Source organism: Erythrolamprus reginae, chromosome 2 (genome assembly GCF_031021105.1).
Source record: "Erythrolamprus reginae isolate rEryReg1 chromosome 2, rEryReg1.hap1, whole genome shotgun sequence".
Classification (NCBI taxonomy): Eukaryota; Metazoa; Chordata; class Lepidosauria; order Squamata; family Dipsadidae; genus Erythrolamprus; species Erythrolamprus reginae.
Window position 1 is genome coordinate 317272492 of NC_091951.1, and position 125059 is coordinate 317397550.

Genomic DNA, 125059 nt, shown 5'->3' on the forward strand with positions numbered 1-125059 from the left:
GGCCAGTTCACTGTCCCTCGGACTGTTTGAGGCCTGGACTATAAAAAAACCTATGAACAGATTCCTATGCACACTGCACATACATTATTTCTTTCTCTCTCACTCACTCTCTTTCTCTCTCTCTTTTGCTCTCTCTTGCTTTCTTTCTCTCTCTCTCTCTTGCTTTCTTTCTGTATCTTGCTCTGTCTCTTTCTCACTCTCTCTCTTGCTATCTCTTTCTCCCCCTTCCTTTCTTCCTTCCCTCCCTCTCTTCCCTCCCTCCCTCCTTCCTTCCTCTCCACTTCTCTTTCCCTCGCTTTTTCCCTTCTCTTTCCCCTTTCTTTCTTTCTCTCCACTTCTCTCTCTCTCTTTCCCCTCTTTCACCGTCCCTCTTCTCTCCCCGCAGAGGACTCACCCGACAAGCCTTCACCCTCCGACTCAGGACTCCCATTCAATCCTCATTCAGAAAACAGGAGCTAGCAACTCAAAGAGGAGGAGGCGGGTGTGTGCGTGTATGTGTGTGTGTTGTGCCCAGCTCAGCTTTCGGCAAGCCTTACTTTACCTCGGGTGAGATGAGATTGAGGGGGACGTTCTCACTGCTTTTCCAGTGCGGCCTTGGAAAAGACCCGCGGGCCGTAGTTTGGGGACCGCTGATATACTGTATGTTTATGGTGACAATGATCAGTTATTATTTGTTATTATAATTTACCAAATAGTTACATATCCCTCAAGTTTTGTGGAGTTGCTTTATCTTAATGATAGTAGTGATGGTTGCTCCTCAGAGAGAGGAGCAAAGAATGTTGGGAGTACACACAAAGAGTATATACTTCTAGCACAGTCAGTCAAGGTGTGAAGGTCATTCCAGCAGCAACAATATAGGAAGATGCTAAAAACAATGATCATTTTAGTTACCAAAGGCATTTTGTTCTGAACATGAAAAGGCTCAAACTACAAACTACTCCATGTGTGGCACAGTGGTTAGAATGCAGTATTGCAAGCTAATTCTGCCAATGCCAAGAGTTCGATCCTGACTTGCTCAAAGTTGACAGCCTTCCATCCTTCTGAGGTCAATAAAATGAGGACCCAGATTATTGGGTGCAATATGTTGGCTCTGTAAACCTCTTAGAGAAGACTATAAAGCACTATAAAGTAATATATAAATATTATTGCTATTGCTATAGCTACTTCTATATTTTATCAAGAAAATCACATATACACATATACAGTATATGTACAAAATAAAGTTACTGATAATTGAAGGGTAGATTTCTGCATCTTAGAATCAACTGTCAAAGCAAAGGAATTAGCAATCAAGAAATATGATACAAAGCGGCACTTGATAGGGTAGTAACGAAAGCTTTGGGGGGGAAAAGCAAGACATGATGTCTATACTTAAAAGATCAGTGTTGTGCATATTTTAATTGATTGTCCTGCACAATAAAAAATAAAATTAGACTAAACAATACTTGTGATTCCTTCCAACTCCACAAGTCTATAATTTTGTGAATTTTCTACTACCAGTATCAGAATGGTATATAACAGGAAAGTACATTTGATCTAAAAGCTCCAGTATGAAACATCCATATCCAAGCTTCAGTTCAGTTAATTCCTCTCTAGTAAAGCATTGAGTGCCTTTACAGGTAAACTGGCAAAAATCTAGTTGCACAATTACTATACTATTGCATGTGTGATACCTACATACTTACACACAGACAATAATAATACCTGACTCTATATTCAACCCACAAACTCCTTTTTGAGAATCATCTGATCTGCTGACATCATAGCTTAAACATCTGTTAAGTTTTGGATTTCTCTGCTTTTTTCCTATTCCTCTTTTTAGCATTTTGCCATATGACGTGTTTTTTAAGAACTCATAAATTTGTACATCCTTTGATGTTCCTTCTTCTGTTCCCAATGAAACAGTTATGCATTATTACTGCAGTTATTTACGGTTATGCAGTTATTTTTTTATTTCATGGATCAATACACCTTCTAACTGCTTACAGTTATCTGTCTAATCTTTATTTTAAAGTCTAAAAATCTAGGAAGACCTGGCTTTGCTGAGATAAATGTTTCTGCTTTTAATGAATTGATTCTTGGAAACTTGGGAAACACATGTATCGCTACCATGTTTTCTTCTTAACCTTACTTTATCAGAATGTTGGCCATAAACATGTACATATTAGATCAGAGGTTTTAGAAGTTAGTGTAGTTGAAAACAACATGGTCTGGCTTAAGTTTTGCATATACAGTGTTCCCTCGATTTTCGCAGGTTCAAACTTCGCGAAAAGTCTATACCACGGTTTTTCAAAATTATTAATTAAAAAATACTTCGCGGTTTTCCCCTATACCACATTTTTTCCACCCGATGACATCATATGTCATCGCCAAACTTTCGTCCACATTTAATAAATATTTTTAAAAATAAACTTTAATAAATAAACACGGTGAGTAATAATCAAAATGGTTGCTAAGGGAATGGGAAATTGTAACTTAGGGGTTTAAAGTGTTAAGGGAAGGATTGTGATACTGTTCATAGCCAAAAATGGTGTATTTACTTCCGCATCTCTACTTCGCAGAAATTCGACTTTCGTGGGCGGTCTCGGAACGCATCCTCCGTGAAAATTGAGGGAACACTGTATATCTACAATTATCTGGTTAAGATAGACCAACAATCCTTGTGAAATTGGCTATTTTATAGTATACTCCTAATTTTAAGCAACATTAAAGCTTCCTATAAAAAAAACTAATCCAAAGTACAGCTAGTTTTAGTTTTTGACAAGACATTAAGGCAAATGGAGTATGTGTATGTGAGTGTGTTGGGTATAAATATGGAAAGAAAACCTGGAAAAATGACATATTTTTATTTTGTGGCAGTTATCTGAAAATTATTTTGTAAAACGGGTGGCCTTTATAGCTGGCAGGTACTTTACAAACTGCTCTAGAAATAACTACAGTTTTTTTTGGAAAGCATACATCTTATATAAATTGTCCAGTGGTTCATGAAATCCAGTGGTCAGAATAGAATAGAATGCTCCCAAACAGTTCAGCAACCTGGAAGATGGAACCTTTAAGATACATTGGACTCCCATCTATCATCCTTACCAGTTACTATGGTTCTTATTACAATTACATAATGGAGATTGTATCCAAATCATCTGGAATAATCGTGATTGATGGGAGCTACCAAGACAAGCTAAATCATCTCCTTTTTACTCCCATGCCCAACATTCCACGTCTGCCAAAAGCTATCTTATTCCATGTGCTGAATAGTACCTAATTATGTGCAGAATTCCTGGGATTTCCAGCAAGCTATTTCACACTCTTTCCCATGAGGCAGTTAATTTCTGTATCACAAGATACATACGTTAGTGCAGTGTTTCCCAACCTTGGCAACTTGAAGATATCTGGACTTCAACTCCCAGAATTCCCCAGCCAGCATTTGCTGGCTGGGGAATTCTGGGAGTTGAAGTCCAGATATCTTCAAGTTGCCAGGTTGGGAAACACTGCATTAGTGAGTCTGGACAATACATCATTATTATGTTGACAATTTTTTTTCTTGCAACAGTCTGCCTCTGCTGAGGAGGCAGTGGTCAAACTTCTATGCCTTTTTCTGCTATAATAAAGTGCAAACTGGGTTGTCCTGCCATTTAAAAAAGAAAAAGAAAAAAATGAGGGTTATGTCTTTTCCTCATGACCATTTGGCTTGGCTTCATCCTGCAAAGAGCATTTTTTCCATCTCTGCAGTGCTCCACAATTTAATCAATGAAAATACCTACTCACTTCTTTGTCTTCCCTCAGTGCATTTTTGTGGGGAGGAAAAACATTGTGTGAGGGCACGGCAAAATCAAAGTAGTGAAAAAACAACGAAGGAATGTTGGCATGGCAATTTCAATACAGGAAACAACCACTCAGGAACCAGAAAGTGGACAAGACTGGAGTTCTTGCCAATCTAATAATTGTTCTGTCGGGCTCTCTGGTAGAATCCTCCCAGAAATTCACAGGTACAAATTTCAGACACACACACAGGTTTGAAAATTCAAAACAATGTTCTTTATAATGAAAATTCACTTAAACCAAGCCCTCTTTTGGTATAGCAAAGAGCACTGGTCTCCAAACAAACTGGTAATTTGTACAAGTCCCTTATCAGTTCTGTGATACTTATCTTGCAGCTGTGAGGTAATTCACAGTCCTTCTTTTTTCACAAAGTGAAACACACTTTGCTCTGGTTTCGTTTCAAAGCGGGGGGAAATCAGCACACAAAAAGTCAAAGTCAGTAAAGCAGTCACGAAACACAACTATCAGATAATCCTCCACAATAGCCAAACCCACAGGCTGCTATTTATAGCAGCCTCACTAATTACCACAGCCCCACCCAACCACAGGTGGCCTCATTTTCTTTGATAATAATCTCTCAGTTGTTGTTGCCTATGCATGGCTCTCCGCATGCGTGGCTGTATCATTAACTCTTGTTCTGAATCCAAGGAGGAGCTAGATAATTGATCTCCTTCTGAGCTGTCTGCCACACTCTCCTCCTCCCTGTCACTCATGTCTTCTTGGTCAGAGGAGCCTTCATCATCAGATTCCACCGGGGGGGGGGGGGGCAAAACAGGCCTGCAGCATGTGGATGTCTCCCCCATATCCACAGTCCTTGGGGCAGGAGCAGGGCCAGAGCTAACCACAACAATAATTAAAATCTGAAATAACAGTTTTACATTACAAAGTCTAAAAATAAAAAAACTCCAATAGATAAAATAAATACACAGTCATATCATGCACAAAATTACATAGGCAAGGGGGGGATGCCTCAGTTCCCCCAAGCCTGATGACAGAGGTAATTAACTTAACAATATATGATAACGACAAAGAGAACAAAGTTATGTGGTATTTTTTGAACAAACCTAAGGAACGTATTTTTGAGGATCATAAGGCAGATACAGTGGTACCTCTACCTCTACCCAAGCCCCTGAAACTGTAACCGGAAAAGGCAGAGAGAAGCCTACGTGGGACCTCTCTAGGAATCTCCTGGAAGGAAACAAGGCCTCCACCCTCCCTGTGGTTTCCCCAATCGCACACATTATTTGCTTTTACATTGATTCCTATGGGAAAAATTGCTTCTTCTTACAAACTTTTCTACTTGACTGCAACAGCCACTATGTACTGTGTTTCCCTATGATAAGACATGGCCTGATATTAAGTCCAACAAGGCTTTTCAGGGCATGCACTGAAATACACCCCCCCCAAAGCCCCTTTCCCCAACTTACTCATGCACAGCCCACCCTCTACCCATCCCGTCCCCTATTCCATCCTCTGACCCACTTGCCACTCCCAAATTGTGGCCAAACATCTTACTCGCGTCTGGCAGCTCTGTCGTTTCTCTCTCGGGCAGTCAGTGCAGGGAAATACTGTACCTTGCAACAAAAGGAAAAACATCACGCGAATGCAAGCAATTAACAACTTCTCGCACTTGCGAGTTTTTCTTTGCACCTCTGCCATTAAGAGACAGTGGCTCTCCCGCTCTCCCCATGCCATCAGTAACTATAGGGGTGCTTCTCTTTCCGCTCTTCTTTAGCTGAAAGGAGGGTGAGGAAGAGATGCCCCCCCCCCAATGCACTTAGTCACGCAATGCTTCTTTCCATAGTTTTTACGATTTTCCTGGCACAGACCAGCTGGGAGAGAGATGTGGTGGAGCTGCCAGAGTTGAGTAAGATGCACATCTTGCAGCCTGCCACATGCCATCCCCACCTGCCACCCCCAAATTGGGCCCAAACTCAAGTTGCTGCTGCCCTCGTCACCATTGCCTACAAGGCCCCAGACGACCCCCTGTGGGCCAAGCTCAGTTGCGGGCAGGGATCATGGCTGGGCTGGCCTGCTGCATCTGTCGCAGCTGCCCTGAGTGTGGCTGCCAGGTGTCGCGCTGCTGGTTGCGTGGGAAAAATAAATATGGCCTATGGGAGGGATTGCAGGTAAGGGTCCTGGGAGGCTCCCCTCCCCAGGAAGAGTCTGGCTCAGTCACCATCCCATCTGGTGACTCCCAAGGTAGAGGGGCTTCCCGGGCATGCTGGTGGGTGCTCTGGTCAATCAGCACTCAGGTGGTGGTACCGCAGGGAGATTGGAGCGGAGAGGATCAGGGGCAAGGCCTCTAATGACTGTCACCATAGAGTAGGAAGCGCACTCACAGAGCAGCCGCTGCCCTGGCTGGAGTTTGGAAGCCGCAGAGCTGGAGTTTGCAGGAGAGAAAGAAAGACTTCTGCTGCTTTCCTTGCATGTAGCCAAAAGCAGAAGCAGCAGAAGTCTGTCTTTCTTTCTTTCTCTACCCCAAGGGATCAAAGTGCCTATCCCAAAAGCTGCTTTATTTGATAATTTGATATTAGTCATTTTTGGGAACTAATGCTGAAAAGTTGGCTTGTCAAGTCTCCTCTTCTCTAAGCTCAGCATACACATGTTGTGTAACAAAAGGCCCAAATAGAGTTTTCAGTACCGTGTGTACAGTATCAGCTGACTAGCTAATGTTTCCTGCCATCTATCTATGTTTCCACTTGAATGAAGCCAGGACATAAATATTTTATCTTCTCCAGCTGTTGTAGAACAAGTGAACTTGGTATGGAAAAATGGAAGAGGAATAGCATAATATTAATAGGCATGTAACCATAGTAATATAAAACATGCCTGGCATAAAAAATATGATTTACAGGAAAATTGTAAATTAGATTCCAATAACTGTTTGTGTTGCTTTTTATGATAATGTCATTTAGAATAATAATAAAAAGCTCTGATTTCCAGAGTTTGCCAAAGGGCATGACAATATATGGAAATTCAATTTGGTACGAAAATAGCAAACATTGCCCTAAAACCCCTTTTTTTGTATGCCTCAGGGATTTTTTTCTCAAGAGAGCAGTTTTTCCTGTGGCAAGAAAGCAGTTGTAAAAACTGCAATTTATTTTCACAAACGTTCAGCATTTAAACTCAAAACCTGACCATAAAGCTGATTGTAACTTCTGTTAGGATAGAATTCTAACTCTGTAAGAATTAAGTACCGCCAAAATGCATGGAATTTATTTTTTAAGCAGATGCACAGGCTTATCCTGTTAATGATATCATTAATCCTTGACTTCCCCAAAACTGCATTTTAGACTCATCACTCAGTAGCAAATAAGATATGGAAGAATTATAATACAAAGTGAAAATTGCTTACAGAACTATAATTACGTTATTGAATGTTGGGGTTATTACAGAGGTGGTATTCAGCAAGTTCTGACCACTTCTGGATAACTGGTAGTGGAAATGTTGAGTAGTTCTGAGAACTGGTAAATACCACCTCTGACTGGTCCAACCCCCATCTATTCTCTGTTTCCCGAGTCCCAGCTGATCTGGAGGAAATGGGGATTTTGCAGTAACCTTACCCTGGAGTGGGGTAGGAATGGAGATTTCACATTATCCTTCCAATGCTATGCCCACCAAGCTACGCCATGCCCATAGAACCAGTAGTAAAAAAATATTGAATTTCACCAACTCCTATAGAATTATCTCTAAGAATAAGAAAGAGATAAAAGGCAAGCTACAGGAAATACATTGGTTCACATATCCTATTAAATTATGATTTTAGAAGCCACAATTAACTCAGTTCATACAACATGCTTTTGCCATATAAACTACAATAGCTAGGTTATTATTATTATTATTATTATTATTATTATTATTATTATTATTATTAATTAGATTTGTATGCCGCCCCTCTCCGAAGACTCGGGGTGGCTCACAACAGCACAAACAGTACAAATCCAATAATTAAAACAGTTTAAAACCCTTAATATAAAAAACAATCATACATCTCATACAAACCATACATAAAACGGAAACGGCCCAGGGGAATCAATTGAAGACCAGAGAGAGCTCAATAAACTACATTGTCAAAATTTAGTTATAGTTACTGTCATCATCACCGCCACCAGTACCATCATCATACTGCTAGACCGTATTAATATATGAAGAAAATGTACCAATATACTTGATTCCATGGCTTGCTTGCTTTATTATGACAATAGAGTAACAACAAAAAAGTTATAATACAAAACATCCAACATAAAAGATATGGTAGAAATAAAAAAAATAACTGAACTTTTCTCTGATTCAGCTTCTAAAATGAATTGCTCTAGTACGCTTGGATACTTTTCTAGAAACTTGGAATATTGATAATTTAATAAAAAATGCACAGCGGCCGGTGGAGATCAGCTAGTAGCATTCACATGTTCTCCCCTGCCCCCAGATGAAGAGTTCCCACAGCCTTGAAGGTGGCCTCTATTTTGTAAACCTGAACCTGTGTGAATATAGCAGGGATGCATAATCTGAAGCCCCAGGGCCACATGCAAAACTTCAGGGACCTCCAAATGTTATACAAAGAAAACATTATTAAATTCTTTCTGATGAACAATAATAGGAAATCTATTATTTTTAGCAGAAGCAAAAAAAAAATCAAATTTAGTAGAGTGACAGGCATGTCAAAGGGCTTAAAGTCAGAAGCTATACATTTCTATTTCTCTCTAGGTGGATTTTGAAATTTCTCATGGTCAACCCAACTGCTTTTGTCATGTTGTACTATGAACACTTGGGTGTGGGGAAGAAGCCCTACCTTGTTTGAAAACCTTTGTCAAGAAAAAAAGTTAACACTTCCTTTCAGGGGTATTTTTTGCATAAGCATGTGCAGACTCAGACAACAAATGAAACACCTACAGAAGTAAGATGAAATTTTAATTTTATTCATGTTAGACATCCCAAAATATTATTATAAATACAAGATACATGAAGAGATTTTCTACATTCTTTATTTTATAAAGTAATACTCTGTAAGTACATTTATATACAAAATTTACAAACTTATTCAGACAACTGTGTCTCTACATTCACTGAATACTCTAAGTAATTTAGAGAAAAGTTGATTTGTTTGATTTGGCAAAATAAAGTCAAACAAAAAGAAAGCTGTTTAGTTACATATGAAAAATGTAGAATAAAGATACGCACAAATGGTACTTTGTATTTGTTTAAAGGAAGATGCCATTTTGATTAAGTCCTTTTCTAAAAAATATACTGATTTAATTCAGAATTAAATTTTGAGTAAATGAAAGCCCTTGTCTAAATCAGATCCCAAATTTATGCAACCTTCCATATTTTATTTCATCAGTGTTTTACAGATTTCCACAGTAGTGTACAAACAGGGAGCTACTTTAAGCAGGTACAAAAAGGTTCATAGTACCTCTCTATAAAACGTACCTTCAAAACTCCATACTATTCAAAGATCTCAAGACTTAAAATATTTCAATATCCCCCTTCTTCTTATGCAACTTACTTTATTCCTTCCTTTTGCAAGCAAGTCCCTAACCATCTGACTTTCAAATAACCCATCCCTTCTGTTAGCAACTGTCCAGTTTTGATTTGAACTATTAGTGCTGTTATATTAATTGTGGCAAAACTACTGCTAAGCTGAAATGTTTCTCAGTACCATTATGGACAGATGTTACAAAATGAGCCCAACTTAGAGACTTTCAGGAAATGCCAATCTATATCCCTATAATGCATACCAACGCGCTGCTATGGCATTATATTTATCTCGGCTGCTGTTTTTTTTAATTACGGTCATGTGTGTTTTAGACCTTTAGATCCTATACAATAAATAAATAAACTGTAACAAGGAAATGTCAAGGACAGAGCTCTATGTACAGCAGTTCTGAGTGGAGTATTATCTCTACCATTCTTGGTTCAAGTACTTGGGGAAGCCCATGCTCATCAGCAATTCCCTCTGCAAAGATCAACATACTGCACATGCTCAGTATCCTGTCAATTCATTAACTGAAACATTGTAACCCAGAGAAAAGGCTGTCATTCGGGTTGGTATTGATGTATTGCATTAAGGCAAAAATCAATTGCATCTCTAGCACAAAACAGTTAAATAGAAGTAGTGCCAATTGCAATGGCTGAAATAAGAAATGGAGTTCTCTTCACTTCATCTCATTTTTCCCTATTCCAGAGAACTTGAAATTACTGGAGTAACATGAAAAAGCTATCAATGAGCAAAAGAAAACGAAGTACAGTACCCCCCCCCCCCCCCCCCAAAAAAGGACCAGTAAAAATAGCTACAATCTGTATGCAATACGCTTTCAGGCAGTTAATCAGGCTTGTCCAGGCCTGTTCTTTGTAAAACTAGATTTGAATAAACATTTAAATATGACATAAGATGCCAGTGGCAGTAAGACTAGTTTTTTTTTTTTAAAAAAATCTATATTCTTTTAAAAATAGCATATATTTCATATATTCACTATTGCTTGCACAAAATGTTCCAAAATGGCAAATACCATTCACTATTCACTGTTCTCTGTTAACAGGCTGATACTTTAATTTCCGTTTTTGAGCTATTGTAGAAAACTACAAAAATGCTAAAAGTGGGGATCAAGTACCAAGTCTGATATACAGTAAGTTGAGGTTCAACATGATTGCAGTCAAAACGAAAAACTTAATCTAGTGAATTTCAAAAAAGTGAAATCCTAGCTTTTGGTCAAAAGATAAATTGACTTGAAAAGGGAAGCATTATGCAGCATTAAATGCGACATTAAATGGCATATTTTACAATTACCTGGTGATCTTTCCCATGTTAACCTAGGTATAGTATTTTTAACATGAGCATAGAATAAATCGGTTAAATGAATGGACCTGCACCCATGTCAAGTTATCCTTTGCCATAGATTCATAAAGACATAGACTTAGTGCAAAAATTGATTACAGATGAACAGTTTCTCAGAACACATGTATAAATATGAAATTAAAAATCTATAAGGGTGACAATCGATTCAATGAATTATTTCCTTCCTCGGCTGTAGAAAGTTTGACAGTTGTCAGCTTACGAGGAGGATGCTGAGGGCTCTTGCGAAGGTTGTCATCCATCTGCAAAAGAGGGATAAAAGATAAACACCAGTTTGGATATTTGAATAAAATTACTCTTAACGCTGTTCACATTATAACATCAAAATTTATTATATAAGTTAATTAGATACACAATAGTGCAATTTTCTTAAGTTCAAAACTAACATATTAACTAATGAGTTAAATGGATTATCTTATTAATGCCATGCATATATTTTTTATACTTTAACCGCTTAACTCTGAGTAGTAAGTATGTTATTTCTTGTTTATCCATTAAAAGAAATGGAGATGTGGTCCTTTAAAGATGATCTATGTATGAGGTACACTTTAAAGTATTTCCTATCCAATTCTCTGTAATTCATCTCTCTTTTTCACCATGTTCTAATTTGTAGGCCTGATTAATTCAGCTGACCAGACTAAACATTGTTGTATGCTTCATTTTATGGCATCACATGAACGATAACATGCTTTCCAATTTATCTGCACAAATTTCTTTTCCCCTCTCACAGAGAGTTAAGTTTAAAACCATGCAGGTTCCCATCAGATAAGAAAGCAGTTTAGAAAATGCAAAAACATTGGAAAAAATGAGAGTTAATATTCTTGATCATTCAGAGTTAATACTATTTCCTTAAGACCAAACAATGGAGAGTGAAAAGTAAAAATAAGTACTAATAAAGTTAAAATGCCTGCCAATAACAAAACAGGAAATCAGCTTCTTAAATATTTATTTAACAAGAAAATTAAAGTCAGACAGCAATTTTGAGCATTGTCCAAATCGTTTAAAAAGATTGTTCCCTCCACTGTCTGACAAACTACTGAATATCTACTGTTATATAAAGCACACAGTTTTGGCTTCTGCCAAACAGGAAGCTACAAATCTTCTGCCTAAAGTTATGCTTTAAAAGAATTTGTATCTGCAAAGAGAAAGAAATACTGAAAAGTTGATTGCTCTATCTTGGTTGCCAACTTCCTCCTGCCCAAATCAATTTATAGGTGATTAACAGGTGCCTGGGTACTGACATCAAATGGCTACCAGTAGAAATTTAATCTATCTTAATTTATCAAAGTAATAGTCCTCTCTGTTGCTCTTTTTGATTATCTAACTCAATTTGTTCTATTGGTAAGAAAATATAGGAAAAATATATAACTTGATTGGAATAAATAACCAGAATGAAACCAAGACTGAACAAACATCTCTAGTGTCTCCCTTTATTAATACTTTAATTTACATTATGATCTGACAACTTGTTAGGAAATAACTGCTTCTAATAATTTTGACTTATAATAATTATATTTATGGAACCACTCCTATATCTCATGGAATATTACTGAGTGATTTACTTATCTTTCTTTTATTATTTACTTAAATAGTTGAGAATACATAGTTAGCTGTTATACAGTGATACCTCATCTTACAAACACCTCGTCATACAAACTTTTCGAGATACAAACCTGGGGTTTAAGATTTTTTTGCCTCTTCTTACAAACTATTTTCACCTTACAAACCCACCGCCGCCGCTGGGATGCACCACCTCCAGACTCCCGTTGCCAACAAAGCACCTGTTTTTGCGCTGCTGGGATTCCCCTGAGGCTCCCCTCTATGGGAAACACCACCTCTGGACTTCCGTGTTTTTGTGATGCTGCAGGGAAATCCCAGCAGGGGAATCCCAGCAGCGCAAAAACGGGCACTTCGCTGGCAACGGAAGTCCGGAGGTGGGGTTTCCCAGCGAGGGGAGCCTCAGTGAAATCGCAGCATCACAAAAATATAGAGGTCCCGAAGTGGAGTTTGGTGTTTTTGCGATGCTGCAATTTCACTGATGCGCCCTTCACTGGGAAACCCCACCTCCGGACTTCCATTGCCAGCGAAGCGCTCGTTTTTGCGCTGCTGGGATTCCCCTGCTGGGATTTCCCTGCAGCATCACAAAAACACAGAAGTCCAGAGGTGGGGTTTCCTATGGAGGGGAACCTCAGGGGAATCCCAGAAGCACAAAAACGGGCACTTCGGCTGGCAAAAGGGGTGAATTTTGGGCTTGCACGCATTAATCGCTTTTCCATTGATTCCTATGGGAAACATTGTTTCGTCTTACAAACTTTTCAGTTTAAGAAGCTCATCCCGGAACCAATTAAGTTTGTAAGACGAGGTATCACTGTATTTGAATTATACTTCTCTATTGAATCCCTGAGGTAGTTTAGGGCTGTTAATTTCAAGCAGATGTTATTAAGACACCCTTTCGTGCTCTGCTGAAACTTAAACACTCTATCAAATGTTCTTTAATTTATATATGCACAAATGGGATGATCTAAATGCCTAAAAGGAAATTTAACCCTGATCACTGTGTTCATTTTTCTTATGCACCTAGAACAGTGTGTTGAGTTTTTTCCAGATACTGCATTTTCTCCTTGATTTTTTCCTTTATTGGTACTGCATTTTAGAAAGGGCATTGATACATTTGATGGTATACAAAAATGCAACCAATATGATAAGGGACCTGGAAGGAAAAAATTAGGAGGAATAATTTTAGGTTTTATATATTTTTTACCTGGAGAAAGCTGTAGGGAAATGTGATAATAATCTTTAGGTATCTGAAAGGATCTCATGTAGAAGATGGGGGGAAATATTCAGTTTTTTTAGAAAACAGGACAAAAAATAACTAATTTAAATTATAAGAAAGTAGATTTCAGGTGGACATCATCATGTGAAAAGAAAAGCATCTTAGTTTTATTGACTTGAGACTTATCTATCTAATCTATGCTTCAAGTTAAGGGACAGCTAAAGCTAAAATCCGACAGTCACTTGACTCCAATAATCAACTTTCAGCTGAAGGTTATAATGGACCAGCTATATGAAGGCAGCAAACAAACCTAATAATCTTGCCTCCTATTCTCTATACAACATCATCTCTATGACCTGGGTTGCGATGAGAGAAAGTGACTTCTATTTGCTGTACAATAATATCTCTATGATCTGGGCTGATCTGAGAGAAAGTGTCTGACCCAAAATTATTCAGCTACCTCTATCTCCAAGGAAGTGCTAGAACTCTTAGTCTCCTAATTTCCAGGATAAATTATTTAATTACTGTATCAATGTAATAATAATAATAATAATAATAATAATAATAATAATAATAATAATAATAATAATAGATTGCAGTTTTATTAAGGCATGGTCAAGATATGCCTCCACATAATATAATATAGTGTAGTGAAAAAATACTTAATAGAGAGCCAGTACATTACACTGTACAGTACAGTATTAGCTGCTCCGAGTCTTCGGAGGGGGGGGGGCATAAAAATCTAATTAATAACAATAACAATAACAATAACAATAACAATTACTATTACTATTACTATTATTATTATTATTATTATTATTATTATTATTATTATTATTATTATTATACTGAAAAGCATTTTCTAGGATATGTTCTAATGCCTGGCCATCTGCTTTGTTAGATTTAACAATATTCCTTTTGATCACATTTGTCCTTCTGACTCTGGAATTACTTAAACATTTTCTATATTGCACTTGTGTAGAGAAATATACAGAAGGCTTATTTGACAGCTTCCTAAATTCTCATATGACTTTTTTTCCTTTATCAAACAAGCATTAGTTATCGTTAAGTATAGATTTTATAGATTTCCTCTCCTTCCACAGTCATCTCATATGTTGTTGGTTTTTTTGCAGAGAAGGTCACTACAGGCATCAGAGATTGAATAACATAAAGGCAGCTGAAACCAACTGCAGTAGGAAGCATCCCAAAACTTGAGATGGATTCTGCTCTCCTTGGGTGCTCTTCTCTAGTTCTGTCTGTCATTCTTTTTCTCTTTCTAGCTGATTAAAGTCAAAAGTACTATCAGGCCCCTATCTATCAGTTAGAAAATCAGAATGAACAAGAACCTTTTCAATCAAATTAGACTCCTTGTTCACAAGCTGTGTAAGTTTCTGGAGATTCGCATCAACTGTATCTTGTCCCTCTGGAGAGGTCCCTAAAAAGGCAAGACACACAGAAGATAAAATTAGAAGCAACTAAGCATCTCTATAAACATTTCAAGAATTTTCACAGAGAAAGCATCATATAATCTATGCTAATAGAGTTCTAAACCTTTACCATTTTTAAAGTCCTTACAAACTTATAAAGGAGATTCCAAGATTTCTGGTAAAGAGTTTATTTCTAGAATAGATTTAGTGCAAACAAGCATATGTAGATTTCAAGATGTATAAAGTGTAGCTTTACCTGAGATGTTTCGTCTAAAGTAGCAACTCAGAATATCATCACAGAAGTGACATAAGTTAGGAAGCTGCTTCAGATGCTCTTGTAACTGGACTTTCAGGAATGGTGCTTTATAAAGAGGTGCAAGAAAACCAAACACGAAGGCATCAAGAGTTGTAGGTCTAGAGATAATGAATACATGACATTATTATCTAAAATCCCTTTAAAAACTTTCATAAATATAGAAGTAAACTATTATTCATAAAAATGTAACATGCTTGACTATAGAAATAGTCAAGAAATCGTGTCATTAAGACTATATTTGGTATAATAAGATTATATTTTGTGAAAATGACTAATTTGTCTTATTTATTATATGGCGAGGTTATGCAATCCCTGGTATGCAATACCAATAAACCACATATGTACAAATAAACACAAATGTAAGTTTGAATAAAGCATCAGCAAATACATCTAGTGCATGGACAATACATAGACTAAATAAAATACTGCATTAGGGTAAAAACATGATAAAACCGATATAATATGGCATCTATCCAACAGGATAGATGCTGTAGTTCAATTTCTAAGGAAGCAACCCATCTAACTGATTCTACTGTTGCTATGATGAGATCATCCCAGGTACCTTTAAACTTCCTGAAGAGACTTTCCCAGACTATATGTATCATCACTTGTTCCAATGTACCACAGATACACTGCAGGCCTTTGGTCATTCCCCACTTAAAGAGCTTTGCCTTACTTCTGATATGGCCTGTCCTGATTCTATTCAGGTGGCTCCATATTTTGGGGGGCAGCTGCATTTCTGGAAGTGGGTTTATTGGTTCTACATGACCTGTTTGGTTATAGTTATTAGTTATTTTGATCGCCATTCTTCATCAAGATTGTAAAACTGCAGTATGTTATTCCAAATTGGTTTCCTAGATTTAAGCCCAGTACGAGATAGAGAATCTAATATTTTATGTTTTGGACTGTTTATTTTATTCCACTCTCCAACTGTCTGTTGTTGTCACCTGAGAATTGGGTGTGTGTGTGTGTGCAATGTTCGAAATAACATGGAACCAGGACATTGATGTAAATTTGAGGGTTTTGAATGTTACTCTTATGCAGTATTCAGTGACACAATAAATAAATGATTGTATGCAGTGTTTATGCTTGTGCTCCCCATCCTGCAATTTTCCTAATCAAGTTGTTCCTTGTTTTCATTTTTTTCCAGTTACTTCAAGATGTTTTCCAAATTTGTATGCCGCCCCGAGTCTTCGGAGAGGGGATTTGTATGCCGCCCCGAGTCTTCGGAGAGGGGCGGCATACAAATCTAAGTAATAAATAAATAAATAAATAAATAAATAAATAAATATGAAGAATCAGTCAAGATTTGTCTTAATCAAAAGGCCTTAAACCAATTAATTACAACATTCAACTAAGCAATTGCAATTAGCTGCAGGCTGTACATGTAAAGCAAGAGTTTTTCTGAAGTGTAAAGCCTATTATTAGTAATGTCAGCTGTCAATTCCAGAAGATGGTCCTTGTATAAAGGAATTGATAAATGAATAGCTTTAAGCCATATGTAGATGTTTGGAATATAATCTACATTTCATTATCAGACATCAAATTATGTCTAACCCTTATATAAAAAGATAAAAGTGGCTTCAGGATAAATATTTTATCATGTGGCCCAGAAAATTTAGATCGAATTTAGATAAGGTACACTTCTCTTCCATGGCCATATTATTAATTCAGACACGTGAATGTGTTTTTTCTCCACATGAATGTAATTATGAAAAAGATGATTTTCCATCATTAAAGGAAAACAACATCCTGAATATTATACAAAAATCAACATCGCTTCAGCATGCAATGCACTGAAAATGGAAACAAATGAAAAAGTAAGACCTTCTTGCAGAACAGAATCTGAGAGCTATACTCTTGAAAATAACTGGACATAGTTTGAGCAATTTAAAGCTTTAATCAAAAGCACCATAAAATAGTGCCCCGGCAGGAAAGCCACTTAATTATGCAGAGAAAAAAAGTCTGATAAGTATTTATTTTTTAAAAATCCACAAACTGGGGAAGGTTTTAGAAATTTAATTTAGTGTTAAATAGATAATCAATGAGCAATTGCCTGCTTGAAAGAGAGAAGAGATGGCCACATTAGCCATAAATAACCTGTTGATGATCAAAGGACATGCAGCAAACATGGTGTATAGTAACTATGTTTATAGCTCTTGGTGATTAACTTTTAAAATAATTGTTAAGCCTGTTCTAGAATGTATGTTGTAACTTTTTTCCTTTTTCGACTCAAAATTGTGGAAAATTATGCCACTGATATTCAATGTACAAGTATGTCATTTTATACAGAATCTGAAGGAAGCTGTTCTTGAATTCTTTTTAAAATTCTTTTTAATTAGTTAAATTAATTAGTTATGGTGATCAGTAGTTGAACAAGTATTGATAGTAAAAGCTGGAAAATCAAACAAAGTGTTAACATACTTTAAATATAAAATGTGGTTTTATATTAAAATGCATTGCAAACACCATAAACATTCTGTACTCACTTATTTCCGAAGAAAAATGGAGATGTGCCTAGTCTATTTGACAGAAGATTAAGACACTCTTTTGCATCTCTGTAAATCTAAAATGGAGAAAAGCTAATCTGCACAAAATGCTTCCAGTACTTATTTCAAATCAATGCAGAGTATTCATAATAGATAGTAAAGTATTAACTTTTACATTACCTATCCTATATCACAATGTTAAAAAATATGCCATTGCAGATACAGCCACTTGCAGCCAAACATAATGTTGCTAAAGTGATATGTACATGATGCTATTAACACACTCTTGTTCAGGGGTGTCAAACTGGTGGTCCATGGGCTGGATGCGTCACGTGCAAGGCCATGCCCACCCCAGTTCTGCGATTAGGAAAAATGTCATGAAACATTACATGACAGCAACATGATGTGATGAGTTTGACACATGTGCTCTTGTGTCTTAATGTATAGCACAATTACATAAGTTGCATTATTTGCATAACACCATGTCTTATATGCTGTCATTTGCTCCCTTATGCAACAATTACAGAATGTCTTTATTAACCTTAAAAATAGTTCTAAGAAACATTCAAAATATCTATTTACTCCATTATACATTATCCTATTTTTTATATTTTCACAGGATTTTACAGGAGCCCTGGCAGCACAGTGATTAGAATGCAGTATTGGAGACAAACTCTGCCCACATCCTGGAGTTCAATCCTGATAGGGCTCAAGGTTGACTCAGCCTTTTATCCTTCCAAGATAAGTAAAATGAGGAACCAGATTGTTGGGGACAATATAGTGACATTGTAAACTGTCCAGAGAGTGCTGTAAAACACTATGGGGTGGTATACAAATGAAAGTGCAATTGCTATTTTTCTCTGTGGCTGATTCATTCTATTATCATATTACTCCTACATATCAAGAGTATGGAACCTATATTTTGAGACAATAAATATAATTTACAAAATTAAGAATCCTTAAACTAAAACTAATGAAAAATTAGCTGTGTTGTCTTTATGTTTCACCTATAATGTTCCTTGAGCTCCCACAAAATGTCGTGAATTCTCAGACAAAAAAGTTGCTCATCCTTGACAACTTAATTTATCTACCGAACCAGGAGGAACCCACTTCTAACTGCACCTCATAAAACAAAATTAAATGCCATCTTCAGTGTACTGGGGTTTGAGTATAATTTAGTATATTAACCGTGTATATTATATGTATTATAGCATACTATAAAAGCAACACTATTGCTTTATGTATTAGGTTGATGGGCTACAGGAGTAGAGAATGGGGGGGGGACCCAAAGAGATTCAGACCATCTCTTTTTTAAAGGGACACTCTAATTCATATTAGATTCCAATACTTGGAACCTATCAGAGGAAATCTGCTCATAAGTTTCAAAAAAAGCAGTAGGAATTTTAGCAACACAGATAACACCAGTCTGTAGATTGCTTTCACAATGGTGGGTACTTTTTGAGCATATTTTTATGGTGAGAATTCTCTCATATTGATTGCAAAGGTTGCAAAGGAAGTTATGTAAGAGCTCTGGAAAATGTTCCTGTATGGTAAACAATTGTTTTCGCTTATTGTTTTAATTTCTGTTTTGAAAAAAAGCCTGTGCAGGGCTTTAGATTTGATTCCAAAATAATGCTTTGGAATATACAAAGGTATAAACAAAGTACTTCCCTGGAATGCCTTCAAAATTACATTTTTCTTAGTTTGTATAACACCATATTAGATCAATCTTTTTTTTAAATGCTAGTAATAAAGTTCGGGGGTGAGGGATTTGGTTTAGAAAGCAAATGGATGTTTCTATAATGCTCTGGGGGGAAATGAAGATGTTCTCCCACAAAATTAGGGTCCTTCTTGAAAGAATATATTATCTGTAAACACAAGAAAAGACTGTATATTCTGCTTTGATAGAAAGGTAAGTATTCTGTAAATAATATCAAAGAAAACAAGACACTGTTATATTCTGAAGATTCAACATATACCGTCTTATAAAGTAGAGTAGTAAACAATACTGCATTTAACATGCAGTGATAGGACACCTGCATCAATTTTGATTGACTAAGAAATTTACCTGAACTTCTATTTCATTGATGCTATAGAGTGGAGGCCCTCCTTTTGTCAGCAAGATCCTATTAAGAGCATCCCTGGACATCTTTCTAGGTAGGTACCAACTCAATGGAAATGGAATCCTTGAAGCAAACCATGGTTTTGTCATATTATAGTAATTATCAGCTTCAACCCAAAAAGTATACAGCTGTACCATAAAGATAAAGAAAGTTAATATTCAAGAATGAAGACACTTTCTATAAAGACTACAATAAATGCAGGGTTTTTTTTACTGAAGCTTTTATCTCTAAATTAAAAATGTAAAAGTTTATACATAAACTTAGCCCAGATTTATGACTAGAGGAATTCAGCACATTTATTATAATGAAATGACTATAAATAATGCTTTTCTTCCTCTAAGACATATTTTTCCTGAAATATAATTTGTGCAAATAAGCAATAAAAGTAATTAATTTGAAAAACATGCATGGTAACAATATTTAACCACATATCACACCAACGTATGACTTGTTTGATCCGTTGCTCAGCAAGCCACAAAAATGTGGTTCAAACACAGCAAATCATAATGCCAGGGTTCATGAATCATGCTAACTAAAATCAAAATAAGTAACATTATGGTTTATCATAATGTGTGAATGTAATCTTGAAATTTCAAACAATCTAATAATTAACTTAATGATTGTGATATCACAGGACTCATTTTTACAAACCTAAACATTTCAAGAACTTTTGTAAGTTTTTTTGCTTTGTGCCACTGTGCAATATAAATATAATATAAAATCCATTTATTTTAAAAACTAATAATAAATTATTGCATATTACTGCTTCGTGATTGATTTCATTCGCTTTTTTGCATTTGCAGTTCTATGTTTTGTATTGACCTTACCGAAAACATAATCATTTTAATAAAATAAATCATAGAACTCTTTCCCTTTTCTAGCTTACGTTTTGAAATATTTTAATCAACTCTCTATTCACAGTGTGAAGTAACGCAGTCTAAATTTAGGATGAAATTACTATTGTTTTTAAGAAGTAGGCCACACAAGTATAATTTACAAAACTGATTAAGATTCCTGTTTAGTAGACTAAATTAATCTCATTTTCAAATACAACATTAAATGCTGATTTTAAACAGACACTTCCTTAAGTGTTTCAAAGCTAATTCATATAAACACCAAGTCTAAATTAAGTTCCATTAATTTCAGTGACAGAAATATGAGATTATTAAATTATATAATCTAATTTGATTTAAAACTAACAGAACATGAAATCAAAATCTGCTGCTTGTGATTGGAGATTGGACTGCCAAAATTGGAATTATTAAGAAAAATGTTACACTGCTTGATTCAGGGTGGATTTGATTTAAATCACTAGTAAAAAGGCTTGATTTAAATCACCTGGTTTTAAATCATTATTTTTAAAGAGCAACTCAAGGGCGGATTCCCATTACCGCTGTGTGCTGCATGCGCCGCTTCTGTTCTCCTGCATGCGTGCATGTGCATCCCAGTGTTTTTGCTTCCGTGCATGTGCAGAAGCAAAAAAATTCCAAAATCTTGCACATTTGCACACACCCTAATCAGATTTTGCTTCCTGCGCACGGGCAGAAAAAATCTCACACTTGGACGTACGCACGTGCATGAAGGAGAAGCTATCGGTATGCCGTCCTCATCCGTACCAGTAGCAACCCCAATGCTGGAGCACCTGTCATCTCTGTCCCACAGCGGCTCCTCCTCTGACCCACTGTTGAGTCACCGACAGTCCCAATATTGCAGAATATACAGCCTCATGCTACATAACTAAGCTCCATTTCATGCTAAATGAACTAAATTAATGTATCTTAAATAGAAAACTATATTTAGATAGATTTTTACTCCAAAATAATTTTATTAAAATAAATTCAATAAAAATAAAAAATAAATACATTTTTTTAAAAAAAACAATCATACATTTTTATTCATTCTGACATGGTTTAAGAATCGAAATGAAGGAGGGCATCAACATATAATTTTTTGCGAATCTATTATTTCTTTATAACTAACACTATCTTCAACAACTAAAATGATACCTGTATCAATGGAAGCGCCATATGGCGTAGACAGAATCAAATTGACTACAATTGCTAAAATAGATTTTAAAAGTTCATTTATGGTATTGAACAGAAAGTCAGGTGCTGACTGCGTAAGAGATTGGAAACTACAATAGTCAGGTGCAAGTTCTAAATTGGGCTAAAGAAAAACAAGAAAGACGGATCGTTTCCACAATATGAACATGTCAGGGTTCCAAGTAAGCCCCAATGTAAGAAGACTCCAAGACTAATAGTTCCTTAAAGCACCATTTTATTAGAGATGTCACATTGGCACATTCATTCATTCATTCATTCATTCATTTGAATTTATATGCTGTCCTCTCCCTGAGGACTCAGAGCGGCTTACCACAATAATTATAAAACAATATATCGTATATACTCAAGTATAAGCCGAGTTTTTCAGCCCCAAAAATGGGCTGAAAAACCCGACCTCAGCTTATACTCGGGTCACAAGAGGGCGCCGAATCACCACAAGAGGGCGCCCCGCCAGCAAGCTAAAGGTAGGGGATGGGGACGGCATGAATTCTCTCCAGGCTTTAGAAGCCTCCAGCCAGAGAGAGAAGCAGATTTGTTAAAGAGATCCGCTTGGTACGGCAGCAAGGGAAGGAGGAGGAGGACAGCTCTTTCCTTTATTTATTTATTTATTTTATTAATCAGATTTGTATGCCGCCCCTCTCCTCCTCCCCCGAGGCTGTGGGCTATTCTGGCTCTCTTCCTCCTCCTTTCCCTGCTGCCGTCCCAAGTGGATTTCTTTAGCAAATCTGCTTTCTGCAGAACACATGGGGCAATAAAGGGAGACGAGGAGGAGGGAGGATCAGGGGTGGGAGATCCAGCCAAGGAGAGAGCCAGCAAGCTAAAGGGGGGGGGGGCGGGGGGGACACGGTATGAACTCTTTCCAGGCTTCTAAAAACTCAAGTTTAAAGACCCATGGGTTAGGGTTAAAAATGCAAGAGTCTTCAAACCTGGAAAGATTAAGGCTTGTGGACTTCAACTCCTACTCCTGAAGTAGCATGGCTGGTGCAGGAATTCTGGGAGTTGAAGTCCACTAGTCTTAAAATTGTCAAGTTTAAAGACCCATGGGTTAGGGTTAAAAATGCAAGAGTCTTCAAACCTGGAAAGATTAAGGCTTGTGGACTTCAACTCCTACTCCTGAAGTAGCACGGCTGGTGCAGGAATTCTGGGAGTTGAAGTCCACTAGTCTTAAAATTGTCAAGTTTAAAGAGCCCTGGGTTAGGGTTAGAAATGCAAGAGTCTTCAAACCTGGAAAGATTAAGGCTTGTGGACTTCAACTCCTACTCCTGAAGTAGCATGGCTGGTGCAGGAATTCTGGGAGTTGAAGTCCACTAGTCTTAAAACTGTCAAGTTTAAAGAGCCCTGGGTTAGGGTTAGAAATGCAAGAGTCTTCAAACCTGGAAAGATTAAGGCTTGTGGACTTCAACTCCTACTCCTGAAGTAGCATTGGGGGGGGGGGGGGAAGGAATTCTGGGAGTTGAAGTCCACTAGTCTTAAACTGTCAAGTTTAAAGACTCATGGGTTAGGGTTAGAAATAGGTTTTAGCTTGGTTGCTGATTGAGCTACTTTTTTTACTTTTTAATTTATTGTTATTACCAGATTGCTTTTGTTTACCCTCTTTTAAATTTACAGAGCTAATTTACTGGTTTTCTTTAAAGTAAATATTCTAAAACATTTAATCTACTGATGTCTCAATTAATGTAATTTTATTAGTTTCCATTTTTATAAGTTACCAGTAGCCACTGCATTTTCTAACCTTGGCTTATACTCGGGTCAATAAGTTTTCCCAGTTTTGTGGCAAAAACTGGTGCCTCGGCTTATACTCGGGTCGGCTTATACTTGAGTATATACGGTAATCAAATTAAAACATTCCATAATAATAAAAACATTTCATAATAAATAGTTAATTCCATAGTAATAAGAAAATTTCATCATAATAAAAACCCTACCATGTAATAACTACATTCATACACAAACATCCCAATCAATTTTTGTCTCAGCCGGATAGGGAGGTATCAATTATCATGGCCCCCAGGCCTGCCGGCAAAGCCAGGTTTTCAAGGCTTTTCGGAAACCCACTAGGGTGGTGAAAAGAGACTGCCAATGATGAAGAAACAGAAGAACACAAACTGCATGTCAGGGAAAAAAGAAGCATCAAAATTGCCAAGAAGAGAAGCCAAAGCCAAGAAAGGTTCAAAACCTCAGGAAGTAACTTAAGAAGAGTTTCAGAGAGCTTTTAGAAGACACATGAAGCACTATTACAACATCTGTAAAGACATGGAAGATGGAAGCAGACATTTAAAAAGGATAATATTGTGAAAAATCTCTCAATAAAGTTTCAACCTCAGATTGGTATGCTGAAGGATTCCAATGGACAGATAGTAAATGAGTTGAAGGAGATAAAAAATTAAAGAAGCATATTGAAATATTCCACAGTAGAAATGTTACCATCAATACCTTAAACCATATTCCATATTTACACAAATTTGAGTATTAGAATATGAAATTATAGTAGATCAGCACTCTGGTCATTATCAAGTGAGAAGGCTGTAGGAACTAATGGAATTCCCACAGAAATATGGCAAACAATAAAAGAAGAATCACTAAAAGTTCTAACCAAGCTATGTCAGCAAATCTGGAAAATGACACAGTGGCCAATAGATTTGAAGAGGGGAATCTACATTCCAATACCAAAAATAGGAAACTTAACAATGTGCATACACCTATCATATATCCTTAATTTCACATCCTAGCAAAATAATACTTCTGATCATTAAACACAGATTAGAGCCTAAATGGAAAAACAAACACCAGATGTTCAAGCTGGCTTTAGAAAAAGCCAAGGAACATGAGACATGCTGGATAATTGAGAAAGCCACAGAATACCAAAAAATTAGTATGTGTTCCATTGATCATGTCAACCTATGGAATGTGCTTAGAAAAATGAAGAATATCTTATTGTCCTAATATAAAACCTATATACAGGTTCAAGAAGTCACAGTATGGATAGAACACGGCCAAACAGATTGGCAAAGAAGTGAAACAAGGATGTACCCTTTCATTTATTTAACCTATTTGCTGGATATATATTAAGGGAAGCTGGGTTGAAAGGGACAAGGGTGATTTTAAAACTGGAGAAAGAAATGTCAATAATCTGCATTATAATGACATTATTCCTGACAGCTGAAAATGAAAAGAATCTGCAAACTCTAATAATAAAAGTCAAAGAGTACAGTGGAACCCCGACATACGAGCAGCTCTACTTACGAGCTACTCGAGATACGAGCTGGGAGAGTAGAGAAATTTTTGCTCGACTCACAAGCTTCCATTCGGAATACGAGCCGAGAAGAGCCGGCCTGGCTTGCTTTGCTTCCGAGCTGATGCAGAGCCGAATAAAGCGTCACGCCCCTCTGACGCTTTCGGCGGCTTCCGAAGCGATGCTGGGCTCTTTTGCCGCCAAAAGCGTCAGGGGGGCGTGACGCTTTATTCGGCTCTGCAAAGCAAACCAGCCTGGCTCTTCTCCGTTCGTATCCAGCGCTTGGTGAGTCCTTGGCTTCTGCTGGGGGTGGGGGGATCTGAACGCTTTCTGCTGGGGGTGGGGGGATCTGAACGCTCTCCCTGGCTGGGAGCACTTTCGCTGCGAGAGAGGGCTTTCCCGAAAGGGACGGAGAAAGCCCTCTCTCGCAGCGAAACTGCTCCCAGCCAGGAGGCTGCGAGAGAGGGCTTTCTCCGCCCTTTCGAGAAAGCGCGCCTGTCTGAAAAGATCGCCGCCGGTCTGGTGGGGTTTTGCAGCAACCTCCGAGCAACCTGGGCTCGGAGGTTGCTGCAAAACCCCACCGGACCGGCGGCGATCTTTTCAGACAGGCGTGCCGATTCTCCGCTTTTAGCAGTGAGCGGAGAATCGGCGCGCCTGTCTGAAAAGCTCGTAGCTGGCATGGAACATCCCCCCATGCCAGCTACGAGCTTTTCAGGCAGGCGCGCCGATTCTCCGCTCACTCCGGGTGAGCGGCGAATCGGCGCATCTGTTTAAAAAGATCGTAGCCGGCATGGAACATCCCCCCATGCCAGCTACGAGCTTTTCAGGCAGGCGCGCCGATTCTCCGCTCACTCCGGGTGAGCGGCGAATCGGCGCATCTGTTTAAAAAGATCGTAGCCGGCATGGAAAATCCCCCCATGCCAGCTACGAGCTTTTCAGGCAGGCGCGCCGATTCTCCGCTCACTGCTAAAAGCGGAGAATCGGCACGCCTGTCTGAAAAGCTCGTAGCTGGCATGGGGGGATGTTCCATGCCGGCTACAATCTTTTTAAACAGATGCGCCGATTCGCCGCTCACCCGGAGTGAGCGGAGAATCGGCGCGCCTATCTGAAATGATCGGAGCCAGCATGGAAAGCCCCCCCATGCCGGCTCCGAAGCACCGGGCACCCCTCAGCCGACGTCTTTTCCCCTCAGCCCTCGGGCTTGCACGCATTAATCACTTTTCCATTGTTTCCTATGGGAAACAATGCTTCGACCTACGAGCTCTTCGACATACGAGGTTCCTTCCGGAACCAATTAATTTCGTATGTCGGGGTTCCACTGTATAGTGAAAACTAAAATTAAATAAAAAGAAAACCAAATTTATGACATCAGGTATAAAAACAAGGCTTAGAATTGACAATGAAGATACTGAAGTGATAGCTTTCTGCTTTTAAGATCAACCATCCATAGTAAAAGAACAAGTAGACAAGAAATACACTACAGATTAGTATTTGGTAGAATGGCTAAGAAGGCCTTTGAAAAGATGCCATGATGTGTTTATACTACAGAAATTGAAATAATGCTAGCAGTAGAATTCCCGATGCCTTTGAAGAAGCAGGATAGGAACAGTATCGTATTGACAATTTTGAACTCTGGCATTGGAGAAGCATCCTAAGAATACAACATACTGTACTGCCAAAAAATCCCAAACAAAACAGATTCACTGAATAAATCAACCTAGAGTTCTTTCTCAAGACATAAATGACCAGACTCAAATTATGCTACCCTAAATACATTATATGAAGTCCTAACTCTGGCGAAGGAGCTAATGCTGAGCAAAATGGAAGAAAGATAAAAAAGGGATAAGACTTGAACGGCCAGTTTAGGAGCAGATTTTCATAGATAAAATCAATCTATGCAGATGCTAAAAGTTAATTTTTACTTGATGGCACATAATTTCAATGAGAAAATGACAAAATATTAACTTTGACACATGTAATAATAGCTCTCTTTTCCTATTTTTAAAAGTATTCTCAGCTGATTCTTATCTTAGTGCAAACCTATATAAACATGAAATTTACTGATCATTACTTAACATTATCCTGGCTTTTCTGAATCGCTAGTAAATTCTAGTATTGCTTATGTATCTCCAGTGCATGCTGGATAAAAGACTGGCGAAATACTACTGCTTTGCAGCCCTCATTTTTCAACATGTTACAAAGTCGGGAGAAACATCTGCCATTCACGTTCCTGCAGCAGAAATGGAAAGAGTGCAACACTGGGCTCTGTTTGATCGCTTTAGGCCAGTTGTGTGCTGTTATTTCAACAAACCATTCTGACATAAGACATTTGTAAAGTGTCAACTCATTCCCATGCTGTTTTCCCTGAGAACAATTCCTTGTTTTTCATTTCACTGTCATGTTACTATAGCCTTAAGCAAACCAGGAGGAACAGTAGAAAAAGTATTCACAAAAATACGAAGGACATAGTTTTAGTGCCATAATGCAAATCCCCCCAAGTTCTGACAACCTGCAGGTTCCTTGCGTAGTGCCAGATGTCCATCCAATGAAAATACAAAGTTATCTTTAGGCTGAGTTTGACCATAAGCATCCATCCTGATAAGTATATTTACATCAATAGAAAAGTGAGGAATTAATTAAAATAATTCTCTCAAGCCCAGCAGGAAATGAATAGCAGAATGGTAACAGAAGAGGCTTATTGGGAACCAATAGGGAGAGATGTGGAACATCCAATCAACACACTGCTAATTACCTGACTTTATCTCTAATATAAAGGATAGTGAAACATACCTTGCTAAGTCACAATAAGTGGAAAAACATGATTTTAACATTGATACAGCTATGTACAATTTAAGTCTGTCAGTGTGGACCAGGCAGAAGACAATGGCCATAATTTGAAGATGGAAAGGAAATAACTGTGCTGTGGTTAAATGCAAGTTGAAAGATTAGTTGGCTCTTACCATAGCAGGGTGTAGTTTTTCTTCAAGCAGTGCAATATATGCCAGTGTGTCAGCTCCATCCTTTGAAGACAATTCATAATCAGCATTATATTTCTGCCAAAAAAAGGCAGCAGAGAGTTATATCAAATTTTCTAAAAAGAAACTAGATGTAATAACTGAAGTTAGTTACACATTTTATATTTCATTAAACACATAGTATAATAAAAATAACATTTCTTTCTTTTTCTATATACTTGAAATGCCTGTTTGAAATGTTCTGAACATGGAAAATTGTTTCCAGTTTTTGCTTTAAAACTGCAAGCCAATGGAGCTTTTTGAGTATTCTTGATGTCTACAACTGGTTTGTGTTTATTTTAAAAATTATTTCAGCTAAAAAGATCTAGAGAACGCATTGGGCAATAAAAAGGTTTCATCTCTATTGCCATTGGATAGAACTAAATGAGGTGAGATATGATGGAATGTAATCTGGGAGGGTGTATATTCTAGAGAAGAGACAACTGAGTTCAGATAATTTGTGTGAGATGAAGGAGGATAAAGACAGTTCCTCCCTAATAATTCCAAAAGTATATGTTAATGTAAGTAGTAGCTTGCTTTAGTTTGGCAAGATTTGGTCTATAGGTTTGGAACAATACAGAAATCTGCTTGGAAGACTACAAAAAGGTTAGCCATCACTGCTATATACTATATACTGTTGTATTTTTTAAAATACTGCTGTATTTTTTAAAAAATAAATTTTATTAATTTTTTAATAACAACAAATATACACTACATAAAAGACAGTGCACAGTGATGCGTGCTTCCACCACCCAACATCATTCATTCTGACCCCTCCACCAAAATGAGGATGTACTTTTAAATATTATTTTAAAGCAAGAACATAACTATATTTACAAATTATAGAGTGATTCCAGTTTATTCTTTGCAACTTGGTCTCGAATTCCACTAACCATAAAATGTCTAACCCATCTTCCCATCAGTTCTTTCACTTTATTTTCATTAATCATATTCATCTTTGTATTCATAATTTCAAACTGAATGTGTCCACCATGTACCGGTACCAATTTTGTATTGTCCATTTTGTTGCATCCTTCCAACCTAAAACTATTACCGCTTGGGCACTTTCTATAGCTGAGCCATCACTGCTATATAGTATATATGATGGTATACAACAGGATTATTATTTGCATGAATCTATAACCACAAAAAGGAAGAAAGCAGTTGATGTCTAGTTTCTATTCTATGATAAACATTCAAATATTTCAAATTGCATTCTATCACAACATTCTGATGAAATTATGGATTTAGAAACTACAATTCGGCTCTATAGTGAATAGGCATATCAATATCCAGTTTCAGAGTGGCTCCCTAGGAAAACAAAATATAATTCCCTCTGCTGACCAGATGCTATGGTAGAAATCAATCTGCAGCCATTCTTAACTACTTCACCATTCATGAATTTTACTTTAAGCAGAAGCCTGTGATTTGAGCAAGATAACTTAATCTCCTTCTGTACTTTTGCAAGCAGTTTCTGTTAGCAGAAAAGTTAAACAAAAAAAGAGGAAGAATTCTGTGTGCCAATAAAACATGTTTTTTATTTGCCCTGATGCGTTTCAAAAAATGTGTTCTTTTTCAAAGACACTTCTAGAATATCCATGAACTGACTCTGTCAATTTGTTCATGTAGGTTCCAGGAGTGCCCTTGAAAAAGAACACATTTTCTGAAACATTTCGAGCCAAGTTAAAAAGCAGTCATTTCTTTTTACTAGCACCTGGGGTTCCTCCCACTCACAGTTATTTACTTTACTGCCACCTTCTCTTTAACATTTTGGAATTCTTAAACACATATTTTTAAGTCATCTACCCATCTCATGAGGTGACTCTGATTAGCATACAGCCATTAAAATAAAACAATAAATATATAAAAAGAATTATTTAAAAAGTCATTACTAAAAATAGCAATAGCACTTAGACTTATACACCGCTTCACAGTGCTTTTACAGCCCTCTCTAAGCAGTTTAGAGAGGGTGCCCCTCAACAATCTGGGTCCTTATTTTACCGACCTCGGAAGGATGGAAGGCTGAGTCAACCTTGAGGCTGGTGAGACTTGATCTGCAAAATCAATTGGCTCTGGAAGCAGATAATTGTTTATGCTACTGCAATACCTTCTGCAATACCTGAAGCTTCTGAATACTCAGAAGAGCAGCCCCACTACAGAAATCCAGTCCAGAGGTGATTAGGACATGAGCAGAGCTTCCCGATCTAAGAACGGGTGCAACTGGTACACAACATGCGGCTGTGTAAAGGTCCTCCTCGCTGCAATTACCATTTGCTACTTGAGCAAGAATTTGCATCCAAAAGGTTTCCAAATTGCACAATGGATCTATCTGGGGAAGTGTGACCCCATCCAGCACCAAAGATGTCCTAGAACTGGTAAATCCTCAAAGCCACTCAGTTTTTCCACGGTTCATCAGAAGCTGTCGGCCCCCATCTAGACCCTTACAGTCTCTATGCACTAGAATAAGAGATTAATGGTGTCACTTAATTTGTCAGAGACAGAGATATATGATTGAGTATATCAGCATACCAATGATACCTCATATCAGGATGAGGAATAAGCTCTCTCACACGGCTTCATGTAGATGTTGAATAGAAGAGAAGAAAACACCAAACCCTGCAGCACCCCACATGGTAAAGGCTGAGGGCAGGATCTCTCCTCCCAAATCACCAGTAACTGGAATTGACTCTGAAGGAAATAAGCAAACCAGCACAACACTTTGTAGCCCACTCTAAATCCTCTAAGCCAATATAAAAGGATACCATGGCTGAGGGTGCTGAAGGCTGCAGAGGGCTCAAGTAGAAAAGGATTGAGCAGAGGTCTTCAAACTTAGCAACTTTAAGATGTGTGGACTTCAACTCCCAGAATTCTGGGAGTTGAAGTCCACAAGTCTTAAAGTTGCCACGTTTGGGGACTGATGAGGATGGGATAGAAGTAGAACCCTATCCCATCCTCATCAGGGATCAAAGAAAAGCATGATCTATGCCATTTCTGTCCCATGCCTAGGTTTGAGTGTTGCCTGAAAGGGATCCATATGAACTATTCCTTCCAATGTCTTCTAAATCTGCAACTATCTTCTCAATCACCTTATACAAAAAAGCTAAATTAGATACTGACTGAAAATTGTCCAGTATGGTGGAATTCAGCAATGGTTTCTTAAGAAGAGAGTGAACCAGGGCACCCTTAAGAGGTAAAGGGAAAAAACCCTCATTCAAAGAAATCATATTTCTTAATTTAAGCACATAGCAATGCAAAGAGCAAAGATAGTGACACTGTCATCCTATAGCCTACAATTGCCAAAGCAAAAGGATTTGTGCTATGCAGCTAGTATCAATGGATGTGCTATATCTTCGGTTTCAAAAAATCCACTTCTCTATTATACCTCTAATAGAGCTATGGTTTGTAATAATCTAAACCTGATATAATTATGTCAGAAAAAGAACAGTTTACTACTGATACTGTCCATTTAGTATAGAAAATTAAATTAACTGACACCAATTCAATACTAACAAACATAAAACAAATCTAGGGTATATCATCCTTAATCTTTAAACACAGTGAAATAGGTAATAGTAATTATAAAACCTACCTGTTTTCTTAAAAAGTTTAATATTTTTGCTGGCTGAGAAATAACAATATCATCTGATATTAATAATGGTATACTACCTAAAAAAGATTAAATCAGATAAGATCATATAAACAGAAGAACTACATTGATAACTCAACAGACCCTAAAGTTTGATTATATCAGATAATGATTAGTTCAGTAACTAGAGTCTGAGAAACATCAGATTGTAATCCACCTTGTCATTTAATTTTTATATTCAAGTCATGCCTTTGTAATAATGCTTACACATTGTAGTTGTGATACTATATCAGTATATCAGATGAGTTTGGATGGGTTTTGATTTTGTTCCTAGAATGATAATCTATTATCCTACCTAAGTCCTATTATATGATTCACACATAGCATGAATTGTGCAATTACGGTATGTTTTAAATTTTTAAACCTGGGAGTCTCCAACCCCCAGGTCACTGATCAGTATCAGTCCATGGTCTGTTAAGGAACTGGGCTGTGCAAGCAAAGTTCCATCTATGCTTGTGCGGGATCTAGATTGCATGCAAAACCACTCCTCCCTCCAGTCTGTAGAAGACATTTTTTCTTCCAAAGCCGGTCCCTGGTGCCAGAAAGTTTGGGGACCGCTCTTTTAAACAACAGAACTGCATCAAAGCAATTTATTCAATATTTTGCTGCACTTGCATTGCAATACGGTGCAAGAATAAAGAAACTTTATTTTGATTCCATCCAAAATTAACTAAGCTTTTATATAATGTTACTCAATTTGCTCATTGGCTGCATCACAGGCCCACACCCTTCCTTCTCTCCTGTAATTAGTTTTGTTGTTGCTAGCTTAGTCATGTAAACAGGTGGAATTGCTGTTCCTTCTTCATCTTTTGCGTATTGCCCCTCTCTCTCCCCAGGGGGTAGAGTAGGGTTATGAGGCATTACTTTGGGTGTACTAATCATTACTTTCTCCTCCTTGTTGTTATTCCTCCCTTTGTTAGGTACACACATTGTCTCCTCTACCATCTCTTTTGCCCATGATTGGGTCTGCATTGTTCTACACCTCCCTCCCCCCATGTCTCTGTGCTCTTCCAGCATGCTCTCTTGCCCCTGCAGTTTGAGTTTGCCCCGCCTTCATTAGGCTGTTCCTTATGCCTATTGGGGGTGGGTGGGTTCAGATCTTCATCTAACCCTAATGATCCATCCCCCCTATGCCTTTGCTGGTTTCTTAACGCCTGGTATGCTGGTGGTATACCAGCATTTTTAGGGCAATTCTTGATGTATGTATGTATGTATGTGTATGTATATGTGTATACACACACACATACACTGAGGCTGAGAAATTAGGATAATTGTGGTTGGCTGGCGCCACCCACATCCCCCGCCAGCCCCCACACCCACCTACCCTTTATTGCCTCCCCCTCCCACCACGGGTCAGAAAGAGGTAGTCAAAGGGCCAGATAATTTGCATACAACATAAAATGCCCAGATCTGACTTTAAATGTGCCACAAAACTTTTAAAATATTAAAGTAATACCTCTTGGTGCTTTCCATGCATTATCTATTACATTGATTTTCAATGGTGCACCTGAAAACCTGGCATAAGTCTGTAATAAAAGTAAAAAAGAAACACAATTCAATAATGTACCATTCAGAAATTTTAGAAAAGAGAAAATGACTTGGAAAAACAGCAACTGTTTATTTATTTTAATGTTCATGCTTGTGTTATGCTCTTGCCATAGTAAGCTATAATAACCAATAGGAAATTACCCATTAATTCAATGAATTTCAGTGGGATATTAATTGGCCATTAGAAGAGAGATAGATTTAAAGGGATGCTTTTTAAAACAAATATTTAGCAAAGCAAATATATTTCAGACACAAAGAAACACATTTCTTTATTTCCGTCCATCATTTCTATCAACACTGGATGATCTAATTACCATGTCTGATACGATTCCAAACCTTGGAAACAACCATAAAAACACAGACAAAATTACATACATTCCATGGAAGCACGCATAGAAGCACACATAGAAGCATGTTTCACATCTTTGGATAAAAAAAATTACAGCATAGAAAATGGAAATTCAAATGCTCAAAATCATATTCCAATACAACAATCACTACCTCAATCAATAGCTCAACAACCACTACCTCAACCACATGGACAACCACAATAACCATTACCTCAACCATCTACCAACCATCCAAACAATATATCCTTACTGATCATAGATACCTTTGAACGGAAACAAAAACGTAATAACGCTATTCTATTTGAGCTTGAAGTCAAAAATGAACCTGATATAGATCAGATTTGAACATTATTGCATCAAAATTTCCCGCCAAAGAAATAATTGAAGTTTCCAGAGATGGACCTGAGTTTAAGTATAGAGATGGTTCGGTGGCCCCAAAATTCCGTAGAGTCGTTTGCAAAGATGAACTCAGCAAATAAAAATTAATTTATACTATAAACTCTATTAGCAGAAGTGAGCCCAACCCCAAAAAACTTCGCTCAAGTCCTGACCTCTCCATACTACAATGAATCCGCTCCCGCAAACTCTGAGCAAATCCAAAAAAATGTTAAGACCAAAGACAAACTGACCTATTCATCAACTACTGCACTGGCTGCATCAAAATTAAGACCCACAATCCATCATCCAACCTTCAAACTACCAACACCTAAACCATCCAAACTTCTAATCCACCTTCAACCAAAACCACCATCCTCAAATCAAAACTAGCATGCCTCTTACTTCCTCAATATCAACCACTGCTAATTTTAAATGCAAACTAATGAATTCAAGAAATATTGTTAACAAAATACCTGAAAACTGCTAAAACAGCTAAATTCGAAATTACATTTATCTGCGAAACATGGCTAAATCCAACTCTTCCCCGACTCCATTATCACAGTAAGAGACTCTCATGTTTACCTATCTGTAACTTGTTGCTTGTATCCTAACATTTTTATTAATATTGTTTCTTCATTGCTTATTTGACCCCTATGACAATCATTGTGTTGTACCACATGATTCTTGACAAATGTATCTTTTTCTTTTATGTACACTAAGAGCATATGCACCAAGACAAATTCCTTGTGTGTCCAATCACACTTGGCCAATAAAGAATTATGTTCTGTTCTATTCTGTCATGAAACCCATAGAGGGGGAGTTGCAATCTTCTATAAGAAATCACTGAACCTAAAAAGGTGTAAGTTAAAAATAAACTCGATCTTCCAGAAACTATCATCTGTGAACAGACCTTAAATACCACACTTTACTTCCTACTATGTTATAGAGCCCCTGATTATGACATCACACATGCGAAAAAGCTAACCTCACTACTAACATGGGCAGTCTCCTACGCACATCCTCTTATATTTCTTGGTGACCTAAACCTACCTCATATAAACTGAACCCTTTACAATGCTATTACCAGTCTAAGGCTAGATCAATTAGTAACAGACAATATTAGATTCAAGAATTGTCTTGATCTAATCTTCTGCAACAGCTTACACTCAATTTCCAGACTACAAATAAAGGAACCCTTTTCCAACAGTGACCATAACTTGATTGACTTTTGTCTCAATATACTGTATGTCCTTACAGAAACCATCTCAATGATGGGATAACGAATTACAACTGCTACTCTTCAAAAAGACCTTGATCATGTAGCAGAATGGTCAAACAACTGGCAACTTCAAATTTCAACCAACAAATGCTCTGTCTTACACACTGGCAAAAAGAATCAGAATACAAAATACAAACCTGGAGGAAACGAACTTGTAGATGACCCCCCCCCCACTCTGTCTAAGACCTTGGAGTACTCATATCCAATGACTTAAGTGCTAGAGCCCACTGTAACAACATTGCCAAAAAGGCACTAAGAGTTGTAAATGTAATCTTACGTAGTCTCTTCTCTGGCAATATTGCACTGCTAACCAGAGCTTACAAAACATTTGTTAGACCAATTCTGGAATACAGCTCACCTGACTGGAACCCGCAATGCATATCAGACATTAATACAATCGAAAGAGTCCAGAAATATTTCACAAGAAGAGTCCTTCACTCCTCTACTCTCAACAAAATACCTTATTCCACCAAGCTTGAAATACTGGGATTAAACAATTTACAACTACATTGCCTCCGATCTGATCTAAATGTAGTTCATAAAATCATATAACAAAATGTCCTTCCCGTTAATGACTACTTCACCTTCAACTGCAGCAATACACAAGCACGTAATAGATACAAACCAAATGTAAACCACTCCAAATTTGACTGCAGAAAGTACAACTTCAGCAATAGAGTGACCAATGCCTGAAATTCACTACCTGATTCTGTGGTTTCTTCCCCCAAACCCAAAAACTTTAACCTTAGACTGTCTACAATCAACCTCTCCATTTCTAAGAGGTCTGTAAGGGGCGTGCATAAGTGCACCACTGTGCCTACCGTCCCTATCCAACTGTCCTATTGTCCTCTTTTGTCGTTACTTCTTTTTACTTATGTTTATACAAACTACTACTATCCTATACATGTTTGACAAATAGAATAAATATATATAAAATAAAATAAAATGAATCCAGTTTAGTCTAGTGGTTAAGATAAACCAGGAGGCTATAAATTCTAGTCCCATTTTAGACATGAAAGCCAGCTAGATGACTGGTCCAGTCACCCATTCTGTCAGCCAAATCACCTCACAGGGTGATTGTTGTGGAGAAAACCAGAGGAGGGAAGGAGTATTAATAAAATGTATATTTGAAAAATATGGAATACTGTATAAGGATTTGAATGAAAAGATGTGTAAATATTATGTATGAAATATTCTTAAACTTGAATGTAATGGTATGCAAATAGACATGTAAATAATAGAATGAGCAGTTATGTATAAAGTATGGAAACTTGTTAAATGAAAAAAGACAATTAAAACTTTATTAAATAAATAAATACCAGCATTAAAGGCAATTTCTAATTACTTAATCTAGGAGATATTATAGCCTGTCTCTGCGATGCACCGAGCTATAGACCCCGAAAACTAACGCCGCAATTTTAAAATCCATTTTTATTTCCCTCCAGAACTGATGCCCCATTTATTGCAGACTCGTTTCAACTTTCTGGGGAAGGCAACCCAAGAACGGTTCTACCGGTAGTTCCGTTTCCCCAGTTCTACTCCAAGGTCGGCGAGCGTGTGCCCAACGGGCCGGTTCTGGCAGCGGCCAGAACCGGACATCCCTCCCGTTTTTGTTAGCATGTCGCCTTCTATCATCCATAGCAGCAAATTTTCGTTTCCCTCCTCCCCACAAGAGGCCTTCGCTCGCGTGACCGGGCCAGACTCCCGTTACCATGACAACGAGGCACTCGGCGTGCACCGAGGGCAAGCCCCAGTCGCCGCCCCAGCAACTCAGCTCCATTGAAGACGCCATTGTTGACACCGTTCACCTTTGGCCTCGCCAAGCCCCGCCCCGCGAGTTGTCTTCGCCTCGCCGTAGGCTGCCGCTTGCGCATTATGACCGTTGGTGTCGGCGGACGACTGAAGCGCGTGGCCGAATCAACAGTTCGCGCGCATGCGCGGGAATTCCTTATCGGCCGTTCTAAGAAAGTCGGGCGCTTAAGTTCTGGGGTGCAAAATATGGGCGATCACAAATGGGAGCAGTGACGTCGTCGTGTTTTGAATCTTTTTGCTGCGGTGTCACCCGATTTCTTGGCGCTCCAAAAACAAGACGGCGCTTCTCCTTCACTTCTCTCCCCAGCCAGCATTTCTTTTGATGGAGTGTTCAAGTTCAACGTACGTGAAAAGTATACTGCTCCAAAAAAATAAAGGGAACACTCAAAGAACACATCCTAGATCTGAATGAATGAAATATTCTCATTGAATACTTTGTTCTGTACAAAGTTGAATGTGCACAACAGCATGTGAAATTGATTGTCAGTCAGTATTGCTTCCTAAGTGGACTGTCTAATTTCACAGAATTTTTATTTATTTATTTATTTATTTATTGAATTTGTATGCCGCCTTTCTGTAGACTCTGTAGATTTACATGGAGTTGTGTTGTTTAAGTGTTCCCTTTATTTATTTATTTTAGCAGTGTAGTTGGTGGGGAAAGCTGCACTTCACAATTTTCTGGGTCCAGGAGGGAACTATTGGCACTGTCAAGAGACAGTCGTCTGGTGGGCCCCAGGGGAAGAGCCTTCTCTGTGGTGGCCCCGGCCCTCTGGAACCCACTCCCCCCAGAGATCAGAACTGCCCCCCACCTTCCTTGCCTTTCATTAATTGCTCAAGACCCACCTATATCGCCAGGCATGGGGGAACAGATATACAGTATCCCCCGGGCTTATATAGTTTATGTATGGTATGCTTGTGTTGTATGATTTTTAAATGATGGGTTTTAGATAATTTTTAATATTAGATTTGTTATATTGTATACTGTTATTATTGTGAGCCGCCTCGAGTCTTCAGAGAGGGGCGGGATACAAATCTAATTTATTATTATTATTATTATTATTATTACTACTACTACTACTACTACTACTATGCAAAAACCTTTCCAGGAGCTTCATTTTGGATAAATTCATATTTCAGGTGCAAAACAATGTTAGTGAAATAAATAATAGTGAAAACCTGGTAGCATGCATAGATTGGCATCGTACTTCCAGCTAAGGCCTTCTCCACCTAAGGCAGTGGTTCTCAACCTAGGGGTCGGCACCCTTTTGTAAGTTGAATGACTGTTTCACAGGGATGCCTAAGGCCATGGGAAAAGACAAATTTCCCATTGTGTTAGGAACTAAAGCTTCTATTCTAGCACCTTGGAACTTATTTTTACAATCCAACCAATCAGGTGTGTACAGTGGGGGTGGGCCACTGACCTTGCTGCCAATCAGCTTAAAGCTCTGGGGTGGGGGGGAATTAGCACTAGACTTATGGTTGGGGTTCACCACAACATGAACTATATTAAGGGGTTGAGGTTGAGAATCACTGACCTAAGGTTGTGGGTTAACACTCCCAGATTCAGTTTTCTGCAGTTAAGGAGGAAACTTTCTTGACAATACAAAATACTTAAGGTTTTTAAAACAAAAACATTGAATTAATAACTTATTCATTGACTACTTACAGCTTTCTCACAAGAAACAGTACTCAGATACAGTATTTCTTAATACTGTACTCTTAAAAATGTTGACCTTAACAAGTGTCATTATTTGGCTTTAAATAGTGATTATTACTGATTTATGCTCCCCCCCCAAAGGCTAAAACAATAAATAGGTGATACTAAGTTTATTTTCCCCAGGCATTGAAGTTAATATGTATCACTTTCTCTTTCAGTTTTATCCTACATATAGGTTAAACCTAATAGGTAGCTTTAAGATGGATGGACTTCCAATCTCCTAATTCTCCAGCCAAGCTTGAAAAATAATGGATGAGACTGAGATAATGCTTGGTACACTGAGGTTCCTTGTCTGAGGATGATTAGACACTGGCTCTTCCCAATGTCAGTCTTCTTGTGCAATATCTGTCATCGGACATTGGCGATCATGTTGGCAATCATATTTTTATTAACAACCACATGAAAAAGTGCTGCTTGGTTTTGTCCAAATCAATCCCTTAGATTTTGAAGCCATTATGTTCTTCTGCCTGGACCAGCTTTGTTTGCCTTCAATATTTTCCTGGAATATTAAATGAAGTATGCCTTATTTTTCTGGGTGTCGCATCACATGTCCAAAATATTGTTTCACTTTTTAATGGTTTTGACAATTTCCCTTGATTTTCCCCGACGGCTTATCCTAATGTTGGTACAGTGCTTAAACATAACACTTCATCTTATTATCTCTCCCAATTTTATCTGGAATTCTTTACATAGAATGATTATCACAAATCTTACAGCTTTGGAACTTCAGGAAAATGAACTTGGATTTTCAAAATGTGCTGATCTTTAAGCCATTATTGTTTAAATGTTCAGTGTTTAAACATAGATTGTTGAAAAAACCCCACAATTTGTTTCACAAATAAACTATAATACCCTGGATTGCTCAACTAAGCCAATGTTTCTCAAATAGTGGGCCCCCGTGGGTGTGTGTGTAGTGATGCTGGGGGGGGGGGGGTGACCCTGGGGAACATGTCCTTTTTTTGCCACAGGGAGTAGGGGGGTTTTGCACCAAACAATAGCGCACATCACAGAGTAGGAGATATGAAGTGCATATCACAAACCCTTAAGAGACACCGTGGAAAAATATTTAACAGAGATGAAAAGAAAGGAGGAGAGAGATGGAGATAATGAAACAAACATAAGTCTCCTGAAAGCTAAGATAAGTAAATATGATGAAAGATATGTAGTGCTTGACCTCACTGTGACTATGATGGGAGACGACAAAAGACCAGTATGTTTACTGTGTCTAATAATGTTGGCAGTGGACAGCATGAAACCAAATAAATTAAGACATTTAAATACATTATACTCCAATCACGCTGATAAGCCACTTCTTCCTGGGGGTGGGGGGGCATAAGAGAAAATAATTGAGAAACACTGAACTAAGCCAAACACATCTTATGGTAGGGATAATGTATGCACCTCAAGAACACCATTCCACAAGTTCTGTACTAAATGAACATGTAAAGTTTTCAAAACCTACTGTTTTTTAAAAAAGCAGTCCTTCAGAAAAAATATTCTGCAAATTTAAAAGAAGATCTTGGGGAAGATATTTGGTATCCCTAGGAATAGAAGAAAAATAACTATTCTAAGGCACACATATAGTTTTCTTTGCAAATTGTCCTGTTGAGTCAGTGTTACTGTTTATGATCTTTGCAGAATAATTTAAAATATTTTGTAGTTTCAATAAACCCTCTGTTCCTAAAGCTATTTTTTAGTTTATGCTTTCTCCCCTATGGATACAGAAATTCCCAACCTTAGTAGTGCAGCAAGTAAAGAACATACAAAATCATTTGGAGGACCCGGATTGTGGGGACAATATGCTGGCTCTGTTAAAAAGTGCTATTACTAACATGTTGTAAGCTGCCCTGAGTCTAATGAGAAGGGTGGCATAAAAATAGAATCAATCAATCACTAGTGCCCAAGAACTATCAGTCTCTTTTTCTTTTCCAAAGTCTTTGAAAAAATGTTTTACTTTAACAAGTTAAGGATTGTAAGGATATAAGATGTAAGGATTGTTCAGTTCAGTAGATTTATAACTTGCCGTTCCTCCAGAAAGTCAAGGCCACACACACAGCACTCTTTGTTCACAATGAATGAATCAATGGAGCTGACAAACAGCATTTGGTTCAAAGTCATCCAATGAGCTTCCATGTTTGAGGATGAACTTAAATCAGGGTTCTTTGTGATCCTACCCCATTAACCAGGTTGCAGATACAATAGAGAGACAGAGGTACCGTATTTTTCGCTCCATAAGACGCAGTTTTTTTCCTCCCAAAGTAGGATGAAAAATCAGCGGCGTCTTATGGAGCGAAGCTGCAGGCAGGGGGGGGGGGGAGGCGCTGGAGCAGAGGGGGGGCGGCGATATACTCACCAAAAGTGTCCCGCCTCTGTCGCCGCCTCTCCTCTTCCCAACCCTGAAGAGAGCCGCGCCTTTCGGCCTCCGGGAGTGCTGGGCCGGGGGACGCCTCCACCGCGCAGGTTTAGGAGGCGGAGCGGCACCGGAGGAGCGTTGGCGGTTCCGAGCCTTTGGGAAGGCTATGGGAATCGCTTCAGGAGGCGGGGAGGTCTCGAAGCACCGTTCACCGTGTCTTCGCCTCCGCGCGCCGCCTCCGCCCGGCCGAAAACAAAACGGCTCCAAAAGTCGGCCGGGCTCCCGGGAGGCGGTGCGCGACTGTTTCCTCTTCGCTGCAGAGCCACACGGAGGCGAAGACACGGTGCCCGGCCACGCTCCGCCTCCCGGGAGCCCAGCCGATTTTTGGAGCCGTTTTGTTTTCAGCTGGGCTCCCGGGAGGCGGAGCGTGGCCGGGCACCGTGTCTTCGCCTCCGTGTGGCTCTGCAGCGAAGAGGAAACAGTCGCGCACCACCTCCCGGGAGCCCGGCCGATTTTTGGAGCCGTTTTGTTTTCGGCCGGGCGGAGGCAGCGCGCGGAGGCGAAGACACGGTACCCGGCCACGCTCCGCCTCCCGGGAGCCCAGCCGAAAACAAAACAGCTCCAAAAGTCGGCCGGGCTCCCGGGAGGCGGTGCGCGACTGTTTCCTCTTCGCTGCAGAGCTGTCGGGAAGAGGCGAAGACAACGGCGCCCTCCACTCTCTCTCCCTCTCTCTCTCTCTCTTTTTCTCTCTGTTGCCGGCATGGTGAACGAGAGAGAAAGAGAGAGAGAAAGAAAGGAGGGGAGAAAGAATGAGAAAGAAAGCGAGAAAGTAAGCAAGAGAGAAAGGCAGGGAAAGAAAGCAAGAGAAAGAGAAAGAGAGGGGGGAAGAAGGGGGAGGGAAAGACATAGAGGGAGGGAAGGAGGGAGAGAGAAAGAACAAAAAAGAGAGAGGAAAGAAGAGAGAAAGGAAGAGGGATGGAGAGAGAGGGAATGAAAGATGAAGGAAGGGAGAGAGAAAGAGGGAGGGAGAGATAGAAAGGAGGGAGAAGGGGGTAGTTAGGGAGAGGGAAAAGGAAGGGCTTGGAGAAAGGCAGGGGGAAAGAAAGATAGAAAGGAAAGAGGGAGGGAGAGATAGAAAGGAAAAATGGAGGGAGGAAAGAGGGAGGGAGAGATAGAAAGGAAAGAGGGAGGGAGAGATAGAAAGAAAAGAGGGAGGGAGAGATAGAAAGGAAAGTGGGAGGGAGGAAAGAGGGAGGAAGACATAGAAAGGATAGAATTATGGATGCAAGAACTTGCTCATGTGTGATAGCTACTTTTTGGCTCAAAATATTTTTGTTCTATTTTCCTCCTCTAAAATCTAGGTGCGTCTTATCAGCAGGTGCGTCTTATAGAGCGAAAAATACGGTATATAGATATTCAGATATCTATATCTCTCTCTGTCCGTCCATCCATCCATCCATCTATTTTATCCAGTGAAGGGCTGCAAAAATTATTACTACCACACTAGGTGTAGCTTATTTTGTGGGTGTGGCTTGCTGGCATTGTGACCAGGTGGGACTGGCTTGAAGATCATGTGAATGTGGGGTGTAGCTTAAAGTTCATGTGACTGGCTTAAAGGTGGCCAACTTGATGTCACGTCAAGGGTTAGGGTTAGGGTGCCTGGCCTCTCCTCGCCTCAAAGAGATACAATTTCCCTATCTATTTGCTATTACTGAACATCCAAAATATACTATTTAATTTTATGTATAGATGCCATATGTATACATACATATTTCACACAGGCCCACAAAAATATACATTATCTACTATATAAACTGTATGTGTATGTACACACACGCACACACATGCATGCACAGTTCTTCTAAAATTATACACATTCAACCTCATTTACTGCAATAGGAAAAACATACCCAGAGCCCAGAAGGGAAAAAAAGAAGAAAATTGAAAATTTTTCTACTGGTTCTGCATATCTGGCCAAAATTCTTCTACCAGTTTTGGTTTCTGGCCAAAATTTTTCTACCGGTTCTGCATACCTGACCATACCTGTAGGAGCCAATCACAGATTTTATCTCAGCACCAAAGGCTTCACAGTTCAGCCCTGAACTATGTATATTTATTTATTTATTTTATTTATTATTTGGATTTGTATGCCGCCCCTCTCCGAAGACTCGGGGCGGCTCACAACAAGTGGAACAAATCATAAATAATCCGACTAAATTTAAAATATTTGAAGATTTTTAAAAAAAACAAACCCATATACTAACAGACACGCACACAAGCATACCATGTATAAATTAAACATGCCCAGGGGGAGATGTTTCAGTTCCCCCATGCCTGACGGCAAAGGTGGGTTTTAAGGAGTTTACGGAAGGCAGGAAGAGTAGGGGCAGTTCTAATCTCCGGGGGGAGCTGGTTCCAGAGGGTCGGTGCCGCCACAAAGAAGGCTCTTCCCCTGGGGCCCGCCAACCGACATTGTTTAGTTGACGGGACCCGGAGAAGGCCCACTCTGTGGGACCTAATCGGTCGCTGGGATTCGTGCGGCAGGAGGCGGTCTCGGAGATATTCTGGTCCAATGCCATGAAGGGCTTTAAAGGTCATAACCAACACTTTGAATTGTGACCGGAAACTGATCGGCAGCCAGTGCAGACTGCGGAGTGATGGTGAAATATGGGCATACCTAGGTAAGCCCATGACTGCTCTCGCAGCTGCATTCTGCACGATCTGAAGTTTCCGAAATTTACTTTTCAGAGGTAGCCCCATGTAGAGAGCATTACAGTAGTCGAACCTCGAGGTGATGAGGGCATGAGTGACTGTGAGCAATGAGTCCCGGTCCAGATAGGGCCGCAACTGGTGCACCAGGCGAACCTGGGCAAACGCCCCCCTCGCCACAGCTGAGAGATGGTTTTCTAATGTGAGCTGTGGATCGAGGAGGACGCCCAAGTTGCGGACCCTCTCTGAGGGGGTCAATAGTTTCCCCCCCCCCCAGGGTAATGGACGGACAGGTGGGATTGTCCTTGGGAGGCAAAACCCACAGCCACTCCGTCTTATCCGGGTTAAGTTTGAGTCTGTTGACACCCATCCAGGCCCCAACAGCTTCCAGGCACCGGCACATCACTTCCACCGCTTCGTTGACTGGGCATTTATTAACATTACTAGAATAAATAGAGAGTGAGATAAGCTATAGATTTGGTGCTCCAGATAGAAGTGACATAGCACTCTCAATTTCTGTCACTAGGTGGTTGGGATTACTGTAAATTTACTTTAGCCTCATCTGGAGATTACAAGATCCTCACTTTTGCTAGAGATCAACAGTGAGAAATGTTTTTATTGCCAGAGGCTTCATTTAAGATTTTTCTGAGGAGTAAGAAATAAAAGAGTGGGCAGATGATAAATAAGTAGGGATGTAAATAAATCTTCTCCAAAGATGGAAAATCTATTTAATTTAGTATTAAATTATCCTTATTATAGCTTGCACAAGGATTTTAACATTACCATAATGGTTACTCTATAACTCTAATGACCTAGGAACTCAATTAGTTCTGTATTTGGTGTAACTCCTAGATCGTAGGTTACTAATTGGCTAAACAGTTGTGATATTTAAAAACAAAAGCCAAGGCAATAATACTATTCTTCAGAATAATTTGGAGCTTATTCATGTAATTATTGAACACATAGTAGTTAGAGAAAAATAGTAAAGTTTATATATGTTGGCTCCCAGACCGTATATTTTGGCATGCCTTGGCAGATACTGAATAAAGAATAAGAAAAATTTAACTTGGAATGCAGAAATTGAATCCTGAAGATGATGGAGGTACACAATAAGCTCACTTACAAACTTTCCCCCACAATTTTCACCTCTCCAGGCAGAATCTGAAAAGATTCTGGCATTTGTAATAGTTAATTCTACACTCACTAAACCATAGTTAGGCAAAAAAAAATTCTATTAAGTCCCATAGATCCTTTATATTCTGTTTGAAGCTGCAGGTTGGGTAAGCCTACAGCAAGAAGTGAATAGAGGCAAAACCCCAAGTATCTTACTTCTGATACTCATCTTTTTGCTCTTTCTGACATCCTATACCCTCCTCCAGTAAAGAGCAAATAGCTCTTAGTAGAAGTCAAAATTTAGCAGATATGGGGAAGGGGAGAGATTAAAATTAAGCCAAGGACTGCATGAAATTAACTGGAGAGTCCTAAATTGCCCACACCTGCCCTAGTTTGAAGCAATGGTCTGATTCAGCAGGAAGCATTTTCACATGCCACGACTTCAACAATACCCCTTAAGCATCAAGTCACAAATGATCTGTATCTTCATACAGATTAAATTAAACTCCTCAGGATATGATCCAGAATAAGCAATTTGAGAATAACATGCCTATTTTTCTCGGAACCATTTTAAAGAAAAGAAAAAAGGTTCTTTTGTTTTATACTAGGAATCAGTTTTAGAACTTGTCTTAACCGATTACTCATTTCTCACAGCACTGACATTTTCTTAAATAAAACCAGCATAACCAGATCAATTTTCTATGTGCCTAATTGCATGTAGAAGTTTGTGATTGTATAAACAGAAGGGAAAGAAACATTGTTAAAAGTTGCGTTGAAACTCATACATTGTGTAGAAGCTGAAGATTTAAAATGTTTTCTTCTCTCAAATATCTACCATAGTTATGGCCATTTGTCTAGTGCAGATTTTTAAACCTTTTCAGGCTGTGGAACCTATTACTTAAATAAATAAATAAATCATTGACTCTTAGTTAAGAGGTAAAGCTTTAATTCAGTTATGTTAAACCTTAGCAACTTCAAGATGGGTGGACTTCCATTCCCAGAATTTCCCAGCCAGCATCTAGTGAAAGAAAACCAGCTGCTTGAGTGATACATTAGGATGGAATTTGGTGGTTTGGGGGGGGGGGGTTGTTCTTAGTCCCTTGAGGAATCTACATCAGGTTTTGTGGAATTGAAAAAACACTGGTCTAATGTATAGCGGTGAAATCTCTGAGAACCAACTTATTCCCTCTTCAATCTTAAATACAGTGTGAAATCTTATCTATAACCTAACCCTGCTACTGTTTATCAATACAGTATAATATATTAACAGTTCAATGGCTTATGGAAGAAAAGAACAATGAAGATTTATGAATATCAAAAACCTCTGGGAGGGAGATGTTGGTTAAATATGAAATAAAATAAATTAGTCCTCAACTTCTGACCATAATCAAGCCCACTCTTAGGTGGGTTTTGGCCCATTTTACAACCTTTGTTGCCACAGTAGTTTAAGTGAATCACTGCAGTTGTTAAATCAGTAACACGGTTGTAAAGTGAGCATGATTTTCCCATTGACTTTGCATGTTAGAAGGTTGCAAACCAAGATAGCAATAGCAATAGTATTTAGACTTATATACCACTTCACAGTGCTTTGCAGCCCTCTGTAAGCAGTTTACAGAGAGCAAGCATATTCCCCTAACAATCTGGGTCCTCATTTTACAGACCTTGGAAGGATAGAAGCCTGTTTCAACCTTGAGCCTACTGAGATCACATGACCCTGGGACATCGCACCCATCATAAATATGAACCAATTGCCAAGCATCTGAATTTGGATCACATGACCAAGGGGATGCTGCAACCACCGTTAGTTTGAAATAACTTTGAACAGTCACGAAATGAACTAAATGAATAAGTCAAGGACTACCTATACCTGAAATCAACTGCAATCAAAATATTTGTGGAATGCTAATTGAGTAATGGAATGTACAAATGTGTGCAGAAATGTAAATATCTTCCTCATGCTAACAAGTACAGTACTAGCAATCTGTCTTCAATTTTGGTAATTTCATAAATTAATAGATTAAAGTGTCAATAATTTAGCTTTTTAAAATAAAGTAGGGTTGTACACACTTCCAAAACCAGATGAAATAAGTGCTTTAGAATAGAATAGAATATTATTGGCCAAGTGTGATTGGACACACAAGGAATTTGTCTTGGTGCATATGCTCTCAACGTACATAAAATAAAATATACATTTGTCAAGAATCATGTGGTACAACACTTAATGATTGCCATAGGGGTCAAATAAGCAATGAAGAAGCAATATTAATAAAAATCTTAGACTTACATAAGTACATCATCTCTGCTATCAATTAAAGTAGCCCAATTTTTACAAATTTCTCTGCTTTAGGAACTCACTCTTTATAGTTCATGTGATTCAAAGTGGGGGCAGTGGGTATTTTTCCCCTAGGATCAAGCAAAACCCTGAAAAATTGTCAAGATAGGTAAATGAATTGAAAATAATGCTATGCTTGCAGTTGTCCAAAGTCTACAACACTTTTTTCAAATCACTTTGAAACAGATAACCCTATTAGTAAAAGGAATATCTAAGTTATTAAAAATGATATCTATGTGCAAATTTACACAAATTTTATATTTCAGGGTGCTAACACAAGCTTTTTATAATTCATCCCTGGATTTTCTGGTGATCTCTTATCCAAATCCCAAATTGGCTTATTTTAGTGGATTTGAGAAACCATCAAAGGAACAAAAGAAAACTCCCAGAAACTCTCAAAAAACCAAAACACTGTGCTCAGTAGCCCCAAAATTTAGAATGATAGTTGGGAGAAAAATGCAGGAAAGTTGGGTGATGAGAATGGAATTATACTCTTTATAGGAAATGATTGGCTGGAATTTTGAATGGACAAAGAATGGATAGTCTGTAGCATGGCTGTCAAACTGTCAAATCATGCAGTCTGTGCTGGCCATGCTCTCATCTGGTTTAGCGAAGGGGGAGGAAATGTCCCAATATATCATGTGACATTGCCGTGATGATACGAGTTTGACACCCCTGGCCTATAGCATTTTCTAGTAGATACCACTTGCTTACCGTACCTGTATATTAACTCAATTAGAAACCTTTCCTAAAACATAGATATTATTGCTCTGATAATGTGCTAATAAACCCACTAAATGAAGAAATAGATTATCAGAGCTATGGGCCACACGTACTACATTAATTCTGAATTTCAAAAAGCTTTTATAAAGCCATAATTGTTGGATAGCTTTTGAAACCTGCTGCTTATCATATAGTATTCCTGCTCTCAGTCTTACTATGAAACATTAAAAAAAGAAAGGATTCCTGAACAAAAATTAATCTTGTCAGCATTTTATGAAAACTACAGGGATGCTTTCTAAGAGTGGTGGATGTTATTGTCAAGTGACAAAAACAGTGATGGATTTCTAATTGCATTTTCAGAGAAAAATAATAAACCTCAACACATACAGATACATCACACAGAGATGCAGAACTTATTATTTAAGCTCACCCATAAACATACAAAATAAATTTTATTTATTTATTTATTTGCTCGGATTTCTATGCCGCCCTTCTCTGCAGACTCAATGAGAATTAAAAACTAATAAACCTAATGCCAAATCCTCTGTATATTTAACCCTAACCCTGGGATTTACTCCAAAATATGTGCAATCCTATCTTTGATTTCCATAATGGAAGTTTCATTTCACAGGTCAAATCAGATTGTTTAAAATCTGAACTGAACATCCTCACAAATTACAGATTTTTTAAAAAAAACATGGCACTGTGTTTTGTTTACTCTGCATTGTTTACAAAATCTATCCATTCATCCTGTTCCCATCTTCCAGATGCTTATGCCTTCCAGACATGGGAATCAAAGCCCATTGCATGTTGAGAATGCCAAGTTGGGAAAACAACCCATTGGCTTCATGTTTTAATTGAGATTTTAAATCAACAATATTAAGGTAAAGTTATGACCACTGCTCTGGGCAGCTTTTTATTATTGGATTATTATTGTACGCTGTTCTCCCCCTGCACTGTTCGGAGAGTCCAATGTGGGTTGTTCTTCAGCCTCATTGGCAGGGACTGAGTTAAAAATTAACATAATTATGTCCCGCCCCCCTCTACCTCCTCAGGTTCAGTCTTAAAAACTCAGTCATAGTGTAGGGACTATGAGTTTTCTTCTCACAGTATGTGAGATTTATAGGATGTTTACTAACAATAATTTTTTCTCCTTTTTTCCCCTTTCTCTATAGGAGGAAGACCTGGATCTCGAGAACCACTGCCCTCCGGGGTATTGTTCTCCATCTCTTCAATCCCTGAGAGGCCACTGCTCTCCGGAGTATTGCCTTGCTGAAAGGGATCGCTGGATTGGGGTCCCTGACGCCCGCGATCAGACCCCCCCCCCAACCACTCTTCCAGCGCAACGAGTCTCCGAGTATCGGTTCTTACCGATCAGAGGAGCAATCAGTACACAGAATTTCCCCATGGGGGGAAATCAGCTGTAAGGCGATCCCAGCAGCTCCCAGACAGCGTTCCTGCCGATCGGCAATGGAAAAAGAAAAAAAGATCAGCTGTTCGGAGGCCCTTTGCAGCCACCTTGTTCCCGATCGCTCAGAGGAGCAGAGATCGAAGGAATTGAAGGGGGGGGGGGGGGTGCAGAAGGTGATTGCCGAGCTGCCCGAAGTTGCGCCCGCCATTTTGGCGCAGGGCCAAAGCCTCTGAGTCCCCCTCCGGCCGTTTGAGAAGCAGAGCTTTTCCCGCCTGATGTCACGGCCGCCATCTTGTTTGCTAAGGGGTCAGAGTGACTAGGCTCTTTTCAGCCTATCCCAGGGCCGCCATCTTGCTTCAGGGCGTTGCCAGGACAACGAAGCTATTATGGGCTTCTACTTAGTATCCAGCCAATCACGAGCAGGAAAAACAGATGACATGTTATTTAGGGGACACCAGCTTCCCTAGTCCACCATTTTACTTGCTTTTAAGCAGTAACCTCGTGTTTTTGGCTCGGTGTTGTTACAAACATGTCTCAATCCAGTCCCAGCGCTCCTGTGCCCTCCTCCTCCAAGAATAAAAGTAAGGACAAGGGGCCCAGCTCAAAATCTAAGGGGAAAAGCTCTCAGTCCTCCAATGCACTAAAGGAGGCTGAGAAGAAAATAAAGGCCCTCGAGGCCCAGCTTGACAAAGCAAAACCAAGACAAGGGCCTAGCCCCTCAGCCATGGTTATTCCACCCGTTTATCAAAGCCCGCTGGGTCCTCCTCCCCTGTCATCGGCCACCTTCGAGGGGCCTCCCTTTCAAAGCGCTGGGGGTCTTTCACCAGACCGCCCATTAAGTGCCCCCCCACCATCTGAGGGATTTCAGAGATCAGAATGGAGCAGGCCTGCCTCTCAACCTCCAGCAGCTACAGCCACATTCACGCCCACAGCAGCAGGGCTCAGGGGCTCTACAGATAACTGGCAAGCCATGTCTCCCTCGGTACAAGACATGATTGCTTCAGCTTATGCACAGGGCATAGCAATTGGGGCCCAACAACAACATCAATCCCCACTGCCACCTCGCCCCAGCAGGCAGGATATCTGGTCAGCTCCTGCACCTGCACCTTCCCTGCATGACTCTTTTCAGGAGGAGCAAGAGTTCAGAGAGGCCTTTTCAGACCCAGAGAATGAGCTGTCGGGGGATGAAGCCACCTTACCAGAACAGCCTGTATTAGCAGGCTTATTCAAGGCACCCCTTTTCAGGGTTCTCCTAAACAAGGCCAGAACCACACTAACTTTGACCAGTGCCCAAAAGACGGCTGACCAGGATGTGGGCACATTACCCGCTTCCAGACTCATTAATGAGCCTCAAAGGGACTCAGAAACTATCCCTGCAGTGCCCATATTTGCAGAAAACATAAAGAGGCCCTGGCAGCAACCAGCAGCAGCTCTGGGTCCCTCAGCTCTGGACAAGAAGCTTTACTCCTTCGATCCAGAAATAGAGGATTTGCTCCAATACCCGGCTGTGGATACCCCGGTTACCTCGCTAATTTCCAATGCCCTGGTTCCATCGGAGATGGCGGATGGTTTGCGGCCCGATGATAGGAAGGCCGAGAACCTGATCCGGAGAATGCACCAGCTATGTGCCTGGTCCTTGAGAGCTGCTATGGCAGCCTCCTTCTTCAACCGGGCCTCAATCCTTTGGCTTCGAGACATCCTCCCCAGGTTGGGCCCGGAGGACGCTCGCCTTCGCCAAGACATTAATAAATTGATCGCCTCCACGGAGTTCTCCGCCGATGCCACCTTGGCTGCTTCTAGGTTTTCATCCAGGGCGATGGCTACCAACCTTTCCACTCGACGCCTAATATGGCTCCGCTCTTGGCAAGCGGACGCCAAATCGAAATGGCGTCTTGCAACCGCGCCCTACCAAGGGACCACACTTTTTGGAGAATCACTAGATAAAGTCTTGATCGAGGATAAAGACAAGAAAAAGGTGCTGCCAAGGTCGGTGAGGAGGCAAGACAGACGGGCGGCCCCGTACTACAGAAGGCAGCCCTTTCGAGCGGACACGGCCGCGCCTGCGGCCTCAAACACCAGGCCATATGGACAGAGCTCCTACACGCAGCCATCCTTCAGGTCCGAGAGAACAGGTTATGGAGACAGGAACCGACAGTTCCAACAGCCCCGCAGATCCTTTCGGGGCGGGAACAGAGGAGGGTACCGAAAACAAAAATGACTTACCCATCCAGGTACCCATCGGTGGACGCCTGCAGTCCTTCTCAGGCTCTTGGGCGGCTATTTCCACCGACATTTGGGCGCTAGATACCGTGAAGAATGGTCTGCGCATCAACTTCCTACAGACTCCTCCGGACAGATTCCTACAATGCCCGTCGCTATCTCAACCAAGATGTTCCCTGATTGCCAGGGAAGTACAACACCTGTTGGACATTGGGGCAATAGAACCGGTGCCAGTACATCAACAAGGACAGGGGTTCTACTCTATCGTGTTCTTGGTCCCCAAGACGTCCGGCGGCTACCGCCTGATTCTCAACCTCAAGCAGCTGAACATCTATGTTCGCTACCAACGTTTCAAGATGCATTCCTTACAGTCAATCCTGGCATCCATCCGACACCACGACTGGATGACCTCCATCGACCTCAAAGAGGCGTACCTGCACGTACCAGTTCATCCACATCATCGACGTTTCCTCCGCTTTTGTATACAGGACCATCATTTCCAGTACAGGGCAATGCCCTTCGGACTTTCATCGGCCCCCAGAGCTTTCACCAAGCTTCTGGATGTACTGACAGCCGACCTGAGAACCAGATCCATTCGTCTCATGGCCTATCTGGACGACGTAATCATCTTGTCCAGCAGCCCTCAACAGGCCAGACTAGATCTACAACGGACAATACGTTCTCTAGAGACCTGTGGTTTCACGATCAACTATGTGAAAAGCCACCTGAATCCAACCAAACAGCTCTTACATTTGGGAACTCTGATAGACTCTGCAGCCGGAATCGTTTACCTGTCATCAGAGAGGCAGCAGAGGGTGAGGACGCTGATAGCTTCTATTCAGCACCGCACCAGGGTCCCCTTGGCCCTTCTATCCCAGCTGCTAGGAGTCTTCATCTCCTGCATCAGCATCGTCCCATGGGCGCGGCTGCATGCCCGCCCGCTTCAATGGCTCCTCCTCCCCTTCCAAAGAGCACGCATGAGCCACTCCAAACACCAGGTACGTCTCACGTTACCCGTCCGTCACTCTCTGCCCTGGTGGACGTCCCAAGCGCTGACCAGAGGCTCTCCCTTCCTACACCATCGGGAGGTGACGATCACTACAGATGCGAGCCTCTCCGGCTGGGGAGCACATTGCGGCTCCAGAGTGGCCCAGGGTCTCTGGACAGCAGACGACCTGAGGGACCCCAATATCAACTTACTAGAACTAAGGGCAGTCTTCAAGGCACTCCACTCCTTCAAAGACCGGGTAGAGGGACAGCATGTCCTCGTCATGACGGACAACGTAGCAACAAGGGCCCATATAAATCATCAGGGAGGTACGAGGTCGGGCCGTTTGATGGAGGAGGCTCACTCCCTGATGTCTTGGGCGGAAACACACCTGGTCTCGATCCAAGCAGAACACATCTCAGGATCAGACAACACCCAGGCGGATTGGTTGAGCCGCACAACCATCGACCCGGGGGAATGGTCATTGAACCCGGAGGTTTTCCAGGACATTATACACCGTTATGGGGAACCGGTAGTGGACCTGTTCGCGACCCACCTCAACAACCAAGTGGTCCGATTCTACTCCCGGTTCCCGTGCCCGGGAGCCGACCGTATCAATGCGCTCCTCTCCCCATGGCCAAGGGGTCTACTCTACGCCTTCCCTCCGACTTGCCTTCTACCCAGGGTAGTCTCCAAGATACTCTCGGAGCAGGCGGAGGTGATTCTCGTCGCCCCCTTTTGGCCCAGACGACCATGGTTCGCGGACTTGATGGACCTCTCAACCTCCCCGCCATGGAGGATCCCATACCACAGACTCTCCCTCACCCAGGGGTCGTTGGTGCACCCAGAGCCTCAGTGGTGGAGGCTTGCCGTGTGGAGATTGAGGGGGACCGCTTGAGGGCGGAATCCCTGTCGGAAAAGGTCATCCATACCATCCAATCGGCTCGACGCCCGTCAACGACTCGCATTTACCAAGCGACATGGGCAGCGTTTTGTAGATTCTGCAGAGCTCGAGAGATCCCCCCTCGCTCAGCCTCCATCTTACATCTATTAGACTTCCTACAGAAGGGGCTGGACGAAGGGCTGACCCCAAACACCCTTCGCAGGCAGGTGGCAGCTATCGCCACGGTCTTAAGACCAGACCCCCTTCGACCGATTTCCCATCATCCATGGGTTAAAGACTTTCTCCGAGGAGCCTCGAATCTTTCTCCTCCAGTTATCCATCACTTCCCATCCTGGGATTTGACTTTGGTCTTACAGGCCCTTACAGGCCCTCCTTTTGAACCACTGAGAGAAATCACGCTTCGCCTTCTATCAATCAAAGTAGCGTTCTTAGTGGCCATCACATCTGCTCGCAGGGTGTCGGAACTCGCGGCATTGTCAGTCCGGCCGGACCTTTGCGTGTTCCACCCAGATCGGGTTACTCTTCGGTTAGATCCCAGCTTTCTGCCGAAGGTCAACACAAGATTTCATAGATCCCAGGACATAATATTACCGGACTTCTGTACCCACGGTTCACACCCGTCAGTCTTACGCTGGCACAAAGTGGACGTCCGTAGAGCTCTAAAGATTTACATTCGACGGACCAGCTCTTTCAGGAAATCAGAAGCATTATTCGTTTCCTTCTTCCCAGGATCCATGGGCAACAAGGTGTCCTCTAAAACTATCAGCCGATGGATCCGGTCCTGCATTATGGAGGCATACAGGACACGTGGGACACCTTTGCCAAGGACAATCACGGCTCACTCTACCAGAAGTGCAGCCACCACTGCCGCCTGGAACACACAGGCGTCAATCGATGACATCTGTCGGGCCGCAACCTGGGCGGCCCCCACGACTTTCATCAGACACTACCGTATAGACTCATTCGCTTCATCGGAAGCGGCATTCGGTCGCAGAGTGCTGCAACGGGTTTGTGTTCAGACACCCCTGGTCCAGCCTATCCCGCCCTAGTTGGTTTGCTTGGGTATATCCCACATTGGACTCTCCGAACAGTGCAGGGGAGAAGGACCGTTGAACTTACCTGAACGGTCTTCTCGCTGCACTGTGAGGAGAGTCCAAACCCTCCCGGCTTCTTGGCCCAGGGGTTCAGTTCGTTACCAGTTTAACTTCTTAGTTAATAAAATTGGTTTGTTTACACTATTCCTTCGTTTTTCTTGACTGAACCTGAGGAGGTAGAGGGGGGCGGGACATAATTATGTTAATTTTTAACTCAGTCCCTGCCAATGAGGCTGAAGAACAACCCACATTGGACTCTCCTCACAGTGCAGCGAGAAGACCGTTCAGGTAAGTTCAACGGTCCTTTTATGATTGCTGTTAGCCACCCCGAGTCTTCGGAGAGGGGCGGCATATAAATCCAATAAATAAAATAAAAAATAAAATTTATTTTTATTTATTTATTTATTTGTCAAACATGTACAGGATAGTAGTTTGTAAAAAACCCATAAGTAAAAAGTAATTATAAAGGAGAACAATAAGGCAGGAGGACAGGGCTGGTATGCCCCTTACAGACCTCTTAGAAACTGGGAGAGGTCAACTGTAGACAATCTAATGTTAAAGTTTTTGGGATTTGGGGAAGAAACCCCAGAATCAGGTAGTGCATATCAGGCATTGATCACTCTGTTTCTGAAGTCGTATTTTCTGCAGTCGAGTTTAGAGCAGTTTACATTCAGTTTGAATCTATTAGGTGCTCATGTATTGCTGCGATTGAAGGTGAGGTAGTCATTAACAGGAAGGACATTTTGGTATACGATTTTACGAACTATAGTTAGATCAAATCGGAGGCGAGGTAGTTGTAAATTGTCTAATCGCAGCATTTCAAGTCTAGTGGAAGAAGCTATTCTGTTGAGAGCGGAGGAGCGAAGAACTCTTGTGAAATATTTCTGGACTCTCAATTGTATTAATGTCTGATATGCAATGCTCGATTGTGAACACAAGAACAAGGCGGCACAATCTGAGGTTAGTTGGGGGAAAGATCAGAAGCAACATGAGAAAATATTATTTTAGTGAAAGAGTAGTAGATCCTTGGAACAACCTTCCAGCAGACGCGTTGGTAAATCCACAGTAACTGAATTTAAACAATTTAAACTGGGATAAACATATATCCATCCTAAGATAAAATACATGAAATAGTATAAGGGCAGACTAGATGGACCATGAGGTCTTTTTCTGCTGTCAATATTCTATGTTTCTATGATTATATCAATGTCTGATATGCAATGCGGGTTCCAGACTGGTGAAGCTTTGTAATAATACTCTACATAGGTGCAAAAATTAGGGACGATTTTTATCCCTCATTTGACTGGCACATATTGAAAGACTTAATGAACTCAATGAAAGACTTAATGAACTCAATCTGTATAGTCTGGAGGACAGAAGGGAAAGGGGGGGACATGATTGAAACATTTAAATACAGTATGTTAAAGGGTTAAATAGGGTTCAGGATGGAAGTGTTTTTAATAGGAAAGTGAACACAAGAACAAGGGGGCACAATCTGAGGTTAGTTGGTTAGCAACGTGAGAAAATATTATTTTACTGAAAGAGTAGTAGATGCTTGGAACAAACTTCCCGCAGACGTGGTTGGTAAATCCACAGTAACTGAATTTAAACATGCCTGGGATAAACATATATCCATCTTAAGATAAAATATAGGAAATAGTATAAGGGCAGACTAGATGGACCATGAGGTCTTTTTCTGCCGTCAATCTTCTCTGTTTCTATGATCCGGGGGTCGAACTTCCAAATCCCGCCTGGGGATTCCTCCAGTAGCAGTTTGGCTACCTGAGCCCAGTCCCGGGTCTCTGCCCCCCTTTTCCTAAATCGATTCTCCAGCTCTTTCTGGAGTTGCGGGGAGGTGGGAGGGGGGCGCGGAGAGGCCGCCGCCGTTCGAGGAGGGAGGGGCCTGGCATCAGGTAGCTTCCACTTTTTTTTAAAGGGGGAACCGGGCGCCTCGTCTCCCCATTCCTCACACGTGCGTGAAGGCAAAGACTAACGGAGCCTCGGGGAGAGCCAAATCAACTGAGCCGGCAAGCGGGGCTGTGGGCGGGATGAGGAGCCAGCGGACGGGTCCTTTGCTTCTCCTGCTGCAGGCTCTACTGCACTTTTCTCCCGCTTTTCGCGCTCAGCTCGCCCCTCAAGGTACGGCGGGTCCCTCTGAAAGACTTGAGGGACGGGGGAGGGGTGGCGGGAACACCCCCCCCCCCCCCGTTTGTGCCCCTCGTTGCTGCAGCTGCGCTTTGGAAGAGAGAAGGACGAACCAGGATAGGTCACGCAGTTATGTCCAGGTGGACTCCCGAGTTCCTGCTGAGCGGGCAGTTTGAGGGGCAATACACAACAGCTACGGAATCCTCAAAGAAAGGAATGAAGGAGGGAAGGAAGAAAAGAAAGAGGGAAGAAAGAAGGAAGGAGTGAAGGAAGGAAGGAAGGAAAGACAGAGGGAAGGAAAGAAAGGAAGGAAGAAAGGAAAGACGGAAGGAAGGAAAGAAAGAAAGAGGGAAGGAAGGAAAGGAAGGAAGGAAAGAAAGAGGGAAGGAAGGAAAGAAAGGAAGGAAGGAAGGAAAGAAAGAGGGAAGGAAGGAAAGAAGGAAGGAAAGAAAGACAGAAGGAAAGATAGACGGAAGGAAGGAAAGAAAGGGAAGGAAGGAAAGAAGGAAGGAAAGGAAGGAAGGAAGGAAAGAAAGAGGGAAGGAAAGAAAGAAAGGAAGGAAAGAAAGAGGGAAGGAAGGAAGGAGAGAAAGATGGAAGGAAAGAAGGAAGGGAAGGAAAGAAGGAAAGAAAGAAAAAGGGAAGGAAGGAAAGAAAGGAAGAAAGGAAGGAAAGAAAGACAGAGGGAAGGAAGGAAAGAAAGAAAGGAAGGAAAGAAAGAGGGAAGGAAGGAAAGAAAGACAGAAGGAAAGAAAGACAGAAGGAAAGAAAGAAAGAGGGAAGGAAAGAAAGATGGAAGGAAAGAAAAGGAAGGAAGGAAAGAAAGAGGGAAGGAAGGAAGGAAAGAAAGAATCCAACTAATTTTCCTTCCTTTCTCTCTGTGGAAAAAAATGTGGAAGAATTCTAATTTAGAGATTACCAGTGCCAAAGATGCTTCTTTTTAAAGAAAGGGGAATTCAGATTGTGTTGTTACAGAAATCTGTTTTTCGAATTCAGATTTTGATACTCCCTTAGCTTTTCTCTTAGATGAGGTTTTTTTTTTTTAAGCATAGAATTCTTTATTGGCCAAGTGTGATTGGACAAACAAGGGATTTGCCTTTGGTGCATCTGCTCTCAGTGTACATAAAAGAAAATATACATTTGTCATGCGGACAACACTTATTGATTGTCAAAGGGATCAAATAAGCAATGAGGAAACAATATTAATAAAAAAACTTAAGGATACAAGCAGCAATAAGGATATATATACAGTCATAAGTGGGAGGAAATGGGTTCTAGGAATGATGAGAAAAAACTAGTAGTAATAGTAGTGCAGACTTAGTAAATAATTTGACAGTGTTGAGGGAATTATTTGTTTAGCAGAGTGATGGCACTTGGGAATAAACTGTTCTTGTGTCTAGTTGTCTTGGTGTGCAGTGCTCTGTAGCGACGTTTTGAGGGTAGGAGTTGAAACAGTTTATGTCCAGGATGCGAGTGATCAGCAAATATTTTCACTGGCCACTTTTTGACTCCTGCAGTATACAGGTCCTCAGTGGAAGGCAGGTTGGCAGCAATTGTTTTTTCTGCAATAAATTCTCTTTAAATAAAAAATCATAAAGAATGGTTTCTGGCAGGCCTGGAATTAGATTGATTGCTGTGTATATAGTTCTTTTTAGGATATTATTTTATTGTTTTATTATATTACTGTTTTTATTATGTTTTTTTATTGTATTTTAGTACCGTTGTATCTATCCCACTTGTTAGCTGCTCTAAGTCAGCTTTGAAATGAGCGGCATATAAATATAATAAATAAATAAATGATCATCTTCATAAGTTTGTGAATCTCTGTTCCTTGTTTCCATACTTTGTCACAGTTTGGCATACAGACTTGTTTGTCTTTGTTTTATCTCTGCACCTTTCTCTCTCTTTTGTCAATAGCAACAGTATTAAGAAAATTATACATTAAAGATCTCTAGCTTGTGTCAAGGATCTCTCATTTGAATGTAGCATGTTTAGGTTATTGCTAAGAAAAAAAATCAAAAGCTTTATGTTATTAGACAGTCCTGTAAAAGAGCACATCCTAGGTCAAATCTTAATGGAACTTAATCCCACGTTAAGTATGCTGTGTTAGAAAAATAATTATTTGTTAACTAAGGAATACTCTTGTTAATTACAATGTGATGTTTTTCTTGGTAAATTTAAAGAATATTGTTTATGCAAAATTGATTTGTTTATTCAAAATCATACCCTGCCATCTATTATTAAAAAAAACCAAAACAAAAAGAAAGTAATAAGATCTCACTCAGCTAGAACTACAAAGCAATGAAAATCAAATAGAATAAAGAAGTAAAAGATAGAAATAAAAAAAGAGGGACAAAACCCAATAGAGTTCAACAAAATCAATTTCATGTTTTCTAAAAGGACGCTCAAGAAAATAGGTAATTTCAGTGGAAAAAATTATATAGTTTGCTGGATAATGTCTCACTACTTCTTCTAGACATCAACCAAAAAGAGGAAACATACTAAAAAAAAAAGATTGAATGGCATAAACGGATACAGATTTGTTTATGCTCTAAAGTACTATAACATAACTTGAAATCTAATATGTTTCCTGTTATTGGGCAAGACTGTGATCAAATAATTTATGAGTCTACTCAGTCTGCTGCTGATGAAGTTGAAGGGCAATTCCAAGTCTTCATTTCTTCCCCTAGCTCTTCATTTTTAACTGGGTTAAAAACAAAAGGTACTTTTTGGAGGACTGTATTCTGCAAAAATAAACATATAGTCACCAAGTGGAAGCAGACTTATAAAGTCAATTTAGGGTGAAATCTGATGATTCCCATTGAGGGACAATGACCAGAGTCCTCTTGCTGATGAGGATTTTTGAAAGATATATTAAATAGTTAAAATGTTCTCATGGTGCTTAATAAAAGCCAGTAGAATTTATTTTTGAAAAAAGAACAATTTGAAATAAATTTAGGAACAATCCATTGAAATTTCCTATATGATTTCCTATACAAAAGTACAAATCTTTTTTTCCAAATGTTGTAACCCAATTATGTTTAGTTGGAGAGGATACAATAATTGCATATATAAATTTAATATTGATATTAAATATTAATATCAATATTAAATATATAACTGGAAGGTAGTCATCTTTAGCTATTTTATTTGCATCTAAATGTAATCTAGTCAAATTTAAGTTTCCAAAAATGTTTGTTTTTGAAGAGGAGTTGCCAGGATGCTGTTTAAACGTAAAATGTGGCATTGAGGTCTAAAAAGTTTAATTGTGAATCATAGGTGGCCATGTACAACTGTGTGTGAAATAAGTTAAGATGACACTCCAGTTGGATGTAAGCCCTTTTTTCATGAGTTACATCCAGGTTCTTTTTTGGAAATTGTAATCACCAACTCTTTAACTTCCTTTTTCTCTCTTTATAGTATTGGATCTCCTCTCAACACCCAACCAGAAACTTGTAAAGACCTACTTACAGCAGACTTTGGCTGACCCTACTGTCAATGAAATATATGTGCTCTCAACATTCAGACTACAATCAAAAAGTACTGCCCTTATATTTGGGTTATACTCCTCCAATGAAAATAAAAAATATTTCGAATTCATAGTAATGGGACGAGTAAATAAAGGTAAGTTGTACACAATGAAAACATCTGATGTACTTTATATCTGCTAATTGATTTGAGATTCATTTTACAAATGTAGGATGTAGCTTAGCAAGTTTTCTGGTGAGAAGACTCATAGGGTTCTGGGTGGCTTTTCTTGAATCAATTAATGCAATTAGACTCAGATGTTCTGCGGAGGGGGCTACATGCAAGATTTTTTAATCTTTTCAATCTTCTCCTTTATTATGTCCTGTGGACAGCTGGGAAATATAGGCCATCCCGTTTCCTAAGCGGGAAAATACAGAGCCAGGATTGGCTGGCTCAGCCTGGCAGCGAGAGATATAAATAACTGCCAGGCACGGCTATGTTGTTTATGTTGTTGTTATTACCCCATTATCAGGAGTTGCTGTTACTTTCTGCAATTAAGTGAGTGTGGTTATTCCGGAGCCTGTCCGCTTCCTCATTGGTTGGATTTTACATCCTTACTTTGATTCTGGGACCCTGCTCATTTAAGCAGAGATTGAAATAGTAATTAGGCCAACATCAATTCTGAGATATTTTTTTTTGCTCTTCATTATTCATATGTCAGCATCTCAGACTTGGGGAAAAAAGTGAGGAAAAATAAGTGTTTCATTCCCAAAGTAGACTGAGAAAAATAAAAGAAAATAATTTTGTTATCTGATGTCTGGTTCATTTTGTTAGCTCCTTAGAGTTTTTCTTAATTCTTTCAAATGTGATGGCGTTCTTATATCAATAGGGGGTTACTACAATACTGCTAAATAAATTTTAACAGGACTAATATTAGGAAACAAGGCACCTGAACACAATCCTTTTTTATTTTGTTAAGTTGTTCACTATGGTATTTGTTGCTTTTTTACTTTCAAGGAAATGTAGTGTAGAGCAAAATCTTGTTTCTTCATCACTGTTGATTCCTTCTCTTTGCCAGCAAGATATTTGAAACAATGAAGTATTTAAGTGAGTTTCACCCCCAATTTATGTATTAAATTTATATGCTCCCCATCTTACTATCCACTAAACAACTTACAAAGCAATAAAATGGAAACATAAAAACAAGTAATATCGAAACAGATAAAATTGAATAAAGAAAAGAGTAAAACGCTTTTCTTCTTTTCCTTGAAAAATCCTGTTTCAAATTAGTGAAGAATTTGATAGATAGTGCACATGCTGAATTCTGCCTATGAAAGAAAAGAAAACGATATAGTTGATCCCTGAGATTAGCTCTAACTGAGAAAGTTAAATATTCCAAGTGCAAATGCTTTCTACAATCAGACAATAGAGCAAAGGGGAACTTGGTTAAACTGAATTTTAGAGCTATAGCTCAGATCTGAAACGCAAGTACTGTACACCTCTACAGGATCAACCAAGGTCTATTTCCGCCTAAAAGCTTTTTGTCAACCTGATCCTCCCAGGTTACTTGCAAGCAGGAGATATACCCCTTCTATCCCACTGTTTCCTATAACTGGAATTTTAAGGCATACTACCTACCTACCTACCTACCTACCTACCTACCTATCTATCTATCTATCTATCTATCTATCTATTTAGTCAAACAATAGGATAGGGATGGTAGGCATAGTGGTGCGCTTATACACGCCCCTTACAGACTTCTACCACCAGATGTAACACCAAGTCAAAATTAATAAAATACAAATCCAATTAATAAATAACCCTAGATAGACACGGTCTCCTTCGCTTTTAAACCTATCCAATCACCACAACCTATGATAACTAATTCCACAGTTAATTGTGGACTTTGTAAATAAGTAATTTCTTGTATGAGTCTATACTCTGGTGCATCTTATCCCCTGAAAAATATGGTAAATATTCTTTGGCACCTTAGTTGCTGGGATTTAATTATAGAACAACATTTTAAAATGTGGGACTTTCTTGTTAAAAATCCTGACAGCAGCAAGAATGTTTCATGCCCAAAAATGTAAAGATACTTTAATTCCCACAATGAATGACTGGCTGGAGAAACTGATGGAATTAGCAGAGATGGTTAAATTGATTGCCTTAATCAAAGAAAAGAATACAACTAACTTTGTTCCAGTTGGAAACCTTGTGCTAGATGTTGTGCTTGAGATGGAAAAAAATGGAGATGGAAAAAAAATGAAACTTTGGGTTTTTCTGATTAAATAAGTTTGTTGTTATAGAAATGACTAATATATATTACAGTACTGTGTAAAGCTAAATTGTTGAGGCTGTAATAATACCTTATTCTACTGTGAAAACTTGTCTGTCTTTTTCCCTTTTCTCTTTCTAAAGTCAATACTTATTTTCTTTCCCCCCTTCCCCCCCCTATCCTTTTCCTTTTCACTTTTTCCTCTCCTACTTTGCCACTCTCTTCATTTTTCGCTGAACTTTATATTTTGATAAACTAATAATAAATTAGAATAACATTTTTAGTTCTGGCTGGATTTTTCAGTGATACCCTTTCAGTTTTTCTCATAAGGATGTGATTGGAGGAACATATTTCCAACACCCCTCTGTGTTTTTCTATTCTGTCTAAGGCTTTTCAGTGAAATGTTTTCTGTACTCCAATTTTTCCTTCCAGCAATTGCTTTGGCACTATAATTTGCTTTCTAAGCTTATTTGCCTCCAGCCTTGAAACTGACTCCTGCTCTCTATATATCCTGAAAGCATTTCTTGGAGTCCTTTGATCTACAGCTTTCCTGGCTTACTTCCTTGTCTCTTTCTCTATAAATTTCCTTTTCTATTTTCTCATTTGAGATTTTTCTTCTTTCGGATTCTTTTTCTAGTTTGAACTACACTCGATTCATTTTTCTGCTTATACCTTCTGCCCCACTTCACTCTATTTTCTCACAGTTTCTTTTTCTTTTGGTCAGTCTTGTTTAATCTTTTTTCCTCCTCTTCCATTCCCTCTCCTATTTCACATCTTATATGTTTGCGCCTCTCTTCACCTTCAGTATATTTCCCACATCATTTATATGCCTTCACATTTTTTTAGTTTCCTAGCTTTGATTAGACACAGATATGATGGGGTCTAGTTTCAAGGAGTGATGAAAATACAACACCTGCTTCTAAAATCTGTGAAAACATTTATATAGAATCTCTTGGGAAATCATGGTCTCTCATCATAACAGCAGAACAAAGAAGAACCAAAAACCTGGGAATATTACTGTTTTACTGTAAATCCTCAGACCATGGGATTTTAACAAGGATTCAGTGAAGACACCTTTTGATCTACCTTTGCTTTTGATCTATCTTAATATTGGAGAAAAGCTTTTCTGATGTCCTTCTTTGATCAGGATGAAAGTCCTTCTCAAAGTAGAGTCAATGAACCCCAACACAAAGTCTTGGCCATTTGTGCACAGAGAGAGATGCATTTTATTAATAAAAGAGAATATTTGTAGCTCAGGGATGAAATGAAGGGTCCTTGGTGTTCTCTGAGCTTGGTGTTTTCTTCCTTTCATTGGCCAAACCAAGTAACATCATTCCTCAACTGAATTGTAGGAAGTGATTCCCCCCGCCCCATTATATTTACTGTGTGTTGTAACCATGACTGTGATCAAAGTCCTGGGTATTACACATGTAAAAGAAACAGGGCTTTGATCATGCAGCTGTAGCCATTATCTTGATTTTACTTTTTGACATCTCTTCTATATCCTATCAACAATATAAATCTTTCTAGATTGGATTATTGTAATTAACTCTACATGAGACTATGTTGGAAAAATCTTTTGAATCTTCAGTTGACCTAAAAGTGATAGTGAAGATGTTAGTGGATGTTTGCTTATTAAATGGTTTTATAGCTGCTTTGAAATAGATACACCTGAAACCAATAATTTTTAAATTATTCTGTCATCTTGAATGCAACTTATATTGCCTATTATCATAGCAGTCATACAACCATAACTTAATTAAAATTCTGGTATCTGATCATGAGAGACACCTACTTGATCAAAAAAGAAACAACTTCACAGAGGTCAAGTTCAAAGAGCTAATGAGGGGAGCATGCTCGAAACTGAATTAGCATTTGCTTTTAATTTAATTTTTATTAGAATAAAAAATAGATAAATTATTACGAAAAATCCATAACAAAACCATTTAAAAAGAAAACAGTAATAAATAAAATTAGCAATATAACCTGACATCTAGATCTTTCAGACTATTGATTTAGGGAAAAGATCTAGTTAATCATAAAAGGAAGAACAGCAAAACACATTTTTATAAATGTATATTTGCTCTTTTCACATTGGAAAGCATTTTTATTCCTTTTTTAATTATTCTGTATTTTTCAGAATATAAGATGCACCAGAGTATAAAACAAACCTTAGTTTTGGGGGAGGAAAATAAGGAAAAAATAATCTGCCTATCAGGTTTTCATCTGGCTGGTCTTTAGTCTGGTCAGCTTCAGCACATTAATTTGCTGGTTTTTAGCTAACGTGCTTGCCCTTTATCCCCTGGCTGGGAATAAAAAACAGTTTCTAAAACACTTTAGTTCTCTCTTTTCAGAGAGAAACAATGTGAAAATCAGGCAAAGGGATGATCGCTTCGCTAGCAAAACACAGAATATCGCTTCATGTTAGCACTTCCTTAGGGCTGAAAAAAGGCTCAGCTGATTGTTGGAGGGAGCAGCAATGAAAGAAGCAGGCAAATGGAAGATCACTTAGCTTGCATGGAAGATCACGTTAGCACCTCATTAGGGTTTTAAAAAAGCTTAGCAAAAGCTACATTCAGCTTATAATACGCACCCAAATATTCAGCCTCTTTTAGGGGGGGTAGGGTGTGTCTTATACTCTGAAAAATATGGTAGTTTTCTTAGATCAATAATTTTCAGGTAATGTCTTTACAATGTTCCAAGTGTATATCTGTTATATCTATTAAAGCTGCCAGGGTTGCCTTAAATTGATAGGAAACATATACATTTAATAAATAATAATAATAATAATAATAATAATAATAATAATAATAATAAATAAATAAATAAATAAATACCAGTGGTAGATACAATCCTTGTTTTTCATAATGTTTATGAGTCAAAGTAATTATGGAATAACACTTTGTGCAGAATTTCTTTTGAAATTTGTCAGCCCTTGTATTTTTCTAAAAGTTATTGAAAGTAAAATTTAATATCTGACATTTATTTTAAACAAGCAGTCTATACCTGGATAAAGTAGTCTATTTGAATACAGTTACTCTACAGTCAGAGTCCACGGAGAGAGGCGGCATACAAATCTAATAAATGAATGAATGAATGAATGAATAAATAAATAAATAAATAAATAAATAATTGCAAGATAAGATTTTTTCATAGTGAAATCCTTGTTCTTTAGAAATGTTACATTCAAAATACAATAGATTTTGAACATTATTAAAAATACATTGATTTAAGTGGTTAAACATCTAATTGGTTAAGAAATGCGGTTTGTCTTAAAGGTCTTCATTTTCTTCAGATCATAAAAACTGTCTGGGTTAAAACAATAAAAACCTGTTTCCTAGAAATGAAACAAATAATCACAGAAGCATCTGGGAACTGAAAGCCTCCCTTTTGGGTAGGCAACAATATTTTCAGATGCTTTCCATTCAATATCACTCCCATCTGTAAGCTTCTCTCTGAGACGAAATGGCTTACCTTTAAAAATTGCTATAAATGACGTGACTTCAGTTAAACATAATGTTTTGAAAGCCTGTCATCAACTGTTTGATGACATCTCTGGTATCTTACATTTTGTAAAAATGCCACTCTTTCTCAGAAACGGAACAGGGACTTTTGGGCTCCCCACATTGAAAACAACTTCATTGTCTATTGGCACCAGTAATTCGAACTTTTTTTTTTGTAGCGCAAGGGGACAGAAACACAGATGTTTTAAATATAATTATGCCTTTGGTCCTAGACAGCGTTTCCCTCCTGTTCTCTCCAAAAACGAGATTCCTCCCCCTCAGATGAGCCTTGATCTTCTATCCAATCTTGCTGCCTTCAGGCTTTCCAGTCTCTTGGCCCTTTGCCAGCTCTAGGATCTTCTACCTTTTTCTGGTTTTTTTCTTGCTCACTGACTTTCTGTGTAGTTCTGCTCCAGATCTTACATATATGCAGGAGACCTGCCAGGCTCAAAGGCCAGCATGTGTTCATCTATCTAAAGTTGCAATTCAGTGAGTGAGAAAACAGTTTCTTCCCACCCAGCCTTGTAGCCCCATCATACCTCAAAAGGACATAAAGGATACAAGTCCAAGAAAGCTTGTTGTGAGCTGCCCCGAGTTTTCGGAGAGGGGCGGCATACAAATCCAAATAATAAAAATAAAAAATAAATAAAAAAGCTGAGGACAGTTTTACTCAAAATTTTATCTCTGCTTAAGATAGTCCTAAGGACATATTGCCCTTTCCTTCCTCCTTCCCTCCTTCCTTCCTTCCTTCCCTCCCTCCCTCCCTCCCTCTTTCTTTCTTTCTTTCTTTCTTTCTTTTTTCTTTCTTTCTTTCCCTTCCTTCCTTCGTTTGTTCGTTCGTTTGTTCATTCATTCATTCATTCATTCATTCATTCATTTATTTATTTATTTATTAGATTTGTATGCCGCCCCTTTCCGTAGACTCGGGGCGGCTCACAACACAATAAAAACAGTTTATGACAAATCTAATAATTTACAATTTAAAATATTTTAAAAACCCCATTATTAAGCAAACATACATACAAGCATACCATACATAAATTGTATAGGCCCGGGGGAGATTTCTCAGTTCCCCCATGCCTGACGACAAAGGTGGGTTTTAAGGAGTTTACGAAAGGCAAGGAGGATAGGGGCAGTTCTAATTTCTGGGGGGAGCTGGTTCCAGAGAGTCGGGGCTGCCACAGAGAAGGCTCTTCCCCTGGGGCCCGCCAACCGACATTGTTTAGTTGACAGGACCCGGAGAAGGCCAACTCTGTGGGACCTAATCGGTTGCTGGGATTCGTGCGGCAGGAGGCGGTCTCGGAGATATTCTGGTCCGATGCCATGAAGGGCTTTAAAAGTCATAACCAACACTTTGAATTGGGACCGGAAATTGATCGGCAACCAATGCAGACTGCGGAGTGTTGGTGTAACATGGGCATACCTGGGGAAGCCCATGACTGCTCTCGCAGCTGCATTCTGCACGATCTGAAGTTTCCTTTCTTTCGTATGCTTCCTATCTTGCCATCAAGTGGCTTTTATTTTGCTTTGCTCATTTAAAAAATAAAAATAAGAAACATTCAATATATTTATTTTATCTTCTTTGACTGAAAATTATATGATATTTTGAATATTCAGAATTAACCTTAATTTTGAGGAATAAAGGGCAAGTTAGATGTATTGTATTTCATATCATATCTAGTTTGATCCTAATCTGGCTACAAGGTTACAGTTGCCCAGGTAGGGATTCTAGACCAGGTTCCCTTGGGTCTCTTTCCCCAGTCTGCCCAGCCTGTGTCCTGCAACCAGGCTCATGCTATGAAGGGATTTAAGGAACAGAATCAGCACCTTGAATTGGATGTGGAAGCAAAGTGGCAACCTGTGCAACTCATGTACCCCATCTGGAGGCCTGTGCCACTATATTCTGTACCAGCCGAAACTTCTGGGTATCCTTAAGGCATAGTTCCCTCTAAGCTGAGCAGTGAGCAATCGCTCACTTAAAAATCATCATCTCAGAGTTTTCAAAACCTGCCCAGAAGCCGAGAGGGAAGGAGAGAGAGAGGAAGAGAGGAAGAGAGAGAAACAGATAGAAAAAAGAGAGGAAGAAAAAGAAAGAAAAAGAATGGGAGTAAGGAAGAGAGAAAGAAAATCAAAATCTAGTTTGAAACTAGCTGAACTATTTAAGTGGCATTTTGATATTGATAGAGTTGCCCTATTATGAGCTCACTGTTATAGACACACAATACAGTATTTTATTTTGAAATTCTTTGAGGCAAAACAGGGTGGGTTTTTTGTTTGTTTGTTTGTTTATTTATTTGTTTATTTATTTATTTATTTATTTATTATTTCTGTGCCGCCCAGTCCCAAAGGGACTGCCGCTCAGACACTATACTTTTCCGCCCCCCCCCCCAAAAAATAGAGGGAACACTGCCTTAAGGTCAGCCCCATGTACAGCACATTATTGTAGTCCACCTGGGAAGTGACCATAATATCATATGATATAAATGTAGATATAGATACAGTTATAAAGTCAGGTACAGGACTATTTTACTATAACAGAGGATTTTCACCTAAGAACAGCTGTGTAGGCAAAGAGTTGTTATAATTTTATACTCACTTTGTTTGTTTGTTTGTTTGTTTGTTTGTTTATTTATTTATTAGATTTGTATGCCGCCCCTCTCTGTAGACTCGGGGTGGCTAACAACCGTAATTTGTTTGTTTGTTTGTTTGTTTGTTTGTTTGTTTGTTTATTTATTTACTTACTTACTTACTTACTTACTTACTTACTTACTTACTTACCTACCTACCTACCTACCTACCTATTTATTGGATTTGTTTGCCGCCCCATATAACAAATCTAATATTTAAAATAACTAAAACCCCTTATTAAAAACCAAACATACACACAAATATACCATGCATAAATTGTATAGGCCTGTGGGGAATGAATATCTCAATTCCCCCATGCCTGATGACAGAGGTGGGTTTTAAGGAGCTTACGGAAGGCAAGGAGGGTGGGGGCAATTCTGATCTCTGGGGGGAGCTGATTCCAGAGGGTCGGGGCCGCCACAGAGAAGGCTCTTCCCCTGTGTCCCGCCAAACGACATTGTTTAGTCGACGGGACCCGGAGAAGACCAACTCTGTGGGACCCAACTGGTCGCTGGGATTCGTGCGGCAGAAGGCGGTTCAACACTTTCTCAAACAGACTGATATTTCTACTATCTGTTGTGAATTTTATTGCATTCACATTTTCCAATAATGTTGTTTTCTGTTAGTTTCTCTGAGGTATTTGAGGAACGATGGGAAATTAAATGCCGTGGTCTTCCCCAATGTGCCTTTGGCTGATGGAAAGCGCCACACAGTCCTCCTTCGGTTAAGTGGAGTGCAGCATGGCAACAGTAAAGCTGAATTGTACGTGGACTGTGTGCAGGTGGATTCTGTTCAAACGTTGCCTAAAATATTTTCTGAGCTGCTGCAAAGCTCAGAATCCATAGAATTACGAACGTTTCAGAAGAAATCACAGGTGAGTTTTGAAGGAGGGGGGGGGAATTGTTTCTGATGAAAGAGCTTATGGCCCAGTGTTCCTGATCCATATTTGCATGCCTGGAATCTCCCAGAATTCATCATTGAAATCTGGCAATTTTTAAAAAAATATTTATTTATTTATTTATTGGATTTGTATGCCGCCCCTCTCTGCAGACTCGGGGCGGCTAACAACAATGATAAAAAAACAACATGTAACAATTCAATTTAATAAAACAACTAAAAACCCTTATTATAAATACCAAACATACACACAAACATACCATACATAACTTGTAATGGCCTAGGGGAAGGAATATCCTAACTCCCCCATGCCTGGCGACAAAGATGGGTCTTGAGTAATTTGCGAAAGACAAGGAGGGTGGGGGCCGTTCTAATCTCTGGGGGGGAGTTGATTCCAGAGGGCCGGGGCCGCCACAGAGAAGGCTCTTCCCCTGGGGCCCGCCAAACGACATTGTTTGGTCGACGGGACTCGGAGAAGGCCAACTCTGTGGGACCTTATCGGCCGCTGGGATTCGTGCGGTAGAAGGCGGTTCCGGATGTATTCTGGCCCAATGCCATGTAGGGCTTTAAAGGTCATTACCAACACTTTATTAAATTTTCCATAAAAATGACAAACAAGACGTACATACATTTAACATCTATTTGGGGTTGCAGTTACCCCACTTATTTTAGAAGTCTTTCTAGTACAGAAAAAAAATTTCACTAATAACTTATAAAATCAATCTTAATATTTCGAATGAAAAAAAATGTTTTTATATAATTATTACCTATAAAGTTAACAAAATAAAGCTATTTATAATATCTATACATATTTTTAAATCATTTAAATTTTTGTTTTTGTTTAACCATACATAAAATGTATTCCAAATATTATAAAATTCTGATTCTTCTTGATTGTTTAACCGTCTTGTCATCATATCCATTTCGGCACATTCTATAGTTTTTCTTATTACCTCATCTTACTTAGGAATGTCTCTTCCCTCCTCCCTTCCAATTTTGTGCGAAAACTATTCTGGCAATTTTTAGTAGTATGATTTTCAGAGTTTTTATTGTAATAAAACAAAGACGCGTGAAGCTTCCTGTATCTTAGCATCAGCAAGTGGGTTTCAGTAGGTTTTGACCAGTTCTAGAGAACTGGTAGTGGAAATTTTGAGTAGTTTGGAGGACTGGTAAATGCCACCTCTGATTGGTCCCACACTATCCTCTACCTCCTGAGTCCCAGCTGATCAGGAGGAAATGGGGATTTTGCAGTAACCTTCCCCTGGAGTATGGAGGGAATTGAGATTTTGCAATATCCTTCCCTTGCCACACCCACCAAACCATGCCATGCCCATAGTGGGGTACCACAGGGTTCAGTCCTGGGCCCTGTGCTCTTCAACATTTTCATCAACGACTTGGATGAGGGAATAGAAGGGCAACTGATCAAATTTGCAGATGACACCAAGCTGGTGGGGGTAGCCAGTACCCTAGAAGACAGGCTCAAATTACAGAAAGACCTAGACAGACCAACACAGTGGGCCCACACCAACCAAATGATGTTTAACATTGACAAGAGCAAAGTCCTTCACCTAGGCAGAAAAAACCCTGGACACACATACAACCTGGGAGAAACCACTCTTAGCAGTAGCGACTGCGAAAGAGACCTCGGAGTCTTGGTGGACAATCAACTAAGCATGAGCCAACAATGTGCAGCAGCAGCTAAAAAAGCCAACACAATCCTAAGCTGCATCAACAGGGAAATACACTCCAAGACCAGGGAAGTCTTAATACCACTCTACTACGCCCTGGTCCGACCACACCTGGAGTACTGTATTCAGTTCTGGTCACCACCCTTCAAAAGAGACATTGAAACTCTGGAGAAGATGCAAAAAAGAGCATCCAAGATGATTAAGGGATTGAAAACCAAGACTTACGAAGAGAGACTGAGGAAACTGGGCATGGATAGCCTAGAGAAAAGGAGGGCCAGAGCGGACATAATAGTAGTCTACAAATATACGAGGGGATGTCACAGAGAGGAGGGGATCACTTTATTCTTCAGGGCACCAGAGGGCTGGACGAGGAACAACAGCTGGAAGCTGACCAAGGAGAGATTCAACATGGCGATAAGGAGGAACTTCCTGACGGTCAGAGCGATCAACCAATAGAACAACCTACCAGCGGACGTTGTGAACTCCAACACTCTGGACATTTTTAAGAGAAGATTGAACTGCCACTTGACTGGTGTACTGTAGGTTTCTTGCTTGGGCAGGGGGTTGAACTCGATGGCCTTCATGGTCCCTTTCAACTCTAACAATAAATAAATAAATAAAACAAGCCACACCCACAGAATGGGTAGTAAAAACAATTGATTCTCACCAACTGCTTAGTTTGCTTTAAAAGAAAAATGATCAGCTCCCCCAACATTAAATACGAACAGAATTTCAGCCCCATGCTCCAGTGAAATCACTGCATTGCTGCCATGCCCTTTGAAACCCATAGGGCCCTTTCATCCCAAATAAAGGAGAATGGTTCGGATTCTTAGTCCAAACCTTGGCCTATCCTTTGTGCAGTACAGGTAGCCCTTGACTATATTCATTTAGTGACCTTTCAAAGTTACAATAGTGCTGAAAAAAGTGAAATAACCTTTATTTCATACTTACGACTGTTGAAGCATTCCCGTGATCCCAAGATCAACATTTGGGCACATGTGGCATGCATTTATGACAGTTGCGGTGGCCGGGGATCATGTGATCACCTTTCCGACAAGCAAAGCCAGATTCACTTAACAACCGGGTTACTTACTAAATAGCACTTAACAACTGTGGCAATAAAGATTGCAAGATGGAGCAAAACTCATGCAACTGTTGTCTTGTTTAGCCATAGAAATTTTGAGTTCAGTCGTCGTAAGTTGAGAGCTACCTGTATTTTGCCCTGCTTCTATCCCACAGATGGGATAGAATAGAATAGAATTCTTTATTGACCAAGTGTGATTGCACACACAAGGAATTTGTCTTTGGCGCAGATGCTTTCAGTGTACATAAAAGAAAAAGGGTGGGATGGGAAGAGTGTACAGGCAAGAAGAGGGAATCCACCAGGTCATCTCCCTTAGCATAATACTTGAATGAGGTCTTTGCAAGGTCCAGTCCTTCTCATAACTGGAAGACCTCTGCTGTGTTGCTTGCTTCTGTCTTGTTCCTTTTTCAAAGGAGAAGAATGTATGCACACAGCATGCAGAATATGATATGTACAGTATACACACCGCATGCAGAACACAGACATATGCTGGCTGTATGAGAGACAAAAACAACAGCTATATTATTGTCCCATACTCTGTGGAGATTACGTGAAAAAAATTTACCTATTCATAAAGTTGCTAAACTTCTTCTGTATTGGAACATAAGAAGAGCCATGCTGAATCAGGCCAAAGTCCATCGAGTCCAGCATTGTGTGTCACACAGTGGCCCACCAATTGTCCATGGGGATCTTGATCAGAAAGAGAAGGCAAGACCTCCCTTTCCCTTGACCCTCAACAAGTGGTACTCAAGGGAATCCTGCCTACCTCAACCAACATAGAGGCAGCACTTGGACATCCGTTTCAATAACCATCTATATGTTTGGCATCCATGAATCTGTCTAATCCTGCCTTGAAGCTATCAAGGCTGACAGCTGTCTCGACCTCTTCTGGAAGTGAATTCCATAAACCAACGACCCTCTGGGTGAAGAAATATTTCCCTTGATTTGTCCTCACTTTCTTACCTATGAGCTTTAGGGAGTGCCCCCTTGTCCTAGTATTGTGTGATAGAGAAAAGAATTTTTCTCTATCCACCTTTTCTATCCTATGCATGATTTTATACACTTTGATCAAGTCATCCCTTAAACGCCGTCTTTCAAGGCTGAAGTTTCCCCTGGCATGGAATTATTTTATTGGTGAAACTATATCCAGATAGATCTAATGCATTTCTAAAGGAAAGGTTTGGCTGCTTCATATATATTCGATGCATGTCAGTAGTCAGAAAATCAAAGTATAAATAATAATATAATAATAATAATAATTTATTAGATTTGTATGCCGCCCCTCTCCGAAGACTCAGGGCGGCTAACAAACAATAAAATGAAGGCAATAGAACCTTCCTTTGCCCCCTATTTTTTTTATTGTCCATGAGACTTTAGATGTATTTTTTTATTGTCCAGGAGACTTTAGATGACTTGAAGCTGATTTCAAGGGGGTCCTTGTCCCAAGTGGAAACTCTACAGGACTGTTTTCTCCCACAGACAGAGCCACCAGTTCAGTATTCAGGTAAGGTTGATATCTTGATTGTAGATAAATCAAGCAACTCTACACGAAACTGTTATTTAATGCCTTCATACAGCTGTATTTTTATCTGGGACTCCAAGCCATCTGCTTACCATATGCTGAATGCACTTCTACAGCAGCATGATCACTCAAGGAGTTCTTTAACATTAGATGTTCACGTTCTTAGAAATTTATTTGCTTGGTGGACATCTTTCCTAATATATCTTGAAACATAGAGAAACATAGAAACATAGAAGTCTGACGGCAGAAAAAGACCTCATGGTCCATCTAGTCTGCCCTTATACTATTTTCTGTATTTTATCTTAGGATGGATATATGTTTATCCCAGGCATGTTTAAATTCAGTTACTGTGGATTTATCTACCACGTCTGCTGGAAGTTTGTTCCAAGGATCCACTACTCTTTCAGTAAAATAATATTTTCTCATGTTGCTTTTGATCTTTCCCCCAACTAACCTCAGATTGTGTCCCCTTGTTCTTGTGTTCACTTTCCTATTAAAAACACTTCCCTTGACTTAGCAAATCTTAACAACAAAAAATAAATTTAACAATTTTGTTAGCAAATAAAATCGAAAAGAATATGGACGTGTTAAAATTAGTATACTGTATTTGGTGTATCAATAGGAATTAATGATAAATAGATATAGTAGAATTATACATTTTTTATTTATTTATAGTCTACCCAGCAATGACTCTGTGAAGTGGTTGGGCTGAAAGTCAATGACTGGCCCAAAGTCACCCAGCCAACTTTCATGCCGAAAATGGGATTAAAATTCACAATCCCCCAGTTTTTAATCTGTTGCCTTAATTACTAGACCAAACAGGTTCTCAATATAGAGTCTACATATAATACTTCAATTAGAACGGGTTTGTTTTTTATGTGACTGATATGTTTTGCATATGTTTACTTAGATACAAGTCAGATGCCATAATTCTCTATAAATAAAGATTTCTGAGATAAATTAAAGAATAGAAATAACGCTATATAAAGCATGCTTCATAGCTGTATTATGCAACATATAAAAAACAGGTCTTTCATAAATACTGTTTTTGAAAAGTATCACTTTATATCAGTAATGGCTCTAAACCCTTTAACACCGGTTCGCATGAGCTTCCTCCCGCCTATCGCTGCCACTAGTTCTTAGAACCAGCCGAACTAGGAGCAACAAACAGCTGGTTTATATGCTTAACTGCAAATTTGAAAATAATCACTAAAAATTAGGTAGCAAACCATACAGCTCCCACTGTGGCATATTTAATTACTACTCTTGTTCTTTAGAATCTGGAAGCATAAAAGCTTTTTGTTGTCCTTTATCGCATTCCTTTTTATTTCAGGGATGGGCAACATTAGGATGTCCTTAATATGTGACTAATAGTTGAGTACTGCCAAGTGGGTGGGGCCATAATGAAACATATGGATGGGGCTTAGTTGGGGAAATTTAGGGGGCAGAGGTGGATTCCTACCAGTTCTGACCAGTTCTGTAGAATAGGTAGTAACTTGGTGGCCTGCCATACCTCTGAGCCTGTTCTTTCGGCAGTGCCCTAGGTACCACCATCTTGGTTTCTTTGCTTCTGCGCATGCGCAGAAGCCCTTTTTTTTAGTGCGCAAAGCATGTGTGCAGCATGTCCCTGAGCAAACCAGCAGTAACACAATGCAGGACCCAACCCCGCTACCTGGACAGAGGGGATGTGCTCTGGGTTCCCTTTATTAAATGTGACCATCTTGTGGTAGCAAGGAAATATGCCTTCTTTTTTTTCAGCCTCAGCCCCGAAATAGCCCCTCCCTGCCCCCAAGATACAGACAGGAGTTTCTTGCCAGCGGTTGTGGGAAGCCCATAATTCTTGGCTTTTCTCCCAGATCCAGAATTAATATATTTGTGGGACTCTTGTGCTTGTATTATTGTGGTTGTTTTTAATTCAGGCTGTCATGTTTTGCTTTTAAAACATTTTTTTAAATGTTTTAAACTCTTTTAACTGTGTATTTGAATTTTAAAAGCTGCCCAGTCTCCTAAACTGGGTGGCCATTGTAATTAATTAATCAATTAATTAAGAGAAACTGCTGCCAGCATTCAGCAATCCTGCACTCAGGGAGTTGGAGTCTTTTGGCCCCCAAGCAATAGTGTGCTCCCTTGCTTTATTTTTAATCCATGCTTGGGTTGAAATGTCTTTCCAATAAAGAATAGTTCCCTGTAAATTAGAATGCCTAAGTATTTTATGGTCAAATTAGAATTTCATTCAAATTCAATTATATGATACACCTAGTGTTTGAAAGGACTGTATCACTGCTCGTGTTGCTATGATTTCTGACCCTAATATATTTTCTATTAGTTATTGATTGTCATACATGTCTCTACAGGTGACTTTAACAGGCAATTATTAAGTCACATGTTGCAAATGAACCAGGTACTAGTTGAAGTGAAAGATCTTCTCAGACAACAGGTACCTCTGAGCTTTCTCTTACAGCTTCTTTGTTTTGTGCTAAGAATTATATACGATAATATTATTTTAGGAAAGGAATTCAAATGCCCAAAAGATAGTTTAATCTTCTTCAATTTAGTTCTTCGTTTTTCTTGCTGGATTTCTATGCCCAAAATTGAAAAGGATGTTTTAGAATAGGAAGTTATGTCTAATTTTAGTACATTATTTATCACCAAAAAGCTCATTCATGCAAATGCTTTTAGACCTCCAGAATTATGAACACTAGAGCTATTTAGGCTGAGTGCAAGAAAATTATGCAAGAAATGTATGTCATAGATGCTGGAGCTGAATTTTAATTCAACAATCAAGCTGAACTTGCAATAAAGTTGGCATTCATGAAAATTATAAGGTGTAAATTTTAAATTAATACTTTGGCTTGAGAGATGCTCAAAGCTTAGACTTAAGTGCAAGCTACTCTATGTACTTCTACTAAATTCATCAGAGAGCTAAAATATGAAAGGATGGCTGTTTAGGTGGAACAGACTTATCATAAATTCAGCATGAATAAATATGCTAGTATCAATCTCATACGGACGATTTGCAAACCTAAGCAATGTTTATTTATTTATTTTATTTATTCAATTTTTATGCCGCCCTTCTCCTTAGTCTCAGGGCGGCTTACAACATGTTTTCAAAAGCAATTTTAACAGAGCCAGCATATGGCCCCCCACAATCTGGGCACTCATTTTATCCACCTCGGAAGGATGGAAGGCTGAGTCAACCTTGAGCCGGTGATGAGATTTGAACCACTGACCTACAAATCTACAGTCAGCTTCAGTGGCCTGCAGTACAGCACTCTACCTGCTGCGCCACCCCAGCTCTTATGTTATAGCATTAATTGTATAATGTGCCTTTTATGGACAAAAAGTAATGAAGTAAGAATAATCTGAGGTAGCTGGTTTTGTTTAATACTTTTATTTCTCCAATTAAGGTTAAGGAGACAGCATTTCTGAGGAATACTATAGCTGAATGCCAGGCATGTGGTAAGTCATTTTGATCTCCTGGGTTTAAGTAGGATTTTTATAAACTTAACAATTAAATCACAAGAAATCTGTTGTTATGCTTTGCTGCTAAGTATGTAGTTAGATGATGTGGGATTTCTATGGGGCTTCTATTGATTTCTATGGGATTTCCTTAAATAATGGTGGAAATATAGCCTTAAGTATAGCAATCAATCAATCTATTTATTTATTTATTTATTTATTATTTATTTATTTATTTATTTATTTATTATTTATTTATTCGACTTTTATGCCACCCTTCTCCTTAGACTCAGGGCGGCTTACAACATGTTAGCAATAGCACTTTTTAACAGAGCCAGCATATTGCCCCCACAATCCGGGTCCTCATTTTACCCACCTCGGAAGGATGGAAGGCTGAGTCAACCTTGAGCCGGTGATGAGATTTGAACCGCTGACCTACAGATCTACAGTCAGCTTCAGTGGCCTGCAGTACAGCACTCTACCTGCTGCGCCACTCTGGCTCAAATAATTTAATAGCCCCACTCTAAGCATGCTAACTCAGTAATTGTGCTATGCATGTTGCTGTTCACATAATAATTGCAGAAATTAACTACTCTTATTCAGTAGTACAGTGTTTCCCAACCTTGGCAACTTGAAGATATCTGGACTTCAACTCCCAGAATTCCCCAGCCAGCATTCACCAAATATCTTCAAGTTGCCAAGGTTGGGAAACACTGCAGTAGGAGAAATGACCTGCTCACTTACTGAGAGATATTTTCATTGGCTCTCTCGAGATTTATTTGATTTAAAATGCTACACTTTATAATCCTAGGATTGGGAATCGGAAGTTTCCCCACTCCTTCTCCACATCCTCCAAAACCCAAGTGTGAAGTCGATACTTGTTTCCCGGGGGTACACTGCACAGACACAATAGATGGGTACCAGTGTGGTCCTTGTCCCGAAGGCTTCACCGGAGATGGAATTATTTGCACAGATATTGATGAAGTGAGTTATTCTCTGAGTGATTTTCAGGGCTAACCTGAGGTACAGTATTTTGTTATCTGAAACATTAGTGGAGTTAGCAGAAGCTGAAGCTAACTTAAAAGAGAATCAAGTTTTCTAGCACATCCCAAGGCAGCAGGTGAATTTAAAAGTTGCAGGCATCCTGGCATAAATACCGTGTTTTTCAGAGTATAAGACACACCTTAGTTTTGGGGGAGGAAAATAGGAAAAAGAATCTGCTTACCAGGTATTCATCTGGCTAGTGTTCTTAGCCACCACACTGTTCTTTCCCCTGGTTAGGGCTTTAAAAAAACTTTATTAGCAGTGAGTAACAATGAAAGAGCTTGCAAGCTGGTAAGAGCTGGGAACATTAGCATCTGGTTAGGGCTTGAAAGAAACTTATTGGGAGCAAGTTAGAGCAATGAAAAAACCCTGGAAAGTCTTAGGGCTTGGAAAACATTCTTTGCAGAGAGTGACAATGAAAGAGCTTGCAAGGCGGTAAGAGCTGGGAACATCATTAGCACTTGGAAAGAAACATTCGGAGCAAGTAGAGCAATGGAAAAAAGCCTGCAAGGGCTTAGGGCTTGGAAAACATTCTTAGGCCTTGGAAAACATTCTTTGCAGAGAGAAACAATGTAAGAGCTTGCAAGTTAAGAGCTGGGAAGATTGTTAGCAGCTACTTAGGGCTGAAAAAAAAGCTACATTCAGAATATAAAATGCAGCCAATTATCAGCTCCTTTTAGGGAAGAAAAAGGTGCCTCTTATGCTCCAAAAAATACAGTAGCTTTGTTCTGTGTGAGAGAGAAGAATTACTACATCTGCCTCTTTGCATTTGTTCCCTATGATACAAATAGTGCTCAACTTACCACTGTAATTGAATCCACAATTTAAGTCATGATGATGGATAAGCAAGTTACCATGTGACCACGCCTGAATTTTTTGTCTTTTATGTGGTGATATTTAAACAAATTTGGTGGTTGAAAATGAATGCTCTGGTCATTAAACAAACACCGTGGTTGTTAAATGAACTCATTGTTTACTATGGGATTTTTTAAATTTCTGGTAACTAGAAGTAAATGCCAGTTTCTGCCAAAAACATAATCATGGTAATGGGATCACAAAGGTAAGGAGAACCTGGATGCAGGTTATAATGGGTCCATTGTAACCTCTAAAACTTGAAGATTACCAGTACAGTACGTGTGTTGTTCTAACTAATGGTATGATTGGTCCTGCATAGACAAAAACATGCAGTAATGAAGATCAATGCAATCCAAGCTGTCTTATTCTCTGACTAAGGATAATTTCGCAATGTCTAGAGCAGTGATGGCGAACCTTTTTTTTCCCTCGGGTGCCAAAAAAGTGTGGGCATGCGCTATTGTGCATATGCAACTGCCCATATCCATAATTAAATGCCTTGGAAGGCGAAAACAGTTTTCCCCATCCACTGGGGGCCCTCTGGAGGCTGGAAATAGTCTGTTTCCCAACTTCTGGTGGGACCAGTAGGCTCATGTTTCACCCGCCCCAGACTCCTGGAACCGGAGGAGGGTAAAAATGCCCTTCCCCATCCCCCCAGAGGTTCTCTGGAAGTCAAAAATGCCCTCCCAGAGTGTCTGTGCAAGCCAAAAATCTGCTAACTAGCACACATATGCACGTTGGAGCTGAGCTAGGGCAACAGCTTGCGTGCCAGCAAATATGGCTCCGCATGCCACCTGTGGCAGCTATGCCATAGGTTTGCCGTCACTGGTCTAGAGTGATCAACACCTGGAATTCACTACCTGACTCTGTTGTTTCTTCCCCCAATCTCAAAATCTTCAATCTTAGATTGTGTACAGTTGACCTCTTCCCTTTTCTAAGTGGCATGCCTAAGTATTTATCAATAGTTTCTATGTCAGGGATGGGCAATTAATTTTGCCATGGGGCCGCATGAGAAATTGGGATGGTTTTAGAGGGCCAGATTAATATAATTAACTCAGTTCTACCCAATACTGTATATTATTGGGTAGAACTGAGTTAATTATATTATAATTATAAATTATAATTATATATTATATTATATTATGTATTATATTATACAGTATATTATATTATATTATATTATATTATATTATATTATATTATATTATATTATATTATATTATATTATATTATATTATATTATATTATATTATAATTATAAATTAATTGCCCACCTCTTCCTTCCTCTTCTAGGTTTCTGGTGTGCATGCGCACACAACAATCAGTTGGTTCTTGTGCAGGCAGCAGTACCAAAAACCTGAAGAGCTGGTCTTCTGTTTTCCGGCATAAGCATGCGTGCCGGCCAGCTGATTGGCATATGTGCATACGTGGCAGGAACTGAAAGACTTGCCAGCCAGCGTGCATATGCGCACTGGATATCAGAAGTACATTTTCCAGTGCGCACATGCTCCCTGGGCAACCCCTCTTCCTGGTCGTGGCCCAGATGAGTCCATGCACAAAGTGCTCCCTTTTCGGCACCCGGTACCACCCACCTGCACACGCACTCCCTTTTCGGCAGTGCCAAAAAGGTTTGCCATCACTGGTCTGGAGCACCCATATTTCATTTCTGCAGCTCCTTTTAATTCTAATGTTAGAATTAGGGATTCAGAATGTTGAGTCGATTAGAGCATCTAACAAATATCTGCATGTTTAACTTGGTTGGCTGGATGCCTTATAATTGGTATGTAGTAAAAATTGGAATTCTGTCTTTCAGTGCCAATATAAACCATGCTTCCCAGGAGTGCAGTGTGTGAACAGGGCTCCAGGTTTCAGATGTGAATCCTGCCCACCAGGGTACATTGGGCAGATCATCCAAGGAATGGGAATAAACTTTGCCAAAAACAATAAACAGGTTTGTCAACTCATTGCTGTTCTTTACCACCAAACGCAGTCTGGTTCCTATAAATATTTTGCTTCGTATGAACTAATCTTTCTTCAAGATCCAATTAGTAATCTCTATACAAATGACTGCATCATTTCTGTATATACAGCAAAATATGGTTTATAGTATTAATAGGCTACAGTATTGATGGCCCTCTCATTTTAAGGCCCCGAAGGATTTTGTAACAGTTAACATTTATTTTGTCATTGTTTTATGTCTGGTCTAATATCCACATCCTTAGGTTCTTCCTGGTTGACTTTGTTGTAATGTGATACTATTATGGTACATTTTACCCTTGCCTTTTCTTGAGTGGAGCTTCACAGGGTCTCCCCATTTCCTTTGAAGCACCCCTCAGTCTTTACCTGGGATTCCATCCAGTTAATAGCTTATTAGATTGCTTAATGCTATAACAAAAAATGCTGGGATTGTAGCCATTGTGAAACAGTCACATGGGCACCTTACTTAATGACTGTTTCAGTCTACAATCAAGATTCTGGTGCCAGTGGTTGTAAGTCAAGAACTACCGGTAATTTAATTCTCATCTGCTTCTCACTTCAAAGGCTTGCATTCATGACCATTCTGCATTTATGATCAGAAAAGGCTATGAATGCTGCAAAAAGGAGATTTGAGCTCTGCTGGTATCCCTGAAGTTTTAAGTTGCTCCTTCTTTTTTCTAATCTTAGTGCAGGGGTGTCAAACTGGCAGATCACGGGCTGGATGTGTCACTTTCAGGCCACGCGCACCCCAGCTCTGCGAATGGGGCAAAGGTCACAAAAGTCACGTGATGGCAAAGTGATGCAGCAAGTTTGATACCTGTAACTTAGTGCAAAGACCTGCAACTTTCTCTGATGTTCTGTGATCATGGCTGTCACAGACCAGAGGGATCAGCATTGTTCTCATTAGCACATGGAAGGACTAGAAACAATAAGATGAAACTGCAAGGGAGTAGATTTAAATTAGATATCAGAAAAAACTTTCTAACAGTAAGGGTGATAAACCAGTAGAACAGTTTGCCACAGGAAGACTGGACAGTCACCTTTCTGGGATAGTTTAGTGAATCCTGCATTGAGCAGGGGGTTGGACTCGATGACCCTGGAGGTCACTTCCAACTCTATGATTCTATGATGGGGTTATAACAAAATGGAAACGTGATTTAAACTTTCCTTCTTTTTTTGGGTTCTCTGGGTTTTGCTTTGTTTATTGTTCTGTCTCATGAAGAGTTCTAAATCGTATAAAGGTTCACTCATTATCTTGGAGGTTTACATTGATTTGTTTGATTTTTTTTTTAAATGGAACTTACAATTTTTTAAAGTTAAGAAAACAAAACCCTATAATTTTTATCTACAATATAAAGCAGCTCAAAATAAAAACTTCTCTACAAAGAGCGAATGTAAACTTAATGCGAATTACGTGTTAAATGTTTTGCTTCTTTGTAATAACAGATTTCATTTGTTCCCCAGTTAGTTTAATGGCTTAATTTCCTCTCTTGTATCTCCCAATCCAATATAATCCATTCTTTGAAATATATATTCATTTATATTGTCTCAATACACCTGCCACAGTAGAATGATTTGGCTTTTTCTTCTATATTAAAACTCCATTATGATTTAATAATATAATTCTTTAAAGGTATTCTTTTTTCTATATTTTAAAATATGTATTCCTTTCTATAAACATGTTATTCTTAAATAGCAGATCTGTTATTATATTAGGCTTGCTTGGACATAGATGAATGTCAGCGTACAGCAAATGGAGGTTGTGTCCCAAATTCCCAGTGTATAAACACCATGGTAAGCATTACTTACAATTATCTGAGTTTATTCATTTTTATGTTTCAGAAATAACAGTAAAGGTGTCTTGCTGATGACTTTTTGCAGTGAATAGAAGTCACAAGCATATTCATATAGCTCTAGCAAGAGCACTTATATACCTCTTCAAAGTGCTTTACAGCCCTCTCTAAGTGGTTTAAAGTCAGCATATTGCCCCCAACAATCTGATTCCTCCTTGTATCGATCTCTGAAGGATGGAAGAACTGAGTCGACCTTGAGCCAGTGAGAATTGAACTGCTGGCATTTGGCAGAATTAGCCTGCAACACTACATTCTAACCACTGTGCCACCATAGCACTTATATATCTGAGTTATTACTTATTAATGGCTAAAAGCAGATAAAAACATGGAACCTTAATATTGATGGAAGCATGACCATGAGCTACATCCTTACGTTGAATAAGTTTTGATCTCCAAGGCTAGATGAATTGTGTCCAAGACATGCACATTTGTTTGTGAGAGGGAAGGGGTGTTAAATAATGACATGATAAAAATGTCAGGAGTTTTATACTTGCATTGGATGTTGAGATATTTGCAAAGTATGTAAGGCTGGGATTTGCATCATGAAACAAGCACGTATGCATTTATTTATAGATATATTCATTTATATATTGCATTTGTAGATTGTCTACCTCCCACAAGGAGGGATTGTGGGCGGCATATGGTATCATTTTATTTCATAATGACTTTCTGCAGATGCTGTGAATTACAAGAAATCAAAAGAAGTTGCCAATAGTTTAACTCAGTGTTTCTCAACCTTGGGAAGTTTAGGATGGGTGGACTTCAATATCCAGAATTTCTCAGCCAACTGGCTGGATTAGAAATTCTGGGACTTGATGTCCACTCTTCTTAAATTTGCTAAGGTTGAGAAACACCAGTTTAACTGAATATATGTATTATCTTTAAAACATCTTAGATAAATGTGTAAAATGCCAAATGATTGAAGAACAAAAGTTGAATCTAATCTCCAAAAAAGGAGTAAAAGGAAAATCCGAGGAGCAAATCCACAGAGCACTTAGTCTGACAAAATGTCCACAAAACCCCAAAGCAGATCATAAAAAAGACTGATCTGTTAAATATCTTGAACTCAATTCAATAATTAGAAGTCAGCCAAAAGAGCAAGCCTTCCCAATGCAATCTCATTTTTTTTGTTAAATTGTGGAAATGCTGTAGGTCTAGTATGTATATATGGATTTTAACAAAGCAAGTGTGAAATTCTGAGCAGCAAGTTAATAAGGATTGGCTGTATAATAACAAATTAATGATTTTAAAATAGAGGAAGACAGATTCCAATTGAGCATTAGAAAATATAACAAATCAGCAATGGAACCACTTGCCTAGGCAGTGGTTGTTTCTAGTCATTGGTTCCTTTAGTTGCAATGTTTAGTTTGTGGATTTCTGTACTTCTCCCAAGGGTTCTTACCACTGTGGAGCTTGCAAACCAGGATTTACTGGAAACCAAGTCAGAGGATGCACGGCTGAACGAAGCTGCAGAAATCGTGCTCTGAATCCTTGCAGCATCCATGCCCATTGTTCAGAAATAAGACAAGGGAACATCTTGTGTGTTGTAAGTCCATGCTCTTCCCATCATTATTAAATATACAGTGGTACCTCTACTTACGAACTGAATTTGTTCTGTGACCAGGTTCTTAAATAGAAAAGTTTGTAAGAAGAAGCCATTTCCCCCCTAGGAATCAATGTAAAAGCAAATAATGCATGTGATTGGGGAAACCACAGGGAGGGTGGAGGCCCTGTTTCCTCCCAGGAGATTCCTAGAGAGGGCCCACAGAGGCTTCTCTCTGCCTTTTCCAATTACAGTTTCGGAGGCTCGGGTTTGTAAGTGGAAAATGGTTCTTGAGAAGAGGCAAAAAATTCTTGAACACCCGGTTCTTATCTAGAAAAGTTCGTAAGTAGAGGTGTTCTTAAGTAGAGGTACCACTGTATATATAAAACGTAATTTAGTGCAGAGTTTAAGATGAAAAGAAAAGCAAGCAAAGGAAAAACACGACCAATCATATTTTGTAATTTGTTTTTAAAATATGCTACAGGTATTTTGGAAGCAAAATTGTACCCATGTTTTATTTGGAATTTTGACTTTTATCACACACAAAAAATCAACATTAAAACATTTTTAAAAAGTGTCTTAGTGTGCCTACCTTTCCCAGTTTGATGGCTTTGGGATATTTTGGGACTGCAGAATGTCAGCCATATAATCTCATCCTGCCTAAGGATTTTTGAAGTTGCAGACATATCTCATTTTAAGCAACTCAGAAATGAGAAGGCTGCAGTATGCATTTGTATAGAAGTCTTAGAATATGTACCAAATGTGATACTGTTATGATATACAGTGGTACCTCATCATACGAACTTAATTGGTTCCAGGAGGAGGTTCATAAGGTGAAAAGTTCGTAAGATGAAACAATGTTTCCCATAGGAATCAATGTAAAAGCAAATAATGCCTGCAAATCCTTCAGGAAAATCCCAAACTTTAGAAGGGAGGCGAACAGAGGGCAGGGAGGAGCAGCTAAAGGAGGCGGGTGGAAGAAGCAAGGCTAGGCTAAAGGGTGAGTGGGAAGGAAGAAAGGCAAAGGAGGTGCCCCTCCCTTTTCTTTTTTCAAAAGACACAGTTTCAATGCCTTTGCAAGCATGCAAAATCTTTACTCCTCCAAGCTGCCCCTCCCTTTTCTTTCTTCAAAAAAGGGGAAAAAAGAAACCCCTTCATCCCAGCAGTAGCTGCTTGGGTTCCTAAGGTGAAAATAGTTCAGAAGAAGAGGCAAAAAAATCTTAAACACCGGGTTCGTATCTTGAAAAGTTTGTTAGAAGAGGCGTTCGTAAGATGAGGTACCACTGTACTAATATACTATACTTGCCTAATTTAGTATCCTTAGATATTATGGGAATATAGCTCCTGAAATTCATTGGCTATGCATGTGGAAATTCCAGTACCTACAAACTCATTCAGGAAGCGAAGGCTGACATACAAGGACACGAATCAAATTCTTTTAAAATTTCAGTTGAAAAAGAAAGAATAGGAAGGACTGTGCCCATAAAGACATTTCAATATTGCTTTCATTTTGTAATACTTTTGTTCACAGTGTGGCGTTGGCTGGGCTGGTGATGGCTTTGTGTGTGGAAAAGATGTTGATATTGATGGCTATCCAGACGAAAAACTTCCGTGTTCAGCTGACAGCTGCAAAAAGGTTAGCAGTTTGACAGAATTCTGGGTGACAAGATGTTTCATGTTTGTTTCATGTTTCAACATTTTATCAAAGAACTGCCGGGGGAAAAAAGAGAACTGAAAAACTTTTTATGTCCTAGAGCAGTGATGGTGAACCTTTTTTTCCCCGGGTGCCAAAATAGCATGTGTATGTGCTATCGCATAAGCGCGAGTGCCCACACCCATAATTCAATGCCTGGGCAGGGTGAAAACAGCTTCCTCCATCCCACAGAGGCCCTCTGGAGGCAGGAAACGGCCTGTTTTGCTACTTCTGGTGGGCCCAGTAGGCTCTTGTTTTCGCCTTCCCCAGGCTTCAAAGGGTTTCTTGGAGCCAAGGGAGGGTAAAAACTATAAAGCCCTACATGGCATTGGACCTTGTGGTACCACCTACTGCTGCATGAATCCCAAGGACCGGTGAGGTCCCACAGAGTCGGCTTTCTCCAGGTTCCATCAATTAGACAATGTCGCTAGGGGGGGCCTAGGGGAAGAGCCTTCTGTTTTTGGGCTCCGCCCCTCTGGAATCAGCTCCCCCCCGGAGATCTGTATTGCCCCCACCCTCCTTGCCTTCCGCAAGAGTCTTAAGACTCATTTATGCTGCGAGGCTTGGGGCCCTTAGATCCTAGCCCCTGGCCAAATGAATGTAATGTATGTTCACTGTGTAAACGGTAGTGACTGATTTTAATATTATTGGGGTTTTAGATTAACTGTTTTATAAATTAATTGGATTACGATGTTGTACTGGTTTTTATATGTTTAAGCCACCCTGAGTCCTTGGAGAGGGACGGCATAAACGTCCAATTAATAAATAAATATTAAATAACTAAAAAAACACCTCCCCATGCCCCCGGAGGTTCTCTGGAAGCCAAAAACGCCCTTCCAGAGCCTCTATGCGAGCCAAAAATCAGATAGCTAGTGTACACATGCATGTTGGAGCTGAGCTAGAGCAACGGCTCACGTGCCACCAGATATGGCTCTGTATGCCACTTGTGGCACCCGTGCCATATGTTCGCTATCACTGTCCTAGAGATACCTCATCTTACAAACCTAATTGGTTCCGGAAGTAGGTTCGTAAGGCAAAACGTTCGTAAGATGAAACATTGTTTCCCATAGGAAACAATGTAAAAGCGATTAATCCATGCAAAAAAAATAAATAAATCGCAAAAAGGCGCTCTGCTGGGCGCCGCTGCCTGGCTGTCACCTTTTAAAACAAACGGGGGCTTCTCAGCATTCTCCCGAACCCGAATTTTTCGGGTTCGGGAGGCCGCCAAGAAGCGCTGCCGCCTGGCTGTCACCTTCTGAAACAGCCGGGGGGGCTTCTCGGCATTCTCCCGAACGCTGAACCCGAAAGTTCAGGCTCGGGTTCTGGAAGCTGCCGAGAAGCGCCCGGCTGTTTCAGAAGGTTACAGCCGGGCGCCGCCACTCGGCGGAGTGCCATTTTTGCAATCGTCAGCGGTGTTTTCGGCCAATCTGGAGGCTAGAAAGGAGGGGGGGAATCCCAATAGGGAATTCCATAGGCGGAGCTTTGACGTCACGAAGTCGTCCGAACCGTTCGTAAGAAGAGGCAAAAAATTTCCGAACCCCGGGTTCGTATCACGAGGAGTTCATATCACAAGGGGTTCGTATCATGAGGTACCACTGTATAATCAAATACAATATGTATTCCTCCTATTGATGCTAGTTGGTTATTACCGACACTGTAATCCATCTCATCTGAAAAGGACACTCTATTGTGCTTACTTTGTAGGACAATTGCTTATTTGTGCCAAACTCTGGACAAGAAGATGCTGATGGAGATGGTGTGGGAGATGCCTGTGATGATGATGCAGATGGGGATGGCATTCCTAATGATCAGGTGCTGTTTGGGAGTTGGCGTGTTTTCTATAATTAAGCAATACTGCTGCTAGTTTGGACAAGGGGGACCGTTGTATCAAAAAATTGTCCGCCTCTATGTTGATTTTTACCATTGTTGTACCAGCACTTTTGACACACTTCTAGAAAATAAAAATGCATTTTATGCAATTGAATAAATAGGCCATGTCAGCTAGTAAACATGGTAAGAGTAATTGAGGATGAGTCAACGTTACGTTCCCCCAAAGTTGCAATTTAAAAAAGAAGTTTGGAAAGGCATTTCTACTCTGAAATTACAATGTTGGTGGAGTTTTTTTTTACTAAATGTTATTTTTCATTTTGTGGGGTACCCTAACTACAAAAATTGGGCCACAAGAATCTGACTAAAGAAAGCGAAAGATTGTCAGTAGGCCTGTTCTTTTACTTGCTATGCAAAATCTCCAGTGACTATAAACTGGGAAGGATTTATGTGTGTTAGATCTGACTTTCCGGTAATTGTAAAGGCTTCTGCAGCTGTCTGTACTCTAGGTAACAGGTAATGATCTTGATATTTAAGCCTTGTTTTTTGAAACAAAGGAGAAACTCTGACACAGGAAGGCCAAAGGGGAGCAAGTGATGTCACATATATTATTGTATTGTTGTAAAAATGGTGCAATGCGCATTAATCAGAAAAAATATAATTCATAGCATTTGCATGTGGCATCATAGCTCTACTGGACGCCTACAAACATGGCATCATTTTAGTGCTTTTCTCTTATCCATTTATCAGTTTGTATAATTTTTGGATTCAGATGACCAATATTCCTCTCTCCCAATGTATTCAAAATTAATGCAGATCATTTGGTTATTTTCTTACCCCTTCAGATAGGAGGCTGCAGTGAACTTACATGTTTGCAAACCTTTACAGATTGCAAAGAACCACCATATTTTAATGCCATCTGCCAGGGCCATCTGTCAGGGGCCATGACAAAGAATCTGTCCTAAATCCCATTACATGAGACTGTTTAATCAAGGGGACCCAGAATATATCTTTCCTCCTCCTCCTCCTCCTCTTCTTCTTCTTCTTCTTCTTCTTCTTCTTCTTCTTCTTCTCCTCCTCCTCCTCCTCCTCCTCCTCCTTCTTCCTTCTTTCTTTCTTCTTCTTCTTCTTCTTCTTCTTATTATTATTATTATTATTATTATTATTATTATTATGTCAGTACAACACAGCAAACGAGATCACTATGCTGGATTTCGTATTTCATCACCAGTCAGGCGCAAAAATACGAAATCCAGCATAGTGATCTCGTTTGCTGTGTTGCTGTATTATTATTATTATTATTATTATTATTATTATTATTATTATTATTATTATTATGTCAGTACAACACAGCAAACGAGATCACTATGGTGGATTTCGTATTTCATCACCAGTCAGGCGCAAAAATATGAAATCCAGCATAGTGATCTCGTTTGCTGTGTTGCTGTATTATTATTATTATTATTATTATTATTATTATTATTATTATTATTATTATTATTATTATTATAATAATATTTGTATGGCGCCCCTCTCCGTAGACTCGGGGCGGCTCACTATTGCAGTGTTTCCCAACCTTTTTTGAGCCGCGGCACATTATTCATATTTTCAAAATCCTGGGGAACATTGAACGGGGGGGGGGGGGGGGCGGCTAAAGAAAAGTTTGGACAAAAAAAAATCTCTCCCTCCCTTTTGGTCTATTTCTCCCTCCCTCATTCTCTTCCTTCCCTTCTTTCTCTCTCTCCATCCCTCTTTCTTTCTTCCTCTTTTTTGCTCTCTCCCCCTCCTTCCCTCCCTCTATGTCTTTCTCTCTCCCTTGCTCTCTCTCTGTCTCTCTTGCTATCTCTTTCTTGCTTTTTTCTCTCTTTCTTGCTCTCTCTCTCTCTTTCACTGCCTCTTGCTATATGTCTCTTTCTTTCTCTTTGCCTCTCTTGCTATCTCTCTTTCTTTCTCTCTCTGTCTCTCTTGCTATGTCTCTCGCCCCTGGCTACTCGCCGCTGCCTTCGCCGAAAGCGCTTTTGTCCCGGGCTCTCAGCCAGGGGGCTGCAGGAGAGGTGGCGAAGGCGATCTCTCTCGTTCTCTGGAGGCTGGAGAAAGTGATTTTCAATGTCGGGGGCGCGGGCCGGCGTGCGCTCTCCCCATCCCCCTGCCGGCTTACTTTGAATGGGGCAGGGGGATGGGGAGAGCGCACACCGGCCCGCGCCCCCGACATTGAAAATCACTTTCTCCAGCCTCCGGAGAACGAGAGAGATCGCCTTCGCCGCTTCTCCTGCAGCCCCCTCGCTGAGAGCCCGGGACAAAAGCGCTTTCGGCGAAGGCAGCGGCGAGCAGCCAGGGGCGCGAGGGGCCTAGAGGCGCGGGGGGGCGGCCGCGGCTTCGCCCTTGGAAAAGGGTGTGCGGGGGGGGTGTTTTGGGGTGCGCTGGCGCAGGCGTGCGCGGCCCGGCACCCTCCTGCTCCCACCGCCCTCCCTCCGGGCCCCAAAGGACATTGGTTGCCGCCCCCGCCAGGGAAGCTCCAGCTGGGCTGGGCGCTGCTGGTGCCTCCACCCTGGAGCTCTTGCCACCGCCATCCCCCAGCTACTACTTGGTGCCGTTGCTGATGGCGCCCTCCTCCTCTTGCTGCCGGTGCGAAGAATGAAGCTCTCCTTTTTTCCCGCCTTCCTTCTTTGGGGCAGGAGAGCGCCAGCAATAGCGGCATCGGAAAGTAGCCACACCGGCAGTGCCCCGCCCAGCTGGAGCTGCCCCAGGAGTTTGGCGGCACCACTGGTTGGGAAACGCTGCACTATTGGACTCTATAGAAAGGACAGAAATAATTGGAGTTAGACAGTCCTCTAAATAATCTGGCCCTATCTCTTGAAGGCTTTAAAGGTGACAATCAGTTCTTGAAATTGAAGTTGGAATTACAACTTTTACAGGCCTGAAAGCAAAGGAAAGTTGAAGTAAGACCACAAGCAATTCACAATTTTACTTAGCAACTGCTTCATTTAACAACACTTGGTTGGTCTGTCGCAAGACTGTCAAATTTGTGGCCTGGAAGCCGGATGTGTCATGCGCTAGCCACAGCCACAGCCAGTTTAGTGAAGGGGAAAAAGTCACATGACGATGCCATGGCAATATGAGTTTGACACCCCTGGCCTGGAGTAAAGACTGATGATATCTAATCCTGGGCTATTAGATGACCTCAAACAGTGGCTTCATACAGAGATTAGGTGGGAGAGGGGAGGAAGTAAAACCTAGCACAAAGCAATGTCTACAGCTAGACCTCTAAGAAAGATTTACAATAAAATGAGAAAACAAAATAGAATAAAATATAGATAGGCTGTAAGGAACAAGGTCCAGCAGAATAGCTGGCATATACTGTATGTTAATCGTTAGATGCTTAAGTTCTGATACCAAAGTAATCTATATAGCATAAAGTTGCATGCTTTTGTATGTTTTTGTTTGTATATTTTTGTGTGTGTGTTTGTTTCTGTCATTTTAAATGTAAATATTCAATGAAGATTTTTTTTTTAAAGAAAAAAGAAAGATTTATCTCTCTCTCTATTTCAGGACAACTGTGTCTTGGCTCCTAATGTCAACCAGAAGAATAGTGACCAAGATATCTTTGGTGATGTTTGTGACAACTGTCGCATGGTATTAAACAACGACCAGCGGGACACTGATGGAGACGGCAAAGGAGATGCCTGTGATGAAGATATAGATGGAGATGGTGGGTCAATCTTCATTTCTAAAACATATTGAAAAAATCATATGGGCAACTACATGTAGCACTTAGGGCTTTGTAGTTTGCATATTGGCAATTGCACCTACATGCTTTCAAATGTTTCAGACCTGTTTTCTCATATCAGTTTATCAGAAAGCTACTTTTGAAGCTACATTGGCAATGACCTCATTGCCACATCATACATGGCATTGGACCAGAGTACCTCCGGAACTGCCTGCTACCGCACAAATCCCAGTGACCGATAAGATCCCACAGAGTTGGCCTTCTCCGGGTCCCGTCGACCAAACAATGTCGTTTGGCGGGCCCCAGAGGAAGAGTCTTTTCTGTGGCGGCCCTGGCCCTCTGGAATCAACTCCCCCCGGAGATTAGAACTACCCCCACCCTCCTTGTCTTTCGTAAATTACTCAAGACCCATCTATACCGCCAGGCATGGGGGAACTGAGACACCTCCCCCAGGCTTTTATATTTTATGTTTGGTATGTATGTGTTGTTTGGTTTTAAATGATGGGGTTTTATATGTTTTTTCTCTTTTAATATTAGATTTGTTCCACTGTAACATTGTTTTTATTATTGTTTTGAGCTGCACTGGCTGTTGTGAGCCGTACTCCGTGGCCTGCACTGGCTGCCGATCAGTTTCCGCTCACAATTCAAAGTATTGGTTATGACCTTTAAAGCCCTACATGGCATTGGACCAGAGTACCTCCGGAACCGCCTGCTACCGCACGAATCCCAGCAACCGATAAGGTCCCACAGAGTTGGCCTTCCCCTGGGTCCCGTCGACCAAACAATGTCGTTTGGCGGGCCCCAGGGGAAGAGCCTTCTCTGTGGCAGCCCCAGCCCTCTGGAATCAACTCCCCCCAGAGATTAGAACTGCCCCCACACTCCAGGCATGGGGGAGTTGAGACACCTTTCCCCCAGGCTTTTTTATATTTATGTTTAGGTATGTATATGTTGTTTGCTTTTTAAAAATATGATAGGGTTTTATGTGCTTTTTAATATTAGATTTGTTTTTGCTGGAATATTGTTTTTATTATTGTTGTGAGCCGCCCCGAGTCTTCGGAGAGGGGCGGCATACAAATCTAATAAATTGAATTAAATTGAATTGAATCATGGTCAGAAGATGGGAACCCAGGCAGACCAAAACAGCATCTACGTTCATTCTTTGCTCTGATGTTGGAGGCACTGAAATTTATAAAATCATGCCTGTGATAGATCAGCAGTACAAAACTGAAGGCGCATAGATTGCAGATCCTTTTTTGTAGGAAACTCATTTAACTAACAAAAAACATTTTTTTTCCTAATGCTTGCAAGCATTCCTGTTCAATTGCCTTTGCCTCATCCCTGCCTCTTGGGCTGGAGCCATGATTGATGGTTGGCAAGACTGGATTCAAACTGTCTTCCAGCACACCTTCACACAAACCCCATCATGTTTCTATTTCCCTATTTCTTGATATTGAACAGATGTCTGGAAACTGTCAATGTGCAGCAGGGGACTTTTGGCATCAGATTTCTGGTTGATGCTCTTTATTTCTGCTACAGAAAGTGCATTCTGAATTATCCTGTGACCCCCTGAAATGTCTTCCTGGAAATATATGTTTGTAGGCAATATATATTGTTGTTTTTTTAAATTTTAAATATTTATTATATATTTTATTATATATTTTGAGTCAGGCATATACTTTGACAAATGAAGCATGCACAATTTGGGAGTCCTAGATTCTTAATTCCTACTCAAAATATAGGTGGTGATTGTGGCTACGAGGATCCATTGGGGGAATTGCCATTGCATCCAGCACCAAAATAGGAGCTTTATGTTCTAGGTCTAGGAGAACATAACCCATGACTGCTTGGTCTTTCCTAAGGATGGTAACAAAAATTGAGTAGGGCCAGAATCGATACACCACCTTCATCCTGATCCTACCAAGTCTAATCCACAGATGATATCTTTCCATCTACCTAAAACAATATTGAATATAAATGTATATAAGAATATCTCCGGGACCGCCTTCTGCTGCACGAACCCCAGCGACCAGTTAGGTCCCACAGTGTTGGCCTTCTCTGGGTCCCGTCGACTAAACAATGTCATCTGGCGGGACCCAGGGGAAGAGCCTTCTCTGTGGCAGCCCCGACCCTCTGGAACCAATTCCCTCCAGATATCAGAGTTGCCCCCACCCTCCTTGCCTTTCACAAGCTCCTTAAAACCAACCTCTGTCATCAGGCATGGGGGAATTGAAATTTTCCCTTCCCCGCTATGCTTATAGAATTTATACATGGTATGCTTATATGTATGATTGGTTCTTTAAATTGGTGTTTTTTAGATTATTTTTAATATTAGATTTGTTTACATTGTCTTTTTTATTGTTGTTAGCCGCCCCGAATCTTCGGAGAGGGGCGGCATACAAATCTAATAAATAAATTAATAAAACAATATTGAATATAAATGTATATAAAAAGTAAGTCACGTAATTTGAAAGACATCTGCCCAAGTCAACTCATTCTACATTCTATCTAACAGGCTACCCTAACAGTTAAGATGTAATAGAGCAGTGGTGAACAATCCTTTTATGGCACGGAGAGGGGCGGCATACAAATTTCATTAATAATAATAATAATAATAATAATAATAATTATTATTATTATTATTATTATTATTATTATTATTATTATTATTATTATTATTATTATTATTATTATTATTTTCCTGCCCCCACCCCAGAAGGTTTATCCTTGTCCTAAACTGGAAAAAATGTCAACCTTTTTACATGCATGGGTTCAAATAATATTCATCACAGTGGTTTTGCCCTTCCACCAAGTGGAAAAAGAAACCCCAAACCAAAGTTGTGATGCCCAAAATTGATCATTGTGCTTAATTCCTGTGATCTAATCTGGGAATATACAATTTATCCTATACTCTCTCTTCTATCCCTTCTCTAATTTAATATCCTTGATGGTGTCCTCTACTACCTTCATTGTATATTATTTTGTATTGGACAAAATTAAATAAATAAAAAATAACCCACCCACCCACCCCCCATTCTGGTGTTTTGGTGATGATAAGGTAACATTTATTATGTGTCCAATTTTATTCAGGGATTAAGAATCTTTTGGATAACTGTCAGAAAATAGCCAACTGGGAGCAGAAAGATAGAGACAATGATGGTGTTGGCGATGCATGTGACAGCTGCCCTGATATCAGCAATCCCAATCAGGTGAGCAGATAGCTGGTACATCTGCAAAGACACCAGTCTTCAGTGGAATTAAAAATGAGAATTAGAAATTGCTATAAGGTTTCAAGTTTATTAGTCTTATTTCAGGCTTGTAAAAAATATTTTACAAGATGTATTCAAAGCCATTGCTTCTTCTTCTTACAATTACATTCATGGTTGTAAATGCACTAACACTGGAAGTTTTTAAAAAGAGATTGGATAACCATATATATGAAATGGTAGAGGGCATCCTGCCTAAGCAGGGGGTTGGACTAGAAGACCTCCAAGGTCCTTTCCAACACTGTTATTCTGTTCTAACATTTATATAGCTGCCATCTTAAAATAACTCTGGACAGCTCACCACCAATAAAACTGTATAAAAACAGTTTAAAACAAATATATAGGTATGGGTACTGCAACAATAGTAATATAATCTTTAATCCACATGGTTCAATATGAATTAATTTAAATTGTAACAGATTTCAAGTTCTTCAATCTTTCTTACAACTTCTATCAAGAGCTTTAAATAAAAATGGCATCTTGGGTATATAACTTCCTTCATATTCTTGTGAGTTCTCTTAATTCTATACACATATAAATTCTTGGAAGAACTACATGGCAGTTTTTTCCCTATAAGGTAGCATACCGTATTCATAGCCCTTCATCTTATATAATGTAATTTATTTTTCTTATTATTGGGTTTTACAGTCAGACTCTGACAACGACCTGGTTGGAGATTCCTGTGACACAAACCAAGACAGGTAAGTTAAAGTTTAAGCTGCTTAAAACCCACCTCTGCCATCAGGCATGGGGGAATTGAGACCCTCTTCCCCCTAGGCCTTTACAATTCTATGCATTTATTATTTAGATTTGTATGCCGCCCCGAGTTCGCGGAGAGGGGCGGCATACAAATCTAAATAATAAATAAATAAATAAATAAATAAATGTATGTTTGGTTTTTTATATTAATGGGTTTTTAATTGTTTCTAACATCAGACTACTATTGTACACTGCTTTATTGTTGCTGTTAGCCGCCCCGAGTCTCCGGAGAGGGGCGGCATACAAATCCAATCAATCAATCAATCAATCAATCAATCAATAAGCAAACAAACAAACAAACACATACATACATAAATATGCATAAGCATTGTGTTTCTCAATCTCAGCAACTTTAAGATGTATGCACTTCAAATCCCAGAATCACAAATTTTGAATCAAAATCAGGGAGCTGGAAGGAGCCATGCAAATCACTTAATCTACTTCACTCAAAGCAGGAAAACAAATTAAAATTCCCAGAAGGCGACTGTCTAGTTTCCATTTGAACAAACCCAATACAGAGACATCCGCTGCTCTATGTATGTCTAATTGGTTCTGTTGTATGACCTGTTCTTGGAATGTACATTAACATTTTTTTTCGTACAAAATGTTTTGCTTTGAGCGAAGTGAAATGAAGTAGTCCAAATCCATTATTGGAATTGTTATCTCTTTGATTTTGTTTTTTAAAAAAGGTTTCCCAATGGGACAATATTCAAGTATAATTACAATTACAGGAAATAACATTTCTGCTCTACTTAGCATTGGTCACAAATTGGCCACTCTAAGTCATGTCTGTTCTTCACCTGGCTACATTTTAAGAAGGGTTCCTAAACTGAAAAGGGCCCAACAGGATGATCAGCGACTGGAAATTAAATTCTACAGGGAAATTGGATGGGTTTAGCCATGCAGAAAATCTATTGAAGAAGAAATATGATTCAGGAAAGCGGATTCTGGATTCCTGTTTAGGGAGAGCTTCCGAGGGGTCAGAACAGAGCAACAGACATTTTCAATATTTTTTCAGTGGAAGAAGCATATCATTTGTTCTGCTTCATGTAGAAAATAGAATCACCAACTAAGAAGATGCCAAAAAAGTAGGAAGCAAACAGAACAAAACACCCACTCTGGTTTCATTTTGTTTAAAAAATAAAATAGAAAAAGGATACTAAAGTCACGAGCATTTGACAGAGCAGAGGAGCAGATAATGAAATGTGCATCACTGTGTTATTGTATAAGCCAGTGTTTTTCAAACCTTTTTTCTTCAGGCGACCCTTTGGTGTCGTCAGATTTCTGACGGGACCTGTACCGTGTACCGGTACTGTTTATGTCCCTTCAAGGCCTTGAGCATTAAGGAGGGAATTTAATTAAAAGAAAATGTATGTAACTGGATGACAAAATTAGAAAAAAAAACTTGCAACTTTTTTGATGGTTGATATTAGTTACTAAAAAAATACCACATTTTATTCATGGAAAATTAGATGGTACCCTGTATTGTTTGAATGTATGTTGAGAGAAACATTAAAAAAAATTACACCCCTCCTCAAAAGTCTTTCCTTCCTCCATCCCTCCATCCATTTCATTCTTCTTCCTTCTTTCCTTCCTTCCTTCTTTCCTTCCTTCCTTCTTTCCTTCCCTCCTTCTTTCCTTGTTCCCTCCATTTCTCCTTCCTTCCTTCCTTCTTCTCTCTCTCCCCCCCACCCGCCACTCTTCTCTTTCCCTCCCTCTCTTTCCCCTTTCTTTCTTTCTTTCTTTCTTTCTTTCTACTCCTCTGTCTCTCTTTTCCCTCTCTTTCATTTTCCCCCTCCAGGTACCTCCCACTCTCTCCCCTTCTCTCTCATTTGTTTCTCCTCTCTCTTTGCTCTCATTTCTCTCACTTTCATTTCTGTTTTTCTCTCTTTTCTCTTCCTCTCCCTTTTTCTTCCTCTCCCTTCTCTCTCTCATTTGTTTCCCTCTTCTCCTTCTCTCATTCTTTCTTTCCCCCGCTAAAAAGAAACAGCGAAGGGAAGATCAGCAGGGGTGGGCGTGGTCCAGAGAGCTGGAGCAGCCGGGCAGCATGGGGCTCTGACCCATGGGCGTTTCTCCCCACCTGACAGCTTGGTTGCCGGTTGCAGCTGTCAGGCGGAGAAACGGCATTCTGGGAGGAGGAGGAGGCAAAAGCGGAGTAAGGCAGAGGTGGCGGTGAGGGCTGCTGCTGCTCCTGTTCAGGGTTTTTTTTCTCATTAAGTCATGGAACCCCTGACTGGCCCTTGCGGCACCTTTAGGTTCCATGGAACCCTGGTTGAAAAACACTGGTGTAAGCACTGCCTCTTTTGTACTTGCGTTATGTTGCACACAAGTATATAATGGGTGGAGCTGGACAGAATCTTGGCTTGCTGTGTGTCAGCCTTTCAAAGTAAGCCTGGTCAGGAAACAGTCTTCTTTAAAGCCTATTAGACATTCTATTGTTGTAGTGTATAACAATAGAATCTTGAAAGTCTAACAGAGTGTTTTGCTCTTCCTTCTTATACCAAAGAGAATCAAGAGGGTAAACTTTCTCACCCTTCCTCTCTTTCAGTGTTTACGTAACCGTCTTTGCACTCCTTCTTTTGTGTCTGAAGTTAACTGTCTCAAGTTAAAGTAGGCTTAGTTAATGACTAAATGGAAGGCATGGAATGAAGTTAGTCTATATTATTAAATTAGAGAGTTCATACTAATCACCTGCATCATTTGTATAATTATGTCAATAGATAGTATAAATTGTTTTTTAATCCCATTTGCTTCCATTTTTTAAATTGTATTGATTTATGCCATTTGCATTACTTATGTCATTTATGGTGCTATAATTATCAAGGGCATTTATGAAAGGTATTAAATGTCTGAGTTATTTTTGATTTTACATCGGAAATGTAAATACAAAACTAATAAATAAATGCATACAAATCTAATAAATAAATGCATACAAACCTAATAAATAAATAATAAACATCAGAAATGTGGCAGATACCAGGCGCAAGGCAGTTTCCTCAATAAAGATATGACAGAATGAGTTCCTTCTTCAGAAGGCTCTTTTATGTCTACAGTAGTATCAAAACGTAACTCTTTCCTTTACATTATATTACAGAACCAATCACTAACCAACTACTATCACTCTAGACCACTAAACCAAACCATCAAACCATCACACAAAAGGTGTATTACATTATATACATGTACTGACCAATCAGATCTTAGAACAAATTGCATCATTATGCTGAAACACCATGAATCAGCGTTTTCTTTACTTCTACTGTACTTGTAATATTACTTCAGGGTTATATGCTGACATTAAAGAAACAAAAGCCATGACAGCAATCATTTAATCTTTAAATTTTACTGGCAATTATTTTCATGTTTGGCTTCAATTAGTACTGACATCTGTCACCCCTTGAAGGTAGACCCCACTAGGAAACCCATGCCATGTGGCTCTGTTATTCATTTATTCTAGAGCTATGTAACAGAAATTTGCAAGTCTGAATGTACTTTGTGTTCTGGACTCAGATCCCTTTTATCTCTCTGTTGCCTTGATAGTGGCTCTTCCTTTTGTCCTTCAGGGCCATTCCCCCTGCTGTCAATATCATCAAGTGTACTATGAATGGAGATGTTTCTAGCACTCTGTGAGATGACATAATGTCATGGTTTTTACTCATATAAGAAAATAACCCTATTCTTACATTTGGGGACAGACTTCCCCCATCTGGTGACATAATGTAACTTGCTTCTGATTTATCTTCACTATTAGCTTCATTCATCTTCCATATTAGTTGAGCTGGCTGGAATGATGGAAATTGTAGTCCTATTATGGGATGTTGCACTAGACTGGAACACCAGGCTCAGGCCTTCTTCAGTCAGAGAAGTGTATGGAGTGACTAGGCTGGTCACTCCCTTGGTTTATCTACCTCACAAAGTTGTTGGATGGAGTATTATCTCAACTGCAGGGATGAAATCCAGCAGGTTCTGACAGATTCTGGAGAACCGGTAGTGGAAATTTTGAGTAGTTCAAAGAACTGACAAATACCTTCCTGGCTGGCCCCAGAGTGGAGTGGGAATGGAGGTTTTGCAATATCCTTCCCCCTGCCATGTCCACCAAGCCATGCCCTCCAAGATTCACCATACCCACCAAGCCACGCCCACCAAGACTCACCACACCCACCAAGCCACGCCCACCAAGACTCACCACACCCACCAAGCCACGCCCACCAAGACTCACCACACCCACCAAGCCACGCCCACCAAGACTCACCACACCCACCAAGCCACACCCAAGGGTATTTTTTAAAAAATGGGATTTCACCACTGCTCAACTGTCTTGAGTTTTGGGTAGGATGGTGGGATACAAACAGGTACATAAATAAATTGGGAGAAAAGGGTTGGAAGAGATTGCTTGGAAACCTAGACATAGGAATTAGCATGTTGTGTACGTGTTTTTTCCCCCCTACCTTGCTGTACCCTAGTGATGGGGATGGACACCAAGACAGCACTGATAACTGCCCCACAGTCATTAATAGCTCCCAGCTTGATACTGACAAAGATGGTTTGGGGGATGAATGTGATGATGATGACGATGACGATGGAATTCCTGACCATGTCACTCCAGGGCCTGATAATTGCCGTCTGGTTCCTAACCCAGGACAAGAAGATGAGAACAGTAAGGCCATTCTCTTTCTTTTGAGTCCTCACTTCTGATTTTGTTTCCAAATTTACTATTGGTGATCTAGTGTGTTAAATCAGTGCTCGGAGACTGCTTCAGTTCAACAGGTTTATTTCGTTAGGCATAATCAACGGAACAGCTCTCTTCGACACTCAAATCCCAATAAGGACAATGGCTAATCCGTTGCCCTATTTATACGGTTCTTTTACACGGGAACATTTCCTGACAACCGTTTATTTTTGGTGACATTCTAACTTAAGTCGCTTCTTAACCAATCAGTGATTTAACTGTTTATTTTCAGTTTTCACTGACATAACATAGTGCTATATTTTCCTGGGCTTTTCTGGCTTTCCTGGGTTTCTCTAGCCTTCCCCCAGGGGGCATTAAAAATGAGTCCTTGTCATAATTTTCCTATCCAATTCCTTCCTTCATTTATTTATTTATTTATTAGATTTGTATGCTGCCCCTCTCCGAAGACTCGAGGCGGCATACAAATCTTCCTTTACATAAGGAAGGTACAAAAGTCACTGTCTTCCCTCCAGATCAAGCCAAATCTCCTCTGCACTCTGTAGTTCTAGGGAAATTCAACCATTTGGGAAAGAGTCAGGGCGGTGCAGCATGTAGAGTGCTGTACTGCAGGCCACTGAAGCTGACTGTAGATCTGTAGGTCAGTGGTTCAAATCTCATCATTGGCTCAAGGTTGACTCAGCCTTCCATCCTTCCAAGGTGGGTAAAATGAGGACCCAAATTGTAGGGACAATATGCTGGCTCTGTTAAAAAGTGCTATTGTTAACATGTTGTAAGCCGTCCTGAGTCTAAGGAGAAGGGCAGCATAAAAATCAAACAGACAAACAAACGAACAAACCAATCAATCAATCAATCCTTGAAATAGGAAGCAATTTGATGTGCCCCAATAGTGATTTAGGTCTGGAACAGACTGTTTTATCTAGATTATTTGGGACACCTTCAAATGCTTTGGCTTGGAGAAGGTTCAGTAGGACCATTTTAGATTTTCTGAATCATTCCATTCCCAAATCAGCAATTTTTGCATATAATTTTGCATCTTTTGCTTTGGCAAATGAATTTATTTCAAGCATCAGTTTCAATTTCAGCTATCAAATGGCACTCCTTAAACAGTGAATTTTGGTTTGCAGGTGATGGAATTGGTGACATTTGTGAATCAGACTATGATCAAGATACAGTCATTGACCAGATTGATGTTTGCCCTGAGAATGCAGAGGTCACCCTGACTGATTTCAGAGCTTATCAGACTGTTGTCCTGGATCCAGAAGGTGATGCTCAGATCGATCCAAACTGGGTGGTTTTGAATCAGGTAAATACTTTTAGAAATCTAAAAGCAGCCAGGGATAAACAGTTGAACAATCTGACTCTTCATTTGTTTAGCAAAAAACCCCCAAAGCTGTCTATAAACAAGCTAGAAGTAAATCACCTGAGCAGAAATTTGCTTTGAGAGTTATCAGTGAGCCCCTAATAAGTTTGCCTTCTAAGTCAAGAAATGGTACTTGGTTAACATAAGAACCATAAAGGAAAAGCAGTAAGAGCCATTCTACTCAAGGTGCTCTAAGATTGAAAAGTCCAGATCAATTTACAAGACTTTGCAGCTGCAGCATACAATGCTTATGGCATATTTATTTTCCTCTCCAAAAACAACAGGCATATATCTGTATCAAAACCAAGCTTGTTGCTGTCTTTGAAAAAGTTAAAAGGTTTAAGTAGTTGGTGGCAAAGAACAAATTTAAAAAAAGCCACGGAAGCAGAAACTAACTTTAGAAGCAACTCTATGGAATGATAGAAGAATACGCCCAGTGGCTGAGCCTGAGAATCATAACCAGAAAGAAAAGATTTGGAAAACACTGTGCCCTGCAGGAACCCAAATACAATTGTCAAGCCTACAAGTAACTACTTTATTAGTTACTCTAAAAAAACAGGAGTGGCCAGGAGAGGAAAAATAAACTGCAGGATGTGTCAGGCTTTACCTAGCCAACACTGAGAGTCAGTGATTCAGAACAGATGATAGATTCTGTTTATTGCAAGCACCAGAAAAGCCATTGAAGAAGAAATCTCACAACTGCCAAGAATAAAACACAGGCCATATTTATTGCAAAAGCAAGTTTATGTTTGTGTACCCCTTTCTACTGCCAGCATTACATTACAGACTAACAATTTCTTGCTTGGCATCTAGCCTTTATTATGATAACAATCCATTTTGATGTCAGGTGTTTTTTTTAACTTTGCCAGGTGGTAGATTTCTAAAGTCCATGTGTTGCCTGTTATGTTGGTTGAGACAGGCAGGATTCCCTTGAGAACCATTTGTTGGGGGTCAAGGGAAAGGGAGGGTCTTGCCTTCTCTTTCTGCTCTAGATCCCCATGGACAATTGGTGGGCCACTGTGTGACGCAGAATGCTGGACTCGATGGGCTTTGGCCTGATTCAGCATGGCTCTTCTTATGTTCTTGTGTAAAGTGCAGAGGGGAAGAACAATTGTTGGACCCAAAAATACTACAAGTGAGATCCTTAAGCCATTTTTTTAAAAATCAAAACATTGGCTTACAAAGTGTTGGATCTTTTTTTGCCTAATCACTAATGCTTAGAGCTTATTCAACTCATAGTACAAAATAACAAATATGATTTCACTGATACAATGGAAATACTGGGATGCTTCCCATATAGCAACTAAAGCAGGGCTGTCAAATTCATGGCCCATGGCCCGGATACATCATGCACTGGCCACACCTATGCCTGGTTTAACGAAGGGGAGAAAAGTCCCGATACATCATATGATGTCGCCGTGATGATGTGAGTTTGACGCCCCTGAACTAACGGGTACAGTTTATGTAAATGAGATAGAAGGAAATCATACTGTTTAAGAATATGCATTCCTGCTCATAGATTTAAATGAATGAACTAGCGAATGCTATAGAAGCATCTGTCTTAAGGAAAAAAGAAGAAATAAAAGTAGTATTATTGTTAGTGTCTGCTCTTAGCTGGCCGACCCAACAGAAGAAGCAGGCAATGCCTTCTAAAAATGCATATCCTTCAAAGAGGCACCGAATCATAGTGATAAAGTAAGAGACTTTCGTTATCAAACATCTGCTGGGAGATAAATTCTATTCTGGCCTTTCCACGTCTAAATTGTCTTAGTAATAACTTTTTATTTAGAGAATGGAAGTAAGTATGAGAGGATCAACTTTCCTTGACTTGATAATATTCTATAGAAAAGACGTGGTTGAAGAATTAGTGGTACAGGAAAAAACAAGGTAATTGAGGAAAAAATGGCCACGTAACAGGAATTCCTGATTTTACATTTTACAATTCCTGTATAGACACAGATTTGGCACATTATTCCTTTTTGGGTTGTACTATTATACAAAGCACAGAAAAATAGAAGTAGACAAAATGCAGGCAGAATATAAGAGAAAAAAATGAATTATAATTCAGTTTAGTTATACAAATGCTATGCTATCTTACACCAATGCCATTCGGTACCAAAACTAGTTTATATCAATCTCGCCATACTTTTCTATTTTTACACACCATACATATTTTCATCTTGTTGACACTGTTTATTTAATATTTTAAAGATACAGAAAAATATGAAAGATAAAAGGGGAGGCATATAAATCCAATGAATGAAACACAAAGAAGCAAGAACTGAAATATGATAATTTGGTTTACAAAGAGCTTTCCAAGTGTATCTGTGAGTGAAGACAATGACTGTGTATAAGACCAAAGGACCAGAGAATATTTTACATGGTGAAACATTAACCAGAAGCTTAAACACTTAAATAATTAGAAATAAATGGTAAAAAGCTGAATAAGAATGTTTATGATAGTATGATAGGAATGTATGTGTGTAGAGAGCCAATTTGGTATTGTAGTTAAGGCACCAGGTTAGAAATCAGGAGATTATGAGTTTTAGTCCTGGCATGTGACTTTGGGTTGGTCATTCCCATGGAAGTAGGCAACAACAAACCATTTCTGAAAATATTGTCAAGGAAACTACAGGAACATGTCCAGGCACTTATCAGGAATAAAAAATGGTCTAAAAAGAACGTGCAAAAACTATGTGTATGTACATTTACAAAAGAGACCTTTCTGAACTTATTGGTTTGATATTTTTTGTATTTTACAAAAATACAAGATATTTTTTGTATCTTGTATTTTTTGTATTTTACAAAAATACAAGATATTTTTTGTATTTTACTAGATAAATCTAATTTCTTCTATTTCTTGTTTCACTAATTGTGTTACCTACATTTTGCAGGGTATGGAGATAGTGCAAACTATGAATAGTGATCCTGGACTTGCTGTAGGTATGTACCCCATTTCTCTGAAGACAGTTTACAGCAAATCCATACACACAAAAATATTTTGGGATAACCAATTTAAACAATGCAATTCATTCCCCATTCTTCAGCCACCCGAATTTACCATTGAAGTGTTCATTGTGTCTCTCCTCTCAATTCTTCATCATTCTTCTTAATAGGAAGTGGTCATCACCGAAAAGTCTAGTGAAGAATGAATAAGATGCAGGAGCACCAGTCTCTTGTAAAGCATGGAGAGCAAGCTTTAATTCCTTCATGTCTGGTTAAAGACTAAGAGAACCAGGACTTGGAAAAATCTTTATTTGTGCCTGAAGTGCTATTGAGCCTCACTGAGCCGTGGTGGCACAGTGGTTAAATGCAGTACTGCAGCCTACTTCTGCTGCCTTCCGGCTGCCTGCAGTTTGGCAGTTTGAGTCTCACTGGCTCAAGGTTGACTCAGCCTTCCATCCTTCCAAGTTGGTAAAATGGGGACCCAGATTGTTGAGAGCATAATGCTAACTCTGTAAACTACTTAGAGAGGGCTATAAAGCACTGTGAAGCAATTTATAAATCTAAGTGCTATTGCTATTGTCAGTAAAAGTGGACAGTGGTTAGTTTGATTGCCAACCATGAGACTCATCTTAAAACAGTTGGTATTTGTTGATAGGTCTTCCTGGTGATGGTGACTTGGGGCTCATGGATCCAAAATAATAAGCAGTCACTTGCAATGGTATTTCCAGTGGGGATGTTCTTCACATTTGGAATACTGTGTTCAGTTCTGGAGACCTCACCTACAAAAAGATATTGACAAAATTGAATGGGTCCAAAGACGGGCTACAAGAATGGTGGAAGGTCTTAAGCATAAAACGTATCAGGAAAGACTTAATGAACTCAATCTATATAGTCTGGAGGACAGAAGGAAAAGGGGGGACATGATCGAAACATTTAAATGTGTTAAAAGGTTAAATAAGGTTCAGGAGGGAAGTGTTTTTAATAGGAAAGTGAACACAAGAACAAGGGGACACAATCTGAAGTTAGTTGGGGGAAAGATCAAAAGCAACGTGAGAAAATATTATTTTACTGAAAGAGTAGTAGATCCTTGGAACAAACTTCCAGCAGACGTGGTTGGTAAACCCACAGTAACTGAATTTAAACATGCCTGGGATAAACATATATCCATTGTAAGATAAAATACAGGAAATAGTATAAGAGCAGACTAGATGGACCAGGAGGTCTTTTTCTGCCGTCAGTCTCCTATGTTTCTATATGTTTAGAATTGTAATCCCCATAGTTTTCCAGTTTTCATCCACACTAGTGAACCATTCTGGGAATTGTCCCAAAGCCTGTGGAAAACTCCAGGTTGTGGAAAATCTTATCAGTGAATCAGATTCTATAATAGCAGATGGTTTGGATTTCATGCATCTATTTACATCTATTGAATAGGTTATACAGCTTTCAATGGAGTTGATTTTGAAGGCACTTTCCATGTGAATACAGTAACAGACGATGACTATGCAGGCTTCATTTTTGGTTATCAAGACAGTTCCAGCTTTTATGTGGTGATGTGGAAACAGACGGAACAGACCTATTGGCAAGCCTCTCCATTTCGAGCTGTTGCAGAGCCTGGGATTCAGCTGAAGGTACTGGCTTAAATGAAAGGATAAAAGACTTTCATGCAACAATATGCTCATAGAGAATTGCCGACATCTGTGTTATATAACATTACTTTGTTGGGATGTTTTGCAGGCTGGAAAGACCATTACAGATGTTGGAATATGGAAGAAAAAAATGTTGATGGATATTTCTTCTTTTTTAACTTGTCTGTGTGTAGGCTGTTAAGTCAAAGACGGGGCCTGGGGAACACCTCAGAAATTCACTTTGGCACACTGGAGACACTAACGATCAAGTCCGTTTGCTATGGAAAGATCCACGAAATGTTGGCTGGAAAGATAAAGTTTCCTATCGATGGTTCCTACAACACAGACCTCAGGTTGGATATATTAGGTAAACCCTTGAAGCAAGAAGGGCCTTATTGTTTTATATCGTGCAGAATGCATCTGCAAGAGCAATCATGGGCTTTCCCAAATATACCCATGTTACACCAACACTCCGCAGTCTGCATTGGTTGCCGATCAGTTTCCAGTCACAATTCAAAGTGTTGGTTATGACCTATAATGCCCTTCATGGCACTGGACCAGATTATCTCAGGGACCGCCTTCTGCTGCACAAATCCCAGCGACCAGTTAGGTCCCACAGAGTGGGCCTTCTCCGGGTCACGTCAACTAAACAATGCCGTTTGGCGGGACCCAGGGGAAGAGCCTTCTCTGTGGCGGCCCCCGGCCCTCTGGAACCAAGAGATTAGAATTGCCCCCACCCTCCTTGCCTTTCGTAAGCTACTTAAAACCCACCTCTGCCGCCAGGCATGGGGGAACTGAGATTCTCTTCCCCCCTAGGCCGTTACAATTTTATGCATGGTATGTCTGTATGTATGTTTGGTTTTTATAATAATGGGTTTTTAATTGTTTTTAGTATTGGATTATTATTGTATACTGTCTTGTTATTGCTGTTAGCCGCCCCGAGTCTCCAGAGAGGGGCTGCATACAAATCCAATTAATAATAATAATAATAATAATAATAATAATAATAATAATAATAATAATAATATCCATTTTCATGATATTGAGTAATATCTATAGTGTTTTTATTTACCCATCCACAAATTAGTACCCATATATGTTTATACACATGTACACATACCAACAACTGGGTTAGACTTGCTGAATTGAACATATGTCTTCGTACTACTAAACTAGTAAGTGAGAAGACCTTTTGTACATGTCTGCATACACTTTAATCAAAACTAAACTTCAAATTTGAAAGATTTAAATCAATTCAATATTTTGGTGGTTTTTGTGTAATTTTATTAAAAGTTTTAAAAACAAAGGTAAAAACAAAAAATAAACTAATATAAAGCGTGGAAGAAAAACAAAGTGAAACCTTTAAAATTTAACAAAGAAAAAGAAAAATAGAAAAGAAAGATGATACAAAGAGGTATCATCCCCAAACCCTTTACCCTTAGATTATCTACGGTTGACCTATCCAGATTCCTAAGAGCTCAGTAAGGGGCGAGTACAAGGGCACTAGAGTGCCTTCCGTCCCCTGTCCTATTGCTCTCCTATATCTCCTATTCCTTTCTTCTATTCCTATATCTCTTCTTCTATTCTTTCATTGATATGTTCTATCACTATATCTTCTTTTCTATTATTTCTTAGATATATTTTACTATGAGTATCTCCTCTATAACCGTCATCATGTATTTTACTATGTGTATATAGATATATACCCACTAAAACTTTCATTGTGTATTGGACAAAATAAATAAATCCTTTCAGCAGTTATATATATGTACACTTATAAATTTACCTCTTTCTTTAAAGTTTCACTATGACACTTCTTTCTATAATTTATCCTGTCTATTCATCAAAACTACCGTATATACCCTTTTTTCCTGTTTTATATAAAAATCCCATCTAGAAAGAATGTTGACGTATCAAATGAATTTCTCTTATTCTGACAGTCAGAAAAATCTGTCTTTAGCTTAAATTGATTATGCAATCAATTTTAAAATTTAAAAGCAAATTTTAAAGCAAATTGCAAAGTTGATGAGATTCAAATAATTTTTTGGGGGGATCAAGCTGGTATTCCACCTGAATTGCACTTAATTTACAACCCTCTGATAGATATAATAAAAAAAAGGTATATAAATTAAAATTTAGATATAATGTCTTGTGTGTTCATTGAACATAATGAACAAAGTTGGTAAAATGAGGATCCAGATTATTGGGAGCAATATGCTGACATTTGTAAAGCGCTCAGAGGGTGCTGTAAAGCATTATGGAGTGGCATATAAGTTTAAATGCTATTGCTACAATGACACTTGCTGCGCAGAGAATGAAGTCACTGACATTTTAAACTTAATTTTGTTTCCATTTCCAAAGGGCAAGATTTTATGAAGGACCTGAACTGGTAGCAGATTCTGGAGTAACTATAGACACAACCATGCGTGGAGGAAGACTTGGTGTTTTCTGCTTCTCTCAGGAAAATATTATTTGGTCCAATCTGAAATATCGTTGTAACGGTAGCATTTTTCTTCCATCCGTTTTCTTGCATAATCAAAAACCAATTGAATAAAGGCTAGCTCCTTTAGTATGGTTACATGAATAACTACATCTTTAGTCACCCTTTACATAAATATTGGACTACGCCAACCCAGTATTTTTCATTTGTAAAAATGCATACGGCGCCATTGTGAGTCCCAGAAGTTTTCCTTATTTTAAAAAAATGATGCTTTATTTATTTTAATTAAAAAGGATCTTTTAAAAAACACTTTCCAGTGCTGAAACAGCAGATCAATTTTGCAGTTGCACAGCGATATTGCTTAACTCCTCACCTCCGAAATTGGGATTCTTTGGCAGCAAAATACTAAGCAACAGTATCTTTCTTTACTTGGAAAGAGAAAGTCAGATGGGTCATTATAGGTTCAAAGCTTTCCACATAGATTCAAATCACAACCTCTTTCAGCTGTGTTCCTTATTAGCCTTCCCAAAAGTGAATACAGATGAAACTTGAAAAATTAGAATATCGTGCAAAAGTTCATTTATTTCAGTAATGCAACTTATAAGGTGAAACGTAATGCTTGGCTGCATAGCTAGAGGTATAACAAGCAGGAAGAGGGAGATTGTGATCCCGCTATATAGAGCGCTGCTGAGACCACATTTGGAATACTGTGTTCAGTTCTAGAGACCTCACTACAAAAAGAATTTGACAAAATTGAACGGGTCCAAAGACGGGCTACAAGAATGGTGGAAGGTCTTAAGCATAAAACATATCAGGAAAGACTTAGTGAACTCAATCTGTATAGTCTGGAGGACAGAAGGAAAAGGGGGAACATGATCGAAACATTTAAATATGTTAAAGGGTTAAATAAGGTCCAGGAGGGAAGTGTTTTTAATAGGAAAGTGAACACAAGAACAAGGGGACACAATCTGAAGTTAGTTGGGGGAAAGATCAAAAGCAACGCGAGAAAATATTATTTCACTTAAAGAGTAGTAGATCCTTGGAACAAACTTCCAGCAGACGTGGTTGATAAATCCACAGTAACTGAATTTAAACATGCCTGGGATAAACATATATCCATCCTAAGATAAAATACAGAAAATAGTATAAGGGCAGACTAGATGGATCCTGAGGTCTTTTTCTGCCGTCAGTCTTCTATGTTTCTATGTAATATATGAGAGATGCTCATAACATGCAAGGCAAGATAGTTCAAGCTGTGATTTGTCCTAATTGTGATGATGATGGGGTGTAGCTCATTTAAACCCCAAATCCACCATCTCAGACCATTAGAATATTATATGTGATCAATAAAATAACGGTTGTACATAGAACAATATCAGACCTCTGAAAAGTATAAGTATGCATATGTACTCAGTACTGGGTTTTGGCCCTTTTGCAGCAATTACTGCCTCAATGCAGCATAGAAACATAGAAACATAGAAACATAGAAGACTGACGGCAGAAAAAGACCTCATGGTCCATCTAGTCTGCCCTTATACTATTTCCTGTATTTTATCTTACAATGGATATATGTTTATCCCAGGCATGTTTAAATTCAGTTACTGTGGATTTACCAACCATGTCTGCTGGAAGTTTGTTCCAAGGATCTACTACTCTTTCAGTGAAATAATATTTTCTCACGTTGCTTTTGATCTTTCCCCCAACTAACTTCAGATTGTGTCCCCTTGTTCTTGTGTTCACTTTCCTATTAAAAACACTTCCCTCCTGAACCTTATTTAACCCTTTAACATATTTAAATGTTTTGATCATGTCCCCCCTTTCCCTTCTGTCCTCCAGACTATACAGATTGAGTTCATGAAGTTTTACCTGGTAAGTTTTATGCTTAAGACCTTCCACCATTCTTGTAGCCTGTCTTTGGACCCATTCAATTTTGTCAATATCTTTTTGTAGGTGAGGTCTCCATAACTGAACACAGTATTCCAAATGTGGTCTCACCAGCACTCTATATAAGGGGATCACAATCTCCCTCTTCCTGCTTGTTATACCTCTAGCTATGCAGCCAAGCATCCTACTTGCTTTTCCTACTGCCCGACATGGCATGGAAGCTATCAGTCTGTGGCACTGCTGAGGTGTTGTGGAAGACCAGGATGCTTCCATAGTGGCCTTCAGCTCTTCTGCATTGTTCAGTCTCATGTTTCTCTTGGCAATGCCCCATAGATTCTCTATGGGGTTCAGATCAGGCGAATTTGCTGGCCAATCAAGCACAGTAATCCCACGGTCATTAAACCAGGGTTTGGTGCTTTTGGCAGTATGGCAAGTGCCAAGTCCTGCTGGAAAATTGAAGTCAGCATCCCCCTAAAGCTCGGCTGTAGAAAGAAGCATGAAGTGCTCCAAAATCTCCTGGTAGACAGCTGCATTGACCCTGGACTTAATGAAGCACAGTGGACGAATACCAGCAGATGACATGGCTCCCCAAATCAATACAGACTGTGGAAACTCTTGCATCGCATTTGGAAACCAAGGACTCAGAGTATGGAGGAAGAATGGAGAGGCACACACATAGCAAGATGCAGTTTCCAGAGTCTGTGTGTTCCACAGGATATAAATGCAAAGAAGTATTATTTTGTTGATTGATTACTTTTTTAAATTAGTATTTAATTAGAGTGCATCTCTGCCCTTGATTTTCATTGAGATCATAGAATAAGTACAGGGAGGTTTTGACTATTCTAATCTGAGAAATCATCAGTGTAGCCTTGGGAAAAGTTTCCACTGCTTCCAATTGAAGCTTGCTCTCTCTTGTTAGCAGAATTATAATTTGGAAGACAAGAAATGACATGTTTATATTCATATTTAATTAGTGAAATGTTTTTTAAAAGTTTTTTATAGCTATCTCTGCCATTTCCTAACCTCACCAGTTTCATAACTATAGTGGGCAGTGATTCTATCTCCTTTCTTGATTTCAGATACAATCCCAGAAGATTTCCAAGAATTTCAAGCTCAGAAGTATGGTGTTGGAGGTATTTAAGAAAAGTCAAGAATGCAAGATATTATGGTGACTTACAGTGCAGTGCATTTTTAATTCTTATACAGTTGTGTGTGTATAAATGCCCAGTTCATTTGCTATGATGGATAAATAAAAAGATACAGTAGATTAGGATTTCTTTTGGTTTTCATTTATAGAATGCAGCCGCGAGAGCTCGGTACGCCCATATAACACCTTTGCTCCGTGAGCTGCACTATCTTCCTATTAGTCTCCGGGCACAATTCAAGGTGTTGGTTATTACCTATAAAGCCCTACATGGCTCAGGGCCAGACTATTTACGGGACCGTCTCCTACCGCATACCTCCCAGAGACCAATAAGAGCTCACAGAGTTGGCCTCCTCCAGGTCCCATCGACTAAATGTAGGTTGGCGGGACCGCGGGGGAGGGCCTTCTCTGTGGCTGCCCCGGCTCTATGGAATCAACTACCCCCCAATGTCAGTACTGCTCCCACCCTACTGGCCTTCCACAAGGCCACAAAGATCTGGCTTTGCCGGCAGGCCCGGGGGCCATGAACTGTCCATCTTTCATGGCCAATTTTTTTTAATGAATATTGTGCATGCATAAGATTTGATTGGTTTTTATATAAATGGGTTTTATTAGGGTTGGTTTTTTAGAGCTTATATTTGACTTCTTTTTTATTGCTGTATCTTTTTGTATTGTTGTTATGTTGTAAGCCAGCCTGAGTCCTTCGGAACTGGGCGGCATAGAAGTCAAATAAATAAATAAATCTTTCAGTTTTCATTTAATTTTCAGTTAAATTCAAGATCTGACTTCCAATATAATTTTGCAGACAATAACAGAAGAAGACCAATAATGTGTTACATAAAAACATCTGGAATCAGAGGCTGTGTATGTAAATGATTTGATATTTATAAGACACAGATATGGAAATAATTTTGCTTGCTAATTTATATATTGATTGAAACCCAGAACTAAATGCAATAATTGATTTGAATCTCACACAAGGAAGGCCTATCGCAGGGGTGTCAAACTCAAGGCCTGGGGGCCAGATCCAACCCATGGGGTGCTTAGTTCTGGCCCGTGGGGTCACTCTGGGAACAGCAAAGGACTGGCCTGCAGTGCTTCTACCAGTAAAAACAGCTCACAAGGGCCACGTATGGCCCTCCTGCACTCCAATTTTGCTGGCAGGGATTGCAGAATGCCATCACAGCCAAAAATGGCACTCGGGAATCTGTTTTCGCTGGCAGAGTGCTCGGGTCACCACAGGTACCCCCGACATGAGTGATGTTGAGCTGCCCCCCCACCCCCGAGGTCAAACACAATCCTGATACAACCCTCGATGAAATTGAGTTTTGACACCCCTGGTGTAGTGGATTAATTTCCCATAGAAATTGCCCTGTAAGACCAATTTTTCAGGAAACTGATACCCCCAGTAATAAATCTCTCCAAATCTCATGTTCCTCTTCAATTACAGTAGTACCTCTAGATACGAGCTGCTCCACATGCGAGTATTCCAAGTTACAAGCCACGAGGGGAGAGAAATTTCTGTTCCAGACCAGAGCTCAAATTCGGGATACGAGCCGAGCGTCCACTAGGTTGCGCAAGAATCCTTGCTTTTGGTTATCTCGGAGGGGAAAAACAAAGTCTAAAGCCATTTGTTCCAGATACGAGTTGTTTGACATACAAGCTCCCTTCTGGAACGAATTAAACTCGTATCTAGAGGTACTAGCGTTTATAATGGTTCTGATTAGTCATAAAAGCATGCACAAGAAGAGTGGATGGTAGGGATCTTTTAATGATTTCTTTAAAGCCACATCCAAATGGTAAATAATAAGAAGACTTCATTCAACTACCCTGCAGCTGATAAAGCAGATTTTAGATCACTGCATTAGCTAACCCAGCTTCCTCTGATCAAACACATTTCCATGTTTATGTTATCATTCTGGCTTCTTAATAAAAGCAACCCTGGAAGGTCCCACCTGCCTGCTCAACCCACTTACTTCAGCCCTCTGAGAAAAATCAGTGGCTGCTTCACCACCTGGAATTCTTTTTAGGACAAGAATAGACATGAATGCAAAGTCAAGAAATGTTTCGAGAGGGGAGAGGAAGGGAGCCTAACATTTGTGTTCAATACTAGGTTGTAAATCCCATTGCTACTGGTTTGAACTTGCGCAATGCTTCTGCTCATGCCTCCTGCCGCTGCTACTGGTTCGCCGAACTGGGCCGAACCGGGAGTAACCCATTGCTAAATGCCTGATTAAACTTTGCTATATGCTATATTTACTGGAAGCAGCAGAGGTTCAAATCCAAGGTGCACCCTATAGAACAGAAGTCTTGATATTGAGCTTAGATGCAGAGCCGCCTATCTCACTAAATGTGAATCTGAGCAGCATGTCTCTTTTGAATGATGTGTAAATGTAGTTTATCCCTACATGTTTATTGAAGGCTTGTTTGGCTGATGATCTGAAATGAAATGGAACAAAACTGAAAACAAGATAAACTTTCTTGCCACAATCTGGATTTTATATTTGTGCCCTCTAGATGTGGATGTGTTCTTGGCTTAGAGGTGTATTTTTTTTCTATTGGTGGGTGTCTGCCCCTCCCAGAATTCCATTGTTGCACTTCAATTTTATGTAAAAAAACCCAGCCACATTTCACTTAAGTTTTTGTAAAAACATCAAAATGAAAAGTGGGATTGAAGTTAATTCTGTCTTGTAGCACCCCAAAATAATCCAAAATCCTACCACTATTTTTAGAGACGAAAAGTTAAAACGTGCCTCCTGGTGTCTTCCTGTTTCCATTCTTAAAATAGAGAAAAAGGACCAAAAAACAAGATGTTCCTTCTCACCCCTTCCTGGGTTTTTGCTACATCATTGGATGGTCTTCTGTGTCTCAGCTAAGGTTTAGCCTCTGGTTCCTCAGTCCTTTCCACTTTCGATATGGAAGCTGTAAAAAGTCTATGACTGCAGTAGAGTAAGCAGAGCTGAGCTGAACAGAAAAAAGTTGGGCAACATCTCTGCAATTGGGGTCCTTGGAGCCACAAAAAAAGGTTCAAGATGGCTCCTTTTTGGTCTTGGGTGGCAACATAGTGCCTCTGCATTTGTGCACTGTCCCAGAACTAGGATAGCATCTGAACACATCTCCAATAGCAGCCACAAGAAAGAACAGCTAACGTCAAAATTGCAGAGCAGATCAAGGAACGAACTGTGTCCATCTGGCAATGAGCCCAAACACATCAGTACAAGATATTCTACAAAATAGAATAACTCTGTTCTATCTCTGTTCTAACTCTATCTCAGTGAGATAACATTTGGATTTGCTTCAGGTTGACTCCTTCCCTAATTCATTGAACAACGACAAGGAGGGGGAATAGCAAAATCAGATTTGCAAGTAGTTATAGTTTTAGTTTTTCTGTGGAGTTTGATGTATTTTCTTGGGATAATATCATCTGGCTCCACAGTGTCTTTCTCAATCTTTGCTAATGTTGTCTGGAGAATTTTGGAAATTGTAGTCCACCAATCTAAAAATGTCTAAAATTGAGAAATACTGCTCTACAGCAATTTTGGTCTATGGCCCTTCCTGCCAGAATAACTATTTGTATATAACCTGTGACTTTAATTCACATTTGGTAATAAGCTAGAGATTCTTTAAATGCAGTTTGCTGAAATAAGCACAACAGGTCATGATCATTGGAGGGGCCTTAATTGTGTTGTGCTGTCACATTTATTGGAAAAAACAGAAACTAGCACTCTTGCAATAAATTATACACAGGGGTAAAATGCTCCTGGTTCGCTCGTGCCTGTCGGATGTCGGAGATCCGGTCGTTGTTCTGTCTGGGTTCCCCCAGACGTCAACACCAACTAAAAAGGGTATCCAGACATGCTGGTAAAAAGCAAAGTCATTTAATATCTTTGAAAACAAACACAGATAACAAAAACTGTTCTTACAAACTGGAATGCTATGAAGCTTCACAGAAGAGTCACGATGGCCAGACAATACAACAAGCTTCTTGCTGGCACACACACCACTGTAGATAATAAAACCCACGCCTCCCCCAAGTTTTCAGCCTTCGAGGCCACAAGCCAGAATCAGAAATGCCAAGGATCGAAGCAAGGTCACAGGACTCCCAAAAGATAACTCTCCACAATACAGGAAGGATGGGCCTGCCTTTTCAACCTTTCTGAGGAGAACCACACCCAAACCCAGCTGTTGCCTATTAGGGATGGAAATACCTGGCTAATTGTCCCCTTCGTTGTGCTGCCCTTCTCTGCCTCATATCTATGATGGCTTGTGCGTTCTCATCTAATGACTCCAGGCTGCTTGCTGGGGAGAGCTCCCCCCCAGGGGTCTCAGACTGTTCCCCCTCCTCCTTGTCCTGACATTCCTGTTCCCCGTCTGCCTGGTTCTCCTCCTCCTCCTGTTCCTCGTCCTCCCCCTCTGAGCATGGAGCCGGCAGAGTTCCAGCCGTTCCCTGAGGAGCCTCAGACTGAATCACAACAGTCGTGAAGGCAGTGAGTGGCTCCACCTTTGGGCCTGGATGCTGCCATTTGGGTTCTTTTACCCTCTGCCCATGCGCAAAGCGTTCTGTGCATGCACAGAGGCTAAAAGAACCCAAATGGCGGTGTCTGGGCCAGGGGTGGAGCCTTGCATTGCATTTGTGACCAATTTCCGGCGACTGACATGCACGGGTGAACAAGGAGCATTTCAACCCTGATTATACAGATCTGTTTTCATTTATTAAACTCAGTGATAGAAATTGAATTAATTGGCTCCCAGTATGAAAGAAAAATATATTGGGGCAAAAAAAAGCAATAGCTTTTAGTGCACACATTTAGGAGATGCACACAGGAGGCTTTCCAATGCAAGCATGGAGCAAACAACGAGGAGCATATCGCCAACTGTTTGGCAGCTGTGCATACAAAAAAGCACAACAAAGGATGTTCTTTCTGCACCAACTCAGGAAGCTCAAACTGCCCAAGGAGCTGCTGATCCAGTTCTACAGAGGAATCATTGTGTCTGTCATCTGCACCTCTATAACTGTCTAGTTTGGTTCTGCAACCCAACAAGACTGACACAGACTTCAGAGGAGAATCAGAACTGCAGAAAAAACAATTGCTGCCAACCTGCCTTCCATTGAGGACCTCTATACTGCACAAGTCAAAAAGAGGGCGATGAAAATATTTACCCCTCGCATCCTGGACATAAACTGTTTCAACTCCTACCCTCACACACCTGGCTTAGTGACACCAAGACAACTAGACACAGTTTTTTTTCCAAACACCATCACTCTACTAAACAAATAATTCCCTCAACACTGTCAGACTTTTTACTAAATCTGCACTTCTATTTCTAATAGTTATTCTCATCATTCCTATCAACCATTTCCTCCCACTTAGGACTGTATGACTGTAACTTGTTGCTTGTCTCCTAAGATTTTTATTAATATTGATTGTTTCTTCATTGCTTATTTGACCCCTATGACAATCATTAAGTGTTGTACCTCATGATTCTTGACAAATCTATATTTTCCGCGGAGTCTGCGGAGAGGGGCGGCATACGAATCTAATTAATAATAATAATAATTATTATTATTATTATTATTATTATTTCAATACAACACAGCAAACGAGATCACTATTCTGGATTTCGTATTTCATCACCAGTCGGGCGCTTCCCAAGCACCTAGGACTGTGTGATGTAGCGGCGAATTATGTTTGCCGATCCCAGTAAAGCGGCCTTTTGCAATTGACAGATGGAGATTTTGTCAATTCCGATGGTTTTCAAATGTCCGCTGAGATCCTTTGACACTGCGCCCAGCGTGCCAAGTAGCACTGGGACCACTTTCACTGGCTTATGCCAGAGTCGTTGCAGCTCGATTTTTAGATCTTCATATTTCACTAATTTCTCTAGCTGCTTCTCCTCAATTCTGCTGTCCCTGGGATTGCAATGTCAATGATCCATACTTTCTTTTTCTCTACAATCAGGATGTCTGGTGTGTTATGCTTCAGAATTCGGTCAGTCGGAAGTCGGAAGTCCCACAGTAGTTTTGCTTGCTCATTTTCGACCACTTTTTTGGGCTTATGATCCCACCAGTTCTTTGCCACTGGTAAATGGTAGTTCCGGCACAAGTTCCAGTGGATCATCTGTGCCACAGCATCATGTCTATGCTTGTAGTCAGTCTGTGCGATCTTTTTGCAGCAGCTGAGTATGTGATCAATTGTTTCATCTGTTTCTTTACAGAGTCTGCACTTTGGATTTTTCAATTCTGGCTTTGACAGCATTTGTTCTAATGGCCTGTTCTTGTGCCGCCATTATTAGTCCTTCTGTCTCCTTTTTAAGTGTTCCGTTTGTAAGTCATGACCAGGTCTTTTCTTTATCCACTTTGCCTTCAATCTTCTCCAAGAACAACTACTACTACTACTACTACTACTACTACTACTACTACTACTATTATTATTATTATTATTATTATTATTATTATTATTATTATTATTTTATGTACACTGAGAGCATATGCACCAAGACAAATTCCTTCTGTGTCCAATCACAAGGATTATATTCTATTCTATTCTAAAACGGATGTTTTACCTATCGTTGGCCACATGGACCCAAGAGCAGGGGGTTGCAACCCTGTTAAAAGATGCTGGAATTGTAGCAAATAGCTATCTGAAAGGACAAGGAAGACTTTATCGCCTCTCTTTTAGACAAGGGGGCTGACGGCAAGAATTAGGTGGCCCTGCAGTTTTCACCTACTGTTCTTCAGTTAAATGTTTAGCTTGCAAGGGATCTGCTGTTCATTGCTTCTGCTTCTCCCCCTTCCCTTTATCTATTCTCCAGTCCCTGCTTCCATGCTGAGCTGCTTCTGGTCCCCGCTGGTTTCAAAGACGTGAAAAGTAGCCAAGGCTTCTTTTCACATGAAGTCAGCCAACTTGCTGAGTGCTGAAATAGCTGTTAAGCAGAGGCATTCATCCAATGGCCTAAGAATGGCCTCCTCTCCCCACTTTCTTTGCACAAGGGTGTCTGTTGCAGTGTTTATATACGTGCACGTGTGTTGGAGGTTGTTTATATCTATTTCAAGAGACACCTGCGTGTATGTGTTTATCAATACGCACATGCTACACACACTCCTTTCTGGATTATTACAAGCTTTGCGTTAACAGCTGGAAAAGATATTAAATGATCCATCTGGAATGCTAATCTCAATGAAGGAGAGAAACGTGGGCTGTTGTTTGTGTATCACTTTATCCCCCTGATTCCACAGCTCCAATCATCTATACAGTGGTACCTCTACTTACAAACCTAATTCGTTCTGTGACCAGGTTCTTAAGTAGAAAAGTTTGTAAGAAGAAGCAATTTTTCCCATAGGAATCAATGTAAAAGCAAATAATGTGTGCGATTGGGGAAGCCACCGGGAGGATAGAGGCCGTTTCCTTCCAGAAGATTCCTAGAGAGGCCCCACAGAGGCTTCTCGCCTTTTCTGGCCCTGTTTCCTCCCAGGAGATTCCTAGAGAGGACCCACGGAGGCTTCTCCCTGCCTTTTCCTGTTACAGTTTCGGAGGCTCGGGTTTGTAAGTGGAAAATGGTTCTTGAGAAGAGGCAAAAAAATCTTGAATACCTGGTTCTTATCTAGAAAAGCTCGTAAGTAGAGGCATTCTTAGGTAGAGGTACCACTGTATTTGAAACTACCATCCACTTACGCAAGGACAGGATTACAAAGAAACATTGCTATTGCATTCATAGTCGATGAAGTTTATTGTTTCAAATAGGGCGAACCAAGATGGCTGAGATTTCCTACAATGGGGGTGGGGGGAAATCAGTTTTCAACATAAAGTTTTCAACATAAGCCTAAACCAGGTAAGAAGAGGCAAAAATATTACAGGTAATCCTCAATTTACAACAGTTCATTTAGTAACAGTCAGAGTTACGACGACATGAAAAAAGTGACTTACGGCCCTTTTTCAGTTACCTTCGCCACATTCTCATAATCGTATCAAAATTCATATGCTGGGCCTTGTTCATATTTATGACCGTTACTGTGTCCCAAGGTCACACGATCCCCTTTTTTAAATTTTATTTTTGTTGTGGTTAGCTCTGACCCAGCTCCTGCCCCAAGGAATGTGGATGTGAGGGAGACATCCACATGCCGCAGGTCTGTTTTGCTCCTGGTGGAATCTGCTGATGAAGGCTCCTCTGACCAAGAAGACATGAGTGACAGGGAGGAGGAGAGTCTGGCAGACAGCTCAGAAGGAGATCAATTATCTGTCCCCTCCTTGGATTCAGAACAAGAGTTAATGATACAGCCACGACTGCGGAGAGCGATGCATAGGAAGCAACAACTGAGAGATTATTATCAAAGAAAATGAGGCCACCTGTGGGTGGGTGGGGCTGTGGTAATTAGTGAGGCTGCTATAAATAGCAGCCTGTGGGTTTGGCCATTGTGGAGGATTATCTGATTGTTGTGTTTCGTGCCTGCTTTGCTGACTTTGACCTTTGTGTGCTGATTTTTCCCCGCTTTGAAACTAAACCAGAGCAAAGTGTGTTTCACTTTGTGAAAGAAGGACTGTAAATTGCCTCACAGCTGCAAGCTAAGCATCACAGAACTGATAAGGGGCTTGTACAAATTACCAGTTTGTTTGGAGACCAGTGCTCTTTGCTATACAAAAAGAGTGCTTTGTTTATTTGCATTTTCGGTATAAAGAACATTGTTTTGAATTTTCAAACGCGTGTGTGTCTGAAATTGTATCTGTGCATTTTTGGGAGGATTCTACCAGAGAGCTCGACAGAACAGCTAACATGTTGTAAGCCTCCCCGAGTCTAAGGAAAAGGGTGGCATTAAAAAAAATCAATCAAACAAACAAATAAAATAAAATAAACTTTTCAACTGAAGTGATTCACTTAAATACTGTGTCAAGAAAGGTCGTAAAATGAGGCAAAACTCAACAAATGTTTCACTTAACAGAATTTTTGAGCTCAATTATGATAATTAGCCGAGGATACCTGTTCTCATGATATAAAAGATCTTGAGTCAATCCCATATTATAGAATTGCTCACAAGAATGTCCATTGTCATTTATTTCAATGTCTTTGGGTATATTGTTTAATATGTTCCATATAATAATAAATTGCCCAAGAATATGAGAGTCTAAAGAGGTTTCTTCACTGTTTTTTTTTTTTTTAAAACCCAGATTATTTAGATTCTAAGACTGTAGTGGTCATACTTACAACAACATGGTTGCATCATGTGTTCCCAGGATGTTGCAACCATAGAAGACATTCCAACTGTCAGGCTCCCAAATCTTGATCAAATGACTGTGGGGATACTGCAACAATCATTCACTAATCTGACACTCTAGATTAAGGGTCCCCAAAATTGGCAACTTTAAGACTTGTGGACCTCAACTCTCAGAAGTCTCCAGCCAGCTACACAAGTCTTAAAGTTGTCAAGTTTGAAGACCTCTGCAGATGTGTTGGTTCACCTTTCAGAATTCTGATTTGGAATTCTTTGAGTAGCCATTCCAACACTTTGAAGAGGCACCACCAACTGGAAGATAGAAAGCTAGATTTAATTGGCAAGCGATCAAATTTTTCATGTTTAACATTTTGTTGAGTTATAAAATATTGTAAAATACAAAATATAAAAGTTAATAGAAAAGCATGGGGAGGGGGAAGAGAAGTGAGGAAGGAAAAGGGAAAAAAAGTATTGACTTCTAACTCTCTGTGTTGTAGTAAAAGGGTTAACGCCAAATCTCAACTTCTTTTGCTTTATCATAATATGAACAAGCCACTTCTGTAAAGATCTATCAATCTACTCAGTAAAACCCAAAATCAAATTTTCATTCTTTTCCACTTCAAGAATGAAGTTCAGAAGCAGTCTCCATGGGGAAACAAAAGGGCTTATGTTCTTCTCTTTCAATTTTGCCATTTCAGTAGGGGATCAAATTTTTATCAATGGAATAACTAGACTTTAAATCAGCATAAACAAAGGTATTCCTGTGCTGCTGTTGAGCAGAAGGAAAGACTCAATATTCAAAAACACAACTTGGGTTTGATTGGAACTCCTTTTTGAATTCATTTTGTTTCTTTTTACCTTCTGAAAAATACATACTGCTGTAAAGATCTCCCATCAAACTGTTCATGTCAGTTAGATATTTACTTTATTTATTTTGAGAGTTCCTATATTGGCATGTATGAAAAATTTATCATGAACAGCAATTTGCGTGGGGAACAGTTGAAAGAACTTTGTTGGATTTCTTAAAAGATCACAAAATAGGGTAAAAGACCCCTCAAGGCCAGTTGAATTTACTAAGTATTTAATAAATAAAAAAAGTCAACGCACTGAAATAAAAATCCAATAAAAACCATGAACCTCAAACACTGATAGAAATGATGTGGCATTCACGTCATTATATCATGTTGCAAATTCTTTGCACAAAGAAAATTAGTCACTAGGAAGAAGATGATACTGTATCTGGCTTTTTCTTACTTTTTTCTCCCTCTATCAATAAAATTGTTACTATCTTCATGGAAGGCATTCTAAACTTTGAGCTCCCATTTGTCTCTGAAGTCATGGTGAATTTGCACAATATGCAACCTTTTGATCAAGTTTAGACCAGGGGTCTCCAACCTTGGCAACTTTAAGAGTTGTGGACTTCAACTCCCAGAATTCCTCAGCTGGCTGAGGAATTCTGGGTGTTGAAGTCCACAAGTCTTAAAGTTGTCAAGGTTGGAGACCCTTGGTCTAGGTTCATTCAATAACATATCAGTCAACAGTCTTTTAGCTCGGTGGGTTATATGAGTACAGCCAAGTGGGGCAGAAGTGATTAACCCTTTAACCTGGGTTTTATTAAAAAACCATAAAAATTGTAAGATGTGCCTATCTTTTTTCTCCAACTCTATTAAGAGAGGAACTGCAGATCATGTAGTTAAACTTCCCACTAGGTGGCAACAGTCATCTTAGACTTCCCAATTTACATTACGCTGAGCTCAGGTTTACATCAGGACATTTCATACAAAATTGTTGCACTTTTCATAAATTTTGGTTAAATTCCTTACCTCATGGATCATACAATGTCCTTTCTTTTGGATGAAAGTTATAAAGGTAAATTTCCACTTCGTCTTTACAAAACTCAATATTTTTTTTGTCTATGGAGTTTGATGGACCATATTTAAGTTTTTGATAAATATCCTAAACTTGTTATATGATCTGATTCACATTAAACGTCTAAGTTAGTGGGTGGTTTCTTAGTTTCTGTCTCTAATTGAGAGTAATGGCTTAGACACTAAGTGGCTTAGGTCACCTAGAGTAGCTGATAACTTTGTTCATCTCTCTTCTGGTTAGTAATTTAAAGAAACAATTGACCACCTATTTACGGTAACTGCTGCAAGAAGATTGCACAGACTGACTACAAACAATGGCAGACAAAGTAGTAATAATTGGATATAGTAATAATTGGATATAGTCTATCTTTTTTACTCCAACTCTACAAGAAATACCATTTCTTGCAAGCAAGAGCTGGTGGCATTACAAAAGACACAAAGTAATAAAAAATGAAAAAGCTAAAAAGCTTCTGTGATTTTAGAAATTGAACAAATAAGCACTTGCTACACTAACAACCCAAACTCATCAACTGTTGATCAGAAAGATGTTGCCGTTATCTGTAGGCAGCAGAGAAAAAATTGGAGGAAAAAATTCACAACACAAAGACTTGCAAATAGTAAAATGAGTGTAGCAAAAGAAAGCAAAATTAATACCAATATTAATAGTGTACAGTGGTACCTCAACTTAAGAACTTAATTTGTTCTCTGACCAGGTTCTTAAGTAGAAACGTTCTTAAGTAGACGCAATTTTTCCCATAGGAATCAAAGTAAAAGCAAATAAAAGCGTGAAAACCCATTAGGAACAAATAAAAGCTCAGAATTTGGGTGGGAGGAGGAGGAGGAAGAAGAGGAGGAGGAGGAGAGTCGCTGCCGAAGGAAGAAGTTAAGGTGAGGGGAATAAAAAAAATCCAAAACTTTAAAGCTTAAAAAAAAAAGAGGGACTCTGAGGCAGCGAGGAGGAGCACGTGCTTCCAATACATCTGGCGCGAGGCTGCCTCCCATACATTGCCTCCCATACACTGGCTGCTTCTGCTGCTACCTGTTGCCTCTTCCTTCCCATGCTGAAGGGCTCCCCTCTCCTCTCATTCGCTCACTTTGTAGCAGGCGCCTTTCCTTCGCTGTGGTGACTCCTCGGCTGCCCAGAGCGAAGGGATCGTTTCTTTTCTCTGGGCGCTGGCAGAGGTTTATTCCCTGTCCAAGCGCCCAGAGAAAGGAAAATGTTTAGTTTGCTCTGGACTGCCAAAGCCTACTTAAGCACCACCAAAAGGCTCCTCTGGCAGCTCAGATGACCGGGATTAAAGGACAAATAGCAGGAAACTGGCCGGACCTTCGTGCCACTCTCAAATTTCCTGGGAAATTTTTCTGGGCTCAGGTTCTTAAGTAGAAAATGGTTCTTAAGTAGAGGCAAAAAAATCTTAAACACCCAGTTCTGATCTCGAAAAGTTTTTAAGTAGAGGTATTAGGTACAATCCCAAAACAATTGGAGCACCACTCGAACATCGTGGCCATTGACAAAATCACCCATCAGTCAATCGCAAAGGGCAGCTTTATTCAGAACAATTTGCACACTGCAACAATACCTGCAATACCACCAAACACAACCTGCCTATCCCACATCCTAGGGAAGAACTTGAAAGGTGGATTAAAATACTACATCCACTCTAAAAAACTGATTGGCTATCTGACCCACCATAAAAAAACCAATACAATTATACTGGGTTAATGAGTGACTCAGAATAATCTATGAACCATTAGCTGAATTTGTCATCTTGCTTCCAAAACAAGGTCCAATAGTTCCAAAATATGCGTAATTTTGTATAACATTCACACACCTGAGGATCATCTTTATTCTCCAAACGTTTCTAGATATTCCCTTGAAAGTGTTACTGGACACTCAGAGAAAATAAAAGGCTAATTGCCAGTGTCCAAAGACAGGAAAGGCTCTGGGAAAGTAGTCTAGGAAGAGCTGAGATTAGATAAAATAATAAAAAATAAAATAATTCT

At 39.7% G+C, this 125059-nt stretch overlaps 2 protein-coding genes across 5 annotated transcripts; one reads left to right on the plus strand and one right to left on the minus strand.

Annotated features, from left to right (window-relative positions):
* Positions 1-8717: 8717 nt before the first annotated feature.
* MTX3 (metaxin 3) lies at positions 8718-37200 on the minus strand. 2 transcript variants are annotated; one of them, XM_070743232.1, is made up of 9 exons: positions 37022-37200; positions 33212-33281; positions 31699-31775; positions 28056-28148; positions 19746-19928; positions 17678-17754; positions 15129-15286; positions 14792-14880; positions 8718-10914 (listed from the first exon to the last, which is right to left on the minus strand). In XM_070743232.1, the coding sequence occupies exons 1-9, from the start codon at positions 37100-37102 to the stop codon at positions 10801-10803; spliced, it is 942 nt and encodes a 313-aa protein (XP_070599333.1). In that variant the 5' UTR covers positions 37103-37200; the 3' UTR covers positions 8718-10800. The 2 variants fall into 2 exon arrangements, with proteins under 2 accessions (XP_070599333.1, XP_070599334.1); XM_070743233.1 differs by having other exon boundaries at positions 28056-28115; positions 37022-37161.
* Positions 37201-37257: 57 nt separating this feature from the next.
* On the plus strand, positions 37258-112103 carry THBS4 (thrombospondin 4). 3 transcript variants are annotated; one of them, XM_070743231.1, is made up of 22 exons: positions 37258-37464; positions 60252-60455; positions 69332-69579; positions 73773-73878; positions 76251-76333; positions 77304-77355; positions 78167-78339; positions 81065-81202; positions 82945-83022; positions 84475-84627; positions 86156-86260; positions 88022-88129; positions 91694-91853; positions 94959-95077; positions 95783-95835; positions 100357-100550; positions 101708-101886; positions 104838-104886; positions 106321-106517; positions 106709-106881; positions 108876-109015; positions 111918-112103. In XM_070743231.1, the coding sequence occupies exons 2-22, from the start codon at positions 60437-60439 to the stop codon at positions 111977-111979; spliced, it is 2589 nt and encodes an 862-aa protein (XP_070599332.1). In that variant the 5' UTR covers positions 37258-37464; positions 60252-60436; the 3' UTR covers positions 111980-112103. The 3 variants fall into 3 exon arrangements, with proteins under 3 accessions (XP_070599332.1, XP_070599330.1, XP_070599331.1); XM_070743229.1 differs by lacking the exon at positions 37258-37464 and adding an exon at positions 56708-56825; XM_070743230.1 differs by lacking the exon at positions 37258-37464 and adding an exon at positions 56708-56825 and having other exon boundaries at positions 73776-73878.
* Positions 112104-125059: the final 12956 nt, after the last annotated feature.

Bases quoted from the DNA above. Each gene is read 5' to 3' on its own strand.
- MTX3 (XM_070743232.1), bottom strand. From the start codon at position 37,102: ATGGCGTCTTCAATGGAGCTGAGTTGCTGGGGCGGCGACTGGGGCTTG. The intron at 19,929-28,055 runs GTAAGAGCCAAC...TTTATGGTACAG, and splicing joins AAAAACTACACCCTGCTATG to CTGTATACTTTTTGGGTTGA. The intron at 10,915-14,791 runs GTTCTTGTTCAT...CCTCTTTTGCAG, and splicing joins AGTCTAATTTGATTGAAAAG to ATGGATGACAACCTTCGCAA.
- THBS4 (XM_070743229.1), top strand. From the start codon at position 56,735: ATGAGGAGCCAGCGGACGGGTCCTTTGCTTCTCCTGCTGCAGGCTCTA. The intron at 83,023-84,474 runs GTAAGCATTACT...ACTTCTCCCAAG, and splicing joins CCCAGTGTATAAACACCATG to GGTTCTTACCACTGTGGAGC. The intron at 109,016-111,917 runs GTAGCATTTTTC...TCTTGATTTCAG, and splicing joins TCTGAAATATCGTTGTAACG to ATACAATCCCAGAAGATTTC.